The 144,179-nt window shown below is 40.7% G+C and overlaps 1 protein-coding gene across 1 annotated transcript; it reads right to left on the reverse strand.

The window, feature by feature from the left end:
• Positions 1–6,141: 6,141 nt before the first annotated feature.
• On the reverse strand, positions 6,142–108,057 carry RORA (RAR related orphan receptor A). Its single transcript, XM_082647531.1, has 10 exons — positions 107,918–108,057; positions 49,669–49,754; positions 32,566–32,707; positions 28,406–28,801; positions 22,571–22,692; positions 20,842–20,974; positions 20,081–20,188; positions 18,168–18,278; positions 17,118–17,230; positions 6,142–15,490 (listed from the first exon to the last, which is right to left on the reverse strand). The coding sequence occupies exons 1-10, from the start codon at positions 107,946–107,948 to the stop codon at positions 15,326–15,328; spliced, it is 1,407 nt and encodes a 468-aa protein (XP_082503657.1). The 5' UTR covers positions 107,949–108,057; the 3' UTR covers positions 6,142–15,325.
• Between the last annotated feature and the right edge of the window lie 36,122 nt (positions 108,058–144,179).

Raw genomic sequence — 144,179 nt, forward strand, 5'->3', positions numbered from 1 at the left:
GTTGGGAATAGAACACAGAAGACCTTATAAGCCAGAGTAAGGATTTTGATTTTATTGTATAAGAAATGGGATGCTGAGGGGAGAGAGGAGCTTATAAGGAGAGGAATGACACAATCAGAGCTTCTGTGTTTTAGGAATGTTTATCTGGCAATGTATTGAATGATTTGTAGGGAAGAGGCCACTTAGGAGACAGTGCTTGTGGATGCTTGCAAATCAACTGGTGCAGTGCCCAGCACTGTGGGGCAGCATTTCTTATTAGGTGAGCGATGCTGACTCACGTGCTAGGACAGAGATGGACATCAAGGCAGTGTAGAAGTTTAAGAATTGGGTACTATCTCGCAAAGCATGCAGTCGGAGTTGGGAGTCATGTCCTAGTCTTCAGTAACTGTTCAAGTGAAAGAGCAATACCATATGATATCTCTTACATGTGGAATCTAAAATATGACTCAAATGAACCTATCTACAAAACAGAAGACTCACAGACATAGAGAACAGACTTGTGGTTGCCAAGGGGCAGGGGGCATGGAGGAAGGATGGAGTGGGAGGTTGGGATTACCAGATGTAAACTATTATATAGAGAATGGATAAACAACAAGGTCCTATGGTATAGCACAGGGAACTATATTCAATGTCCTGTGATAAACCATGATGGAAAAGAATATTAAAAAAAAGTATATATATATATATATATATATATATATGAAACACTTTGCTGTACAGAAGAAATTTACACAACATTGTAAATCAGCTATGCATCAATAAAATAAAAATTAAATATTTCCTTTAAAAAAAAAAAACTGCTCAAGAATTGTTGAAGCACTCATGCTGCTGGGGTGCACCAGCCCATAGTAGTGTGGCATGGTAACGTCACCAGACATGGCCTGTGTTGAGATTACAGATTATCATCAGTTTGCTCTGGTCCAGTGTATCTGAGTGCCAGTGGTTACAAGAAGGAACTTTGGAGATTATGTAGTCCAACTCTCTTGTCTTCCTGATAAGGAGACTGAGGCCCACTTTGTCAAGTGACTTTTCCAACATTTACGTGATCAGTGGTAAAGCTGATACTACAAATCAGGTCTCATAACCTTTGCCATTAAAATGTTAAGTCTACGCATCCTTCCCTCTTTACACGCTACTTTGTAAACCAGAAGCAGTTTAATGAAAAGAACATGGATTTTTGGAGTCCGGCAGATATAGGTTTGTATCTCAGTTTTCCTGCTTACTGGCAGTGTGATCCCAGACATGTTGTGTTGCCTCTTTGGGCCTCAGTTTCCTCATCTGGGTAATGGGTGAGGTAATATCTCACCTACAGGATTGTTGTGAGGATTAGAAGTAACATGTAAAAATTTCACTACAAAGAGTAAATGCTCAACAAGTAGTAGCTATTAGTATACACTTTCATGCCAAAGACAAACAAGCAAATACATTTGACCACTCACAGTGGTGGTGGCATTGTTTAACAAATGATTATAATACAGTATAAACAGGAAATGATATACGCTGCCAACTAAAGAATGTCGCTCTCCATCTGGCTCTACAAGGATTAGGTAATTAGCCACTGTAGCCGTTGAACTGTAACACACCCTGAAAGGAGTTCAGGGCAGAGATCAGGAATGAGACACTCTGTGTTCTGGGTAAACTGGCAGAGCAAGCCTTTAGAGAGTTAGATATTTTCAGAAGAAATTTTTTATGAACCTGGATTCTTGCATCTTCCCATACTTAGAAAATCCCTAAAACCATTACCTAAGCTGTCTGTTCCTTGTGACTGGCAGCAACCTTCTACCGAGACATGTGCTTCATTGCACATACCCCACTTCGACAGAATCACATATATACTGACCTCTCCCCTTACCTCTTTGGAGCAGTTTCTCAGAGCTATCAGAGAGGCTGTGTCCTGGGCTATACTCCTCAGTAAGTCCCTAAATAAAATTGAAACTCATAGCTCTCATGTTGTTTCTATTTCAGTCGACCACACACACACACACACACACACACACACAATTATAGATTCTATGGGAACACAATGAGGAAGGAACTCATTCTGACAGACAATTTATAGACTACTTCAGAGAAAAAATTTAATTTATATTGGGTCTTGAAGGATGAGTAGGAGTTCACTGGGTTGAGAAGGGGCTGTGGTTTTGGGGGTGTGAAGAGCCCAGAAGTGTGAAACAGTGCTGCGTGTTGCAGGGAGGGGAACAGCTACTGTATTGCCTTGTGGGGGAAGTGGAGGCCATTGGACTGGACAGGGGAGGAGGGGCCTGAGAGGGTCTTCATGCCATGCTAGAGAATTTGGAACTTTGGACTTTATTCTCTGGGTGATAGGGAAACCACTGTGTGTGTGTGTGTGTGTGTGTGTCTGTAAAACAGCTTTATTGAGGTGTAATCTATGTGCCATAAAATTCACTCACTTAGTTATCATTCACTAATTTTTAGTACATGTACAGTTGTGTAACCATCAACACTACCAAGTTTTAGCACATTTCCATTGCCTTGAAAAATCCCGTGTGCTCTTTTGTAGTTAATCTCTCTTCCCATCCCCAGCCCCAGGACAAACACTAAACTGCTTGTGATTCTACAGACTTGCCTTTTCTGGACATTTCATGTAAATGAAATCATACAATATATAGTCTTTTGCATCCAGATTCTTTCTCCTAGTAGATTATCCATTTTTGAGGATCATCCACGTAGTAGCAAGCATTAGCAGTTGTTTTGTTGCTGAATAGTAGAATGACATTTATGTATATGCCCCAAGTATTTTATCCCTTCAACACTTGATGGATGTTAGATGGTTTCCACTTTATATATATATAGCTATTATGAGTAATATTGGTATGAACATTTGTATACAAGTCTTTGTGTGAACTTTGTGTTTTCATTTCCCTTGGGCAGATACCTAGGAATAGAATTGTTGGGTTGTATGGTAAATTTGTGTTCAACATTTTAAGACACTGCCAAACTGTTTTCCAAAGTGATTGTTCCATTTTATTCTGTGGATGTTCAAGCAGAAAAAAGATTTGGTTTCCATTTCTTCTAAACTGAGAAATAAACAAACTCCGGAGTTGAATGAGAAGCCAATCTCTTTTTGAAAGAATTGATAACAGTAGTTACTTGAGTTTATGTTTCAGTGGACCACAATTTCAAAAATAACTCTTGAAACTGCAAGCACCTGGCTAAGTGAAGTTATCAGAGTTGTTCTAGATGTGTATTTCTTTAGACCAAATCAAGACAGAGAAATGTGCAAGATCATCTATTTTTTATCAGTACCAAGTTATTTTCCTACCTCTCAGCTGACGAGCTTCCTTTGCTTGATCTGGGGTGAACTTGGCCTTGGAGAGTTTATGGCTGGTAACTACTTCACTCAGGGAATTACTTCATGAATTTACAATTATCCATAAGGCCCTTTCAAAGTGAGAATCCAGAAATAGCCCTCTAGCAAAGAGGTTTCAATCTAGTAATTGATTCAGAAACTAGTGGGGGAAACACTGTTGCCAATAGTAGTTTGTTCAAATCAGGCTTTTCAGCAATAAATGGTATTTCAAGTGGGGAGGAATTATTATTACTCCTGAAAACCAGAAAAATACTGGCTATGCTGTGTTTGGGATATACTGTGTCAGAACAGAACGGCTAAAGTATTCAAATTTTTCTACTCAGAAGATGATAATTTCTATAGCATATTTTGTTGTATTCTGTATAAGATTGTCCCTGGGCTAAAAAAAGACCCAGAAATAACTGTTCATCTGAATGCTGGTCTTCTTTTAAAATTTTTTTAAATAGAAGTATAGTTGATTTATAATGCTGTGTTAGTTTCTGGTGTAAAGCAAAGTGATTCAGTTATAAATAAATAAATATATATATTCTTTTTCATATTCTTTTCCATTGTGGTTTATTACAGATATCGAATATAGTTTCCTGTGCTATTCAGTAGAATCTTATTGTTTATGTATTTTATATACAGTAGTTTGTAATTGCTAATCCCAAACTCCTAATTTATCCCTCCCCCACCCTCTTTCCTCTTTGGTAACCATAAATTTGTCTTCTATGTCTGTGACTCTGTTTCTGTTTTGTAAGTAAGTTCATTTGTATCATATTTTAGATTCCACATATAAGTGACATCATATGGTATTTGTCTTTCTCTGACTTATTTCACTTAATATGATAATCTCTAGGTTCATCCATGTTGCTGCAAATGACATTATTTAATTCTTTTTTATGGCTGAATAGTATTCCATTAGATATATACCACATCTTCTTTATCCATTCATCTGTCAGTGGACATTTAGGTTGCTTCCACATCTTGGCTATTGTAAATAGTGCTGCTATGAATGTTGGGATGCATGTATCTTTTTGAATTAGAGTTTCCTCCAGATATATGCCCAGGAGTGGGACTGCTGAATCACATGGCAACTCTATTTTTAGTTTTTTAAGAAACCTCCGTACTGTTTTCCACAGTGGCTGCACCAATTTACATGCTCACCAGTGTAGGAGGGTTTCCTTTTCTCCACACCCTCTTTATGAATGCTGGTCTTTTACAGGTAGCACCTAACTATCCCACAGAGAGAAGGTAATGATAGCAGAAATAATTCCAAGTGGATAACTAAATAATTATTTATATTTGTCTTTACAATAAAGTGTGCATTTTATGGGAGGGGTAAAGAGAGAATGGTAGAGGATGGATGTGAGACTTGTCAGGAGGTGACTATCATAATTAATTGTGAGGCTAAAATTAATTTTTGTTCTCTAAGCACAGAACAATTCATAGTTGAAGCAACTTCCCCCCACAAAGAAATCATTCTGGAATTAAAAATACTGTTTGAGAAGTCTATCAAGCAGATAAACAACAAATGGATTACTGAGACATGACTATACCTTACTAGAGTCAATATTTCCCCTTCAAAGGAGAGAAAAAAATCCAGAATCAAAGTAAACACACAAACACTAGTTTGTTAGCTCCTTACATCATAGATAAATGACATTAGCAAAAAACGGGATTTTTCTCCAGCTCACAACTGGTGGTACAGGGCCAGGATAGAGTGCCTGTTAATCTAGCAAGAGGCTTCTGCCACTCTTGGGACTCTAGGCTTGCCTTCAGAAAAGCTGGGGATCCATCAATGTGATTCATGACATTTGTTATACGCAATGACTTTTGGGATCATTTCAAATATTTATTTTATAAAGTGCAAGAGACGCTTAGGTACTATAGAATGTGGGTGGAGGAAAAGCCCAACTCAGTTGCCTTTGTTCTGACTTCTGAATATTTTATAATTTGAATGTCCTTGAGATTACTTTGGAAATAATTTATGATGAGGTTTTGCATCATTAAAATAGTGTGATATTTAGCTGATGTTAACCCTGTTAGTTTACTCTTATCTGATCTACTCAAGAGAAGGGGGTGGGGCTGGGATGGTACAATGACAGCCCAGTAAAGCCAGATTTTTAAAGTCTTTGGCATCATTAAAGTCTTTGGCATTATTCTGACATTCTATTTTAACGATTTCTAAAGCAAAAATGACAACGTGTGGTGTGCATTCAGGATTTTTCCCCTTCTGCACTCAGGACAGGTATCACTGATCAGTCATGGCCCTCCTTTAAGAATCCTCAATTCTGCATTTCTGGCAGCTACTATCAATCAATAGACGTTAACTCACAAGTTGAAGTTTCTTTCTCTCCCTTTTCTGATCAAAGGGTAGTTTGATCCTTGTATATGTGTTTTGTCCCCTGCAAAATAGAAATGAATTATATTTTTTAAAGTACTACACTATACACCAGTGCTTCCCAAACCTTAATAAGTAAACCAATCACCTGGGGATCTTGTGAAAATGCACATTCTGATTTAGCAGGTCTGGGGTGGTGCCTAGGATTTTGCATTTCTAACAAGGTCAAGGTCGCGGGTGATGCCAGTGCTACTGGTCTGTGGACCACACTTTGAGTAGCAAGGTTCTACTACTCCATTCTCTGGAGACAAGATGTAAGTTAGAAAACTGTACAATGCAACTCAAGAACCAAGAAAAAAGAAGAAAAACAAGGCAAGTGTTCCATTAGAAGCTGAAATTTTATTATAGGATAACAGTACATAAAGCACATCTAAAATTGATGTGTTCAATGCACTTTTAATAAAGGTAATGTAATATTAAAGGTACAGTTTCTAAGTACAATATAACAACATTCATATTAGAATGAAAATCGGAGTATTTAAAAGACAACATTAAATCTCTCTTTTTTTACAGCTTGTATGTACAAAATGAATCAAAATATTTTTTTTTAATTCAGGACTCAATAAAATAACAAACAGCTGGAAATAAGCAGACTACTGTAAGAGTGAATTGAAAAGAAAACCCAATGTAAGTGAAAAGTTGGATGATCCTCTAATAAAGATCATTAGCAAAGTTTTAGTACAATACTATTTTTAGGATTCCCATAAATGGCTTGCATTTTTAGTGTGGCAGAAAAAGAGTTTTTACATACTGTACACAAAACAGACAGCATATATTTATAGGTACAGTATTACTGTTTCCAAACTTGCATGTATATTTACAGAAGGCTGAGTTTGTTACTCACAGAGTTTTGTGAAATTTGTGTGCTTAATCCTCAAGACCTACACACAATTAGAATCAGCATTTCATGTGGTCTTTTAAAATGTGGCTTTAATACTTAGTTGTAGAAGAAAGTTTTAACCATAAGGCTTGGCATACTTTATAAATTTTCCAAAACAACCCAGGAAAAAAGTCTGAATTGGGGCATACTTTTTGTCATTTAACAATGATCAAATGCTGACATGTTCTGGCCATTGTGCAGACACAAAGAGATACAATCTCTATCCTCAGGAAGCTTAGGATACTAAGTGGTGCTTCAAAAAAAAAAAAAAGGTTTCAATTCCTTTCTAAGCGAAGCAATAAGGAATGACATGATTTGTATTAAAAGAGATTTCTCCCTAAACTGTAGCCAATTCACTTTAGAAGGTTAACTATTAGCATTAGCTCTCATTAACCACATGATTGCATTTATAATTAAGGTAACAGCAACTCTTCCATAAAAATGGAAAATGTCTAGAATTGTGGGTAAATATTCAGTGCATGGAAGCCAATAACCATGGCTTGAGGATTTATCACCTTCAATTACAAAAAGTGCAATAAACAGAAACATTTGCTCTATATTTATAAATTGCTCAAAAATCTTTGCTAAAGATCTTACAAATTCAGTAATATTACAGAACAATTCTAATCAATATTTAATAAGGTTAACTACATCCTTAGTTAGATATTTGATATACTTTGATTTTTTAACAATGCCGATAGGTCTTGGAAGAACAGGTGAAAGAGTTTAACTAAGCTCATTATTAAATGACTTTTAAAATGAAGGTCCTTCACTCAGTTCATGGAACTGGTTGAGGTCATGTTAACACGGAACACCCCTTGTCAAAGTTGCTTTATGGTCAATGTTCTGCCATGATAGCGGACGTCTATATACTTCTCATGGCTCAGGTAGGAGGGGAAAGGTTTATTCTGCCATCAAGCCACCAAGGATACTTTATATAAGTGCCTATTATCTATAATAGGAGCTAATACATAACTCTGCCAGGTGCCAATAATAAGGTGCCTTAGTAAGAAAAAAAAAATATTACTCCATTAAACTAGAGTGTTTCTTTAGGACCTTGAAGGCCTGGCAAATTATTTTTCAGCTTAGGAGATATGGTATAAAGCCAAGTAGCAAACATAAAGTAAGTGCTAATACGTTTTTATATATCCATATTTACGAACAAATTCACCCTATAGATGTCAAATATCCATACTAAGGAAGTAATTTTATCCTAATTAAATACACTCTAGAATAATTTATATAATGATATTATGTATTTAAAGAGAAAAGCATGTCCCAAATCCAGCACTCTGATACAGCTGCCAGTTGGGCACAGGTAGATATATATATATATATATATATATATATATATATATATATATATATATATATATATATGTATATATATATATATACAAATATATAGTTATACTCAGTGAAATTAACAAGACCCAAAGGTGGTATTGTCTAGGAATAAAAGGGGTTTTTTTTTTTTGTTTGTTCACAAAAGTAACTTATCTAGCACCACACATCAGAAAAACACAAAAATAGCACACTCTAGTTCTAAACAGCTATGTCTAAAATAGATTATATAGTAAAACCAGTATCATACAGCATATTGTGGATTTGATAAACAGATAAATATTTGCACTGAGTAGGCTGTTTATAATATAACATTTTCTTATCTATACAGAATGAAAGCCAAAAAGTTAACTGTATAGAGATGTGCAGAACAACATTAAATATTATGACTCAAAAGCAGGGACGAAGGTAAATTTGAAAGAAGAGTAAGAGAGAAAATGTTTACAGGCCATTACAAGTTCTTAAGTTAATAGTAAATAAGGAATCAATTGCTCAAGTTGAAGAAAGCAGTAAACAAGAGATTGCATTTACATGCAGATGTCTAAAATTTGTATTTTTTTAAGTCTATGCACAGAAGTCATTTGTTTTATTGCTTGACATTCAGTTATGGCTAGATTATTTAACCTATTTTTTTTTTTTTTTGTACTTTGGAAACAAGAATATTGTTAAAGGTGCCATAAAAATGGACAACATTGAAAACGGTTTGCAAATAAACCACCTAACACTGCAGTTCTTTATACATATTAAAAGCCTTGTCTGGGGTTTGTCGTATGTTAAATATATTTAAACTGGGAAAATATGTTGTAGCTTGAAGCCTCCCATTGGCCCAAACATCCAATACAAAAACACATCTCCACAAAAGGAGCAGGCAGACAATACAGGTACATTTAAAGAAGCAGCCAGCTAATGTCCTAATGTTTAAAAATTTACCACTGTTTTATATGAGATTTCAAACCATTGTGGATAAGGAGAGAGTTTTGGATTCAGGAAGATGTGTACAGTACATATGGATTTTGTGTGTGTGTGTGAAATCAGATTCACTATATTGCTCAAGAATTATCTGCATTTACATATGCAATCTGTTCAATGATAACCAAGTTCCTAGAGATAGTATTCATCCACATTAAAGTAATAACGAGGGAGAACGGAATCACACACGAATACTGCAAAGAATTTAGTTGCTCTTAGAGAACAACATAATGGCACGTGCAGCATGTCAAAGCTAACAGCAAGAGATCTTTCATCAGTTCTTAGAAGGGAAAAAGAAGTGTGATGTTACTAATGTGGCAAACACACTAAATGTCAACAGCAAACATGGATTTTCTAGGCATCTACTTAATATTCTCATATTCACCTTCTTAACATAAGACTCCATGTTATGTTGCATTGCTGAAAAAACATTGTTTCTATTTGGACTGAATATTCTGTCATTCATTTATAAATAAATAAATGACTGAATGTATTTATTGCTCTAAGTTCTGAAGGTCTGGTTAAACATGGAGATTCTCCCCCCATCTACGATGTCTCCTTGGTATGAAGCCAGGCTTCTGGATTATTTTAAAAGCTGTACTGAGAGCCTGACAAAAATGATCACAATTACACAAACAAGCAAACAGACCCAAAAGTGAAACCAACTGCTTTGTAAAGAAATTGCTTGCCAGCCTGCTCTTTTCTTAAGAATAAACAGTAATAGGAAGGTCTCTTTTGTCCAATCTGGTGGAACCTCTTTAACAATACTACTGTTTTGGGAATACAATTAAGATCCATATCACAGACTTTTAGTAACAGATGAAGATTTACTGTTGCAATTGCATTTATAGGCATATAATTTGATCCACAGTATAAAGTTGTTTTTATGGGGTTCTGCTGTGTCATATCTTTGTAAGTAAGAAGTGGCAACCAAATGTTATAATATGTATGTCAATAATGTCTGTGTGTGTATATATAGATAGAGAGAGAGAGAGAGAGAGATATCTGCCATTTCCCATAGTCTTTATCATCAAAACAAAGTGATGGTTTCTTTTTAATCTAAACACATGGAAAGTTATCCCAAATTTTGCTTTTCCATGGTGGTAAGAAAACATGTAAAGCTTCTTCTGAAAGTATATTCTAGGTGTGCAAGAACCAAAGCCAACAATTACAGTGATGTTCATTGACCTTATGGAAAGTAATATATCGAAATATTACTTCCAAAATGTTTCAAAAATGTAACACTAAAAGCTGGCTCACATTGCTGTTACACTGGTGGGTTTTGTTTGTCTTTAAACATTAGCTCTCGTACAGATTACAAATGCGGTAAGTAGAAGAATCGTGTTACATAAAGAGATTTTTTTGGTTTATTTCTAGAGGAGAACATGATGAAAATGGGAGTTATCTGCTGGTATTTGGGGAAAAAAAACCACAATGTTTCATCTTTTACCTCTCTCACTGCACTGATAGGTAGGGCTCTCATTACTGCTTTAAAAAATTTTTATCCATGCTATATAGGATTTGGAATAATAGTTTTTAACATATAATGCTATAAATATATTTATCAAGAATATTTTAATTATTAGAGAAATGGTAAGTGGAGTAGGCAGGACTGTACTCTCTGAATGATGCTCTTTGTTGATATATGACCTATTAATTTATCTTTTGAACATACTGGCATCACTTTGTACTGCTTTGGAAGTTATTCAATGTTTTTAAGCATACAAGACTGAAGAACGCATACATTCTGAACAAAACAAAATGAACAAAAGTGAAGTTTATACACACGCGCAGTTCTACACAGTTCACTTGTGCCTTGGAGGGATAGTATTATCATTATTATTAACAATACAAAACACAATTTTGTCCCAGTAGTACTGGCCACCCTGTTTTAAGAGTTTTAGAAGATCCCTGAGCACATTGTTTCTGACTCTTAACCCCAACTCCAAAGTGATAGGGCTTCTATTGTTGATATCAAGATGGATTGTCATTCACAGTAAGTCAATTGTAAGGTGCTTATTTACCCTTTTCTTTCACCAATCAGCACAAAGAACTGTCAGAAAATAACTTTTTATTATTATTATCTTCAAATAATAGCACTGGAAGGACACATGATTTAAACAATCAATGTTTGAAACAGTGGCTTTAGGATTATTATCTGGCTGCCCCTCAACAATAACAAGTGATTCAGTCGACATTCCTTAGCCAAAACCAAAAGGCAAAAACCCCACAAAAAACAAAACAAGAAACAAAACCAAAAAAAACTGTACAAATATGTATTTTTCCCTGAGGGATCAAGGTACACCCGCAAGTGCTCTATGTACATATTGCACTAGAGAGGAATGAAGAACATGTGCAAAAAAGCAACAATGAGAGAAGCTTACATCCTACTTAAACCTTTTCATTAAAGATTCTACTAGGTTGTTTTGCAGTTTGGAATGTCGGAACACAAACAGCTATTCCTTAAGTCTAAAACTAAAAACACGTATTTCTACTATGGCACATTCAATGAAATAAAAAGTTTTCCAAAGACAGATAGACAAATTCCATCAAGAAAATAATACAAAGTTTGTTTGTTTGTATTTTTTTTTTTAGAAAATTACATTACTTTCTTTCTTTGTTTCACATTACAAAATCTTTTTTTTTTCTTTACACAAATCACATTTTATTGCAGGAATATTTCAAGTGCCATCAAATATTTATAGAAGGGTTAAAAAAATAGAAGTCTCTCTAAAGTGGTCCAGACAAGGCTTTGTAGAGAATAAATCTTTTTTTTCCATCTTCTAGTTTTGATTTAAGTATTTTGAATACATTTTCTTTTCCATTGACACTTAGTAGCCTAGAAGCGGTTCGACACACACACACATCATACACACGAAAACCATACACACAGACATAAACACACACACACACACACACACACACACACACACACGCTCCCTCCTCATCTGACCCTCAGCCCACCCCCATACACTCACAGAGATCTGAATATCCACACTATAAAGAACAACCAAACTTAGAAGCAGTGTCTTAAGTCATGTTTTCTTTAAGTTAGAAAGGGTGAATTAGGATGCTGAAGACTTAAAAAAAAACCCCACACCTTTAAAGCAAATTGGGATGCTGAACACTTAAAAAAAAAAAAAAAATCCGTAGCTTTAACCGCAATTTGCAAACTGCCCCCAAAAGCACTTTCACCTGCACTTTTGATTTCATTGTGACCACGGCCAGTTTCTTCACAATATAATGCAATCATTTGGACACCACTGTAACCGAAGGTATTCAGGCTCTGTGCAAAAGCCTTATTTACCCTATGTTAAAATATTGTATAAAAGGCATTACAGCAGCCGGGATAACAATGATGTGATTCCAATCTTTAAAAGACTATTGGACATTTAAGATTAGGAAATTTTAATTATAAGAACGATTAATAATAATTGTTCTATATCACCAAGTATTTTGTGTCATCACACAGGTGTTTCTATAATAAGGAAGAAAATAAAAATACAAAGTTTTTCACATCCTTCTCTGTACCTCATATTTTTTTCAAGAGATTATTATTTAACTTCAGATCCCAACTTCGATCCGAATAATAGTTGTTCCCTCATTTCACCTAGCACGCCTCTATTACTCTCTACTCTGTTCCTACACTGTCGATGTACTTAGTCTTAAAGTCTCACACCCTGTATTTCTTTCACAAAGACCTAGTAGCAGCATCATGTCAATGTATCTTGGTTTACTCTAAAAGCAATGTCACCATGGTGTGACTATTACTGAGATTAGAGCATTTTTTTTTTTTTTTTTTTTTTTTTTGCATTAGGTACATGCAAAATCCTTTCTGGGAAAAGGAATTTAAGTTCAACATTGTGTTCTCTCTCACCCTCAGAGAAGTTCAATTAGCTCTCATCATTTCACAAATGGACACTGGAATTAGGTTTAGTTGCTCTTTAATGCGCTAGCACCTGAGGCTGGTCATATTCAGAAAGCTTTGGTTAAAAAGAAGTTAATAGACTTTAATAAAACCATCCCCAAATTTAGTGAATCAGAATGACAAAAAAAAAGAAAAAACAAACCAAAACCAAAATAAAAACACACCATTTCCCCCCAAAGGAGAAACAACAGGAAAAAAAAAATGGATAAATAAATAACCGAACTAAGCTTGGTACTCTTTTCAGAGTATAAATACTATTGATCTTTCAAGGAACTATGCTTATTTAAATAAAAAATTTGATTTAACCCTTCTTGCCCAAATATAAATACTATATGCTGATAGTTACCTCTCTATATAAAGTCCCATAAAGTTTTATATGCTTGTAAGAAATTTAAGTAAATATTACTCTCGTCTTCTGTTTATGGTGAAACCCTTACTATATTTTTGAAAAAACAATTTTTTAGATGTCATTTAGGCTTCATACACACTTCGGTGTGAATAATCCCGTCCCTGTTTCCAAGTCCCTCAGGAAACAATTCAGAAAGCCAGTGGAGTTAAAAACAGAGTGGAGGGCTCTGGGAAACTCGTGCTTGATGACCCAGCACGACAGCAGGAGCCGAATTCCTGCAGAAGATTTGGAAGGGACCCTGGTGGTAGGGGAGATGCTTTCTTCGCTGTAACCGGGCTGCTTGGAAACTCCCACCTTTACACTATGGGAAATGTTCTCTTTTCTATACAAACATGGTCTTTGATGGCAGACCAGAAGTTTGAATCCCACTCCGAGTGTGACTAAAATCATCATCTAAATGCCTACATCCCCAAAGGTCACCTATTTTAAAATATGCACACTTGTCTAACAGACTGTTCCTTCTCCCTTCCCCCACTGGGAACTGTTAAAAAAAAAAAGCCACAAAATTAAACAAAAACAACTCAATATTTCTCACCTGAACACAAAAGCCAAACAATCTTCTAAAGATTTAATAAAATAAATTACAGTCCACAGTTTTCTAGTGAAGATAAATACAAAAGTAAATGTTTGCAGCTTGCATCGACTTCACTTTAAAGGCTTAAAATATTTAATACTTAAATAAGAGAAACTGGTTCAACATCGCACGCCTCCTTTGCCCTCCTATCCATTGACTATGAAATATGGAGAACAGTGTTCTAGAATGACACCATCTAGAGGCAGTTAGTCTAGAAACCATTCACTCTGAGATAAACTCTCAGGGTTCCTAGATTATACCAAGAACATAAACATTCACAAAGTAAATGCTTCATGTTTTCACATGGGGAGTGTGCATTTGCTCCAGATATAATCTTTGGGTCCTTCTTCTAATAAAAGCTAGATTCTGATAAATATTCTGGTTACTGATCTGTTCTTAAAGCATAAGAACTCCAAGTTGAGGCTGAGTCTATATAACTACGCAGCTGTGCAAAATGAGCCTCCCTTCCCCTGCCTCAATGAGGTGGCATTTTCAAAAGCTTTTAAAAAATACTGTGCGCGAGGGTGTAAGTCCACAGCACCAATCAATCAATCACTCAACTTTGTATGAAGCATAAACACATCTATCCTTAAACTGACCCAAAAGCAAAGTACAATTTAGGGAGAGTTCTGTTTCTAATTCCAAATTCACGTGTAAAAAAAAAAAAATTAATCCAACAGCGTGATTTCTAGATATGACCAGCCAGTCTTTTAAAAGTAATTGTGTAAACAGCAGCATAAATACCTCCCGACGTACCTTCCAAGCCTTCTCAGTTAAACTTGTGTTTCTGGTGCACATGCGACACGACAGTGAACACGCTAGCATTTAATTTAAAGAAAAAAGGTGCAAAATGAAAGTGCCTTATCAATTCAACAGGAAAAGCTACACCAGTAACTACATTTTATATTAATTAAAACAATATATAAACAATATCTCTTTTAGCTATATATAGTCTTCATGCCCATTTACCCTGTAATATATTATAATGCTATTGTTGCTAGTGCTATGGACCCTTTTCGTGCCATCCTGCTGACTGGCAATAATCGGTGAAAAAATAAAAACTTCCTTCATGAGACAAAGAGCAAGTTGTGCAAAGTAATGCCGCAACCTCCGCTATGCACACCAGTCACCGATTAGTGCTGGACTCTCTGTTGTTACCGACAGATGTAGAAAGTCTGTGGGCAGTGAGCTACAAAAAAAGGACATCCTCTGACTTTAGTACCCGCCTTCTGCTGTAAACAGAGGTCAATGATCAAGAAGTCGAGACAGAAAAAGGGTCCATATCTGTAGGCATAATGGAAATCATATGCATGAGAAAAACAAGTTCAACTTTTATTTGTTTTCATTGTTTCCCCTCCTTTGCCTGACCCCGATCACCAAAGGATGTGCAGTGTGTTGGCGCTCCAGGTCTGTGCAGGGCCATATAAAGTGTCTCGGTTAATTTGTTTGTTTGTTTGTTTTTCATTGTTTGGACTTCAGACATTCTAGAAGTGCTTAGGTGATACATTTACCCATCAATCTGCATTGCTGGCTCAAATTCTGAAGTGAACAATTCCTTGTATAATGGAGGAAAATGAAGTCGCACAATGTCTGGGTATATTGCTTTAAACGCCATTAGCTTTTCTGTATGTCGTCCACATAAGGCTCTTAATGTAGACACCTTGCATATTAACTGTAAGTGGAAGAAAGGACATAGGGTCAGGAGAGAAGAGACGTGAGAATCAAAAATCAGGGCATCTGGATCATCTTCAACATTGTTTACAACGGTGAGACACACTTGAAGCAACTTAAACGTCTAGTAATAGAGGAGGGGTAAAAATAAATGATGATATAGTCATATCACAGAATACCAGGTATACATTAAATATGATTTTGAAGACAAATAATTTATAACCCCAAAACATGTTCATAAGCAAAAGAACCCAAGTGTCTCACCTCCTCCTCCTATTCAAACATGCTTTTTGCTCTACCATCCTGAACCCCGCCCTCTAGCACTGGGGAAAAGGAAGACATGTGGTAATAGAGAAGTGGGCAAGGGGACAGCCACCGGTAGGTGAGGTCACTGCAACTAGAGATGATGGCATCCCCTACATATTTTATGCAAAATGAGTACTAGTCGACTCCAGTGACAACAGGTTTCTTCTGGAGAAAGAGCTCTGCCTAGAACAAAGCAATTCTGGGTCTGAGCAAAAGGCCCTGACTGGAAAACAAACAAAAAAAATAGTCAGCAGGCCTGGTGGAAGTCTCAGCATTGACTATTTACCTGTTGAGTATAATAACATGACTTGCAAAAATGCTTTTTAAACTCTAAAGCACTGAACAGCACAAAATATTTATTATCTCCACCCAGAATAATCCTAAGAAACATTTTCACCAGAGCATCGATCTTGGCCAGGTGTTAGGTGCTCTCTATAATCAAAGACCCTAATGGTACCCTTGCACTGGGGCAAGAAGATGGAGAAAAGTTCTTTTTCCTTCTCTTTCCCAATCCTGCCTCAGTGTCTCATTTAACAGGGGAAAAATCAAAAACAAAACCGCATTTAACCCCCCAGCTTCCCCTTTCTGACCTAACCTAGCTATCAGGAGAAAAGAAAGAAAACGGACAGGAAGAAAAATCCAAACCTTTCAAATCATCTTCTGGAACAATAGAACACACAAAATAATCCAAGAAAGAATAGGGCTGATTTTTCTAAGACCAAATACATACTACTAGCACTATCACTGAAGGACATTATCATATTTTAAATTGACATCCTAATTATATTTTTATTAAGACAGTAATTAGCAAAAATGAAACCCTATGCTTTGAATACAGGGTAGTAATGAGAAATTGATGAAGAAAATACAAAAGTCATTTACTGTTGATTACTAATGACTTTAATGGAACTAGAACTAATATTAGATTAATTCTATTGTTTTAGTCCTTCATAACTTCGTCTTTCTAAAATCAAAGATTTAAATTCTAAATTCTCTAGTTTATATCACGGCAGAACATTAACTCTGCCTTCTGTCCATCTTTGATGGGATAGGTGGAGGATTTTTCAGAATGAATTAATGCTTTAAAAAAACTCTATCATTGCTCTATTATTCCAGGATACTTTATAACCAATGATAATAAATAGAATTTAACTTGAATATTGGCCCAAGATAATTTTTTGAAATGAGGATACTTCTCTCTTCTCAGTAGGCCATTGCTTACTGATACTTTTGGGGTCTGGTGGCATGACTTATGAAGGTGGCTGGCGTGATCCGGGCAAGGGATAATTCAGCCTTGTCAGTTGGAAACCTTTGGCTCTCACCTTTGTTAGTATTCCGTCTTCTCGGTGATTCTTCTGTAGGACGTGTTGAAGAGCTAGCTGAATTTTCTGTTGCAGCTTTTCAATTTTGACCTTTTCCTGCAGCCATGAGCGATCTAAATATGAAAAACCATACTCCTGAGTATTCTTCCAACATGGTGTCAGAACACCCCAACTCCTCCTGACTCCTAGATACAGATTATTACACCACACTGCAGAGTCAGGGACTAACAGGCCACTTTCACCCCTCTTTCAAAATTTGCTCCTAAAGGAGTGAAAAACTGATCTAGGACAGTTACAAAACAGAGTGTTAAGCCTTTCCATCTTTACTGACACTTGAAAGAAGGAAGGATCCTCCCTTTCCAAAAAGACAGCCATTTAAATCTAAGGCCATGCTCGGGCGAGTGCAAATGAAACCACCATGGCCCTTAAGCCTTTCTAATAGTTATGCTTCTGAATGACATACTCATATCAATCCTGCTAAGTCTTTCTGGCAAATATGAAAATTGCCTTATAGTCCAAGGCAACTGAAATTGTCAAGAGAGTGCCAAATGAATTAGGATTGTTAATTTAGGATAAAGTCTTTATGTTTAAGAATTCCAAAACAAAGATAGCAAATTTGCAAAAGTGATTATCACCAAGAGGCAGTACTGGTTGAAAACATACATTAAATTCAGATAGGCTTGTGGATGACATCCAAATGGATTTTCTTTAAAAAGCAGAATGTTTTAAAAACCATGTTATCTTGGAGATCGGTGTTGAAAAGGGCACACCTACTCTACCACAGCATTTCTCTTGGTAGCAGGAGGTTAACTGTAGATGGGATTTTATTCAATTCTCATTTCTTAAGATTTTATCAGAATGGCATGAGGTCTTCTTAGAAGCGTACATGTATATGTATGTGTGTAGCAGGGGACTGTTGTCTGAAAAACTTAAAATTAGACTTAATAAGGGTGGCAGTCCCTCTGAATAGTCTATAGCCATTGTAAGTTATGTACTTGTAGAAATTCTTTACCTGGACAATTTAAAAACCATTGTATTTGGTTATCTTACCTGCTGACATCAGGACAAATGCAGAAAACAATGCAATTTCATCTTCAGTCAGGTGCATAGAACATAAACTCTTTCCAAATTCAAATACAAAGCTAATAAAGTCTTCACAACCTGCCAAAATTAAAGACAGGTTAGGAGTTTGGTTATTACCCTAGGAGAAAAATATGGAAGAAGGTGAAGAGGGATCTAGCAGTTGAAGATCAGAGGGAATAGTAATAACATTTCTATAGTTTAATACTTTCAAATGTTAAAAGAAAAATCAGTTTAGCCACCATCACCATTACCACCAACATCGCCACCATCATCATCATCTGCAATAATGAGAGTGAACTTCTGTTGTGTGATTACTGTGATAGGTGCTGCTCTGAGAGGATTCTTTGGGGATTCTACTATTTCACAACAGCCCTATGAGGGAGGTATTATTGTTACTATCCCCATTTTAAAGGCAAGGAAATGGACTTGGAAAGAAAAGGAATGTGCTGAAGGTTCCACAAGTAGGAAGTGACAGCCTGAGATTCAAAGCCGCTACCTGACTTCAGAGCCCACACTCTTAACCAACGGAGTCTAACAGCTATAATCTAACTGAAATGTTAACGTCACTCATTTTTTTGTTTTCTACTCTATTCTATGTACAACACGCTTAAAAATGAAAACAACTGACACATTATGGTGGTAAAACCATTATAATTTTTTTTGTTTTTGGCCGTGTCACATGCCATGTGGGATCTTACTTCCCTGACCAGGGATTGAACCCATGCCCCCTGCACTGGAAGCACAGAGTCTTCACAACTGGACCGCCAGGGAAGTCCCTATTGTAACTATTACAGAACTGAAAACACAGAATGTGAAAGTCCCATAAAATAAAAACCCACCCCCACAAAGCTGGTTAAGTTGGGGTCTGTTCTTTCAGATTTCCATATTATGCACACATAGTTAAATGTCAACAGGCTAGGGACTTCCCTGGTGGCGCAGTGGTTAAGTGGTCCCCCCCCAATGCAGGGGACATGGGTTTGAGCCCTAGTCTGGGAAGATCCCACATGCCATGGAGCAACTAAGCCCATGCATCACAACTACTGAGCCTGCGCCCTCGAGCCTGTGTGCCGCAACTACTGAGCCCGCGTGCCGCAACTATTGAGCTGCGTGCCACAACTACTGAAGCCTGCGCGCCTAGAGCCTGTGCTCTGCCACAAGAGAAGCCACTGCAATGAGAAGCCCGCGCATCGTAAGGAAGAGTAGCCCCTGCTCCTCGCAACTAGAGAAAGCCTGAGCGCAGCAACGAAGACCCAACGCAGCCAAAAATAAATAAATAAAACAAAGTGTCAACGGGCTCTTCTCAAGTATACATACCTTCCGTCATTTAATTGTTTTTAAAATCACTTAACAACATATCTTGGATACCGTCCCATTCTTCTTAATGACTTTGTCTTACTTTAAATTACAGAAATCTAAAATAATTTACTTTTAAAGTATATGTCACAGTTTCACTTAGCTATACTTTCTTTCTTTGATAGCTCATTAACGGTTGCTATTTCACGGGTATGGAAGGGCAGACTTTTAGCTCCTTGCTTGATTTTATGTAGCAAATCACATCCTCTAGTTTATTGAATAATATATCCCCTGCAAACCTGGTTCTTAAAATCTGGCAGGGAACTGGAAGGATATAGAACATAAATTTCTTCGATTACCAATTAGATAAAATGAAACTCTAGACCCTCATGTGTAACATAGACAAAAAGCATTTGAGCTGTGTATATTTTCTACGGCGATTAACTATAAAGTAACATAGGTATAAAATCCTTTAACTCTTATGTCCAAAAAACCAATCTCCATTTTGTTCAAGAAGAGCTTTCACCCAACTCCCATCTTTTCCCTTAGTCCTGATTTGAAGACAAAGCACCCAGAGATTTCCTTACCTAAGGATTTGAAGACGTCGGGGCTAGCATATTTCCCATCAAAGTACACGGTATTGTTCTGAGAGTCAAAGGCACGGCACATTCTGATAAATACCACCTCCAGAGAACCTGAGCAAAGGCAGAAACGGGGTGGGTTATTGTCTTGGTGAGTTGATTCTGACCACAGAGACCCCTTTCTGAGTCAATGGGGCTGGGCTTAACTAGCAGGCTCTTAGTCACCTTAGCTCTCTATTTAAAAGAGCAGCGTTCATTAGAGTAATTAAAGACTTGTGCCAAAGCTAAGGCCTGTATTACTGAAGAGAGACTGATTTATGAATTACTTCTTGGGCACTTCTCTGTCCTGCAATAATACAGAATCTCAGAGTTGCGAGAAAAACATGGACTCCTGTTATTAAAACAAACAAAAACCCAGGGATGTCTCTCTGAGTTCCACGAACAGCCTTCTTCCTAACAGCTTACCAAAACCTCCTGAGGACCTGAGGCACAGAAACAAAACACGGGTGATGGTTAAAACTGTGGAATGCAGATGTCTTTCAAATTAATCTTTTCACCCAGAGGAGAAGCAAAATGGAGGGAATGTTTCCTACAAATAGCTCAAAAACCTTAAAAAAAAAAAATCTCTCAGTTTCTGCTAAGAGAAACTGAGCTACTATCATTTGGAGAAAAACTGTTCTCGACACCTTCCTTACCAAGCATTTCTTTAATAAGCCGGTGAAAGCAGGTTAGTCAGAGATCTCAAAATTCACTTGCAAAGCACATACCTGCTTTGAGAAGCACAATTTGATCGTTTTGACACAGTTCCATAAATCCATCAATGCGTTTGGCAAACTCCACCACATACTGTATAGCTTCTGTAATTTTGATGGCACACAACTGCCACATTACCTCCCGCTGCTGTTGAAGAGGGAAACACATTAACATCCCCATTACCCATACCCTTGACACAGTTGTTTTAACTGTTCCTATCGTGTAAAATCCTTCTTTGGAAATGGATCCAAAAAAGCTAGAGGATTTAAAAATAATCAGTTGGCCAGTTACTCCCGTTATAATGACTGCTTCCAAGTTCTTCCTGGTCTCCTCCAATTCCTCTCTTACCATTTTGGTGGCAAAGGGACAGGGGGAAGATGTTATGAGCATACATGCAGCAGAAGATGAAAACGGAAGTCAAGAAAGCAACTCACACCACTGATTTAACCCTGGGCCATGGAGAGCAGCAAAGTAGAATCTCCTTGTAAGTAATTATTTTGCCTTGGGGAATTTCACACCACTTTACTGGGGGAAGGGAAGAAAAGGGGAGTCAGTTATATTTACTGTGCACCTGCTATGAGCTGGGTGCTTTATGACATCCTTGTCTCATTTCATTTTCACAAGAATGTTTTTCCATTTCCCATAAACGGACACAAATGCTCCCAGAGGTTTCACAGCTAAGAGGTATTGGAGGTGGGATTCAAATCCCAGCATTTCTGACTCTGAATCCCATTTCACACACCTTGCTGCTGTTTACTGCTTTCTTGCTTCCCTTTGTAATTCTGGTGGCTGGTGCTACCTGCTATCTCAAAGGTAAACAAGGTGATGCGCTGCTATTCCCCCAACCTGTCCTGTTTAATTCCTTTTATATACCCACTCTCCAATTTAGTTACAGGCTGACCGGGATCCATCTTGTTGCTCACTTATTTCCCCAATCTTAGTTTAAGACTGTTTCTACCAATACAACAGGATGGAAGAAACACTGAATTAGGAACCAGGACTCATGGTCTAGTCCTGATGTTTTCACTCTCAGCTATGTGCCAAGGGATGGTCGTTTCCTCATATGTAAAATGAAGGGGAGCATTAACCTTGATAATCTCTACGGTACTTCCTAAGCCTGAATTTCTATGATTATTGGGAAAAATCACAGCATTTTCTTTTACTAAAGGCAGAATGGAAAATTAAAAGTCCTCCTTCTCCAGCCCTGCCCTCCCATTTAGGTAATTTGTTGATCAGACTGTTTTATAGAAAAAGCTAACTGGCAGTACTACTTGTCAGCCTCATGTTGCTAGATTCAGACTGGAATTAGAATCATAGCTTCCAAACTTTTTTTTACACATATTCTCTAAACTCCTCCTTTTTAACTTCGGAACCATGAGGCTGAGATTATTTTACATCAACTTCTGGACCGTGAAATCTTCCATTGTGGTATCGGGAAAAATCCCAATTCTTTGAACCTTTTGGAAGCTCCTTAATCTAGCTCCCTGTTGACAAATGATAGGACATATGTGTATAGTCATAGGAACAATAGAATCTGTGTGCTATTTCTGAAATTTCGCACACTGACATCTCAATAAGGTGATAAAGCCCCAAGAACGTGATCAGCTCTGGAAAAAAGATTTTTAAATAGAAATCTGCTATCTGATGAAAAACATTCATTCTTTGGTCTGTTTGTATTCAAACCTCCTGCACAAACACCCTTCCCAACATTGCCTCAATCTTAGGTAAAATTCTTCAGTCTACCTTGTTTTGGTAATTCTCAATCTCCTCCTGCAGAAAGGTCTGCCACGTTATCTGCTGGAGCTCTTCTCTCAAGTATTGGCAAGTTTCCAGATGTGATTTAGATATATTCTGTGCAAGGTGTTCTAAGGAGAAAACAGGACATCACAACATGAACAGCCAAGTTCTTCAGGGTTTTCCCTACTTAATATTTGATTTAAAAAGTAACAAGTATAAAGCAACATGGCTGAACCAGTTTTAATGATCTCGACATATTTAAGTAAGCAATTTGGAACTATTCTATATTTGGGGACATGAGGATAAAGGACAGGCAAAGCCAACATTTAGCAATAAGGCTTGGCATCTTCAAAGACTCTCCTGACCTGACCTTCTCTGTGCCTTTACACCAGCGTCTGGGAGTGAATGTTGGAGTTGAAAATATTGACCTAGAGAAGTGTGAAAAATGACTGACATGACCTGTACTTGGTGTTTTTATGAAGACAGATCTGCCATATACATTGACTGGTGGAGGATTACTCTTGAAAAATTAGAAAATGGTATTTTTGGGGGGACAACAACTACGTGTTTCTTTTGTTTTTCCTGCAAAAATGGCAGAACAAGCATTACTGAAGCCTACTATGTCACTATATATACATACATATATATATATGGTGTGGTGGTTAAGAGATGAGATGGACTCTGGACCCAGACTGCGTGGGTTTGAATCTCAGCTCTGCTACTTAGTAGCTATGTGACCTTGGGTAAGTTACTTAACCTCTCTGCGCTTCAGTCTCTTTATTTGTAAAGTGAGGAAAATAGTACTTAATTTCCTATTTATCATAGGGCATCTGTGAAAATTAAGTGAGTTGAGCACTTAGAATAGAGAGGATAACATAGCATCTGCTACATAAACATTTGTTCTTATTATCCTGAAGTGTACCGGATTTGAAGATATTAAAAGAAACAGATGGCAAGTAAGTTTCTCTAGGGACTTATAACCTGGTGAACATGTACATACATGCTGAAAGGACAATTCAAGACACTAGACAATAAAGCATGAAGTTGAATTCTACTAGGAGAGAAAGAAAAATAAAAAAATAATAGGTGCTGTCAGAGAGATGAGGGGAGTTAGGGGATGCTTCCTGACAGAAGAGGAACATTTGGGTTGGCCCCTGAAGGAAGGGGAGGATTTGGTAGGCAGAGGCCAGTGTGTGAGGCAGTGGACCAGTTCCACGTTCAAGGGATGGTAGATGAAAGAATGGATATGGCATCCACAGGAGACAGGAAGATGTGATAAAGTGATGGTGTCAAAACAGAAATATGGGTAGAGAAGAGTCCACATCCTGAAGGATCCTGAATGTTGAGACTGAGAGTATGGACTTGATTAACAAAAGGAGTCAGCAGGAGTCTCAAGAGGGAGCTGACATGCTGAACACTGTATTTGGGGAAACAGAACAAGCAGTTTTGTCATTGGTGGACTGGAGGCAGGAGGATCAATTAGAAGGCTGCTGAAATCTAGATGTAAGGGACTAAGAGCTTGAAATAGGTTGCTAATAATTGTTATGGAAGGGAAGGACAACTCAAGAAGTATTTTAAAAGAAGAACTGACAAGACTCCAAGAATACAAAGCCATACCCCAAAGTGATGCCCCTCCCAGGGTCTTGAATATATAATAGGAAAGTTATTTAAAACAGTGGTGCTGAGGGCAAACTTAGCAACACTAGTAAGAGTGTCTGTTTGGAAATTTGTTACTGCTTACGTCAAACAGAATCAGATTTGTTTGTGTGAAAACAGAGCAGGTTCACCTAAACAAAGCTCGAGACTAGAACCTCCTCAGACATTCTGAAACACTGAAGCACAATAAACCTTAACAGCTCTACTTGGCAACACACAGACATGAAAACAACATAAGTAAATATCATAAAAAATAAAACATAAACAAAAGAAAAAAATTAAAGGAGACAGAAACTGAGAGAGAGAAATTATGTCTATGTCTTAGAATCAGTGACGTGTGTGAAGAGAAGAGGGGAATAAAGACAAAATAATGGGGAATCAGAAACAAGAAAATAAGTGTGTACATAGTAAATTCAATTTTTGTAAATATGAAAGAAATGATGAAGGCAAAGTGTTCACAGGGAAGCTGGGAGAATCCTAGGAAGGGAAGAATGGGAAGAAGCTCACAGTATTCTCTTCCAGATCATGCTCTGTTTCCAGTTAATATGGTCAGCATCTTCTTGTTTCACTTCATCCTAAAAATTGTCCCCACCCATCCCTACCTATTTGAGTCCAGCTTTTAGAAGCGACAACAAATGATGCAATGTCTAATGACCAGTAGAGGGCAGTGGCTGCATTCTCACCAGCTGCCTTTGATCAAAATTCATACTTGATTTGGCAAGTGTAAGATTTTAGACTCTGTGCTGTTTTTAAGTCTCCATTTCAGCAAAGGAGAATATGGTCAGACTGAGTAAAAGCTAAGAAGTTAGTGTGGTCTCTCAGACAAACAGTCTGGAATAGTGAAATACCTTGGAACTAGGAGTTAGGAGACCTGGTTTCTGGTCTGAGCTCAGTTGGGTAACTCACTTTGTGACAGGCAAATCAGTTCACCTCCTCAACTATGATGGCTTCATCAGGACAGCCAAGGTCTAGATACTTCAGATGGAAAATCCTGTCTTCTGAGAAAGTCACAGATTTTCACAGTGGTATGGAACTTTAGGTATCATCTGGGCCAAACTCTCATCACTTTGTAGATAATAACATTAACAATGATGATAAAAGTTAACACTTGGGTAGAGGTTACTATGTAAACTCTATATAACATAGACTCATATAACAGACTAATATAATATACCTACCTACATCTATATATATACATTTTCTCTCTCTCTCTCTCTCTCTATATATATATACTGTGTATATATACTATATATATATATATATATATATATATATACAAATATTTTTTCTTAATCTTCACGACAACTCTAGGGGGAAGATACTAGTATTATCTCCATTTTACAGATGAAAAAACCAAGCCACAGTGAGGTTAAGTGACTTTTCAAGGTGTCATAGCTGGCAAGTGGGCAGTGATTCAAACATACACAATTTGGCTCCAGAGTCTATGCTCTGAATCTTTATAGTCCATGGGTAGGGAGACTGCAGGTTGCAGAGGTAACATGACTTATACTAGGTTGTACAACCTACAGCAAAGCTAGGACCACAACCCAGAGAAGCTGACTTCTTGTCTCATGCTTTGCCCAACATATCTGTTATCTCTTATGTACAAGGCTTTAGTTATTAATTATAGTCATAAATGCAGTTAGCTTTTTTATTTTTTATTCCTTTTGGCTGTGCAGCTTGGCTTGTGGGATCTTAGTTCCCCGACCAGGGATGGAACCTGGGCCCATGGCAGTTAAAGCACTGAGTCCTAACGCTGGACCGCCAGGGAATTCCCCAGTTAGCTTTTTTTTAAAAAGGAACCTAGGTAGTTTATCTGGAATGTATAATTCAGGTACTAAGTGTACATCAAGGGCAAAATTTCATAGCCAGGAATGCAGATGTATTTCCACTAACAGTAATGGATTAGTAGGTACTATTGTTGAAAGATAGAACTGAGCTTAGGATATGTTAATTTACAAGTTATTTTCCAATTGCACAAATGGTTTCATTTGTTTCAAATCTGATGATAAAATTTAGCCTAAAATGAAGTCAAGTTAGTTAAAGAAAAGAGTCGGACTTAAGCCCCCAAGGAAATGTCAGGGAACTTCAGAGAGCTTTGAAGAAGTAGCAGCAAGGTCTCTGGCTGCTTTTACGCTACTCTTAGCTCCTCAAACCATTTTGCACCTCTAAGTGGGACAGAAAATCAGAGCTCCATTATATCCCTTTCAACGAAATTCTTGTTTAGTTTTGGGTTTGGGGCAAATCCTAGCGATGAGTTAGTTTTATTCATCATGGAAAAAAATGCCACAATTACGTGTGAAAAATCCGTAGTTTAGGAGAACATGGAGAATGGATGAGGGCACAGGGCTCTCAGACTCACTGGGAGGTGACAGCTGTAGAAGAGGAAAGGGATTTGCGGGTGAAGGAGGGGCTGGGGAAATTGGCTGACTTCTGGCTCCACTCAGGTATCAGTGCACATTTAGCCCAAGTGCCATGTTCAAGGGACACACTTAGGCCAAGCGGTGTGAGTTTATTTCTGGGTTGAACATTCGACAAGCAAATGGCATAGATTCACTAGTATGTATGATAAAGTAGAAGCAAACCTAAAGCGAGCTAGGTCATTTTTCACTGTATCATGTCAGTTTTCAATCAAATCCTTATTCATGTCTGAAAATTTTACTTTCATTACAGCTCTGCTTAAGGCTCAGTCAACCAAGATCTCACGACAAAAACGGAAGGTTTTTGTTCTAGTTCAAGAAAAAAAAAAAAAAAATCAAGCCTAGCTCTGGCTCAGCTTGGCTTCTAGTTCAGAGGTTTCTCTGTTAATCAAAAGAGCTGTGATACACCTTTAATGCTGTTCAGTGGTTAAAGACCAGGCTTAAAATGTCCCTGCTCCTGAGGATTTAAATTTAGACCCATAAAGAGGTGCTTGTGTAAAAACCGTAAAGAACATTCAATTTGTTCTATTTGGAGAAAGATTTTACTGGAAATATAAATTTCACTTTAAAAATGTTTTATGGGGTACAGAGGTGGAGAAACCGTCTAAAGAACACAACCGTTATTTCTGTGAACTAAGGACGTCTGTGCTCAAGTCAGAACCTGCTGGTTCTTTTCCATGTGAAGTCTTCCTTCTCTCTTCGTCTTAACTTAGTCATCTTCATAGCAACTAATTGAAATATCCCAAAGGATTATAACCTTGTGTGAGGAACCATGGGGAGGAGTAGATCAAATTCTCAAACAGTAAAGGTCCTTATCAAAGTTTCTCTAATAATAGTGCTGTACTTAAAAATCGATTAAATATAACAGAGGATGTTATAACACAACTTCCTTGAAATGAAAAGTTTTCCATTGTCTGTGTTAACATTTCTAGGTCACATCTCCCAAGAAGCACCAATGTCACAGGAATAAGGAAATGACAGGTTTTTGTGGGGTTTTTTTTTGGCATGGTGAGTCTTCTATGACATACATCAGTTTTGCATTAATATCCATCACCAAAACATTTTGGCAAATAAAGAAGCCAATTTCCCTTTAACGATTATAGAATGTGTCAGAGTTGCAAAACTTAGATGCGTACGGGGACTGGGCAGTGATATAAATGCCGAGAGTGGGATGGGCCCATTTCAAGGCGTTAGGCCCTAAGTGGTACCAGTTGGTTGTTGCCATTCCCAAATGCTGGTCCAGTGTAACTAGATCATGTTTTTTTTTTCCTTCCACAAGAAACTGAAAATCTGAACTTTCAGGTGGAATTGTCCAGGTTTAAAATTTTAGCAACCAATTCAAAAATTGTAAAGCTCTGCACTGGTCAAAAACCCACGTCTATGTGCCAGGTTAAGTCTGTGGGTTGCTATTTTTATAACTTTTGGTATAAAGCAATACTTAGAACATAACTAAATCAGTGGAGTTAATGGGGCCATTCCCTGAACTTACAGTTTTCTGTGGAATTTAAAGATTGTTTTACGTTCATATTGTCTCAGCTCTGATGCTGAGAGGTCACTGAGTTTCTTGGATATATGATGGGAAACAGTGGACAGTCAAAACCAAGGGGGCAGGTTGGAATTATGAAGTGGTCCAAATGGTAAAGGTGACTCGCCCTTCTAGATGCATCATTTTAATAACATAACTCATTAAAGGAAAGTCAGACAAATCCCATTTCCTTCAAATGGCACAAGTAGTCCATCCCAATGGAAACACGGAAGCCATTACCTAGTTCTGCCATGGACACAGTTGGGGACGTCTCTCCATTGGTGAAAGAGCAGTAGGGAAAGAAGCCTGATGCTGGTGTGTAGTCACATATTGGTTCTGGTTTGATTCCGTTGATATCAAGACCTGACTGGTCCGGGGAAGGCTGTATGTCCAGGTAGAAGCTGCTGACGGCAGAGTCTGCCTTGCTGCCCTCGGGGGTGTGCCCGTCAATGTAGCTGCTGAGGTCGTCGTGAAGCTCCGTAAGCCCGTTGGCCGAGATGCTGTAGGTGGGAGTCAGCGGCTCGGCCTCTCCAGGCTGCTGTTGGTGGTCTCGCTGCTGCTGCTGCATCCGGTGTTTCTGTACTTCTGCGTACAAGCTGTCTCGTTGCTTTTTCGACATGCGGCCAAATTTTACAGCTGGAAGAAAAAAGCCAAGGCACACCATATACAACACGCTTTTCTCCATGATCCTCTCCAGCATGCTTTAGGAGTTCCTTTGAAGTTGCAGACAATTCCATCAAAAACTACACAACCACAAAATAAGGATGTGATCCTGAGGTGAAAATAAATGGTCCCACCTCACACAGGCTTGTTCCACATCCCAAACAGCAAAGACACATCCCAGAGGAGCTGCGTTTCAGAAACAGACCCAGGGCTGGTACAAGAGACCCAGAGCAATGACCACCTACGTTTTTGTGCTGTCACACAACTCCAGGCTCAGTAGGAGCTACTGAAATGCGACTTAATGGGCTTGTTCCCTCTCTACCCAGGTAGATGGTCTAGATGTTTCTTTTCCCAGTGTTCAGACCAGAGCACAGGGACAGACAGACTCACGGAGGTGTTATTGGGGCACAAGCGCTCAAACCTCAACTTGCACTCATTTCACTAATCCGTATGCTCACATGAGTTTCTTCCTGATCAAACAGCCAAATCTGGGGCTTCCTTGAGAAAGCTCAAAAGACTGGACGCAGCATTTGCAATTCCATGAATTACATCTCTTGAGTCTATGCCCTCTGTTGCTCCTGGGTCTTGAGGTCCCTGTGAGACCCTTGGACCTGTCTTTTTAAAATTATTATTATTCTTTTAACATCTTTATTGGAGTATAATTGCTTTACAATGGTGTGTTCGTTTCTGCTGTATCACAAAGTAAATCAGCTATATGTATACATATATCCCCATGTCTCCTCCCTCTTGCATCTCCCTCCCACCATCCCTACTCCACTCCTCTAGGTGGTCACAAAGCACTGAGCTGATCTCCCTGTGCTATGCAGCTGCTTCCCACTAGCTATCTATTTTACATTTGGTAGTGTATATATGTCCATGCCACTCTCTCACTTCGTCCCAGCTTACCCTTCCCCCTCCCCGTGTCCTCAAGTCCATTCTCTATGTCTGTGTCTTTATTCCTGTCCTGCCCCTAGGTTCTTCAGAACCTTTTTTTTTTTTTTTTTTAGATTCCATATATATGTGTTAGCATACGGTATTTGTTTTTCTCTTTCTGACTTACTTCACTCTGTATGAGAGACTCTAGGTCCATCCACCTCACTACAAATAACAATTTCGTTTCTTTTAATGGCTGAGTAATATTCCATTGCATATATGTGCCACATCCATTCATCTGTCGATGGACACTTAGGTTGCTTCCATGCCTTGGACCCATCTTTAAAGGATACTTTCTGCTGTACTCATTCAGCCTCAAGTAAAAAGAATATCAGAATTTTGCAAAGGGCAGACTCTGTGGAAGATCCCCATCGGGAGAATTTGTGTGTGCAGCCCTTCTCCGTGAGATGTGTCCCTATATTTAAAGTGGAACAGTGACTGGAGTAATTTTCCAGTTCATTTAGAATCCCAAATGATTTCTCCTAAAACACCCAGATAATTGAGGAAAAAAATCCTATGATTTCCTGGTCTGAACCCCCCACTAACCCATTTATTTCTCAGCCTGACTCTGTATGTGTAGATAAAGCCGCTGCTGGAGGGATTAAAACCTCCTAATTGATTATGGTTAAATTGATATCTGACCAGGTGGATGAATTCACCCATCTGACCATCAACATAATTCTATGAGTCTTGGGGCAGGAGGCAGGAAAGATGGAAGTGAAGTTGGGAATCAGGGCCCACTGTCCAGGCCAGCTGGTGGATCTTTTTCCTGCCAAGGAGGATGTGCTTTCATTTTGCACAGAGGAAACAAGTGAGCTGGATTCTGGTCAATTTCCAGTTTCCACAACTCAGGTGACAAACTTGGGTGGGGCTGGTTAGATAGCAGTCAGGCTGATGTAGGCTCTGAATTTCAGGCCTATAATTGTATAAGTCCCCAGATTCACTCCAAGTCCACAACAAAGTGTGCTGTCACTTATACGAGAAATCTCCACAAGGCATACTGAAGGTACTTAATTTTTTTTGAGAAGAATACTCTGGAACCCCCAAGGGGATTAATACCCATAGGGGAAACTTGTTCTGCTATGACTCTGAATTGCGTTTTAACTCTTTTCTTAATATTAACAACAGTGATCATACTATCCCATAAGGGAAATGAATGGATCAGGTTTTTTTTGTTTTTGGCTGTGCTGTGCGTCTTGTGGGATCTTTGTTCCCTGACCAGGGATCGAGCCCACGCCCCCGGCAGTGGAAGCCCAGAGCCCTAACCACAGGACTGCCAGGGAAGTCCCTGGATTGGGTCTTGAGAAAATACACACACAACTTGTGATTTTTAACTTACAGATTCATGAGATATACCTAATTTTGTGAGTTTAGTGCCATTGGAAGATGAAATCTGCAGAGCTGCATATCACAGGATTTCTGAGAATACAGTGTAAGTTCTGTGAATTGCATCTTCCAATCCCCAAAACTTCACTTTGGTCCTACAAATTCTAAGAGGTCACCCTGTGTACAACTTGTGCCTGGGTGGGTCCACAGGCCCCAAGAACGTCTGATTATGGGGAAAGGAGACCTTCAGAATGCCTGCCCAGCAGTCTGAAGTTATTTTTCCACAGGCTGAAACTCCACTGGAAGAGATGTTTCCTTCAAAGAGATCTCTCAAGAGAACCAGCCAGCCAGTATATTTGCAAAAGTCCTTAAAATGTATCCACTACACTAACTGCCCAATTTCCTTATATAAGAATAGTCTTGAAATCTGGTGTTGATTATTCCGTGCACTTAAGACAGTCTTCCAGGAAGATCCTGAACTGTTTTGCAAATGAATGGTAGATGGTCTCTAGTTCTTAGAATAGCTTCTCTTAATGAAAAGAACATTTGTCACTTGGGCATGCTTTGCACTATTTTCACACATACTGTATGTACAAATGTTTGACTTTGGATCCAGTTAGCATAAAAGCTAATTCATCCCAACTGCCAATAACCTTACTAGTGTAAGACATGTAACAATTAGCTCTGGCTTGTGTTTTCTGTGGGGAAAAATGCTTCTAGAAGGTATCCTTTTTAAGACCCTCAGGTTACACTTACCTTCCATCAATTCATCCACATGTAATGTTTTAAACCAGTAGTGTTCCCTAACCTTTCTGGCACCAGGGACTGGTTTCATAGAAGAAAATTTTTCCACGGATGGGGGAGGGGGGAGATCAGGCGGGAATACGAGCGATGAGGGAGCGGCAGATAAAGCTTCACTAGCTTGCTGGCCTGCCGCTCACCTCCTGCTGTGCGGCCCAGTTCCTAACTGGTAATGGTCCATGGCCTGGGGGTTGGGGACCCGTTTTTTTTTTTTTTTGCGGTACACGGGCCTCTCACTGTTGCGGCCTCTCCCGTTGCGGAGCACAGGCTCCAGACGCGCAGGCTCAGCGGCCATGGCTCACGGGCCCAGCCGCTCCGCGGCATGTGGGATCCTTCCGGACCGGGGCACGAACCCGTGTCCCCTGCATCGGCAGGCGGACTCTCAACCACTGCGCCACCAGGGAAGCCCAAGGGACCCCTGTTTTAAACGTCAAAAATCTGAAGGTGTTCTGACCACAAAGACAACTCTCCTCCATGCCACCCTCGCCCCCCAGCCCCCCATCAGCCAGTGAACTGACTGGAACGGTTTATGGAGGAGAAGTAACTGCTGTGACACCCACAAAGCCGCCAGAGGAGGGAGGGGTGGAGGGAACATATTCTGGCAGATCTGGGTCCAGGCTTCCGAGGGCACTTTCACAACCCCGTGCTAATGTACAACGCAGGCTGCGGGTGCTCACCATCTCGAGACATCCCCACGGCAAGGCATTTCTGTAATCGACAGTGTTGGCAGCGGTTTCTACTGGTTCGATCAATCAGACAGTTCTTCTGACGAGGACACGAGTAGGTGGCATTGCTTTGCTGACTTCTCCTGAAAAAGCCCTGTGATTCAGTTATGAAATAGAAAACAGGTTAGTGTCAGCTGGAGCTGAATGATACTAAAGGCAAGAAACGGAGCGCCACGCAGCATGCACATTTAATGGAGAATTAAACTGGTAGCACAATCATCCTGGAGACCATTAATGAAATTAAAGTCACTTCTTTTTCCTCGAGTCAAATTGATCCCCAGAGCCCAATCCTGTGTCCCTTACACATGCAAAGCTCTCTTTAACTGCAGCAGACAGCTGCCTGTGTAGAAGGCACAGGGTTGGGCCCTCTTCTTGGTCTCTGATGATCAAAAGCTGTGTGCTTAATGAAACGGTACCAAGGCGCTTACCTTTAACCTTTATCTCCAAAACATTTTTAGTAGAATACACACAAAACACCCTTCTGGGGTGTCCAGATATAAGAAGATGCAGCCTCACCATAACCCAGGTGGCTGCAATCCTGGTACACTGTGCTCATCTCAACCAGACCACGTAAATCCACCATCTTTTAGGCGTCTTCCATTCCTCAAGTCAGAATCTACTGCCCCAAGAAGTTAAGTGACACTTGGAAGGATTATCTTGGCAGATCAATCAGACTGGGAATACTCTACCCTTGACAGTTTGGAAATACCATGTGTTTAGAATCATGGCCTTGAAGATTGAACAAATCCAATCTGATGTTCATCAAGTTCCACTTATTAAGCACTGTTTTGGAAATAAGGACCTGTACTAAGATGCGTAAGGAGTACTGACCTCAAGGATTTCACGAATTCATTCACTCATTGATTCATTCATTTTTGCTAATTTCTTGAGCTGAATTCTTAGTAGCTCATTAATTTTCACTGCTGTTTCTTTTCTTAAAGCTGCAAGGGTTCCTTTTAGTTACGTTTTGGTAGCAACCCACAAGTTCTGCTATGTAGTATTTTCATGATTATTCAACCTGAAATATGCTCTAGTTTTCAACAGCTTTCTTCTTTAATCCATATGTTCTTGAGAAGCACACTTTTAAAAGTTGAAGTATAGTTGATTTACAATGTTGTATTAGTTTCTGGTGTACAGCAAAGTGATTCAGTTACATATATATGTATATGTGTGTGTGTGTGTTTTTATATATATATATATATATATATATATATATATATATATATATATAGTTCCCTCTTCTATACAGTAGGATATTGTTGTTTATCTATACAAGCACAGTTCTTAATTTCCAAACATATGGGGGGTTTGTTTCTGGTTATCTTTTGATTGTTTACTTATCTCTCAGTGGTTTTCCAAACTAGGGATGTACTCTGAAAAAAAAAAAAAGAAGGTAACCAGAGTCATTTCTATGAAGCAGAGCCATGGAAGGTACACAAGAGTAGAGTCACCTTCAAATCTTTAATGGCAAAGACAGATGATCCCAACCAAGGGGACACTAGTGGAGAAGGTAAGGTAAAATCCTGAAGAACTAACAGAGTGACAGAGTGCTGGGCAAACTGATAAGAGCACTCTCTCACCAGAAGATTTTTCTGCAGGCCAACTTGGCAGTTCTATCAAACTCCTTAAAAACATGCCTATCCATTGAACCAGTAATTACCCTTTAAGGAATATATTTTAAAGGAATGTTAAGAATGGTACAGAGATTTACCTACATGGATGTTCATCACAGCACTATCGGTAAGGGAAAAAAAAAATTAGAAAGACGCTAAATGTCCAACAGTAGTGAATTGGAAGAGTCATACTGGATATCTATACATTCAGCAACCTTTAAAAACGGTGTTTTAGAAATACAATTATTGACATAAAAAGGTTATTAAAAATATACTTCTGAATTAAAAAAAACAGCTAAAGAACTAAACAACATAATCCAATTATGTAGGGAAAATCCATATATTGAACATGGAAGAAACTTTGGAAAATTATGCCCTCGAGTGAAAAGAACAGCTGGCACTGGTTGGTGGGGGCATGAGTGATCTTAATTTTCTTTCTGTTCATCTGTGCTTTCTGATTTTTCTACAGTATGTGGGTAGAAAGGTATGTGAGCTACTCAGGAAGAACTATTCAGTACATCTGCTTTCTTCTGTGATGGCTGGGAACTTGGTGGATTAAGTCACGGTTACGATGGATATGACCTCAGTTCCCAGTTCTTTCCTTTTGGAAACCAACTTAGGATGGGAGGGACAGGCACTGACCTCTTACCACCTCTCTGCCAGGCTGCTCACTGACCAACATGGGCAAGGCTGGGGGCCCAGGGTCTCAGACTGTCTCTCTATTGTACTTCAAACCTCCCTGATATCAAGTCTGGCCTCTTCTGTGAGGCAATCTCTCTCTTCTCAAAATATCTAAAAAGCTGTGGGTTTTTTTTTTTTTTTTTCTCTGTTGACAAGAAAGTGAGAAGTAAAGCTTTCTTTGGGGCTTAGTGGAGAGAATTCAAGAAAATATAAATGGTAACAGAGGCAGATAATCCTTAAAAAGAGATACCAAGAGGTCACCTGTCTAGGTATTCAGTTGAGTCGGAGACACATAATCTCTGTCAAGGCTGAAAGGTGTTTATTACCTTCTTGAGACTCCACCACCTTCAGACCCTCCATGTTTGCTGTCACTGCAGGTGCCTAGGATCAGGAATTATTTGCTTTTCCTTTAGCTGACGCTGAATTTTTCTTTTCCTTTAACTGAGGCTGAATGAGCCTGCTCCATTTCGTTCTATAATCGTCGAATATGGAGAATGTCTACACAATCTCTCTTTTTTCTTTAAATGGAACCAGTACTTGCAGGCTGCCAAGTTATCTCCCAGTACCTTGTCTGTAGACCGAATCACAGCATCTGTCACCTTTCTTTCTAGGTTCTTTTGTACCTTTAGTATTTCTTCTTAGGATCCTTTCCAGTTTCTCCACTTTCTTAAAAAATCTGAAATCCAGGACTAGACACAGCTCTTTTTTTTTTTTTTTTTTTTTTTTTTGCGATACGCGGGCCTCTCACTGTTGTGGCCTCTCCCGTTGCAGAGCACAGGCTCCGGACGCGCAGGCTCAGCGGCCATGGCTCACGGGCCCAGCTGCTCCGTGGCATGTGGGATCTTCCCGGACCGGGGCACGAACCCGTGTCCCCTGCATCAGCAGGCGGACTCTCAACCACTGCGCCACCAGGGAAGCCCCTAGACACAGCTCTTGAATAATGCTTGGATCATTATCAAAGGAAAAAAAAAAAGGCTACTCTTTAGTTTTCACATACTAAACTAAAGTTAACATCAAACCACCACTAATGAAATTCCAGGATGTTAGCACAGACGCTATATACAACCACTAGTTTGCTTGGCTACAAGAGAATTCTGGGAGGGCATAACGATAATGATAATGATGATGATGATAAGAGAGATCTTAACGAGTGTCTGTATTAATCATATCTTTTTATTCTGTATTTTTAATGCTTTGACATCTTGAGGTCTTGATAACCCAGGAGCAAATGACCCAGGAGAGATTATGCTTCCCAGGACTACCTAATTCCTAGAAATAGCAAACAACTTGCCTGGGAGCACACCTTTTACATGCAGACCAACCGATCCAGAGCCCTAACATCCAGCCACCTCCTCCGATGTTCCCCCCTCATTCCATCTGCCTCCTGACTGACCCTGGTGCTTTCCACTGTGGTCCTCTGTGTGGCATGCTGTGCCTCCTGTTTCAAGGGACCTATGTTACAACCAACTTCTCTTTTTAAAAATTTTTATTTTATAGTGGAGTATAGTTGATTAACAATGTTGTATTAGTTTCAGGTGTACAGCAAAGTGATTCAGTTATACATATGCATGTATCTATTCTTTTTCCAATTCTTTTCCCATTTAAGTTGTTACATAATATTGAGCAGAGTTCCTTGTGCTATACAGTAGGTCCTTGTTGGTTATCCATTTTAAATATAGCAGTGTGTACATGTCAATCCCAAACTCCCAATCTATCCCCCCCAACCCTTCTCCCTTGGTAACCACAAATTCACTCTCTAAGTCTGTGAATCTGACAAACTTCCCTCTTCACAGCAGTCATTCTTTGTCTATATGTCTCACCTACTGGATTAAAACCAATCCCAGGAATCGTTAAAACAGAGCTTATTATTTGCTAGGCACCTTGTGCTTTACACGGATTTCATCACGTAACCTTGACAAGAGCAACACGAGGCAGTTGCTATCATTTTCCTGGTTTTTAGGTCAAAGAACCTGAGGCTTAGAGAGAGAGGCACTAGCTCAGAACCCCCCCACCCCCTTCCCCCCCACCCCCCTGCATGGGGGTAAAGCCAGGATCTGAATTTAGGTGGTTTAATTCCAGAACTCACACGTTTATCCCTTTTGTTATTTTTCTGCTTCCTTTGGGTGTCAGAAGGATTCCCACTTGGGGGTTCTCATAGAAGGCAATCCTGAAAGGAGGCAGTGTCAAGACACAAGGTATGCATGACAAAAGAGCGAGACTGATCTGCTCTGAAATTAGCGTTTTCCTTCAGGTTAGCCCCTTTGGCTGGCCACGGCGCCAATGCCCAGGCATTTTACAGATTCCTCTTCTACTGCCACCTCCTGATGTGGGTTATTCACATGAGGAAACCAGTCTCACGATTTCGTGATTTTTCCCTCATTTCTGACTGGGAGGATTATGTCCCCATTTATTCAAGTTACTTTTACTCTGGCTTGTTTAGAAAACGAACAAAACAATAACAACAACAAACTCACTTCAAGGACACACAATCACTATCGTTAAAGACGTCTGAAAAATGCCATCAGTTGCAAGGCAAATCAACGAGGTTTTCCACATGCTCTTGGAGCGACAGCACTGAGGCTGGGACCAACGTTTGGAAAAGGACTACACTTCTTCGGATGACTCAGCTTTGTTTTTTGTTTGTTTTTTATTGATGTACAGTGGATTCACGATGTTGTGTTAATTTCTGCTGTACAGCAAAGTGACTCAGTTTTACATATATATATATATATTCTTTATTTAAATATTCTTTTCCATTATGGTTTATCACAGGATATTGAATATAGTTTCCTGTTCATGGATGCTTCACCTTACTCTTTAAAACACCATTTATTTCTCACTGAGTCATTTGAGCAAATGACTGTGGAAAGTTCAGAGAATGGCAGTGCTAAGAACCAGAAAACAGACTTTTCTTTTGGATTAAGTCGACAGAGTCATGCCCACAAGGCTAGCTATCAACTACCAAGTGCGAGGGGTCAGGTGGGGTTATAAGGTGAGAGCTGTGAAGGGAGAAAGAGGGTAAGCCTGGGTGACTCAGATACACTAAACTTTGCATTTCAGACAGAATGAGGCTGGTCTTCCTTTCCTGCCCCCTTTCTTCCCTTAAAAACAAACAAACAAAAAAACTTTTCATTTCAGTATTCCTTGGGGTTTCTCAGAGGATTTGGGCAGTTAAACTGATAAAGTATTTAAAGCTGATGAATACCTAAGAGGAGAAGGATTAGAAGAGCAAGAAAGAAGAGGAAGAAAGGGAGAAAGTATGGTAGGTACCTTCCTTCCTCAAGGGAGAAGTATGCTCATAAATGTAGAAGCAGGATCTTGATTGACTGGGGAGCAATCCTGGAGAGGGTCACACTGAGAAATGAGTAAGCTGAGACACCAGTTCTAGGGGTGGGAAGCTTGAGGCCACACAGAGAGCAGTGACAGCACAAGGCAGCACTTGGAGTTTTGGGGTGGAACTGAGGAGGTATACATAAAGAAGAAAGTGCTGAAGCTGTGAGTCAGCTGGGAAAGATATTAAGTACACAATTTTGGAGTTTTATTTCTAAAAGCTGAGCTAATGAATGACTTCTTTGGCTTTCTTAAAAGTTCACTTTTTATGGATGTCAAGATACATGGAGATGTGCCATTATAAACATGGTGGGCTTGAGCAGAGAGGGCCACCATGATGAATTGCAGGGTAAGATACAGTACTTGGTGTGACTGCGGCACACTACCACCACCTAGTGGCAGCATACTCACATGCAGTTGTTGCAATACATTAGAATAATACAAACAGGCCTTTAGAGATGAAATGAAGTAGAGAGATTATCAGATTCAGTAGTTCTCAAACTGACGGGGTATGAGAATCACCCATGGAGCTTTTATAAAATACACATGAGATCTATTGAACTACAACCTTTGGGAGTATAGTCGCAGGCATACAAACTAGTTTGAACAATGTGAAAGCACCATTTTTATAGGTCAAAAAAGAAGAAATGTCATTTTGTATGGCAAACATTTTAACAAAGCTTTCCGAAGACTCTGCTGCCTTCCCTTGTTAAGGTCTAGTTTTCTGATTTTGCAGATAACAAAAATGAAGCTCAGAATGGTAAGTGACTTGTCCAAGACTCTCCCATGGCTACGTGTTAGTGCTGGGACTCAAACTCCAGTGCCCTAATTTTAAGTGCAGTGTCCTCCCACGTAAGCATCTCTCCTGCAGTGCTAGGCTAACAAAACCGATGTCACACAGTCTTGATTTCCTCACACGTCAGCCTTCTGCCCCCATTCCTGCTGCCTCAAAGAGAACTCTCAAGTTTATCTCCCCTTATTTCACCAAGTCTTTCAAAGTGCCTTTCCTTGAGTTTTATTTCTGATTTCTGCCTCTATTCTCTGGAAAAAAAATTTTTTTTAAATAAATAAATAAATTTATTTATTTATTTCTGGCTGCATTGGGTCTTTGCTGCTGCGCGTGGGCTTTCTCTAGTTGCAGCGAGTGGGGGCTACTCTTCCTTGCGGTGCGCGGGCTTCTCATTGCGGTGGCTTCTCCTGTTGCAGAGCATAGGCTCTAGGCGCGCAGGCTTCGGTAGTTGTGGCACGCAGGCTTCAGTAGTTGTGGCTTGCGGGCTTTAGAGTGCAGGCTCAGTAGTTGTGGTGCACAGGCTTAGTTGCTCTGCAGCATGTGGGATCTTCCCGGACCAGGGTTCGAACCCGAGTCCCCTGCATTGGCAGGCGGATTCCTTAACCACTGTGCCACCAGGGAAGCCCTGGAAAATTTTATTTCCTAATTTAAAAAAAAGAAACAATTTGGACGTATGCTATGAAATTTTTCATCGATTCCACTAGATTGGAGCTCCCCAGGACAGGGACTGAGGCCATGGGTGTGGGAGAAGGCTGATACCAGGTTGCAAGAGCTGAATGTTAACATTTCAGGAATTTCGTGAACCAACTGTTAAACATCACCATTATTAAACGCTAACTTATTATTTTATTACTATTTTGCTACTGTCCCTGTTTTTGAGGTTATTTACATCAATTATATCTGAATGGTAGCTCACTGTATAACGGTGTGCTACTGTGCGCCTTTTCCTTATCCTGCTTGCAGTGAGATGTCATGTGGGGAGGTTTGAAATTGACCAGGTGCTGAGAGTATTCACGCCACAGAAATTGACAAGTGCTGTGGATCAGGGCTTGATTTATGGCTCTGCTTACCGTCTAGATTTAAAAAGTGATGAAGATAAATTAGGAGTTTGGGATTCACATATACACACTACTATATAAAAATAGATAACCAACAATGACCTACTGTATAGCACAGGGAACTCTACTCGATACACTGTAATAACCTATATGAGAAAATAATCTGAAAAAGAATAGATATATGTACATGTATATATAACTGAATCACTTTGTTGTACACCTGAAACTAACACAACATTGTAAATCAACTATATTTCAATAAAAATTTTTAAAAAGTGATGAAGAAAATGATAATGATGTGGGTTCAATTTAAAAATATGTCATGTCTGTAGCCATCACATTGTGAAGAGCACAAGAAAGAATGTAAAGAAATATTCTTCCAGTTTTTAAAAACCATTATCTGATTCAGCAAAGAAGTTGTTCAAGTCATCACTGACGAATGAGTGAAGTTCCAAAACATGTTTTTCCTTGTTTCACTTTCCTCTTATTCATTAATGTAAATGAAAAATCACGTTGCTGCTACAGTCTTTCGTCAGCTGCAACCACAGGTATGGATGCGAGAGTTCAGCAAAAATCAATGTGCACATTCCGTGAGAATTGGCCGTCTATATATATACTATATAGTGTGTATATATATATATATATATATATACACACACACACACTATATACTATATTCTCTGTTTATAATATTGTTGATTTTACTATTTATAAAATGTATGAAATTACATCAGTGACATATACACTAAAGTTATGGACATACATATAGACACTGTTGGCTGCTAAAAACTGACCAGCACGTGACTGGACTGAGCCCAGTCCTTGCTGGACCCCTCGCTTCTCACCAGGCTGTCTGAGTGGCTCCCCTGTATTCTGGACAGGCACAAACCCAAAGTTGTGGTCTGGCCTTCTATAGCCTTGTCACCCCCATCACCAACACACACATACACACACACTCTCCAGAAACTTCAGCTGAATGGCTTTATTATTCTTTTTAATTGAAGTAGAGTTGATTTACAATGTTGTGTTAATTTCTGCTGTACAGCAAAGTGATTCAGCTATATATATATTTTATATATATATATATATGCCTTCTTTTTAAATATTCTTTTCCATTATGGTTCATCATAGAATACTGTAGAGTTTTTCTCTGTGCTATACAGTAAGACCTTGTTGTTTACCCATTCAATACATACTGAATGGCTTGATCTTCATTCTGAACAGAACATTTCCCGAACCACTGACCATTTTCCCAGCCTCTTCTCCTCTAGTGTTTTCTTGTTCAGTCAAGGGCACCACCATCACCCAGATACTCAAGGCACAAAGGTGGGCTACCCGGCCTCCTCGCCACCCACATCCATGCACTCACTAAGTTAGGCTGTTTCTGGTCACCTTCATGTTTCCCCAATCCATCTACCTTTCTCCATCTTTACTGCAATTTTCTCAGGTTCCCACATCTACCATCTCCTGAATGGGTTATTATTACACAGCCTCCCCACTGCTCCCTGCTTCCATCCTCCCTCCCTCCAATCCATCCTCACACAATCACCGAAGATGTTCTGTTTCTAAAAACAGAACCCTGATCAAGTCCCTTCCCTGCTTAGAGCCCTCAATGGCTCCTCACTGATGACCTGGCTATGACCACCTGTCCAGGCAGCTCTCTCCTCTTCTCGAAGTCACACTCTGGCCAAGCCTAAACCACTGTGTCCACAGTTCCTCAAAGGATTCCACACACACCCCCACCCCGGCCCCGCAACCATCCTGGAAGTTCTCTTCTCTTGAGTATTCACTTTCTCTGACCTTGCCCTTCCCAAGGCTGGTTGAGGGGTCCCTCCCATGTACACCCCTAGAGCCCTGCAGCTATCCCCCTCATAGCCCTTAACTTGCTGTATTACTAATTTGTCTCCCTCACTGACAGCTTTGTTTCTTTGTTTCCAGTAGCTAACTTAGTACTTGGAGCAGTAAACAAACACTTGTGAAATGAATGACCAGAGGAAAAATGATGCCAGTGATAAAAACAGTGGTGACAATCACATGCTTAGCTCCTATTCTATACCAGGCACCGTGGAGGACACTTTGCAAACATGATTTATCTGCAGTTCACAACAACATTGCAAAGTTGCAAACAACAACATTGCAAAGTTTTTATATCTGTTTACAGATAAGAAAACGACACTTCAGAGAGGTTAAACCATGTATCCAAAGTCACACAGCAGGTAAGGAGAGGAGCCAGGATTTGAATCCCTGAACCCTGGGTGCATCTTAACCCAAAGGCCAGAGACTTCTTAATACACTATCCAAAAGTCATCCAGACAAACATGTGGGGCAGACCAAACAGAAACAGATAAACAACAAAACAGACAAGTAAAAATGCCCCACTTTTCAGCTGTACAAAGTTCCATGTAATGGTTCAAACACAAGGTGAGGGAGATGGCATTTTATAGGGTATCGAATACCAGGCTTACACAAGTAGGAAAACACTCTCCTTTGCTAGGTCTCCTTGATAAAAAGCTTTGAAACAGACATGGTATTCCCTATTGGGGTTATTAACCGTTTTGCCGCCAAGAGGGTGTTGGCTGCACAGAGACCTGTGGGTGTGGCTGGAAAGGTGCTGGGGTGGAATGGGGTATAGCTCTGAGGGGCTCCCCTCCGGCTCAGGGCTCCTTCCCAGTGAGGCACAGGCTGAAATGCTGATCTGATGTTTGGTCTTTTGACAATTTTCACTTAATGAATTGATTCCTACAGTTCATTAACATACCCACTTCCACTTCTGTATACACATATGTCTTAATTAGCTGCTCATTGGCTGTTTAATTACAAGAAAACAGCTGACAGCTGCCTTGCTGAATTCTAATGGCAGACGCGTTGGAACGGCTACACATTTGCTTTTGACAACCAAGATTTATTCATAACTCTATGATTTATGGTGAATGCTCACATGCCTGAGCGGATTATTGTATTTTCCAATCCAACGGAAATGTTGGTATTTGGGGGACTATGGACGTGGGAATCCCTCTCATTCCATTTCTGTGGCTGAGATGAGCTGAGAATCCTAGTTGGAGAGGCATGAACTCTGTTTCAATTTTTTTTATTTTGGGAAGTTTCTGTTGGAATGTTCGGAAGTACGGGGGTGAGGAACAAGAAATATCTTTGGATAAACGTGGGCAGAAAGTTAAGGATTTAAAGTTAAGAGAGAAGATAACTGGCAACTTAATTTTATTGAGGGGGAAAGAGAGGGCATGCACGGATTAAAATCAGAGAGAGGAAGAGGCAGAAGAAATGATAAAATTAAAATGGGGGGAGGAGACAGGAATAACAGTCCCCAAGGAAGCAAATAAGAAGGAAATTTGTTCTTTAGAAAAAAACAAACAAACAGGAAACCTCATTCTCCAAAGTGAGCTGGTATGGTCCCACACTCAGGCATCGGGCAGCAATAAGTCATGGAAGTGTGGATCTCCTCAACTACTTTCCTGTTCAGTAGTGACTGGCCTCCCCGTAGAACTGTATATGCAAATGATCTCTGATTAAAGCTGACCTCGTGTGTTCTATCTGGTAAGTGGAGATGTCTGCTTTGCCATATGGTGATGTGCCACCCTCAGATCCAATCCAGTGGGCACATTCAGCAACAGTGATTCCCAAGCAAGCATGAGGCCCTACTCTGAGCCAGACACCATGTTAGACCCTATCTATGACAAGGCCAGAAGCCCAGCATCTTCTGTGAGCTGAGGCACAATTAAGACCAAACCAAAGAAACCAGGAAAATACAAAAAAAAAAAAAAAAAAAACCCTCAAATCATCTTGATGCAAACTGGGGTTTAACACATCCTACCACTTGTGTGTTTATTTCATCACAGGCCTGGAAGATTTTGCTAAATAAAAAATTTGTTCTTATCACCTGTATATAACAGAAGTGAAACTCTGATGTCACAGGATGTAATAAAAGCCAAGTCTAATTTTCATTTTAAGTGGCTAGCTCTAATACTGGGGCCAAGTGTTATAAAATATTAAAGTAAAAATGTGGAGCATGAATGTACCGATGCTGAAAAGTGGACAAGTTGATCCAGGGCTAGTGATATTTTACAACTGAAATAAAAATATTAGAATCCTTTAAAAAACCATTTGGGCCTAAAAGGAACATTTATGGATATGGTTTTTAACCTAATACATAAAAAGCTCCAGAAAATGCTTTAACTCTTTCAGGAAAAAAAAAGTACCAATTATACATTCTGGATATCTTTAAAAAGACTTTTTATTGTTAATTTCAGAGAGCATATTTGTTAATGTGACGAAACTATTCCAAGTTCTCCCTTTCCTGGGTGGAAGAGGAAGCTTTGCATAAGACAACATCTTAAGTGTATTAATTGATGAATAAATATTTGACACATGAATGGACTCTATTCTTAGACTTATCACGAGGCAAAGGGTCTTAGATGTAATCAGAAATCGATTCACTAACTTCAATACTCAACTGTACATTATTATTTAAGAAGCTATAGTTGAATGATAATCCTAGCTAACACTGCTTTATGATATAAAGGAAAGCTACTACAAGAGTAGATCCTAATTTGACTCCCGCCAAACTTAATTACTAATAGTCTACAGTTGACCGGAAATCTTACTGATAACATAAACAGTTGATTAACAAAAATTTTGTATGTTGTATGTGCTATATACCAAAATACTACAATAAAGTAAGCTAGAGAAAAGAAAATGTTATTAAAAAAATCATAAGGAAGAGAAAATACACTGACAGTACTGTAGTGTATTTATCAATACCATACGTTTATGTCCTTTGTTTTCAAGGTGAATTGTCTGTCAGTGTCTACATCCATATTGTCATATACGATAAAGGAGATGTTATATGTATTACCAACATTAGACATCAAAAATGAAAAGATAATGTTAAAAAGAAATTCATATTTATTTATGATTTTTTTCCAATAAAAAATCCATGTGAGTATAAGTAAGTGGACCTATGCAGTTCAAACCCATGTTGTTCAAGGGTCAACTGTGCATGAGAAGATGGATGCCAGCTGAAACTATTGTGGTAATCATTTCACAAGATATGTAAATCAAACCATCATGCTGAATGCCTTCAACATATACAGTAACGTATGTCAATTATTTCTCAACAAAACTGGGGAAAAAAGTTATGGTAGAGGCCCAAAGTCTAAATAGATATGGATTAAAAATTCTGTGTGTGTTTTTTTTTTAATCTTGAGATAAATTTTTCATCCTCCTCCTCTAAGCAGCCACTGTATCTAATACTGAAGCTAGGAAATGAAGTTGAATGATAAACAGAACCATTTCTCGAAAGAAAGCCTCCACCAGTCGTCGTTTTCCTATAAGCACTTCAGCATTTGTATTCACTTTGAAGATCGAACCTTAACCCTAACATCTGCCGCCTTTCATTTTATTTCTGGCCTTTTCTGCTGTCTCCGTGCTCCATGACCGGGCCCCTCCTCCCTGGCAGGCCTACCCAGCTTACCTTACACCCCCTGCTAATGCTCACCCAGGGCTGGGACTAAATTCTGTTCCAAGGGCTCAGGAACGTCTTTACTGGCAGCACTAAGCCCTTGCAGGTCTGGATTCAATGGTCTTCTGAAATGCAATATTCAGGGCTGGCCCAGTGCTCGTACACTGTTCCTTCATGATCTCCAAAGAACAAGGAAAATAATTTTACAATGAAAACCTCGGCATAACAGAGCTCTTAAAAATTTGGGAGTGGCACACCTGTCTATCCTTATCTTCCACTATCTGCAGAAAGTGACTCTCTGCTCCAGTCAGACCGGGTTATACAACCAAGACTTCCCCATTTTTAGGCTCTGGCTGCCTAGTGGATGCGTGCTTCTTGGGTCACATCATGGACCGCGGCCTTACTCTAGTATTTAGTTCTTTATTTGCTATGAAGGCCTCATCTCTACAACTACACTGTAAGCTGCTCGAGGGAAGGATTCGGTCTTCTATGTCTTTGGACTCCTAATAGTGCTTAGAGAACACCCAAGGGGGTGCTCACATTTTCGTTGTTTTTAGTGGCAGAGTCTACATTACAGATCACAAACGGTCACAAAATCAAGACTGGACCCACAGATATCCTGGAAATAGTGTCTGACTCTACCCAGCACATCACTCAGACATGAGGAGTTTGCCCAGGAATGATAATAACAAGAGCCAACACTCAATGTGTGCTTGTTACATGCCTGGCACTCGTGTAAGTGCTTTACCTATATGCACGTGATAACCATATGAAGTAACTACAATTACTATCCTCATTTTACAGATGAGGAAACAGAGGCACAGAGAGGCTGGGTATTTGCTCAAATTGGTAAATAGCAGAACTGGAGTTTGAATCCAGGCAGTCTGGCTCCAGAGTCAGGGCATAAGCCTGACACTATACCGTCTCTCTACACGTGGCCAAAGGGACTTGGAGGGGGTGAGCTGGGAATACTCAGGAGCCAAAAAAAGAGCTACCAAAACGTCCACCACTTTTGCTGTTCATGTGCAATGCTTATTTGAGCAAGTATGTGGTGAAAGAGAAGCATTTCAGCAATTAAATAGGTTCTCCGGTTTCTTGTGGTTTCAGGTTGTTGATTTTAAAATGCAATTTAAAATAGATTCACAAAGCGATTAGCTCAGAAAATGACCGAGTCACTTTTTCTCTCTCATTAGATTTCTATTTATATATCTAATCAGAAATTTTCCTTAAGTCTAATGATACTATTACAGAGACAAATTATTTATAATTTGTCATGATACAATCACCTTCACCTGGTTAGAACATGATAAATCATTAACATCAGTGGCAAAAGAAGTCTCTTGACTTCACTGCACCTAGAGATAAAAATGTTAGTTGTAATGTACACACTACTATATATAAAATAGATAAGCAACAAGGACCTACTGTATAGCACAGGGAACTCTACCCATTATTTTGTAATAACCTGTAAGGGAAAAGAATCTGAAAAAGATTCTGAATCACTGTGCTGTACACCTGAAACTACCATGACGTTGTAAATCAACTATACTTCAATAAAAAAAAAAATGTTAGTTGTAGCAGAAACTATGATGCAGGGCAAATACTGTATGCATCGAATATAAACACATGCTACCGTACAGGTCCAAGGCTGGGTACAGGCCCAATCTGTTAATAAAATGAAGTTTTAATTGATTGTTTTTGTGATTTCCATTGTATAAAGTCAATAGGAAAGAGAAGCAGAACTGCAGATGACCGAAAAACACACTGGCACCGAGGCTGTACAAGATCTGGAAGGGAATCTAGAAAACTGACAACAGTGAAATAATAGCTGCCCTTTGTTTTCTTATTGCTTTTATTTCTGTCATAAATAAACATTGTGTTAAAAAGAAAACACACATTGTTTATGCCTCAGTAAACACAGTGGTACTCAGAGAATTCAGATTTTATTGAATAGCGTGTTGTTAATTAATCTTCTGAATTGTTGAGGCGCTTCCTATGAAGTAGCCCCCATCTTCTCCCTGGTCCTGCCCTGCGCACCATTCCTAGGTATCGTATTCAATTTGCCACATAATACTACATGTGGCATTACTGAGAGACACAGAGAGAGCGATCAGTTTCGTGAACAGCATGATGGTACACACGTGGTTAATTCCTGGGACCCAGACCACTTAAGAAAATACCTAGGTGATAGGCAATGCACAAAAATCAAGTCTGCTTGGAACTCCTGGTAGGGGAGCACTGCTGTCTATACACCCTTCAGCAAGAAGGACCATGCCATCCTCTACCAGTGATAAGAAGGTGCGTACACAGAGTGGGTGAGGGTGAAGTGTGACGGGCCCAGCCACATCAGCCGAATTAACCCCCCCAAATCAATGGAGGGACAGTTGTCACAGGCAGGTACCTCTCTTGCTTACATCTTGGGATAACATAGGCCAGGCCGTTGATTTTATTTTGTTTAATTTTAATTCATTAATTAATTTGGAGGGAGGACGAATTGAGGAAATAATTTTTTCCCTTGGTAATACAGAACCTTGAGGTCTTGAGGGTACCATAGAGATGAATAATTCAAAATCCCCTTTGAGTAGAAAGCTCTCTATTCCTAAAGGTGGGTGAATTTTTTTTTTTTTAATTTTGTTAAACTGTTTAATTTGAAATAATTTTAAATTTAGTAATAAGTTGCAAAGATTGCACAGACATTTCCATTATACCCTTCATCCAGCATCCCTTGATGTTAACACCTTATGTAATTATGCTATATTTATTAAAACTAAGAAATTAACATCGGTGCAGTGCTACTAACTAAACCACCGACTTTATTTGGATTTCATCAGTTTTTCTGATAATGTCCTTTTTCTGTTCCGAGATGGATTTCTGAATAATGGAGTATGGTAGGTGGTGTGCAAAAATCTCAAGCTTCCCCGAGATAGGATCAATATGAAGCATTTGTATATGCACAAAGTGGCAAGTGCTATGATGATTAACAGTAAAACAAAGACATAAGGAAACTACAAGGCAAATTTCCCTGAAGTCTCCCAGGAGTTATTTGTGTCTGAAGGTGGTTTTGTATTTTCTGACACTGTATTTTTCTAATTTCACTAAAGGAAAGCTAACCAAATTTGTGGATTTTACTTTTTGCTTTAGCCTTCAAATGCTTTAGGGCTAATTCAGGCCTGGTTCAGTGGCAAACAACTGTCTCAGAGGCCTCATGCATGTCTAAATAGCTTCTCTCCTGTTTATTTTGCACTGTTTTATCCTATAAGCTGTCTCAAGGCCCTTCCAAGATAAGCAGGAGGATTTAAATCTTAATAAATTGAAATTTGAATAACGGAGGCAATCTAGGTTCGGGGGTCTTGAATGATTAGGATAAACATCTCTATTTTCCACTCCCACATTATGCATGTGCTGTCCATGTTGCCCTGAGATCAGCATCAGCAATAATTAAAATAGTAACAACAGCAATAAGACTATTAGATTTAAATAGCACTTTTCAGTTTATAAGGACTTTTATTCACAGTTATTATTTCTATTCTTGGAATAGTTCTAAAAGGTAGGAAGAATGCCACTTTACAGATGAAGAAACAGAGTCACTAAAAGATGAAGACATGCCCAAAACAATAGGGACAAAGGGCGGCCCCAGGACCAGAACTCAGTGCTTTCTAAAAACCTTGCCATGATTTGGCCAGACGTGTCAACATCTGTGAGCCAGCAATAAGACTTTCAATCACATTCCCATTAAACTTCTTGGAAACGCCTTCTTATAAAGCTTATAACAGGGACCTTACAGAAGTCTAGAGTCATCTCTTTTTTGAAAAAAGATAACCCAAGAGATTTTTTTCATCAGTTCAATCAATTCTGGGATTGGAAGTGACAAACAAGCCATGCTCGAATACTATTCTCCAGCCTCTCATTATTGTGATGGGAGGCATAAAAATATATATAACTTCCTTGATTGTAATGAACATCCAAATATTTATTCTGTCCTGTCGTTTCTCGTCACTCAAAATGCCAAGGAGCTGAATTTTTAGGCATAGTAGAAGTAAAGAATAGAAGTCACAAAGATACATCCTAACGTTAATAGAAACAACAACAACAATTAAAAAGGCTTACCTTGCAGCCTTCACATGTAATGACACCATAATGGATTCCTGATGATTTGTCTCCACAGATCTTGCATGGAATAATTTCAATTTGAGCTGCAACAGAAGCACGCAACCAGTTAATTACATTTTATTTTAAACACCTTATAAAAGCGTTCCCTGATCAGCATTTGTATAGTGAAAACTAATAACCTGCTAAACATTATACTGCATTAACTATTCATTGCTGAACTGTGAGGGTCCCCCTAGAGCCCTGGACTAAATTATGGCTGCTCGTTATATAATAGCTTTCGGGTTATTAAAATGGGTCATTTGAGGAGGTGTTTAAGAACCCACAAGAAGACTGGAATCAGCATTTCAAAGCCTTCAAGAACTGGAGAGTTCACAGTTTAGGCCTCAGAGCAAAGCAGATACTAAAATGTTTCCTCCGATCTCATTTTCCATCATTATTTTTAAAAGGTCATAAACCTGTCTGGGCTGAGCATTGTAGCTCGGCTGGTGGAGAAAAACAGACTCCAAAAAGCCAAAACTACTTAGGAAAATGATTCAACTCTAAATATTAATAAGTTACATATGATGGGAAGAATTCCTTACTCATCTCTTTTTAATTAATGTACCTCCCATGTGTTAAAAATTAGTCGACTTGTGTACAATCAAAACCTTTCAACCATAAAGTTCATATCCTATTTGAATTTAAAAATGATGAATCCGGACAAACAGAATATGTAGCTTCAGAGTTCTTTACATTGGAAATTGATTTCCTGGTACAGCGTGCGTGTGTTTCTATCTAACTGATTATTTACAGTTGCCTCATACTGGAAGAATAACCAAATAATTCACACATATTACATCGAAGTTCTCAAATATGTTAAAGCACGTTTCTAAGATAACACATTATGTCTTGAGCAGAGTTGGAAAGAGTATAATTAAGGATTAAAAAACCCCCTAAGGAATAGAATAATTAGGCAAAACAAAGTACTTGGACCACCTATTAAATACAATTTATATGTGAAATAAAGAACCAACACTGAGCTGCATATACAGGATGACAAGTTTCACCCGTTTACCTGGCATGCTCCATTACACTAAATTTATTTTCCATGGTTATCACTACTGGATATCATGTCAGATTACCTACTAAGTCACACACACAAAGGCAGTTGCAAGTGCCCAAGTATATTTCATTTTCATAAAGCCCCTACCTAGTGCCATGCCTCACACAAAGCAATGACTAGTCTAACGAACGTATCGCACGATGTAAGTAACACACATACACAGAGCCCACCCTTTCTTCCAATGTGATCTCATATCCTGGGGTAATTTCCACAGCCACCTACTCTGGATTTGATACAATATTGTATTCAATACTTCAAAAGAGGACACATTAAATTACTGGACTTAACCTCATTATAAACCATGTGTCCCTGCTAACATCCTTTCAAGGGGACCAGAAGTACTGCAGTGCCTTTAGTGAGTCCTTTGCCTACCAGTCACTTTTAGTGTTGACATCCTGAGTTTCACTATCCAGAGTTAGAAACTGTTCAAAATCTCACCTCCAATAAATGTGCCATAATCCTCAAGCCTTCTAATACCCCAATAGTGGCATCTTTGTACACTATCTAAATGTCTATTCTGAGTTATGCAACTTAATATAAGATCACGCTTAACAAAAACCGTCATCTTCAAGTCGGCCTCCTCGTCTTAGAGACTAGCTTGATTTCTTCAAGGAAAATTCTTTATGAAATCTAAACTCTAATAATGTTTCACACTTAGGCTCCTCCAATATATATATTTTTTTGCGGTACGCGGGCCTCTCACTATTGTGGCCTCTCCCATTGCGGAGCACAGGCTCCGGACGCGCAGGCTCAGCGGCCATGGCTCACGGGCCCAGGCGCTCTGCGGCATGTGGGATCTTCCCGAACCAGGGCACGAACCCATGTTTCCTGCATCCGCAGGCAGACTCTCAACCACTGTGCCACCAGGGAAGCCCTCCTCCAATATTTTTAATACATAGTTAAGGCAAAGTTTTGTGCCACAGATTGTCTGCAGCTCTCCAGAGAGATGGTTGTGCCCCACATTTTTCAGAGACTCATAAAAGCCAAGTGGTAGTAAAGAAATTCTGAAAGGTGATATCAGCTGAAACCTCTAACCCTAACCCTAACCCTAACCCCAACCCCAACCCCTAAGGAAGAGAAGAATTAGACAACACAAAGTACTTGGACCACCTATTAAATAAAACTCATACAAGAAATAAAGAAGACAGACACTGAGCTGCTTCTGCTTATGTCTCACCTCAAGTTGTAGTCACAGAAATTAGACAAACCTCATTAGGCCCTATAGTTTAAGTCAGCATCAAAACTAAAAGTAACACTAAACTCGGGCCTCTCAAGAGTTATTTTCATTCCATCTTAGTAATGGAGAGATTAAGCAAATCTGTTTAGTCCTTTATAAGATAGGAAAGCTCTGGGCAGGCCAGACAGGGAACACTGAGTAAAACTGTATGTATCTGGATCAAATGGAAAATGGTGTATTGCTGTTCACTCTGCCTGGGCTCCTAGTGGATGACCCATGAGCAGTGACATCATGATCTTTAAGGCAGTGACCAAAATGCCTACTAAAAGCTCCTGTAACATTGCAAGTGATCTGGAGGTCTGGCAGGGAGGGGTCTGATCATGATGGGGGTGCCCCTGGGATTGACATCCTGGCCCAGCACTTCCACCCTTGGAATGGCTCTCAGCTGGCTGGGGAGAGGGTGGGAGTGAGGGTTGGGAAAGTCACTGTAGTATAAATCCAGAGTTTGGTGCCACTACTGCATAGGAACACTGGCCTGAGTCAGGCTCCTAAACTCTTGGTCTTCAATTCAGCCTTCCTTCAGCTCTCAGGGTCTTTCAGATCTGCAGGGCACTCAAGCTGAGGCATAGTTTACGAGACTTCATGGAGGCCAAGATGCTTAGTATGAATGGACTCACTGTAGACTGACCTGTATTTTCAAGCAAGGGGCCATTTGCCTAGAACTTTGCCCCCTGCCGCACTGTGTTTGTGCTTGGCTCCAGTGGGCAATGCTGGTCAAAGATTCCAAATTAGTTAGAACAAGCTTCCCTAGGGATCTCATGGTGAGGTGATGGGAGGGTTCTCCAAAGCCAGGTTCCAATATTATGATTGGCTGGATTAAACTATTCTACTAGCCTACCCCCTTGGGTGGCTCTCTTAACTCAGAAGACAATTTCAGGTGCAAGTGCTCTTTAGGAAATGACTAAAATCCACTTGCTCTAAAAAGCAAATTCTCTGAAAGTGATCTATCACATGTGTTGATCTTTCCAGAAAGTAAACATTTGCTGATCGGAGCAGGGCACTTACTCAATCTTCCATTTCATCCAACAATGCACAAAATCCACCTCCCTTCACCTTTTAGTTAATTTACAGAATTCAAATGTATCAAGGAGAAGAAAAATAGTCAATGCCTTACAAATTTTTCAAAAGGAAAGCAGTTTAGTTTCACAAATTTGAGTTTTCAGACCAGTAAGAGGGAACAGGACAAAAATCCCCTTGCCCTTTGCTTTCTATCCCTCAGGCTTTTCCATTTTCTGACAGGCAGTATTGTGTCTTTTCAAAATAATCTTCTTGTAACAAAAATTATGAGTCTTGGCCCATATATATACTGCACACATTGACTCAGTCAGTATTTCAAAGGATGAAATCTGTCAGACACCACAACTGTCACAAGTATATTGATTAAATTAGTCCACATCCATATTCATTGCAGCAAAGAGGTTTATTCTGTAGCGGAATATCTGAAGCAAGATGCACGCACACATATAATCACGAATTGGCTTAACAATGAACAATCTCGCTATGAAAAATTCTAATTTGCCTACATTTTCAGCTCTATTGCCTAAATAATTTGCTCTTTCATGCACCCTAAGTAATTCAAGCAGGCTCTCCACACCTGCACAGGCAAATTTCTGCAGTTTCAAGGAGCTGACAACAAGTGGCGGCGGGGCAGCAGGAAATCCTGGAAAGCAGGTGTGCTAATTAGCCAAGTGGTCCTTAGGCTGGGTGGGCATTTACCGTTGTACCTCTGTAAAAAAGTTTGCTTTTTACTTTTCATTATAAAAGGTAACAAGACACTGGCGTTCTTAACACCTCACTTGCTCCTCAGGACCTATTTCTGGATTTATCGTGGTCCAGAGAAAAATGCCCATTCTGCCCAAGTATTAAAAAATATAATTGCACAAGAGTTGTACCCATCACTTCATTCTGTGGGTGAAGAGTGATGTCTCGATGATAATCTAAATAGATTGATAATAATCAATACTATTGAACATGTATTTGGGCTTATAAAGTCTCAGGCATTATCTAATTTGCTGCTCCAACAACTCTATGAGGTAGGTGGTATTATCATTATCATCATTATCTGCATTTGTTTTAGATGAGAAAACTGAAGCTCAGAAAGGCTAAATAACTTGCCCAAAGTCAGAGAGCTTGGAAGAAGTAAGGTTGGAATTTGGACACATTTTGGTCTTTTTCTCTTAACTCAAAAGCTTATTCCCTCTCCACCCTACCCCCCTTCTCATCATACTGAATAGCCGAGCTAAATCACTCCAATACAAACATCGGGAATATACTGCTCTTGGTAGGAAACCATTACCCAAGGATCAAAAGACATCTCACAAGTAATCTGGTTAAACTTAATACTACTCAGAACTGATGTCAAGATGTCTTTCTGGGAGTTACTTGACTAGTTCATAACTGGAAATAATCATCAACCTTCTAAGACCATTCTTCTCAATTTTATAAAATTCCGAGTTTTTGACCTTAGGCTGACCAATACCAATGTTTAACGATTCTTAAGGCTGGGAAAATTACTTCACCTACCTCTCTGAGTCTCAGTTTTCTATTTCAAGATTCAATGATATAATGTATAAATGACACAGCACATATGACTATTTTATACATGTATTCTATATATATGCACATCACACACAATCCTTAGAAAGAGTTGGCACTCAAAACACAGTTATTATTATTGTTATTGTTGATAAGAAATCCTGCCTTATAGCGAAATGAAATTCTTTTCTGCAGACTTTAAGCTCTTTCCAAAGCGGGGATAGAGAAAAGCGGCTTAGCCTCTAGCTAATACGACAGGCAGTTCATACCAGCTACCACAGCGATCCTTTACAACGTTGGCACTTAACTGCTACAACATAGCAGCATGTTGTAATCAGTGTGGGATGTGTCACAAGGCATTTGTTGCTAATAATAGTAAAAAAAAATAAAGTTTTTTACTGGTTCATATAAAAAAATAAACTAACATGGACCTAAGATCATCCCCATAAGATCTTTCACTCTAGCTCACTTGCACAACCATATGCTTTCTCAAATTGGACGGAACAGGGTGGGGTTACTGCTGGCTTGCCAGGAAACGGCCAAACTTTGGGTACACCCATGACACTATGTCACACATATGAATGCCAAGCAATTTTGTGTGTCTTGCAAAAACTGTCAAGAACTGCTGCTATAAACAAACAAACAAAACCCAAAAAAACCCCTATCTTTATACCAATCTGCTGACCGTGTTTTTCCTGGAAGGCTGAGAATATGGAGGACTTTTCACCTGCTATGTTACATATTTCTCTAATGTTTGAATTTTTTACAACCAGCATGTATTACTTTTGTAAGCAGAAAAACCAATAAAGATTAAAAAGAAAAACCCTAAGGCATTTGATTTTATTTTCGGCAAAATGGCTTGAGTCCTTTATGGATTAGTCATTTTATTTTATCCCCTGTTTAAAACTGCTGGGGTATTAAAGGCTTCTGCAGCTGCCTGGATGGCAGTCTGGCCTGTATGTCAAGGCCAGCTGGGGGCGGGGGGGGGTAGGGAGTCTTCACCTGGTTTCCTGGAGGGACTTCGGCAACTCCTGACTTCTAGAGTTTTGTAGCCCCTCTGGGTCTGGCCACCTCTAGTTCCAGGGTCTCCAAGGACTCTGCCCCATGGGGCTCAGCCAAGGGGGCAAAAATAGGGGCTGAAATTCGCCTGCCTGTGAGCCCTGCTGCAGAGTGGCTGGAACAGCTTGGAGGGAGGGAGCCTTTTTCTCTCTCTACTCTCTCAGCGCTGCTGCTGGAGGCCCCAGGCCACCATCAGGGTTTGCAGAGAGCTTGCAATACATCTTCATGGTGGAAGAACAGACTGTGGGCTTCAAACAGTTTGGCACACTCTGTCCCTGGACCTAAGGCCTGGAGTATAACATGGATTTGTTTCACAGTGCAGGCATGTTCAATAGGCATCCTGGGTGGGGAGGGCTGAGTTCCAGCTACACACTCTGCAAACTAAAAATCAACTTGTTCAGCCATTTTTTCTACTAAATATATACTAAATATAATACTGGTATGTGTCCCCGGTACAGTCTTTTCTTCTACGGATTTTGCAATTTTTTCATGATGGTACTTGATCCTAGTGGAACATCACCAAAGCAGTTAGCCCCCTAATTAGAAAAGTCCTACCCCTTTGGTAGAGCAGTCTTGTGGTCATTTCTGGCAACAACAGTAATGCTTGATATTTACAGAGCTCTGTAACGGTTTTCCAAGTTTTTGTCCTCACTAGCTTGTTTTGATTTTGGTGTTCACAACAACTCTGAAGTAGGCAGGTGGGTCTTATTAGCCCCATTCTATTGATGTGGAAAGTGAACCTCAGGAGGGTTAAATGGCTTCTTCTCTAGGTCTAGGTTTCCCGGGGTTTAACTGTAGAGGCAGCCACCAAAGAAAAAAAAAAAAAAGACAGACTTGGTGTCTCTTTTTGCTCAGGATTATTTGATGACTTTAGATTTATGTTATCATCAATCTGGGGCTCTCAAGGGGAAATGCCATGAGACAGAAAGAGCTGGAGGTTGATCCAGCTAAAAAGTGGAGTTGGCACTCCTGCGTTTCCCTCTGACCCTCAACTCCTTGAGTGGCCTCAAGCAAGTCACTTACACCTCCACTCCCTCCATCTATAAAATGGGAATAACTCCTATCTCCCAGGCAGGTGGTGGTAAACGAATGCTCAGAAAGCTCTTTGAAGACGAAAAGACCTATATAGATGGGAAGCTTTAGGAAGCTTGGCATATCATTCTTGGCAAGGACCAGGACGCTGTGCCCTCACCACCCACTACAGGCTCTGCCACCAAGAGAATAAAGAAAAATCCACAGAACTGTAATCTTCATCTGCTAACTAGACTCAAACTTATTTTTTAATTGTTGGTTTCCAAAATGCCTTCCTGAGGGACTTATGGGTCCAGAGGTTACTATCTTTGTCTCAGCTTCAGAGAAAAAGCACATAGATGGAGAAGTCACCTCTCTGTAACAGCCGTCACAAGCAAAGTCACTGAACTTAAGCCCTTCACCAGGGCTTCAGTTGTCTTGCAGAGGTATCCTGGAAATGGTATGATTCCCTCTTGTTATACACAATAAACACACAGGTTGCCCTCCGACATTCTGACCCTCTGTATTAAGTTCATGTCTGACTCAAAGGACCCTGTCAAATTATAGCCATCCAAAAACAGGTCCTGTACCTTACTCTGCCTCCCCCCGACCAAAGTCCTACACCTTATATACTGTTTAAAGCCACTTCTTAAAAGCTTTAACTGGATTGTGGCTTCTGCTGAAAATGTAACAGCTTTTTAAAAATCATTTTTTAAAATAAAAAGTGTTACATATACTTGCCGAATACATACACATAAACACACCTCAAACTCTTCAAGAGATCAAGCATTTGCACACTAAAGCTAAAATATGACAAAACTAGATTTTTGAAACTTTATTTCCTTCAGGCTTTACACATGTAAGACTTAGGAGCCTAGGAGTTAAAGCCCATATGAATTCAGAGAAAGCTGAGCTGTGTACGCAGGAAATATCTGAAGAATGAGGAAGACAAGTGTGTGTTGTCATGTGGCTTTCTGTGAATATGCAGGTAGTTCTGACAATGGGAACTGAATATTAATCCTTTGTAATATGTTTCAATCTCTACTGGATTAAGCTTTCCAGAGAAACTGACTCGCACTCCCTGATGCACATGTATCTCTGCTAAAAGCCAAATCCAAATGAGTACTTTTGTCCCTAGATGGGGAAATTCTGTCAAATCAGAGAAGAAACAGATTTTTCATATAGAGGAACAGTGGATGGCTTTGATTTTTAGATCCAGTTCTCTCTAGAATTCTCCTATGACACAGTCATGCACAGAAGACCTTAATTTAAGGCAACATACTCTTTATCTCTTTTGATAATTACCTGGCGACCAATTAGACCTTGAATAAAATAATTGAACAGCAAGAGAAGCTGCTTCCTCATACTCCACTTTACTTACCCAGTAGGTCAAATACTGAAGAAATTCTCACCCAACAAAAGATGATGCCATTAAGATCAGCAATACAAATACTTTTCTTTTTTTTTTTTTTTTTTTTTGGTCTTTCCTAATCTAATCTCTATCACTTTTGTGAACAACGGAGCATCCTTGTTGTTGAGGATTTCTGGGGTTATGTGAAATCAGGGACTAAGACAAAGGTAACTGGCCATTCAGCCAATTATTCTCAAGGTCCTTCTAAGATTCTAGAATTAACTACATTTTTCCAATATGAAGTTCTTGCAGATTTTCTTGGACCTTGAAATCAGAAATGTCTAATCAAAATCCTTCTCTTGAATCTCTCAGGGTGGGTTAAGCCATTTCATATCAGCAGGAAAAAGAATCCATCTTATCTTACTAAGTTGTTAGATTATGATCAAGAGAGTTTCTTAAAAACTTCTTTTCCAACAATAGGTATGTGTCCCTTATATAATTCTGGATAATACTAGACCCAAAAAAATGTCATCTGACTCACAGAACTGCAGCTAATCTTTTCTAGCGATCAACCTCACTCTAGATACCAATTCCTTTTTTTCCCTTAACAAGAGCAATTGTGCCACATTTAGGTTACGTCTTCCTTTGCTCACAGTTGAGAGCAATGGGGTCAGCTCTTTGCTTTCATCATTCAAAGTCTGTTTTTCACAACAACAGAAAAGAACATCTTTAAAACCAAACCAAATCTGGAGATCTTATCTAGTTTCTGCTTTACCAAAAACATCAAAATTACTCTTACTGCGTTTTATGAAATAACCTTACTTTACACCATTAGCCCCAAATTCTCACACCTAAGCCCAAGAGATAAGCACTCCATTTTACAGCCCTCTTAACTTTGCACCTGCCTATGCACACCTCAACTTATAGGTATTGTATGATCTTGGTACTTCAATTTACAAGATTGTATTTTTTCAATAGATACACAGAATGTTACAAAAAGAAACAAACCTGGTGATTCAATTACAAAGTCCAAAGACAGAAAAATCCATTGACACAGAAATGGGTCTTAAAACAAGTAGTATATCTGTTTAAATCTATTTGTTCTATGGCTTCCTATGAGTCTGGTCCATTGTATGCTTAGCACATAGCATCATACTTCACTGAATAAATCAATCCAAATATTCTGTTTGTCTCAGAATTCTCTTTAAAGGGCCAAAGTCTCCTGCCTAAAAAGTCAGCTACTGATTGCTAATTCTAACCGCACAATTTCTATACTCCTTAACGGTGCCATCACCTGCTGAAGATGTGCAGAAGTGGGTCAAAATAACAAGAATCCAGGTTAAGTCATCATAGCTCACCAGGCAAAGGAACCTATTGTTTCTTTCCATTAGCTTAGGTAGTTTTTGTGAAGATCAATTACTGTTCATTGAATATTAGACCATGTCATTTAAGAAATATTCCCTAACCAAACTGTTTGGATTCATGGCAAAAAAAACCTGGAAATAACTTGTAACTTTAAACCTTGAAAATACATTTGCTTTCCTCTATGTTAAGCCATTGAGAACTAAGATGACAACACATCCATAGCCACAGGAACACAGACTGGTGATACCAAAAATTTCTTGCTCCACAGATCATTTTAGTGGGTGAGGATTATCTCACAGCCCAGATCCCCATTCTACCTTTGTGCTGTTTCCCACTTCACAAAGTCTCCCTAGAATTAATAGGGAGAATGGAACTCTGGGCAAGAGACCAGGGAAAGGTCTGTTTTTTATTAAAAATCACAAGCAAATTATTTAGACTTGCCAGAAGCAGAAGTGTACACGTTGTCACACTAATTGTTTTAAGATTCTAAGATCTTGAAGGATGAGTGACCAATTCCTAGAAGACAAATTCTACTAGGTTCTCCACCTCCAATTTCCAGGACATAGCCAATGATATCTGAACAACAGATATGGCAAGTTCTCAGCCTTCGAAAACATCAGTCATGTATTTCTGGACTGCAGGTCAATGGTAATTAAAAATCTCTTTTATAATGCTTTTCTAAGACAACCAGTTCAGCTGGACACAGGAATGGCCAGACAAGTGCCCGAAGGAGTTTTTTCTGACTATCTAAACACGTGTTCTTTAAACTTGCTTATTAAAGAAATGTTTCCATATTTAGTTATAATATATAACATCAACTAGACAATGGATAACAATATGGGCTGATAACTGAAGTAGAGTTGTTTTCTATGTCTATTCCCAAGGGGGGAAAGCAGGAGCTTCTAGCTATTTCTTCACTGGAAAGGCAAATACAGAAAAAGGCAGCAGAGCCTTGAGGATATTAAGTAGTTGTGAGACAGGAGGAGAGGGGATGCTCTGGACCGAGCTTAGAGATTGTCAGATTTATTTTAAGAAGGTCTGACATCTAAGCATCAATTCCCAGACGGTAACACCTAATGAATGTCATTCTTCCCTACAACAGAAAATGTATATCTTGGGGGTTTACCTTGAAACTATCTATCTTTATGTAAGTCATGCACTAGGGGTGGGGTTAAGAACGCCACAGCCATGGAAAGATAGCAAAATAAGGTTCACAACCCTGTCCTTCCTCTTCCATTTTCAGTTTCTGCTCCTCCAATCCGAGAAGCTCCTTTTGCCTGCAGACAAACATTTCAGATGACATTTTATGACTGTCCTGCACATACGCCTATCAGCTAGCCAGCACTTGACAATGTACGTCTTTGTCACTTAAAGAGAGCTTGAGTGAGTGTGACACTATCACTGGCATAAGTGAATCTTTCTAATTTGCAGTAAAAGTGCACCATTCACACACTTTGGTACTTCAGGACGGCGACGTTTTGAAATCCACTTCACAAATGATGGCAGCACATTTCACATCAGATGGAAACACACTCTGATTGCTAACAGCTGCTACAGGCACATCTTACTGTCACAGCCAGAGCTCAGAATAGCAGGTCCTTTTTAATGCCAATGGCTGCTACCATCTTAAATCACCACACACACACACACACACACACACACACGTTCCATACCCTTACACACAGGTCTCTCCAGCTGTAAGTCCTACCACCACTTGCTGGTAACCTGCACGACTAGGCACCAGGGATGACAAGAGGGTACACAGAACCCACTGGCCCACGTCATCTTGTTACATTAGCTTCACTGTATGTGAATTAAGGATGATAGTGGACACTTTTTTTAAAGAAGAAAGAAAAGTACAACCTTGAAGTAAAGTGGAGAGGCTCACTTTGCAAGCGCTGGAGGCTGCGGTTGAATCCCTGCCCTGTCACTTACTAGCTATGTGAACTTGGACAGCTTTCTTAATCTCTGTGCCTTATTTTCCTAGCCTTTAAAATAACCCCTATGTCCTTATTATAGGGTAACCAAGTGCTTATAGAATCAGTGCATAGCACATAGTAAGGGGTCAATAACTATTAGGTATCATCATCATCACCAACACCACCTATCTTTCAAGGACAGTAGTATTTGGCAAGAGCTGCTACTGGAGTTGTGGGAATGAGCAAGAAGGTTGATGAGGGATAGGTCATTATATTCCTTTCAGATAAAGACATGGAGTTCAGTGGCTTTCTTTTTTAAATTTTTTAAAAGTAGTTTATTTTTTAAAATTTATTTTATTTTTGGCTGTGTTGGGGCTTCATTGCTGTGCGCGGGTTTTCTCTAGCAGCGGGGGCTACTTTTAGTTGCGGTGCGCAGGCTTCTCACTGTGGTGGCTTCTCTTGTTGCGGAGCACAGGCTCAAGGCACAAAGGCTCAGTAGTTGTGGCTCGCGGGCTCTAGAGCGCAGGCTCAGTAGTTTTGGCGCACGGGCTTAGCTGCTCCGCGGCATGGAGGATCTTCCCGGACCAGGGCTTGAACCTGTGTCCCCTGCATTGGCAGGTGGATTCTTAACCAGTGCACCACCAGGGAAGTCCCAGCGGCTTTGTTTCTAATGCAGAGGCCTAATATGAGAAGTAACACTAAGCAGGTACAAAGCATGATGGAAAAAAACCACTGGGTATTAAGCAGCTCCCCACTTTCTAAGTAAAGCCCACAGCAAGGCTGGCATCTTGAAGAGGTGGTAAGCCTAGGAAGTGGGAGCCAGGCTTCTAAAAGCTGTGTGGTGAAGTAGGGAAGGGACTCAGCTGCAGGGTTCCGAAGCTTCTAAAACTACCTGCTAGCAAGTGAAATTTACCAGACATGTGTGAAACTTTGTGACCTTCTTTCTCCAGGGCTCAGCTTCCCTCTTAGGGAATACTGTAGCTACTCCCTGCCCCTCGGTGTAGTGTTTCACCAGATAAACTGTCAGATCCGGTCCTGCTATGTTACACGGTGATATGATGATTGTGAGTGAGTTGAACAGTCATTTCCCCAACAGTTGGGATCTCTTCAATGGCGAAACCCACCAGGGGTCACTAGTCAGGAAAAGTAGTCATAGACTGTGATAGAGAAGCCCATCTGGCAACCACTCTGTCCATTTTAGTTGCATTTTGGTTTAGACAAGGGAACACACTGAAATGTTCTCGTCAAGGTCCAGAGTGAAAGCTCCGGCATAATACCCATTGGAGCTAGAACACTCTGTTTCTACACACCTGTCCCCTCCTTTTTTTGGCCTTACTAAAAAAAAAAATAGTGTTTATTACTGTCAAAGAGAATTCCTTTCAATACCACACCCTGCCATATATTGACAGAAGAGACAGGGCAGCACAATGCTAACATGGTGTGAATGGAAAATAAAGTATTTGGTTTTCCTTTCAAGGTAAACAATTTCAATTGACAGTTCTGGGACCGAATCAGGTGGGTTTTTTTTACATATTTATTTATTTATTTGGTTGTGCAGGGGCTTGGTGCTTTTTATTTGTCAAAGCCCACAATAAGTACGTTTTGCTTTAAATCCACAGAGGCAAAGCCCTTGGCAGGTAGCGTCAGTAATGCAAATCTATTTCCCATTGATATGTGTTTTTCAAAACAAAACCATCGCCACCAATGAAGCATTTTGGGCCCTCAAGCTACATGGTTCCCAGCTATAACTGTCTAAGGCATTAAATGTCAAGGATCAAGTCCAAGGCCATGTCAGGGACCATTAGGACATAGAGAAGTAAATTCTGAAGCAAGGTCTGGTGGTAACACCAAAATGTACTCATCAGACAAGAGCCTTCCCTGTGAGATGTTGAGGAACCAATGCCCAGAGGGGTGAGTGGAGTCATTCCAGTGCTCCAGGAAAATCAACCTAACTACTCACCATGACCTGCCCTGATCTTGCGTTTCCTGTTATTTAAAGGGAAACCAAACCAGTCAATGAAAGCAATTCCAAAAAATGGAGCTCAAAAAAAAATTAAGGCTTAGAAAAAAATAAGTTGAATAAGTGTACAGACTTTCAAATTGAAATTCTGAATGGAACAGGATTTTTTTAGGTGCATAACCTTGGTAGGTTTGTTTAAAGAATCAGTCACACCTCAAACACACCCACCAATAATCAGAAGGATGACTTATGAGGAATTATTATTCATTTAAAACATCCTTTAAAATAAGTCAGGAGAGTAAGCTTGACCGGGTCCTTACCCATCCCCATCCTCTAAAATAAACAAATAGTATTTCTATTGAAGCCAATCTCCTGTTCTTGGAATCAGCTTTTTGAGTTGTCAGTTAGACAAGATGAACTGATTACTTTACCATAAAATTTACCAAAGCAGGTAACTCTACCAGAGAAATATCAGTCCATTTCAAAATGTTTCTTGAGAGTGAATTACTTCATCTATGAAAGAGAAATCCCTTCCCCTCTTCTGGTCTGTCGAGCTAAATGGTGCTCAAGAGATACACTTCATTGCCCAATTAGACAGTACAGTTCATTTTAAAGTGAATTTATTATTTCCCTTTCTTCACTTCCTTCCTTTCTTTCTTGACTTTTGGACATTACTAATTCATTTCAAAGAATGTTTTCTTCGGGCATAATTTTACAAATATTCTTTGAGAACCTATACCAAAGTTCAGTGCACTTTGCAAAGACATAATTGCATCAGTAAGGTAGGGAGTTCTCAGGATAGAGAGTACAATGATTTAAAAAGGTCTGTGTCTATACTACAAAGCTACAGTAATCAAGACAGTACGGTACTGGCACAAAAACAGAAATATAGATCAATGGAAAAGGACAGAAAGCCCAGAGATAAACCCATGCACATATGGTCATCTTATGTTTGATACAGGAGGCAAGAATATACAGTGGAGAAAACACAGGCTCCTCAATAAGTGGTGCTACATGTAAGACAGCTACATGTAAAAGAATGAAATTAGAACACTCCCTAACACCATACACAAAAATAAACTCAAAATGGATTAAAGACCTAAATGTAAGGCCAGACACTAACAAACTCTTAGAGGAAAACATAGGCAAAAACGGTCTATGACATAAATCACAGCAAGATCCTTTTTGACCCACCTAGAGAAATGGAGATAAAAACAAAAACAAATGGGACCTAATGAAATTTAAAAGCTTTTGCACAGCAAAGGAAACCATAACAAGATGAAAAGACAACCCTCAGAATGGGAGAAAATATTTGCAAATGAAGCAACTGACAAAGGATTAATCTCCAAAATTTACAAGCAGCTCATGCAGCTCAATATCAAAAAAACAAACAACCCAATCCAAAAATAGGCAGAAGACCTAAATAGACATTTCTCCAAAGAAGATACACAGATTGCCAACAAACACATGAAAGAATGCTCAACATCGTTAATCTTTACAGAAATGCAAATCAAAACTACAATGAGATATCCTCTAACACTTGCCAGAATGGCCATCATCAAAAAATCTACAAACAATAAATGCTGGAGAGGGTGTGGTGAAAAGGGAACCCTCTTGCACTGTTGGTGGGAATGTAAATTGATACAGCCACTATGGAGAACAGTATGGAGGCTCCTTAAAAAACTAAAAATAGAACTACCATACGACCCAGCAATCCCACTACTGGGCATATACCCTGAGAAAACCATAATTCAAAAAGAGTCATGTACCAAAATGTTCATTGCAGCTCTATTTACAATAGTCAGGAAGACATGGAAGCAACCTAAGTGTCCATCAACAGATGAATGGATAAAGAAGATGTGGCACATATATACAGTGGAATATTACTCAGCCATAAAAAGAAACAAAATTGAGTTATTTGTAGTGAGGTGGATGGACCTAGGGTCTGTCATACAGAGTGAAGTAAGTCAGAAAGAGAAAAACAAATACCATATGCTAACACATATATATGGAACCTGAAAAAAAAAAAAAAAGGTCATGAAGAACCTAAGGGCAAGATGGGAATAAAGACACAGACTTACTAGAGAATGGACTTGAGGATACGGGGAGGGGGAAGGGTAAGCTGGGACAAAGTGAGAGAGTGGCATGGACTCTATATATATATATACTCTTTGGTATATACACTACCAAACGTAAAATAGATAGCTAGTGGGAAGCAGCCACATAGCACAGGGAGATCAGCTCGGTGCTTTTTGACCACGTAGAGGGGTGGGATAGGGAGGGTGGGAGGGAGGGAGACGCAAGAGGGAAGAGATATGGGAACATATGTATATGCATAACTGATTCACTTTGTTATAAAGCAGAAACTAACACACCATTGTAAAGCAATTATACTCCAATAAAGATGTTTAAAAAAAAAAAAAAAGGTCTGTGTGACTTTTATATTGCGTCATTCCAGGGGCTTTCCTTAAAGGGGCTTTCAGGAAGAGATTAAAACAGAGAAAACCAAAATTTGAAAGTGGTGATCAGGCTGCCTTTAGTCTAACGTACGTCAAGGGGTCAAAGGGCTGGGGAGCCTTCACCCCACTGGATACCACGTTTCTTCACTCCTCGTCTAACCTCATAAACAGCTGTGTGGTTTCTCCATCCCTGCTGACTTTATCAGGCCCACGTTCTATTCAACTACAATCGCGAGACGGGGAGGAAGAAAGCATGATATAGGAGAAAGCTAAAAAACCCGACGATTTTAGTTCCTAAACGAATGACGTATTTTAATAATCTAGGAATTTAAATTCGTATTATTTGTTATTTGAATTAATGTTTGGTCAGCCTATGGAGAGAGTAATTGCTAAACTGGGGGAGATTAGCCACAAAGACTTTAGCAGTGGGCTTAGTGAGCCAAGGGGTTTGAGATCATGAGGGGCAGATGTAAGAATGCTTCCTCCAGGACTCTGCTGCCGTTCCCTTCACTCCCGTGTGGTTGTTTTTCTCCATCTGCAACAAGTCAAAACAACCCCTGCGAGAAAGGCATAGGGACAAGAAGATAGGTAGCAGTTCTGCATATCATCCAGCAGCATTTCACAGACATTAAAAGAAAGGAAACTTTAAGAAAGCCCATTTTTATACACCCAAACACATCAAACTGCAAAACAGGATAAAAATGGGTAGTTCCAAAGGACTTCTCATGGAGAAAACTTCAATGCCACAACTCACGTTTACATCGAATTCCCCAGGGTGCCCTTGTCTTGAACCCTGCCGAGTAGGTGAGGTTCACCCAGCCTGGAACCACGGAACTCTGTTGACTGCAGCAGAAGCACCGAGCTGCCCCACAACCAAACCCTGCTTCATCTTAGTGATTTCTCAACTGGTGGCTGCAGTCAGAATTCTCCTGTGACCACCATCAGATTATGACCATGAAAGTCACCATTCCATGGTCCTCCTGGGCAGGAGTTTCCCTTTTGTTTTTCCTCCATTCGACTCCCCACCCTTGACACTTGCTGTACAATTTTGTTAGTCAGGGGAATAGTAATTCTGACACAACCGAAAACATGTACGATCAGGGTAAGGTCGTCTGGATCCTGGACACATACTGGATGTGTGGAGGTGCTCCTGTACTGTGGCAGAGGATGGCCTTTGACCATCCTTTGTTTCTGTTGTGGCCATTATCTACCATATTAATATTCTGGAGGAAGAAAATTAGTGGCCAGTATTTTCTTCCAGCAAAATCACTGGCACCAGCCTCTACCCCAGAATAAGCACTGATCTTCAAAGTAGTGATGTTGTCATTGCCACAGGACTACTCTGAGTCCCTTCTTTGGCAACTGTTCTCAGTGCCAATGAGATGAGAGGAGAAAGACACCTTTGTCACTTTAGAGTCACTTTTTTTTTTTTAAAGGAAAACAGCCTGGCTTGGTTTCTTCTCTTTATTCATCGCAGTAACTGTTGGTTGTTTTCAAAAATCAAATTCACTTTTTCAGAGGAACAGTGGTCACTATGGAGAACATTAAAACTTTGCTAAAGGAGTTGAAAGCAGTTCCAGAAGAGAAATCACGTATTAGTTTTTGGGCCGTGACAGTGTTTTAGGTACAGAGGTTTAGCCTCTCTGGTTGACTGCTTTGACAGGGCAATGTTCCCGTGGAAGCATACCTTCTAGTACATTTGTTAAACTAAAATCAGCCTCCTTACCTAATAATGTAAATGACTTTGAGAGGAACCTCTGAGTCTCCCGTTTCCTCCTCCTTATGTTACTGTTCAATTCGAGCAGATTCTGTGGAAATTCTGACTTCATGACCCATCACTGCTGCATTAAAATGTGCTTTCTGATGTCATGCTCTGAAATAAACTAAGTTGTTTGCTACAACTACCTACACACAAATTAGAAAATTATATGACACGCAGTTCAATACAGCCTGCAGCTGGGACCCAGGTTATTACTGGAAGTCGCCGTCGGCATGGTTTCTGGTTTCGCAGTAAAAGAAGATGACTTGAAAGGACTCAGTGGTTTTGATGCTCTTCTGAAATGAAAACATTCGGTGAGCGCACAGCCCTGGGTTGTCATTAATGTCAGCCACGCGCAAACACTGTTTTCATGAGTGTAGCAGTCACTCCCCGTCCAGACCACGACTTTCCCACTCTCTGGTATTTCGGGCACTGTGCTGGCACTTTTCCAAAAGAGAACCTCTGGGCAATCCATTCTAGGTACTCCAATAAATACAACACTCTTCAATGAACAGGTGGCCTGAATTTGCTAATGTTAGCCAATAATTTCCACAAGAGAACGTGTTCCTTTCTGAGGAATACCGCAAGTGAATGACGAAATCCTCAAACTTTGAAAGGCAAGAAGTATGAATACTACGTTTAAAGGTACAGAGAGTTGGTTCAAAAATAATGTAGTGGGGCTTCCCTGGTGGCGCAGTGGTTGAGAGTCCCCCTGCCAATGCAGGGGACACGGGTTCGTGCCCCGGTCCAGGGGGATCCCACATGCCGCGGAGCGGCTGGGCCCATGAGCCGCGGCCGCTAAGCCTGCGCGTCCAGAGCCTGTGCTCCGCAACGGGAGAGGCCACAGCAGCGAGAGGCCCGCGTACCGCAAAAAAAAAAAAAAAAAAAATGTAGTGGATAAAAATATTACAACAGCAGAGTAGCTTTACACTGCTCCCCTTGAACTTCTTGATATGAACAGTGGAAAAGCCTTATTAATGAAAGCAGAACTCTCTGGCATTCCTGATATGTTTGATGATATGTAGCACCTTTTATGTACGGTGTCTGTTGCCTGACTATACTGTAAACAAGCAACAAAACATTATACTTCATCCCAAAGGTATGAAGAATGAGGAATTAAGCATATTGGGTTGGGAGGGAATTAACAGTACATTAAAAAACAGCTGCCATCTATTCTTTTGCTCTATGCAATCAAGCTGGGCACCAGAGAGAAGCAAATAAAGCTACTGTCTTAGGTTGCTAGTGTTAGGAAGTGGTATTTGCTACCATATCATCAGTGTATTTTGCTTTCTTTATTTTCCTCCCGCCATGCATTGCCCATGAATTAATTTAAGAAACAAGCAAAGCATCAGGGAATAGGTGAAATGTAAAACAGTATTTGCTATATTCTTTGGTTGCAAAACTCTAAGAGCGAGGTACCAAACTTTGGATAAGAAGATGTTTTGCAATTTCCCGGGATATCACATATGTGTTGTACTGGCTAAAGTGGTAGTATACTATTTTTAATATCACTTTTTAATTGCAATGAGTTTTAAACAGCCAAGGTGAATTCTCACAGATCGCCTGGGTGTTGGAGGCAGGGTGGGTGGCAAAATGGTGATACTTTTATGGTAATCTTTTTATATCATTTATTTTCTATGCTTTCTTTCAAATTATAAATTCAAACTACAGTGTCACTCTCCATCCTCTCCCATGTCCTTTCTAATCTACAAAACAAACAAACATTTATATTTTATAACTTGTATTATGAAACAGCCAGAAATAGGACTAGCCAGAAATAGGACTACAGGGTTTTGCAAGTTTTGCTTTATACAAAGTGTCTGATTTTCTTCCAGCCATGAATGAACTCACAAGGACAACGTAGATCACTTTATAAAACAAAATATAGCTGATATTTGAAACTAAATGACCAAAGGACATAACTGTTTATATGTGAGCTGCTTTTGACCTAGTAAAAAGTATAGGCAAGGAACATCTAAGGCTTGAAATCTGGATGGACATTTTAAAGTTTCAAAATTCACAACATATTCATTTCAAAAAATAATGTTTAAAGGCTAAGAATTTATAATTATGTATCAATGGTTTCTTCCTTTGGTGCTCACCAAAAAGGCATTAATTTTTTTTTTTTTTTGCTATAGAATCATTTCTGGAAAACATCAATGGAAGTGTTATCAGTTATCAATCCTCTTCATTTGGACATTAAGGAGATTAAAGTTATGGTCAGTGTATAATAAGCTTTCATTGGAAAAGAATTAATCTTTTTCTTGACGTTGTTTTTCTCAAGGACAGTCAGAAAAAGATGTAAATGGAGGTATATATTATCAGGTAAATGGTGACTCTCAAAAGAGATGAAGAAGGAATCTAAATAATGCTGCTTTAATTCTAAAACAATAACAGTTCAAGCAATGAATGACTGAATTAACACCTCAATATTACACCAAACACAGGCTTACAGAAATAAGTTTTCAGTTGTGTGAAATCATTACCACACTTACAGAAAACAAGAGGAGCACTCTGCAGAACCACACTGGTTTTGCTGCTCTTCCTGCTAATTTAGTTTGAGCAGAAGATGCTCTGTGTGGACCACTTGTTCTTTAACACACTAAACCAACACTTTTAGAAGAAGACAAGACAGCTATGAATTACGTTGCATCTTTTCATCTTTCAGATTTCTCCAAGGAGATGTCTCAGGATTCCATAAGTGCTATCAATTGAGTGATAATTATAGCTATACAAGGCATACGCAACACATTGATATACCCATGTAGACTAGATCCACGATGCATTTATCTTCAGCATTTGGAAATTACTGGTAAGAGGGATTCAGTGTCCTTGCCTGTTGTCTTGATAATCTCATATCTTTTAGGCAAAAGGAAACGTATACTGCATAAGGGCTTTACCACTCTGATCTCAATGTGGAGTACAATGACAGACACCAAGGAAGGAGAAGCTGGTCACTTACACAAGTAAGTGATTTTGATGCTTTGGCTCATTCTGGCCTCTGCTCAGTTCCCACATCTTGGTCAGCAGATGTGGCAGACTTAATTAAAACCTGCTATTTCCAAGGTTTAATATATTAAACATAGTTTGGGTATATGAAGAGTCATCTCGGTTCTCATTTCATTAACAATCTCAATAAGATTCCATCACACTGACTGTTCTCAGGAAGGGAAGTTAGAAAACCTCGAATAATTTCTCCTACTGCCCTTGCAATGATACTTGCTGGCCCCCTTCCTTGTCTGAAACTCCTTCTCTGGGTTAGACAATAAAGGTATGATTCGCCTCTTGTGAATCATAGCTTTTGTTTTGTTTAGTGTGTTCTAAAGTGTGTTCTCTTTAGTGTTCTAAAGAGCTAAACCTAACGTTTCAGATTACAGAATTCCAGGCGGTGAAGACCTCTGAGATCACCCAATCACACGCCTGACTTTTTAGCCAAGACAACTGGGGCTCGGAGAGGTACCGAGATTACCAAGTTGGTGGGAAACCCAGGAGAGATTTCCACCCACATGTGCTCACTCTCCTGCCATCTTTCCAACTAGGTTTACCCCAACCTCCCCATTTCACAGATGAAAGAACAGAACCAATGTCAACAGAAATCACTCACTTGGGAGGAGTGAGCAGAGGTTAATTTATCAGTGTGGCTAGTCAAGGGCTTGGCAGCCGCAGGGGGCCTGACTTTGATGACACAAAACACAGGACAGTTCATGGTTCACCGTGGTGGTGGTAGGGAGACACAAAGAGCTTTGGCATCACAGACACAATGCTGGGCAGCTGAGGGTGGAGAGAGCTATCAGGGAGATAAGGTCCCGGCAGATTGAAAAAATGATGGTGGTACCAAAGAGGAAGATTATATCGAAATAAAACTGTGTCCACTGGACATTTTCCCCCAGTCTCAGTCCTGGCCACTGTGCACTGCAGACACATCTAGAGATACAGAAGCTTAACTTGCCTTTTAAAGTCTCCCTTAATATTTGTGCTAGGATCCACAGGAAATAAAAAACCAGAGGCATTCCTAGCCTTCTACCCCCAAGTCATCTACCATTATACTACTTGGATTCATTCTTCACAGCATTTATCACTCCCTGGAATGCTACATAATTATTAGCTGTCTCCACACGTTGAGAATGGAAGGGGTACAGAGCAGGGATGAGTCTTTTTTCCTTATCCAATATCCCCAGTGCCTAGTTCAGTGCCTGACACACAGCAGGGGCTCCAAAAAATGAATAAATTAGAGATTCTATCACCTGCTTCTAGCATGTACTCTCTGGTACCCTAGAGGGGATGAAAGGGTTGTTAAAGCTATCCTAGACAGTCCTAGGCATTTCCTTCTAGCAATGGAAACCATGGCGAGAACCAAAATAAATGAAAGGATTCCTAATTTATCATAAAAGATGAAACAAAATCACTTGGGGCAAGCATTCTTTTTGGAACTACATTTACTAGAACCTCACAGGATTGAAAGAAAAAAGGCTGGGGCTGGGGGTGGAGGCAAGGGGGAGTCTCAGGATGAGAAATGTAGGAATATTCTTCTGACATCGAGGGCTGGTCCACAAGTGGTCAGCACATGGATACCCTGTGTGGGCTGTCAGATGGCAAGGAGTAGCTTTAGAGATAGAGAGACTTGGGTCCGAAAGCTGAGCTGGCCACTTCTTAGCTCAGTGATCACGGGCAAGTTATTTAACTTCATGGTAAGTTGTACCATGGAGGTAATAGTAACGATTTCACAGGGTTGTTAGGAGGCTCAATGCAAGAAGACATCTAAACAACTAGCTCAGTGCCTGGCACACAATGGTAGCCCCATTAACTATTATTGTATGAGCTATTGGTATTTTTATCTGATCTCAGATAATACTCAATAATCAAAGTTAATCTCCATCTGCTTTTCTGAACCAGGCATTACTGCCTTATCCTAGGATTACTATAAGGTCAAGGTGGCAAGTGGGTTTCAGCTCATTTTCCAAGTCAGATGGATTTCTAGTGGATCCCTGAGATGTTGTTGGTTGTGATGCACTGTGCTGTGGTTGACTGTGATGTCTGCCAAGGGTATGGGGCCACGCTCACTGGTGCTAATATTAGAATTGGTAAGCCTCTCCTAGTGTCACAGAGACCAACAGCTATGTTAATATTATATAACAAAGCACAAAGAAACGGAAAGAAGGGGCTAAGGGTCAGGTGGTCTGGGTTCTAACTCTAGCTCTGTAACTAACTGGCTAAAGTGATTTTGATCCAGCCACTTCTTCTCCATAAAATCACTTTCTATTCAAATCCTGTGATTTACCAATCTTGATTTTAAAAACATAAGTGAAAAATACATAAGGCAGGGCCTGGCCTACAGGAAGTCCTTGATGGTTATCTGCTGAGATCATCTGAAAGAAAAATAAAAGCCCAAGGCTGTCATGCAGAAGTGTAACAGCTCAATATTTTCTGTCCTCCTTCAAAAAGTTTGACTCTTCCTACCCATGAAGAATATATTTGAAAGGAGAAAAAAAAATTACCATATTTTTGGCACTAAAAAAAGGGAAAGATCAGCTAATGCTTAGGGATGCTTCAAGAAAGACAAGGCTGTTGAGAATATGGCAGCTCTTTTAATAACCAAGGCACCATTTAAAAATAGCTGGAATTAATTACACGGCTAATGACCCATTGAAAGCCTTATTTAAATACCAAAGCCAGCACTGAACAATCATGGAAAATATGGTTTAAAAGGGTTTTAGAGAGCAGAAACCAGGAACAGCAATTGAAACAAAAAACACATTATCTGAGGACACTAGCTAGCTTGGTGAGAAACATTCAGGATGTGAACATCTCAGGGGAGTTCTCAGCCTGGGTAAGAGAAGCCACTAGGATCAAGAGAAAGACAAGAAGATGCCACGTACAGTCACCTACTTGGAAAAAGAAAGGCCTCTATTCAGCATTCACCCCAAGAGCAGAGCCCTTTAAAAACAGAGTAAAGTAAGTCAGAAAGAGAAAGACAAATACCGTATGCTAACACATATATATGGAATTTAAGAGAAAAAAAATGTCATGAAGAACCTAGGGGTAAGACAGGAATAAAGACACAGACCTACTGGAGAATGGACTTGAGGATATGGAGAGGGGGAAGGGTAAAAGCTGTGACAAAGCGAGAAAGTGGCATGGACATATATACACTACCAAACGTTAAGGTAGATAGCTAGTGGGAAGCAGCCGCATAGCACAGGGAGATCAGCTCGGTGCTTTGTGACCACCTAGAGGGGTGGGAGGGAGGGAGACGCAAGAGGGAAGAGATATGGGGACACATGTATATGTATAACTGACTCACTTTGTTATAAAGCAGAAACTAACACACCATTGTAGAGCAATTATACTCCAATAAAGATGTAAAAAAAAAAAAAAAAAAAGCAAAAAAAAACCCAGCTCCCTCCATCACCCTGGCTTTCTCCCACCCCCATCCCAGCCCCACCCCCTACTTTCCTGACATCCCTACCCATCTTTCCTGTGGCATAGGATAAACTGAGAATTTCCACAGAGAGGAAAACAGATATTTTAATAAGTCTCTGTGGCTATTTTAGAGCTGTATTATCTCCACGAGTTTCCGCAGTGGACATGCCTCAGTCCTCTGTGCCCTGCAGTCACACCATCATCAGCCAAAGAGGAGGCGATAATCTTCTTTGGTGTGCCCTACTTGCCAGGCAAAAGTGATATCACTGCACTTCTTAGCTTCTCTCTGTACCAAAATGGTCTTTCTGCATGCCAGTACCCTGGGAGCATGCCGGGTGGCCAGAGCTGGAAGAGTTTCATTACTTCATTCATGCCCGTTTATTAAATGCATCACTCTTACCCTTGTTCACTACAGCCCAGATGTGCCCTGTAGTTGCCTTGCTGAGTTAAAAGTGCAATGGAATCAAAAGATTCCAAAGCCCTTGAGATCTCAAGGTGGAGACGTGGGGGTGGGAGCAAGGCACTCTTGACGTATATTGGTTTCAAGGAGCAAATATGAATTTTAGTAAAAATTGCTGCTCACAATACCGCTTTTAAACCCGCAATTATTTATACTGTACTACTCAAGGAACCCTATAATTATTCCAAAAGCGCTTGCCAACGTCTGCCCTGTTTCATAATTGCCAACACAGCCTTGTTCAAAAGGATTAGTGGCTGTGTTTAAATTGTTTGGTATTAGGTTACTGTTTCAAACAAGATGTGATTGCACGACTTTGCGATATCTAAGCAGAACGGGGCCAATAAAGGACAAAGGAATTGTTTTGTGTTCACAGGTGGGAAGAGAGGGAAGGTTGGGAGAACACTCACATTGCTTGACATTTTCTTCTGCTTCTTTTCTGAGAAATACTGTCGTCTGATGAGCAAAATGACTTGAAGGAAACTTTAAAAAAATGTTTCAAATAGTAGTTACTTGAAAGAAGAATGATAACCCACTTCTCCATATTCCCCTCTCCCACCTGCCCAGAGAATATTTTTCCACTTCCGGCCTTTACTTTGAGTGAATCTGGGTAGTGACTCTGGAACCACAGCTTACACATCTCAAAGCACCCATCTGTGTGGGTCACTTGACTCTGTTGACCTATTTTCTGCTATTTCTTTCTGTTACACAAATCTCCCCCACTTGAAAGAGGGGTCCACCTATGTGCCCAAGAAGCACAGACAACAGAGGGGTTTCGCATTATCTGTAATGAACGCTTTTAGAGCATCTGGCATCTCAGGTGAGTGTTTAGGGGAAAAAAAATGGGATACCTCTTGGGTGTCTCTAATCTTTATTTCATGCTCTCTCTCCTTTAGATGCATCCAATTGTGCGTGGGAGGCTCTCTGTTCCCTCACCATCTCCAAATGAAATCTATCCTCAAAACTGAAGGGGCTATGGATAGTTTCATGAATAGGAACAGGGAGGAAAAAAATCTGGCCTAAGTAACAACTTCTGAATTTATACCATTGATCCTCACCTCTTCCCATGCCCCTCTTATTTCACGAGCACATCATGTAAAAATAGAGAACTAGGGGCTTCCCTGGTGGCACAGTGGTTAAGAAGTCACCCGCCAATGCAGGAGACACAGGTTTGAGCCCTGGTCCGGGAAGGTCCCACATGCCGCGGAGCAAGTAAGCCCGTGCGCCACAACTACTGAGCCTGCGCTCTAGAGCCCGCTAGCCACAACTACTGAGCCCATGTCCCACAACTACTGAAGCCTGCGTGCCTAGAGCCCATGCTCTGCAATAAGAGAAGCCACCGCAATGAGAAGCCCGCGCACCGCAACGAAGAGTAGCCCCCGCTCGCCACAACTAGAGAAAGCCTGCGCACAGCAACAAAGATCCAACGCAGCCAAAAATAAATTAAAAAAAAAAATAGAGAACTAAGGCAGTTATCTGAAAACAAGTTCTGTATTAGTCCTCTAAATATTTTAGGGAAATGTTTTTCCTACTCTGAGGATCCAGGCTATCTTCTTGGTTCCATTTACTCTGTAGGTAAAAACAGTGCCATTGACTACTCCCCACACTCTGAGTAGGTGGGGTAGGAGAAGTGCTGTGGGTCAAGTCAGCATCCACAAATCCACTGGCCACTAATGAGGTCCTCTACGCCTAGAAGTTCATGGGTTCCCCTCTCTACCCATCATTTCGGGTTCTACCATAGGCTATGTTTGATTCAAACCTTACTTCCTCCTGAAAGTCTTGTAAAATGAAGAAACCTTGCAAATTACAACAGATGTTTCCCACCACCATTCATGAAGCCAGTGTGAACTTCCTTATCCTACTTTTGTGAACGTGTTGCCTTCCCACCTTCCCCCCAGGAACATTTGTATGTCCACCCTAATTCAATGATAAACGACAAGGAGCAGATTTATCGGAGCATATATTTCTGTATCATCTCCAAATGAACATCCCCAAATGCTTGAACAGCAATAAGTACCCCATAAATACCCTTTAAATAGCCAATTCCGACGACTCTCTGATTTACTTCCACTGTCACTGGATGTCTTTTTCTCCTTTTATCTAAAGAAATTCCTCCTCCTCCTTCTCCTTGCTGGCAGGAATAATTTTTTTGCTACCAAAAAAAGTATTCTTTCTGGTCAGTACTCTTTGATTCTGGGAAGGCTGAAGTTCAAGTTGCCATGGAAGAATTTGCATTGTTCCTCTATAGTCATATCTAAAATTAACCCACTTTCTTAAGTAAGATCTAAATTGCACACAACCGTTATGGTAACCACCTGCGAACTAAAGAGTGGGGCTTTTTGGCCCTAGAAGAGAATGTGTAAGATGTGGTTTGGCCTTCACTTGGAAGCAGCGAAAATCACAGAGGTCGTGGTTACATGACAGGAAGGGCCAGGGTAGTGAAGACTGTGTTTGGCTAAGTAACTAACTTTGTACTATTATGTAATGAAGTACAAGCTCAGCCTTGCTTGAGTTTAAATAACCAGAGTCAACTGTTAAAACTCTGGGATGGGAGGATAAACACACGAAATTCTGTCCTCCATCCTCCAGTCTGTCAAGCCCACCATTCATCGGGAGCATATTTCCTTGGGCTACAAGAGAAACATCTTGCAAATTGGAAACAAGTAGTCATTTTCTACATAGTTCTCTCAAAGAATTCAACGAAGTAAATTCTCCTACCTGCAGAAAACTTTTGTGAACATTATGTGTTTTAGAGCATCACCAGAGCAAAGGGCAATGAATCTCAGCTGATTAGAGCTTTACTAAGTAAAGCTAAATTTTCTCATAGCTGGAGTTTTATCCAAGCAAGCACATCAAAACAAAGGGGGTAGTTATCGTAAATCTTTTTTATGGAATATTTCTAAAATCATGATATATTTTTCTTCTTCTTAGAGTATTTGGAACATAATTTACTCTTTCTTGATGATGAAGTAGTATTTCAAAACTTATTTTTAAAACTTATTAGAAACTTATCAAAACAGTACGAAATAGAAACTTATCAAAACAGCACAGAATTATTTTATATGCTGTAATACTCTGAGGGCCTTCTAAGGTTTATATGACATTTTGCCCCAAAGCTAAATGCCCTAGTCTCTTGTCCCTTTTACAGTTTTTTCCCCTTTACCAGTTGTTTTCCTTCCATCTGTAGCCATATGCTACATGTCATGAGGCCCTCTTACTTATAACTAATATTTCATCTTAGAATCTGCTATGTGCTTGGAACCCAGCCAGACACCCAAACTTTATATAGAGGACCTGTATAAAGACCAATTATAAATAGGATGTATCGGGTCTACAGGGATTTCCTCTGAGTCAAGTACATGAGCTGTTGTGCCTGAAATTTGGGACTCTGTTTTGGCAACCCAAAGGCCTGTTTGCTTACTGCTTAAGTCCTCAGATGGTTCCTGATAAAAGAGGTCGCAAGAGGACAGATTTATCATAGGTGAAGTATTGCTACCGTAGGAAGGCAAACAGAGTGACTGTAAGACCACGTTCTTCAAGATACCCAGAGAAAGTGTGTGCAGAGAGTACGACACTCACCTTTCTGTTATTGGCATTAGGGCTTGATAATTATCGAAAGCACATTAATTTTGAGAAAGTTTCTCAGATCCTTCTCAATGCCTTCAAGTAGATATGTTTTAAGGAACAGCAAATTGATTTGCTATTACTTTAGCAAGACAAATTTTATGATTCCCCCCCAAATATTCCAAGCCAAATATATAGACTTGATAAATTCTGGCTACTGTCTTTTTTATTTTGTTACAGATAGTCAAAAGTTACTATAGTTGATTTTTCTTAAGGGGTTAAGTTATAACAAGATGTCTGTGAATGACCTGAATGTGTGGTCTGAGTTCATTTCGGACCCCGCCAACCAATCATGTGTCATTCATATCTGGCAAAGCAATAAGTTTATCAGAGCAAGTCTTTATTATGTTTCCTATGAGACTGTATTAATTTTAAATCTCTCTAGAGAATTTGACTCACTTCTTAAGGAGATTTAGGTTGAAAATGATTATACAGCCATGAAATGCACTCTGGCTATATGTTACGATGTATGTCACTTAAAAAACACCAAGTAACAAGAGTGCTTAAAATTTTTTTTTTCTTTTCTCTTCTTTTGCTTTTCTTTTTGTTGCCAAGAGTGCTTTCTGAAACAATAAAAAATCATGTGACCCAACCAGGGTCAACTTGCCCCAGCCACACCCTTTATATTTTGTTAACACAGGAACTGAGCTGCCATTCCATTTTTTTAATATTTGTGCTTAATAACTAGATTCAAGTAGTTATCCTCCCTCTAATGTGGCTGCTTGGACAATTTGTTGATTTGCCCTTAGCAGCAGCTGCTAATATTTAACTGTAATTTTAGGCTAAATATTCTTTCTGTTTAAAAGTTACACAGGCTTATTGGACAGAATTTAGAAAATAAACAAAAGTATAAAAAATGTTTTCACAGTCTTCACTCCTAGAGATAATCGAAGTTTTAAATATGTACATGCCTTCATACATACATCTTCACACATGTTTTAAAACATTTAATGTTTTAAAATACAAGTGCTTCCATACACAGGATTTTAATTTGTACTTTTTTAATATTAGAAAATGCAAATATTTATAAATAATTGAGACATAACTGCAATTGTGATAAAAAAGTAATACAGAAAAATTTAAACTCTTTAACTTTGAAATGAACACAAGAATTTCACCCAGTGCTGTAGATGCAGGAAAACTTAAGGAAGATGCTTTAACCACAAGATGGCTCCCAAGGTTTTGGACCCCCTTCCATAGATTCCAAATCATAAAATACCAATGCATTTTTAAAAAGGGTCAAGAAAAACAGAAGGAAAGTAAATGTCAATCCAAAACTATGTCCATAGAAGTTGAAATTCTCCCAAAGTGAGCACAGAGTCAGCCTACCGAAGCAAATCCGAAATGAGGCGAGTATTCAAATATTCAGACAAAAATCCCTGTTCCTGAAACAAACCACAAATACTTGCTGAATACCTACTACGTGCAAGATCCTGATTATGCAAATACCAGGTGTGCCAGACAACTGCCCAGCCTTTTGTGCTCCTCTGCCTAACTGGATATGCCTGCGGTTTTCCATGTGGGATTCCACTTCTTGTATTGTGGCTGAAGTGTACATTTATTCTAATGGATAAAAGATATTAAACAGGCTTTCATTTAGAAGGTGTCTCACTTCACTTCAAAATGAAGTCTACCTTGTGAGTTTGATTAGGGAAGCTTCATGAGATTTTAGCTCCTGTGTATATTTTCATCCACTGTAGTGCTAAAGAGCACTTAGGATTTCTCTTCTGCCACTTACCTAAATAGATCTTAGGAAAATTTCCTTCAGCTTCGGTTTCTTCACTTGTAGTATGGGGATCTTTTTTTTTTTTTTTTAAACACCTTAATTCATGTTTTTCAAAGAATGATGCAGATGCAAATTATACCAATATTCAAGATTTTTCTTTACAAAAATTCTTTGTAAATATAAATAGCACATCATAAGAAGAGTTTTTTAAGTTGATATTTTCATATATATTTTTCTTCTTTACCATATCCCATAGCCTAGGGAAAATTGTACAAACAGTGGAAAAGCAAAAAGAAAATTTAACAAATTAAGAGGCTTCATTTTTTTCTAATTTTTAAAAATTTTATTTACGGGGGATCTTACCACTCACCTCATCTCATGGTGTCCTAAAAACAAAATGAGATAGTACAGTGCTTGGGGGATACAGGACTCTCAGTAAATGTAGGAAAGTGGCTTCGCAGAGGTTCAAACCGTGGCTTTTCCTGTGTGGCAACATCATAGACATTGTTTATCAGAGGACATAGGTTTTAATTCACTGTGGTTCACTCTTGAGTTGTCATCGGGAAATTCTTCCAATACGGCGAGTACACACATTGATAACAATGGCCTATATATTTATTGAACTGTGATCACGGCCCTCAGGACTGGGTAAAATGCTCTCACAGTACTCCGTGGGCTTGAAGTATATCCAGCCTTCACTTTGTCCTCTCAGGTACAGCCTTCCGCAGGCCTTCTAACTTAAGCCTGCTTGTCACCACACACTTCATTCCTTTAGCCTGTGAACTATATGTCCAGACAATGACTCTGACATCTGAGAAATGTGCACACTTACAATCGGTACACAGCATGGCTGTGGAGACACGGTTGAGAGGCCCTGGGGTTAGACACCTAAACGCAAATCCCAGCTGACAGCACCATGTGGCTTCGTGTAAGTCACTTTGACCTCCCTCATCCTCAGCTTCCCTCATCTGCAAAAGGAGAGTAACCATGGTTCCTACTTAGGGAGCTGTTACAAGTGAAGTGTGACCATGCATGTTGACTGCTGAGCCCAGGGCCTGGCAGATAGAAAAGATTCAATAAATGACAGCTTGTGTTGTTACTGTTGCTGACTTTATCCTAACATGGTAACACATCTGGCCCTCCAACTAGGAGCTGGTTTTTAACATTCAGGGATGATAACTTGCAGAGAATTACCCACACTCCCTCATCTGGTTACTTTTACTTCCACTTAGGAGGGAACTGGCTAGGGTTAAGAGTACAATGGAGGGCTGCAAAAAATTGTTTTCCTGTGTTTGAAGTCTCCTAGGCTGTCGTAAATCTGATCTTTCGGTCTCATTAGGACAATCCTCTAACCATGAAAGATGGGGGCCCACGAGAGCAAGTCATCTTCGACTTGTTGAACTTTCAACAGATGTATTGTTCAAACATATTTGGGGGAATGGGAATCAGAGAGAATTCTAGAGTAAACACTATTTTCTCAAAGTAAAATAATGCTGGGACTTCCCTGGTGGCGCAGTGGTTAAGAATCAGCCTGCCAATGCATGGGACACAGGTTTGAACCCTGGTCCAGGAAGATCCCGCATGCCCCGGAGTAACTAAGCCCATGCGCTACAACTACTGAACCTGCACTCTAGAGCCCGCGAGCCACAACTACTGAAGCCCGCGCGCCTAGAGCCCGTGCTCCGCAGCAAGAGAAGCCACCGCAATAAGAAGCCTGTGCACTGCAACGAAGAGTAGCCCCTGCTTGCTGCAACTAGAGAAAGCCCGTGTGCAGCAACGAAGACCCAACACAACCAGATAAATAAATAAGTAAATAAATAAACTAATTAAAACAATAAAATAATGCTTATTCTCAGAAAATTATAGAAGAGCATATAGTGATATTTAAATCACTCAGTACCCGAATAACACCCGAGTTAGAACCCTGTAACCAGGGCAAATAATAGCATCATTACACATTTTTGCTTCACTCTTTGGGGCTTTTAAATTCAATGCCACAACCAACTGCTTACAAACTGCTATGGGCAAGCAGTGTCCTCGCCGTGAGCTCAGTGAATATTATCTATTGTGTTCTAACAATATCTCAGCAAAGAGACTGAGTGTTCCAGAAACCTCAGTCTCTGCATTCGTCCACCAGAGCTTTGAAGAACACTGTCTTCTTTTCATGTGGGCCGATTTCAAGGGACAATAGAGGTTTAACAGAGGACAACACAATCGGACTAAGATAAAACTGATGGATTCCCAAGAATTCTCCCATAAAGGTAAATTCCACAGATAAGACACTGAGTTTTCTTTTTTCTCTTTAAAGGAGCTGCTTCTTGTAATCTTGAGAAGCTCAAGAACTGTTGCTATTCAAACAGGATTGGTTTCAGACAGTGATAGAGGTGGCAAAAATAATTCTGCAAATGAGGCTCACAGTGTGCATGTTATATGCAATCTGTTTTTATGCATTCATTAGGCATCTGGAATACCTCGCTGCTGAATAATGAGATAAATCGCATTTGTCCAATATCTTCCCATTTGTACCACGTTTATGTTTAGCCTTGAGCCTGAACCTATGTTACTGAACAAACAACTCTGTCTCCTTCATAATGGATTTTCTGCAAATGGATCTGTTTCATGTTAAAATTAATAAGTATGGTAGTTTTTTAAATGACACAGGCAGCAGGTGACAGTAACTTCTGAAAGCATAACTGAATGCGGATAACTTAATTATTAGCTATATCCTCTACACAGAACCAGGATCATAATAAAACTCAATTTGGCTCAGACACATTTATCTATCATCCCTGTTTTTTCCAACAAAAATTAGCTAATTATGATGTGACCTGAATTGCGAAAGTCAACACATCCCCTTGAACACCCACTCAAACACTTAAAGAAAATAAATTGTCCTTGAACTCAGGCCAAGTACCTGATGGATTTATAGATGTCACTTGCCTCCTGGCTTGAAACAGAAGTTAAGTTGGATACAAGCTTCTTGTCCACCTACCCCTCGATGTTGGTAAATTATTAAGTAAGCACTTGGGTAATATAATGCAAAGCTAAAAACAGAGGCCTATAATTAACACACACTCCTATGCGTACTCTGAAAAGTGGGTACCCAAGGAGAGTCTCCTTATTAGGCAATTTGATCAAGAATTAATTGGTTAATGTCTATATAGCTCAACAAATAAACTGTATGATTATTATAATTGTGGCAAGTACAGTTCAAAATCCACTTCAAGTTCAAAGAATAGTAATTTATATATCTAAGTATAGACGCAAATATTTAACTATGTAAAAGTAGTTATTTTAATGCTATTCCAAGTGTCTAATAAGTATTACTCATCTCTGAAGTTTTACTTTTTTTCTCTTGATAAAAGGTCCTAGATGATGCAAAAAATTTCACAATTCCCTTATTGCCGTTAATAACTTTATTTCAATGTTACTGTAATTTGGGGGGAGAATTTGGCCATAGAAATGAAAGAGAGAGAGTTTCGTGTTACATACAGAAACTGCCATGTTAATAACAGTGCATACTGGTGGATGGTTAAGGAGAAGGTGATTGAAATATACTGAAACCTAAGTTTACATGCGGGAGAGAACAGTAAATAAAGTGGGTTCCCAGCCTCCAAGTCTTATATTTTCCTTGAGGTGGGGAGATGACTAGATGAATGCAGGGTAAGTTGTAAAGATCATAATAACATAAAACACCAAACCAGATTTTTTTGAGGGAATTCAGGAAGATCCTTTGTCATTTGATCTGGGCCATGAAGAATGAATATCACAGTTCAACAGGCAGAGAAAGTTGCGATGGCAGTGAGGGAAAAAGCCAGGCTGAGGTCTCCGCATATGCATGCGTGGTGTGTTCAAAGGAGGGTGGAGAGGAGCTAATGGATGGGAAGTAGATAGCCAGCTTGGTGAGACCGAATCTTAAAGGGTCTCGAATACTTTGCAAAGGAATTTGGACTTATTTTCTAAGTCACTGAGAGATTTTGAACAGAGGGGGTGGGCAGCCTATTCAGATCCATGTATTAGAAGAGACTTTGATCCACGTTCAATGACACAAAGCTTATGAGTTTTAAAATTTGTTTCTAACAGTTAATAACCAGGGAATTTCAATAAAAGCTCAGATCTCCAGATTTTCTTGAGAAAAATCAATAGGCCTGGCAATGGTGGACCCGTTATTCTAAATGGGGACAGTTGGTCAGAGCCAAGGGAGGTGGCTTGCCCCAGATGGTACATGTGCTGTCCAGTGGCCCAGGTGCCTCTTCTTTCTGCCACACTCATACCACCTGCCCAGGGGCACTAAATATTTGGGTTTGTGCCTTCTCTTTTAAAGAGATGTCCTCTTTCAACAGCACGTGTCTTTCTACCACTGCAAGCAGCATAAATTAACTTCAATGAGTTAATTCATACTGATGATCTCTGGCTTCTTTGGCCAGTACATCCCTTTACCCCTTTTTTGGACCCCTCCTGCCAATGAGGTTTTCCATTGATACCTTTATTTAAAAGTGAAGATAAGTACTTTTAAATAGAATGTATGTGGGTTGAAAAGGCAGATGTCATGTGTGAGGGGCCCACAGTGAACATGGGGTAAAGAACATGCTCCACAGCAGGATTTCTCAACCTCAGCACTACTGACATTTAAGGCTGGATAATTCTTTATCTTGGAAAGCTTCCCTGGACATTGTAGAATGTTTAGCAGCGTCCCTGGCCTCCACCCACTGGATGCTTGTAGCTCTCTCCAGTTGTGATAATCAATCGGGTCTCCAGACACTGACAAATGTCCCCTAGGAGTTAGAATCACTCCCTGTTGAGAACTGCTGCTCTATGGGGAGGAGGGTTTCCAAGATAATAAGGTCATTACAGAGTACTGAGCAGAGTTCCCTGTGCTATACAGTAGGTCCTTATTAGTTGTCTATTTTATATATAGTAGTGTGTATATGTCAATCCCAATCTCCCAATTTATCCCTCCCCCCCTTTTCCCCCTGGTAACCATAAGATTGTTTTCTACATCTGTGACTCTATTTCTGTTTTGTAAATAAGTTCATTTGTACCAAGAGCCCCTCTTTCTATGCTCTTAATTACTGATGTAGTTGAGGGAAAGAAGACAGGAACTTACACAATTTACTCAAGACCCAAACCTCCCCATTCACATACCCTGGCCAAGTGTGGCGTCAGAATGTCTCTGAGGACAGATAAAGCCTCTGCACCCCAACAAGGCAGTGGCGAGGTCCGCTCTGGGTGTCACTGGGGAGAGCAGGGCTTGCTGCGCTAACACCTGGGAGAGGCCAGGTACAGACCTCAGAACACATCAGACCACGTCCAGGGCCTCCCGGTCCTCCAACTCTAAGGCCTCCAACACAGAGCTCACTCATCTGAGAGCTTCCTTCGTTTTTCCGGGAATACAAGTTTCTCTCGAATCTACGCATTATTGCTCTATCAGCAACCTGTCAGTGTGATTTTGTATGCTTTCCTAGTATAAGTAAAAAAAGATGAGCTTCTTCTGCAGGTGAAGAGTGGGCAACTGTTGAGTGACAAAGGCAAGGAGTAGGTGAAAGCTGATGGAAGAGTTTTGATATTTTTCATATGGATTTCAGGTTGGACTGGTTTTGAACTAAGAAAGAAATATCAAGATTACGGCATTTCCTGGAGTGTAAAATAGATAGGCTGATGACACGACTTACAAAATCCTATTTTTTGTGGTTAGTGCTTTTCACAATTCCTTCTTTCGGCATATAGAATCTAATCATTTCCCTCTGGGGAGAGGTACTATTTAGACAAAATTGGTTGAATTAAATTAATCGGTGGAAGTGGCTTGTTCGTTGTGCACCCCTTCTCAAAAGAAACCAAAGGCTCCATTTTGTTTTAACAAAATTCAAGTCTTCAGATGTTTAGCAAATAGGGAGTAGATGCTCAATATGGCTTAGCTCATGACAATAAGGACTGTGGTCCTCACGATAATTTGGGGGAAGGGTGATGGGTAAAAGTAAAAACAGGACAACAGCAAAGAAAAATGACAACTGGTCTTCTCATTCAGTAAATCATGAGTAAATGAAATAGCAGGCACCTCCACAAACAAGAGATAGTGTTGATAGTAACGACAGTCCAAAAGGATGAGCCGGCTTGAACAGGGGGAGGATGAACAATACAGGGGTAACAGAGGGACAAGGACAAGGAGGGTTTTGAGTAAGTTAACCCTACTGGTAACAAAGAAGGGACAGAGAGCAAGGCTGGGCAGCTGAAGCATCCTTTTGTTCACAAATCAATGGAAGCTATTCAATCCAACATGGTTTGATTTAGCAGATATTAACTGCAGCTAAAGTGATGCAAATACGTCAGCGAATGGAGAGTAAGAGAAACAGGAGAAACCCACACTGGCTAGAAAAGGACACGAGAACAGAGACTGACATTTAAAGACTAGATTAAGGGATAGGAAAAAGTAGAGAACGATGTGAGCGTGACATCCTTAGACAGAAGGGAGGTGAAGCGGACGGATCCAGTGATCCCCCTGCGTATGAGGCTCCAAGAAAAGAGAGAGGATAATTGAGCATGGACCACGGGTCACACAACTACAGCACAGGCACTCAGTAAATATTTGTTGCATAACTAAATATACTTGAGGGGTCCCTTCTTTTCTGTATCTGATGACAGCTTACGATTTTATACAAAATTGAATTAACAAGTTTTTGCCCTTTGGGGATTGCTTTAAAACATCTATCTATTTAGAGAGGTTTCTATGAGTCTCATCTTGTACCCCTGATGCCGCTCCTGTCATAGATTCAGTTAGGGGGTCATGCTACAGCAGTTGGAACACTGGACTGACAGGCAGGAGACCACGGTTCCAAAACTGGCTTTGCTGTGAAGTGTGTGACACTGGGCCAGCCACTTAACCTTTTTGAGTTTCTGTTTCCTCTGGAGTAACAGGAGTGGCCCAGACCAGATAACTCTCAGGGCCCTCTGTGATCCTACACAGGCAATGATGTACATTACCATGTTAATCACGTCTTTTGCTCTCTTTCCTGCCTCACAAGCCCAGCGCTGAATGGCAGATAAAAGTCCTCTTTTCCACTGTCTTCTCATTTTGCCTGCTCATGGCTTGTCAACAGTACTTTATATAATCAATGCTGGAAATGTTTACCCATCTGTATTATCTGAGGGTTGTTATTTACTGTTCCTGCTATTTTTTTTTCCCTTGGAGAGGAATTTCGATGTGTCCCTCGCAGGGAGACCACAGCAAACAACGAGGATAGATTTTCACAACACTCAGCAGGAAGGGACACCGTTCTGCTGGCTTCTCTGACACAGTCTGAACCCATTGTGATGGTATATTTGAAGTGGTTTCCTGTGCTTTTCCATGTTTTAAAGACTACACTAAAGCCCAGGTCTTCTCTGCACTGTTACGCTTAGCTGGAATTAATTTTTGTCCATTTTCTATGAAAACACAAATAATGATGCAATCAGACGTTTTGATAAAAATGAATGGCTTTGTTACTAAAGAGTTAAACAGACCTAACACATCACTTACAGCCCTCTCTGATATAAGAATATTCCACTGTAAACTCTTTGCAGCTCTCAGATGAAACATGATCAGTGAAAACAATTCCAGAAGAGGAGTAAGGAGACTCTGATTCCAGTCCTTACCCTGCCACTAGCGTAGCCCGGGCAGGGCATTTCATCTCCCAGGTACTTGCTGTGTAAAGCACACAGATTGGATTAGATGACTTCTGAAGTTGCTACAGGTCAAATATCCTATAAAATGCCTGACTAGCTAAGGGACTGTTGTTTTTAGCTATGTCATCTTCCACAATCAAAATCCTGCTCCCTAGGCTTCCCTGGTGGCGCAGTGGTTGAGAGTCCGCCTGCTGATGCAGGGGACACGGGTTCGTGCCCCAGTCCGGGAAGATTCCACATGCCGCGGAGCGGCTGGGCCCGTGAGCCATGGCCGCTGAGCCTGCGCGTCCGGAGCCTGTGCTCCGCAACGGGAGAGGCCACAACAGTGAGAGGCCCGCGTACCGCAAAAAAAAAAAAAAAAAAAAAAATACAGCTGGGGAGTTATCAAAATTCACTCATCAGAACACTGTGCCAACTCCTAAACTGACCTCACTATTTTTCTCATTAAAATGTAATAATTGGGACTTCCCTGGTGGCACAGTGGTTGGGAGTCCGCCTGCCAGTGCAGGGGACACGGGTTCGAGCCCTGGTCCGGGAAGATCCCACATGCCGCGGAGCAACTAAGCCCGTGTGCCACAACTACTGAACCTGAGCTCTAGAGCCCGTGAGCCACAACTACTGAGCCTGCGTGCCACAACTACTGAAGCCCGAGTGCCTGGAGCCCGGGCTCCACAGTGGGACGGGCCACTGAGGTGGGAGGCCCGCTCACTGCAAGGAGGAGTGGCCCCCACTCGCTGCAACCAGGGAAAGCCGGCGCGCAGCAATGAAGACCCAACACAGACAAAAAATAAATTAAATAAATAAATAAATTTTAAAGAATGTAATAATCCACACAAAAGTGCAGAGTGTGAGTTATATAAATAGAATAATGCCCTAACTTAAAGACACCAGAGCATGCTGCAGAGGTCATAAATCCCAGCACTCTGAGATGGGGAGACGGAGGCCTGACCTCTAAGTTCCATGCATGAGATTCCATAGATTCTGCAGAAAAGATACTAGGCACACCCTCCTCTGTTCCTCAGTATCTGTAATCTGAATTCTGGGATCTTAAAATGACACAGCAAGGTTGAATACCTTAAATGTAGAAAGCAGCTCAGTATAAAGTGGGTATAAAGGGGGTTCACTGGTTGGAGAACATGCTACCCTGCATTTCACACGGTCCATACAGGGCAAGGAGGGAGAATGACTTCGAAATATCTATGGCAAGGGGAAGAACCCATGAGAAACCAATCACAAAATGAGCATGATACCTCATGCTCTCAAAATGAGCATGATACCGTGGCTTTCCCAAACACTTGGATAATTTGAGCATATTATCTAACCACCAGAAATGCAGGGACTCTAACTCAACGGGCCTAATAAGGCCATGGCTATTACTAATAGCTGCATTGTTCTGCCTTTATCTTTGGTAGCCAGACAAAAAGAGGGGCATTTAAGTCATACTCCTGCCCACTGTTTAAAAAAAAAATCTATAAGTAATACTGACAATAAAACTACATTATAGATAAACAACAAGGTCCTACTGTACAGCACAGGGAACTATATTCAATATTCTCAGATTAAACCATAATGGAAAAGAATATAAAAAAAAAAGAATGTGTGTGTGTGTGTATGTGTGTGTGTGTGTGTATATATGACTGAATCACTTTGCTGTACAACAGAAATTAACACAACATTGTAAATCAACTATATGTCAGTACATAGAGTCACAACCTTAAAAAACCAGCAAAAAAACTACACCATGAAGCACTCAGTGATGGTTGCCAAGCACCTTAAATGTATTATCTCATTTAGTCCTCAAAACAATCCACTGAGGTGATGCCATGATTATCCCCATGGGTGGATGAGAGCTGAGAGACGTAAGTAACCCGTCCTAAGGTAAGGGAGTCAAACCACCTCTCTTCTGGATGAATCTGCCCAGTGCCAAGTGCTGATCTTGAATACATGAAGGAGAAACAACCTGAGAAGCAGTTGGCAATGATACTTACTTCTTCGCAGTTTGGGCCTACGTCCTGACTAACACGTATTCAATTACCAAGTGTAGCTTTAAATAAACGTGTGCTCCAGCCTCTCAAATTTAAACAGTAGTCTTCCATGTCATAATTACGCTGGCTGTGACACGAGCCTAGCCGAGAGTGGATTTTTATTTTAACCGGCTTGAGTAGGTGCATGAGTGTGGGCTGAGCTTTTTGCTTGCTAGTCAGTACTTGAAAGCGGGCTCCAACCTTTAATTTAAGCATTCACTTGTAGCACCAACAGGGCTACAGGGCTTCCAGTATCAAAGACACACTCCTCCATCCTTTCATGGCCCTACTTCTGTAAGCAGCGTGACTGAACTGCGGCACCACAGAACCTTGTTTTCCCTCCTCCTGGCAGCGCAAGCCAAAACACTACTGCCCCATTCATCTTCGCGACATCAAAATGAAGTCCCGGAATCAATTTCTAACAAGCAAAGTGCAAAAATCCATTGAAGGAGTCTCGTGGCTGATGCCTTTCATATATCTCTCAACAGCATACGAGAGGCAAAGTGTCTGCACAGAAACCCAAATCATACCATAGAAAGGTCTTTTGCAACATCCAAAAAGCGTTTTTTGTTTTTTGTTTTCCTTCCCTGAAATGATTAAGGGAAAGGACGATTCTGAGAACATCTGATTGTTCCTAATGAATTCCATGTGCCTTGAAAATGTTTGGCGACCTCCCCCAGGGGCTTACCGTCAACCTTTCTAAAGAACACCACCCTTAGAGCGACAGCTGGCGCCTTTCATGCTCTGAACTCCACTGGCCTCCTCTAGCTGCCTCATCTCCTGCAGTCCCTACAGGCCACACTCAAGTACTTGCCAGACCCAAACTCGCCTCCTTCCCTGTCTAGCCTTTGAGAATTTTCCCAAGCTCTACTCCTTGTTGGGAAGACCTTCCTTCGCTTCAAAGCTCAGCTAAGCTTTTGCCTCCCTCAGAAAGCTGTTCCTAAGCCCTCAGTCTGATTCGGGCTTCTCCGTGCTCCCAACAAACTCTCCATTTCTCCAATCTGGCACTGAGACCGTGTCATGGTTTTATTTCCGCCTCGAGTCCTCAATGGCCTGTGAGCTCCTTGAAGGCAGGGACTACATCTTCCCTTCTCTCTGCTTCTAGCACTTTGTACAGTTCCTGCCACACAGCAGATGCTCAATAAATATCTGTGCGTATTTTGCCTACCTCTCACTCCACGAAAGTGCTCCGAAGGAGCCTGCCACCCCAGTTTGCACCCAAGCTCAGAGTCTGGAACAATGTATCTTTGTGAGACTCCCACTGTGGTGCTGCGCTGTTGGGTCAGAGCAGCAAGGAGGTTCGAAACATGGGCTTGGGGGTCAGACAGGCTTGGCCTCCAAGGGCAGCTCCGTGCTAGCTCTGTGGCCATTGGACACGTCCCTGCCTCCGAGGGGTGGCGGTAAAAGGCTCACAGGAGTAAGAAATGTGGGAATCCACTTCACAGTGCTTGGCGCACAGGGGAAGCACTTTAAAAATGACAGGCTTAGGACTTGTATTACTGTTCACAGTGGTAGGGCTTGGATCGTGCAGAATTAGAAGTCTCTTAGGTTGTATGCTGAGAAATATCATCCAGGTGCCCGCTCCACCAGCCCCTTTGCGACCAAATCACATAACTCACGTCTTTGGCAAAGGCCCCGGTTAAAATGCCAGTGTGCATCAGCTGAGGTGAGATTGGATGAAGTCATTACCCCAACTTCAAATCTGTGTACATGGCGTGTGTCGCATTCCCCACGTGAACATGATGAGGACCGTATTCATCATAATGCTTGTTCACTGCCTACTATGGGCTAAGCACCTCTTACTGGTGAGACACTGTAGAAAGCACCTTGGATGTGTTACTTCCTACTTTCCAAAACCCATATGAGGTCCATGTTATTATTATTTTTTAATTTTACAGCTGATAAAACTGAGGTGTAGAGAGGTTACACGACTTGCCTAAGATCCTTCAGCTGGCATATGCAGTATTTATGGGATTTAAACCTACTGGGAAAAATTTTCAGATCTATCCATGCTGTTATACTTGTGCCGAATTTCTTACATTCCTTCCTTATTCATTTCCCTCATGTCACCTGGAAGAGCTGGGAGAGAATGGGACACAAGATGGAAACACTGAGTTTGGGGAGAGGGAAGAGGGGGCGGTCTGGAAAAGAGGCACCGCTGATCTCTATGTAGCCGGGCGGGGGACGGGGGGTGGTGCAACTCAGCCCTGGGCTGCTAAGCCAGGAGACCACTGGGAGAGCTGAGATAGGAGATGATGCACTTTGAAAACACAGCCAGTGTGCTGAGCCATCCTTACCTAGAATCAGAACCCTTAGCAAAGAGCTCAAAGGTACACAGAAAGCATTAAGTCTTAGAAGAACTTCCTGTACCCATAACAATATCACCGTGTCTTCTGATTCACTTTCTCCTCCTACCTTCCTCCTGGATCATTCAAAAGCCAACATTAAAAAAAAAAAAAAGAAAAGAAAAATGTAAAGGTGGCTATTGTGATATAGTTTATGGCTTTGTACACATATTTGAAGTATACAAATGCCTTCAGTTCCCTTTCGTCGGGTCACAGATTCAGTCTTCTGTTTGTGAAGCGGTAGTACGAAGAAATTGAGGATAAACGCAATGTGTGTTAAATGGCAGTGAAAAATTCCAAAGCCTGGAGTCCAGAGAATATTTTCAGTACTGTGAGTGTCTTATTTACACAAAGGGTACTAGAATGCCCCCACCCTTTAGTAAGCTTTTTTTTTTTGCGGTATGTGGGCCTCTCACTGTTGTGGCCTCTCCCGTTGCGGAGCACAGGCTCCCGGCATGCAGGCTCAGCGGCCATGGCTCACAGGCCCAGCCGCTCCGCGGCACGTGGGATCCTCCCGGACCGGGGCACGGACCCGTGTCCCCTGCATCGGCAGGCAGACTCTCAACAACTGCGCCACCAGGGAAGCCCTTTAGTAAGCTTTTTGTCGAAGTGCAACATACACAGAAATAGGCCCAACTCACAAATGTAAGCTTGATGAATTTTCACAGTAAACACTTTGAGATCAAGAAAAAAAAATGCCTTTTGGTTTTTAGTCTTTCTGTGCCTGGGTCAAAACCACTGACTAATGCAAAACTGAAGGTATAAAACTTATTATTTTAAGTTCAGTTAGCAGGAAAATATTAGAAATTTAATAAAATACAATGCCTAAAAAGAGCCATCTTCCTTCAAAGAGAATTAATTATCTCGGAAATTTGGAGGAAGTTTTGTTTTCTTTGTAACCGTAAGTAGGCATGCAGTTCGCTCTCTAACCCTTTTGACAAAGGTGAGGGCTTTGCCTTCCCCACAGCCTTTCTAAGGAGAGAGGACGCTGTCTTTTGTTCTCTTCCTCTCCGCTCCCGTCCTTCCCTCACGTCATCATTGCATGTTGTTCTGACGTGAGACCATTTCACTCTCTCACTCTCCTTTAGCCCTCCTGCTTTTGGGCAGATCCAAGAGGAAATGAGGCACTCTTTCTCCTGGCCAGCCTCACTCTGGGCCATTGCACAACCACTGTTTACACAGTGAGTGTGTTTCAGCCTAACCTTTAATTGGCTAATAAGACCATGTCGGGAGCGAGGTAACCCAGTACTCTGACGCTGATCTGGCTCTAGGGGCACCAACTCTTCTCTTGGCAAGAGGAGTCAGGAGCAAGACCCTAGCAATGCACAATGTGCCAAAATACATTTGCTTCCAGTCAACTGATGGTCTGCTGGTAGGTAACTACATGGAACCAAGACCTGCGTGCCTCTTAGTTGGTAAAGATAAATCATAAAGCCTCCATGAACCACAATTTTATGCCAAACCTCTGTTTTATTAAAAAAGGAAACAACAAAAAGGTAACCCCCAGCAATGGTCTTACATGGCCAAAAAAGAGGAAATAACGTTATAAAGAAAACAGGGATTAGAAAATTTGTTCTTGAATTCATGTTTGAAAGTGCTTTGTTTAATATATAATTGGGGGTTTATCTGTTAAATCTGTATAAATTTAAAGCCCCTTGGGCTTCCCTGGTGGCACAGTGGTTGAGAGTCCACCTGCCGATGCAGGGGACACGGGTTCGTGCCCCGGTCCGGGAAGATCCCACGTGCCGCGGAGTGGCTGGGCCCGTGAGCCGTGGCCGCTGGGCCTGAGAGTCCGGAGCCTGTGCTCTGCAACAGGAGAGGCCACAACAGTGAGAGGCCCGCGTACAGCAAAAAAAAAAAAAAAAAAATCTTCTGTGTCTCCTAGAGTAAATTGTAGAGAGCAGTTCTCAAACTTTTGGTGTCTGGATCATTTCATGATCTTAAGAGAGCTTCTGTTTATGTGGGCTAGATATCAGTAATTACTGCACAAGGAATTAAAACAGAACATTTAACAATATTTATCTATAATTAATTTGAAAATAACAGGAATAAATTCATTACATATTGACATAAAGTATTTAAATATATATTTACAAAACAAAAAAGTTAGTAAAAAATGCCACTATTTTTGCATCTTTAATCTCTGGCTTAAGAGAAGACAGGTAGATTCTCATGTCTGCTTCTGCATTCAATCTGTTGTGTTCTTATGGTTGAAGTACGTGAAGAAATTCTGGCCTCACACAGATATGCAGCTAGAAAAGGGAGGAGCATTTTACTGGGCTTTTCAAATAATTCTGGATTTTCTTCTTTGACACTACACCAAAACTCAACAAGTGGTAGTTTCTTAAAGGTTAGTTGGAATATGGAACCTGAAACCATACCAGTAATTTTCTGTATTCTGTTAAATTCAAATACACTGGTATATTTTGTACTTTGAATGAATCTTTTACACCCGTCCATATTTTTATAATGGCATGCATTTGGTCACTTGGAAGCTATTAGTTCAATGAGTTATGCAGCTCTTCCAGATGTTGACATGTTGCATTACCAAATGGGATTCTATCAAGTAATCACATTTATTGATATCACCACCTACATCATCAGAAAATTTTTTATGTATTAGGATGCTGTCAGGTTCACGGTGTTGGGTACAAGTGTTACAAAATTCTAATATTTGCCTGAAAGCTTGAATCTATTAGTAATAAATATTGTCAACTATTTTTCTTGAAATGATGAGCTTACTTGGTTCATTTTTGAGAAAATGTAGGACATACACGTAAGTCTGAACAACTGCCGTCAGTGGTTCTAGTAAGAAAATGGCATTCCATTCAAAAAGCAGTGAGTTCAGCTCTTAACTCGAACAATGGCACAAGTACTTTTCCCTGGAGATCAACATCCTTCTTCGGTACGGAGCAGAAGCGCTCTGTACTTTATGTGTACTTCCCATTTTGTCAAAAAGACTTGTACTCAAGGGTCAAAATTTAAGAAGCTTAATAATTTTTACTGCTTCATCAGGACAGTCTCAAATGAAGTTGGTAATGTTTTGTTACCAGCAAGTCCACAGTAATAGCAAAAATGACTATTGCCTTGATTCCTGCAAAGGTATTAGGAGTTTTACCCGCCAGGGCTTTGGCACTATCAATGCAAATGACCAGTACAGTCAAAAGGGCTAATAATGTCTTAGTGTTATTATGCAAAGAGTTTTAATCTCTTGGAACCCCTGAAAGGGCCTTGGGGACCCCCAGGGGTGCCTGGATCACACGTTGAGGACCACTGCTGTGGTGGATAGTACCAGTATAAATCCACTCTCTAATCTGTTCAATGCTTATGTCCTTGTGGGGTTCACAGAAAGAAGATTTAAAAGGTTTATTTCTGTCTCCACATTCCTGCCCTCCCTGCTCAAAAAAAATTCCATTGTGGCGATCCAACATAAATAGTGTGTATAGAACAAAGAAATTGCAGTACTCTTGAGTTCATCAGCATTTTTCTCCCTAACAAAGAAAGCTACTCTAACAAGCTATTGGGAAAACTACTGTGAGTTATAGGAAATATGACATGCTCAGTCCCCCTTCTATCCCGTCTAACTCCCAACCCTCCCAAACCTTTTCACTTCGGGGGTATTTTGGATGAGCTCCTCATAGTGTCCTCAGAAATAATTGGGTGTCCTAATTCAGCCACATGCAAATTAATGCTCCCCTAAAGAGGCCTTATTATAATTTCCAACCCTTGATGTCTACATAATCCCCTATAGTTCTTTAACTTCTTGCTTTCTAACTTCTGTTTACCGATGCACTACTTTTGTCAGCTCAGTATAGCATCAATTAGTAACACAGTTGTTTATTAGGTCTCCCTAGAGCCTTGAGAAAGCTGCTTTGTATTTATTAATGACTACGCAGAACACTACTATTTTTCGATAGCATTTAAAAATGAGTAAATTACTGAAGATGAACTATAAAAGAACTTCAAATGTCAAAGGCAAGCAAAAAAAAAAAGCACATTATTTCAAACCACCCATAATGCTTCCATGGTTAATTTTATTTTCAATTTAATAACAAGAAGTGGGGGGGGGGGGAAGTCAAATCCAGACTCTTCTTCCCGTTCTACCGTTAGCATTCTGGAGTACACACCATTTGCTTGACAGAACTGAGGCACCGATCTGGCGACTAATTAAGAGCCGGTGTAACAGGTCTAAATTTCATTATCACACACACCTGTTAGGTAACGCACACCTGATTCAGCAAAAAATCCACCCACAAGGCGAATGTTAAAAAATTTAAAAGCAAGGGTGTGGGGGAGTGCCGGTGGGGACAACTCCAGAAACTTAGGTCTAGTTTTATGTCAAGCATAATTCAAAACAACCAACTTGAAATGTATCCAATTTGTACTCTCTTATTTTGTGAATAATTCCTTGGACCCTATTAGGTGAAGTTAGAGCTGCCCATGCCGGTACACAATTCGCTTCTTAAGGAAACCAGAGACCAATCTCTCCTGCGATGAGTCTCTCCTAACCAAACTTAGAGCGACGGGGAGCAATTATAGAGCTCATTTGCCCTCCTTTTATATTCCTGGTCATTTATGAAATGAAGACGCTGATCTGCAAAAAAATCACTTTGCATTCAAGAAAGGAGCTCTGGGAGCTACCCCAGAGCATCTGGCTACGAGGCAGAAAAACACACCTCGGTGCACTTCCTTTGTCTTGCGCTCTCTCTTTGATGTGTAAGTCACTGGTGGAGTAAGCTGTGATCGCTTTGATGTTGAACTTCTAGACTTTATTGTTACTAGCATGCCTACAAGGAGAGCTGTCAGTCATGTCGTACATCTGAACAACCGTTTTTCTTTACGGCACATCTCTTACAAGCATCAATCCTTAAGTACATGTTTTCGCATTTCTGCTGACTACCACACACTTCATTGGAGGAGGGCTGTGCTCAAATATAACTATAGCACCCACATCTTCTGTAAACACCCTGAGGCGTCATCAGACGGCTGGTAACCAACCTTCTGCAACAAGAGAAGCCTGAGCGCAAAACATATTTCTAGCAAATGAAAACATTCTGAAAACACTCAAGCCATCTTAACAGTCAAAATGAGGAGTTTAGCCAATATTTCCCCTAAGCAGCCATTGAAATCATACAGAAACTTCCAAGCCACTTTAAAAGGGATTCTGAATGCAACAGCAACAGGGGGCTTAGAAAGTCTGCCAAAACTTTGAGAAGTCTTGACTCACATTAAATGACTGTGTTTCTCTGCAGTGGGGGAAACAAAACACTTCTGTTCTACATGATTATGCTTGTGATAGAAACATTGCTTTTGAAATAGATTTCTGCCAATTATTTTGTCAAACGGTATCATTTTCAGAAGGTGCTTGCTATTATGGATGTAGCTTAAGTTACAGGAAGATGGCTTTCTATAATTTTCTGTCTAAGGAGAACATATGGATGTATATCAACATGTGTCAATTTCTTAAATATATACATGCCAAACAGGCAATGTGCTCATCCTCAAAAAATCTCTGTTGAAAAATACACGGCTCTGATTTCATTTACCGGCTCCCATCAGATTTACTTTTCAAACTCCTTTCTCATTTGTGCAACTGCCGAATATTATCAAACCCCGCTGGGAGATTCCACACAAAAAGGAAATAAAGTTAAGGTGCTTACATCACACCATGCTGGTTTATAATGAACTGGTATCTTTCTGAATAAATGTTTCAACGAAACCCAAGTTCTTAGAGATACAGGGTCACGGATGAGGAAGCAGAATATTTTTCATGATAGAACTTAGTTTTGTAGTTTTCTTTTATTAAGCTGGCAACACAGGAGAGATACACTGTTTCTGCTTGTTAAAAAACTGCAAACAATATATTGGGAGAGACTCAATGTCTTTGGGTTTCTGGCCTGGAATATTTGGTAAGGAATAAAATTACTGTGGTGTGTGATGCTTAAGACTATTCCAGGGCTTCCATTTTTAAGCAACCTCCCTACCCCGACCTCCTCGGTTTTAACTCAACCATCAAAAAACGCTTTGGGCTAGAATTTGATACATAAGGTATGACTAATTTACCAGAACTAAATCAGGGCATAAATATTAATGAAAGCTTGCTTATTCTTAAATTTATTTAAATAATTGGCAGAAAGTAATTACCTCTTTCTACCTTAAATTTTCACTCCCCAAAAGAACCGATCAGTTGATGAAGGGACCTCTAGCAATTAGGGGTTGAGACAAGGAATAAGGAAACTAGAGTGTATTTGTTTTCTTCCTCCCAGTCTTGGACGAGAAGCCAGACCTTTCCTTCTGTTTTAAGACAAACATTTTCACAGAATGAGAGAGCTGGAAAAGCTCTTGATGGCTATCAATTCCCCCTAATTTTACAAATGGGGAAAGTGAGCAATTGAGGTAGCCTGACCTGGCAGGAGAACCCATGTCTTCTCCCACCCTACATGGGGGTGGGGGTGGGGGTGGGGGGTTCCACCATCCAACACTACTGCCCTGCACCGGGGACGGACGACTCACATGTCAAATAAGGGTGTTGGACCTCAGAGGTTTCTCGACCAGAATCATCTGGACAGCTTTAACAAATTATCAATACTTGAGACCCACCTCAGACCAATAAAATCAGAGCTTCCAGGAGTGGAGCCTGGGCTGGTGTTTTTCAAAAAGCTCTCTAGACAGTCTAGTGGGCAGACAAGGCTGAGAACTAAGAGACCAGATGACCTCTAAACTCCCTCTTGGGTCTACGGCACAACATTCATCACTGGTTAGAAAAAATTCTTGGATTTCATTCCCTGCTGTTCATCCATGAGGCCATAAGCAATTCTAAGCCATTACAATTTCTATGTTGGCCGAGCTGTTGTCACTATCTGTATTTATCTAGTTCATTTATATGTTTACTTAGGTATTATCTACCTCTTCCCACGAGAACATACACTCGAAGAGACCAGAGGTGAAGCCTGCTGTGTTTGCTGTTGCCCCCATGGCAACATCACATCTGCCACATGATGGGCTACGGCACCGCCATTTTCCAAAGAAGGAGGGGCTGGAGTTGGTGCAGAAGGGGGTCAGCCTTCCTCCACCATCAGCCAGAGTAGTTCCACTTTTCTGTCTCACCAGACTAGAATCTAAGTTGCACAAAGGCAGTGTGGTGTCTGTGTCATTCAAACTTCGCCATTCCAGTGCCTGGAGGGGGGCAGATACACACCAGGTGCTCAGGGCCTGAGAAACATCACCTTATAAATAGGAAGCATTCACAACTTGCAGGGCTCTGAACCCTGGACTTTGTTGCTGAAAAAAAAGCAACATAGAAGAGGCATCACTGTTGCCACTGGAGTTGGCCTTGACTTTTGAGGCACAATCCCCAGCCTGCCCCACTGAGTGGTCACAATGGTGGCAAGACCCAGCCTCGGGGCTCACTGAGGGCTAGAAGGCCAGAGCTCCTGGGCAAGGTTTATGCAGAAAAGGAATACAGGGTTGAGAAAGCATCACAGGGGCCTCTTCTGTTTGGATCATTTGGGGTAACAGACTGGGAGCCTGCCCACTTTTTTCCTACACACTGGTTGATAGAAAGGCCAGAAATAATCAGAAGAATATCTCAAATGTGTTAATAACATCCAAACAATGGCAGAAACTGCTCATGGTGTGCACCTCACCCACTCTGAAAGGAGATTTCAGTGGCCTCAAAGGAAAGTTTAGGCTTACCTTAATATCACTGACCTGAGCATCCTTTCCTCACTAGTAAGAGGAGAGGGTTAGACCCGAGCAGTAGTTCCCAAACCTGTCAGATCCTCAGTCACCAAGGGGAGATTTACAAATTCAGATTCCTTGGCCTCTCCCCAGACCATCGGAATCGTGATCCATATAGGTGGTGATAGAGACCGGGCACTTAGTTTTTTTAAATGCTTCTCAGCTAACCGTGAAGATCAATGATATTTGGGAACCATTGAAGGGTTGGAGGATTCTGCTGCCCATCTGAGCTCTGACAGGCAAGGGCGAGGTTTCACAGAGGGAGTGAGGAGGACCATCTGAACTGGCAACACCTGAGACACCTTTTAAATACCTTCTTGGGTTGGGAAGACCAGGCTGACAGAATCAGGGTCTCCATGGGTGGGACCCGGAAATCTGCCTTTGCAACTCTTCTGGTTATGGGTTGCTCTCCAAAGTTTCAGAGCCACTGCTTAGGCAGGATTTTAGAGCTACCCTATGGCTTATTTGGAAGGGAATCATGTTCACACATAAATAGAAGGATTAACTTTATCCAATTACATTAATGTTTCATTGAGTGTTACAAACTCTTTGTTTTAAATGGCATGGACTTCATAGAAACTACAAACCTATAAGCTCAAAAGTCTTAAAGCAGCTTTCTCTAGTTAAGCATGGCAGGCAATTTCTCAGTGCATGTCTTTAAACGCTGATTCATGGCTTAAGATACACGATAGGGAGGAAGGTGTCCTTGTTCTATTATAAAAGCACACAGGTGGCAACAACGTAGCACACAATAGGCACTTAATAAGTATTTGCTGAAACAACTTTATTTCGTTATTTATACCCAGGGTTCTACCGAAGATTTGACATGAGATAAAGAAAAGAAGAAAAAAAAACCCTACGACTGCAAAATGAAAATAACATTCTGTGAAAAAGAGAATATTTCTCATGTGGTAAAAGAATCACACTTCTGGGTGGCGCAGTTTGAAAAACGGTTTGCTTCAGTAACTGATCTGAAACTTAACCACAAGTCTTCACTTCTGAACCACTACCTTATTTCTATGATGAAAAGGTTTAAACAGCAGGTTTTCCTGACTTTTTAAAAATTCCCTTCCTTCTTTTTCATGTAAAGATGCAATTTAATCTTTCCGGTAGGAACAAGTAAGCACTGTCGTCCTTTAAAATCCTGGTGATTATCTGTCATTAAGATCACCCTGGTTATTCTAGCTCAGCTCAGAAGCCTGGACTACTTGAGCAATGCAAAATTCACGTAAACTTGAATTCTCATCTCTCCCCGTAGCATCAGTAACAAAAGATATTTAAGGAAATAGGAAGGTCAATAATCATTTCTTTGATTCCAATACAGAAACCAGATTGTTTCGTAATAGTTTCACACTCAATATACCACTGAAATCTAAGCACACATTTCACTTGTATTATCTATTATCCTAAAAATTACACAAACGAATGCTTATCTCTACTTTGTGCACTGTTTTAAAGCATAAATGATATAATGTTCTAAAAACCTGTGTAACATATACTCAATTTCTTTGGCAAGTTGTATATACTTAAGTGAATAAAATGCTCTAACCCTAAGACTTCAGAAACCAGCGGGTTAATAGTTTTGCATCCATTGAAAAATTGCTCTATTGCCAAAAATATCAACAATAGTTTACTTCTTTCTAAATGTTTCCCTTTTTTGAAAGAAAAAAAAGCTTTAGATTTAAAAAGGGAAGATGCCAGATTTCTCTGATCAAAATGACTGACAATCTCTTTTTAAAAAATATTCGAGGGTAGAGGAATAGAATTGAGGTTGAAATTCTAAAAACAAACAACCAAACAACAAAAAAACCCAAGGATTACCACAAAGGTCATAATTGTTTACTCACAAACCAAATCTCACTTAAATATTTAACTTTAATATGGAGCCAAACAGAATTTTATAAATCAACTTTATCTTAAGTTTAAAAAAAAATTCCCTTCCAAGCAAACTTTTAACATTCATTATCTCTCCCACAGACGCATTTCTAACAACCATGCAAAACAATAAATTACACTTTTGAATCTGATGTAGAAAGTCCCACAGCAATCGAGAAAATAACTTCAACCTTTGACCTTCTCCACTAGCCTGATGGGAAATGCATTGGCACTGTTACCGCTTTTAGCATTCCATGAGAAAGTAACCACTAGAGGGCAGCCTTATTTCAGCTCTGACACACTACTTTGGCGAAAAACACCTCAGAAATGCTTCTCATGTTCCTTTAATTATTTTTTCAATATCTTTGATTTTCTTGGATATTTAATATCAACTTCAGTTCATCCAAAAGTATTTCTAAGTAGGTCAAAGGTCCACTTTCACAAATTACAACGGTAGCACAAAGGCTAGTCATGACGTTCAAAAGATACAACCTAGCTTATGAATCTTAAAAAAATTAAAACAAAATTTAAACTCTTTTCTCTTTACTACATGGTGGGTTAAGTGCTGAGTCAATCATATCACAACTAGGACTCGGGTTGTGGTACAAAATTTCAAGAGGTTCTAGTCAAACTGAAATGTGCTTGAGGAAAAAAATGACCAAGGTTGCTAGAAGGCTGACTGTGAACAGAATGGAGTGGAGACACACAGCAAAGATTGAGGGAGGGTGTGTGTGTGTTTCATACTTAGTCTTCAAATAACTGACAATCTTTCAATCTTTCATATGAAAGATGGATTAAATTGTATTGTACACAGCCCCAAAAGAAAGGATCAGAATCGAGGGATTAAAAGTACAAAAGAGAGACTTATGCTTGAAATAAAAATAATTTTCTTATTCAAGATGGAATAAGCTTCCTCTAACGATAGTGAGCTCCCCATCATAGGAGGTGTTCAAGCATAACCAGACAATTTGCCAGGAACGCCGTGGAGAGGAACCAAATGCCAAGAGGGTGTGTATCTGAATGACATTTTAGGTTTCTGCTCTCCCTGAGACTCTATGAAATGATGCTTATTTGCTTTCAGGCAAAGACCACTCAATCCAGTTGCCAGAGAAATAAACCCCCATCAAGTGAGAAATGAGCTTTTGCAGATCTATCTACTTGGAAACTTTGACTCTGATTTTCTAAAAGACAACAGATTTCTCAAGAATACGCCCATGATCATGCCCGTTAGCTGTCATGGAAACAACCAGGACAGCACTCACAAGCCCAAGGATTCATGAGTTTTCTACTCCATAAAGGGATATGAAATTTAGAAGATGCGTTTTTGAATGCTCCCTTTGCCTAAAGCTAAGTGGACCATATAGATAAGTCTCCAGCTCGATTTTCTCATAATGGAGTTAGGTTACACAGGTTAGCTGCATTTCATAGTATTCCATATTCTTTAGGAAAGTAATGCTTACATTTCACTCAGATCATCTTACAAGAAGCAGACTTAATGAAAATCGTGGATGAAGAGAGCTAATGGTAAGCAAATAAGAATAACCCTATTTGTACCAAATTGATTTTATTAAATAGTAATTTAAAGATATTAGGCTCAGCAAAGCATTACATAATTGAATCTATTTTTTTCCCTTATAAACGCCAGAGTTATAATTTCCACTAACTAGAGACAAAGTTATATCCAGGACATTTTCACAGCTTCCTCCAGGGGAGGCAGCGCGAAGACAGTAGAAATTAGGGCTCTAGCCCTCGCTTCACTTGTCAAGCTTGGCTAACCAACACATAACCTCTGTGAGCCTCAGTTTCTTCGACTAAAAACCACGACAGTGTCAATGACTTCCCAGGGAAGATTAAATGCGACAAGAATGGCTGCAAACCATAAAGCAGAAAACAAATATAGATTAACATCAAACTGCGATTTGTTTATGAAATGCTTAGTAAATTTCAGAGGCAATGAAATCAAAGGCAAAAAATGAAATCGCTGGCAAACCTAGGGAACAGGTTTGACATTAATTTTTATACAAAGATTTTAAAGTCATCATAATTCTTCCTTATATTATGATGAGGGCTAACAAATGCAGCTCAGAAAATCCAGAAACAAAAGATTTCAACTGCTTTCTTGCGTTTTGCCTGTTGGCTAATATATGCTAGTATCTGTCTATTTAGACCTCTTATTTCCGGATATAGCACTCTGACAATGAACAGAAAAACCATGATCAATCATGTCACAGACAATACTGACAGATACAAAAATCTCTGACTGCAAATCTCTAAGGCCATGACTCAAGGGCTGGTGTGGAAGGGAGGTATCGTTGGTGGAGGAGCTAGAGGAGGGAGAGAGAATAAGTAAATCATTCCTCAAAGGGTCAATATGTGGTCTTTGAGATAATATCAAATGTGAATTCACATCTGTGTTGTCACTGGTGGACCCCTCCAAATTATTATTATTTTTAAAGCACAGAAACATAAAGGCTAACTCTGAGCATCTAATTATGGTTTTTTTAATTAATAAATATGAAATATATAGGTTAAGGCGGGCTTGATTTCTTATTAATAAACACTGTGAATACTTAGAATCCATGCAGAAAATTTCTATGACAAAGTATTCATAGATTAGTTCAACACAAGGGGTTTATTGATTACTAAAATAAGCTGAGAAGATTTTAAGAAAACTCAACTCTACCTGTGCAGATCTAGCTATCTATCTATGTATCTAACCATCCAGTAACTTTTTCTCCCAGTAAATGGTCATTTGTGAATATTATTTTCTTAGGTGCCCCAGAGCAAATTACAAAGTAGCTAGGTGCTACTGCTGATGCTTTGCAATTATCTACTTGCTGACCTCATCCATTTTATTGTGATTCACTTGGCTGGGAGGGAAAGGTTGGGAAAAAAAGGAGTCTAGTAAGAACTATTAATATATTTACTAATATATCTACTAGATAGTAAAAAAAAAAAAAAAAAAAAGCCCTAATATTTAAATCATATATATATTTAAAGGACTAAGTCTGTTTAGAAATTGTATTATTTTATAACTGGGCAGCATTAAAGAAATTATATGGTACTCAATTCAAATCGAGGGCAAAGTGGTTTACTTATGATAAATTGAAAGTGATGTGATTGAAATATGTAAAATCAAGAGACTGCTCATGAAAATGGTGCTTCTAAAATATTCTCCACTTCATAGAAGGTCCGAGCTCCCTCCTCACCCAGTGGACAAATGGACTCAGAGATCCTCTTTGTCTTTAAAAGAACTGACCTCTCCTTGTCTGCTAAGCACTCTGGGGTCTGAAATAGCTATTTGAGTTTTCTCTTTCCAAGATCCAGCCATCACCCTCTTCCAATCCTACCCATCAAAGGTCATGAAAATGGAAAAAAAAAAAATCCCAGCTAAGGGATACCACTGACACAGTACTTAAAATAAGACGAGGGATAAAATTCAAATTTCATTTGGGAAAGAGAAAGGCCAAATTCTTTAAAACTATAAAATCACATTTACTAGAGTTGGAAATACCCCTTATCACCCACATATACAGTAGTTTCAAAGCGGTAACATGCCTTGTGTTTGTACATGGATTGTGCTGAGGGAAGAATCTATGATGGGACAGACATTCCCCTTAAGCCTCCCTTCACTCCCTTAACTCCATTTACATGAACACAGGCTGAGTGCTCTGCTGCTAGGAAGCAAAGGGGGGTATAATCTACTAAAACTGATGAAGCGCTCGCATTTCCCTTCAGCACTGGCTGCTGCCTGACATTTGGCCAAAGCACTTTTATGATGCGTAGAACAAGTGCTCCCCTGATTATAAATGTTATCTCTGGCTCTCTCCATTTGCTCAAGAAGCAATCCAAATGGTACTGGAATTCTGTTGTTAATTAAACAAAAACAAAACTGAAGGATGAGACTAGAGTTGCTCAAATGAAGATTTATTACTTCTAAGCACAAGCCCACTTTAAGCCTAAACTTATTTGACAACTAATGCAGAGGAAGGATTTTCTTCTTTGGTGAGTTCAAAAGGCCTGCTTTAATGATGTTTTAAAAACATCAGTAAATCAGCCAACAAAGAGAATGTTTCTCTTTTATGGTGGCTTGTTCTCTCCTCCCCCAGCCACATGCATACACATACCAAAAAACTAGATTGTAAAGAGTGTTTCTGTTTTGTATAAAAAAACTAATTACACAAACTCTCTTACATATGGGACCAATTTAACTATTAAAACTGAGAGGCAGTAGGGAAGTATTTAATATGACTCTGGGACAGTTTTTTTTCCCCTTAAATCTGATACGGAAACATTTACAGCATTCCTTATTTTCCACAAACTATTTTTCTTCAGTTTAAATAAGCTCCAAAGCAAGATAATCCCATTAAGACACAGGATATTATGATATTGGGAATGAAATATTCTAATTGTCTAAATGCATTTTATTTCTACACCTTCCCCCTCCGCCCCCCCGCAGCTCAGCTTATAGAAAAACTGAATTGCCAGTACATCTGAGCTACTTTTCGCAAAGCACAATACTATGCATCTATTATCTTGGGGCAGCCAGAGGTCACTCCAAGACAAATGTGTGGGCTAGAGCTTTTGGGGGATATAGTGGCGGTGTGATTCCCATGGTTATATCACTAAGGGATACTATGGAACTTCATTTTGTGCTAGCACTACAAAACCAAAAGCCTATGTACTCAGAAACATCAACATTAAGTTAAAACATTCAGACGCACTTTCCTTATTGTTTGGTGGTTAGTGTTCATTAGGGGAAATAGTATCAGCTGCTCACCCTTCCTCAGTCGACACCAATCATACTAAATAAAATAGATAAGGATTAACATTGACACCTCCCCAAATCTATTTCACGCCTTAAAGAAAAAACGGAAGAAAATGTCTTAACTACAAAGGTTATCTGAATCGTTTTACTCTTACAGGATTAATGAACCGCTGGAAATAGCATAAAAGTTTTTTTAGAGGGGGAGGGGAGAAGCATACGTTTCGTCTGCATAAGAAGTCGGTAAGAAAATCTTAAAATCATTTTGGGAAGAAAAAAAAAGTTAAGTGCTTAAGAACGTGGAGGTCTCCTACCCTTTCCTTTATCTGTTGCATATTCTAAAAATGATTAAATTTCATTTCCCCCAAGCCACCGGGGAAAAGACAAAAATTTGCTCTGGGCACGTCGTATAGAAAGATTTCATCTCAAGCAGCTCATCTTAGCGTCCAGTACGTTTCGGCCTGTTAATAATTAATAAAAGAGATGCCACCCAATCTCTAGTGAAGAAAGGCAAAGCTCGGTGATCCGAAAGTAAACCCAGTGCAGATACCGAACTGGTGTCCTTCATCTAGGATTGCAACAAAACCTCAACCTTAGCAAACGTTTAACGAGCGCTCCGCGCCCGCACGGATGGGCAGAACCCGCAGGACAGTCTGGGTCTGCAAAACTGCTGCGTATGAGGGGAGCCCTGTCCGCCGCAAACAGATGGGGCTCTAAATCCCCACTCCCAGCGGCCGGGTCTGCGGGCAGATTATCGGCCCCGAAGAACCTGCTGGCGCACGAGCCGGCGGAGGGCTGCGGGCTGAGTTTTCTCTCGGGCTGTTTGCGTGTCTCGGCTTGTCCGGACGGCGCAGGCGAGTTCCTGCGCACCTCCAAACTTTGGCTTTCCCATTATATTTTCCCTGACTTGCCATGGTTTCTTTCCTCCTCACCTGAGAAGACCTGAAGCCAGTCCTCTCTGCAACCAGTCCCCGCTGCCATCCCGCCACCAGCCCGGCAAAGGACTTCGGATCAGGGCGGAAGGCCGGACGAGGAGGTCTGGCCGCGACTAACCCGCGCCCGCCGGCCTTCGCCGCCGTCTAACCTCCACCACTGCCCGCGAATCCTGTGCGGGGGGAGAAGTTGCCTCCCCACATCCATCCACAACCCAAAGTATCAAGTGAGGGTGCGCTGCGGCTGCCGCCCAGGGAGTCTTGGCACGCTCCAGAAGCCCGTCTCGCTCGGGCCTGCGCGCTTTCGGAAGCGGCCGCGGCGGGCACGCAGCGCGGACCTGCCGCACTACCCCTGCAGGCGGCCGCCCTGGCGCTCGGGGCCGCCGGGCGGCGGAGGGGGGCGGGGGGGAGCAGGGTGCAAGGCCCGGGACGCTGAGCAGTCCCCAGGAATGACACCGCGCCCGGGCGCACGCTCGGCCCGGCCCGGGCGCGGCGCCTTCCCTACGTAGGCCGGAGCTGTCCGGGGTGCGGGCCCTGGGGACCCGTCGCGGGCGCCCCTTGGCTTCCTCCGAGCTCCTCAGACCCTCCCCTCCCTGCCAGAAGCGCGGCGACTCCCAGCAAACTTTCTTCCGGGCGCCCCGCCGGGTGCCAGGCGGACCTGGGCGACTGACAGAAGCCGGAGAGGACAGAAGAGAGGGGTCCAGCCCATGCGCCTTTGCCCCCGACAGGAGGCAGGCAGATCCCGCGACCGGGCTCAGGGGGCGCCCTGCAGGGGCCCAAAAAGCCCTGGCGGGGCTCCAGCGCCCAGCCCCGGGCAGTACGTGCGCTCGGGCAGGCGCGCCCACCCCTCCCCCTGCGCGCCCGCCTCCCCGCCCCCCGGAGCAGCCAGCCCACCCGGCCCCGGCGGGGCGCCCAGGCTCACCTTTCATCGCTGCGATCACAAAATACATCATTTAAGCCGCGGTGCGGAGAGCGTAGGGAGAGCGGATGGTCCGACCCCGGAGCCCCCTCTGCCGCCGCCGCCGCCGCCTGAGCCACAGCAGCAGCTGCCGCAGCTGCCCGTCCGCCGAGAGCCATCCCGAGCCATAAGATGCTCCATGTGACCGGCTGACATCACGGCCGCCGCTCTGTTTACACCGCGCCCCTCCGCTTCCTCCCCGGGCGGGAGGCGGGCGGCGGGAGGCGGGGGCGCCCTAGCGCCGCGCCCCGCCCCGCCCCCCCGGGCAGGTGAGCGGCGGCGGCTCCCGGGCGCACCCGCGCTGGCGCTGCCCTCCCACGCCCCCGGCCCGCACCCGGGCCCCCGGCCTTCTCCTCGCCTCCCTGGGCACCTGTGGCCGCCCGGGCGCTTTCGGCGTGCAGCGCCCGGAAGATCGCGCGTCTACTTTCTCCCGCACCTCTTGGGCTAGAGGGGCGCAACCAGACGCTACTTTCCTGCTCTCTTTCCGGATCTCCCAGGGGTGATAACTGTGCCAACTCGTTGGCGGAAAAGAGGGGTTTGTTCGGTCTGGCGCGGGGGCGGGGGGTGTTGTAGTCACCCTCACTTCCAATTTCCCAGATCACCCCAGCTTTATTCGGAAGGTAAAGCCCCCTCCGGGGGCCGTGGAGAACGCAGTCATCCGGACTGCTCAGGGAGTGGAGTAAGCGCCTCCTCAGTAAGATCCTGGGAGGCTCGGCCTGGGAAGGGGGAACTCCACCCACCCAGACGATGATATTTCTCATCACACCTACACCTAAGGTCCTGGTTTACACCTCTCCCTTCCCCCAGGACCACTGATACCTGGAAGGAGAGCAGAAAACTCTGTGTGAATCACCTAAATGAACGTCGCCAGCCGATTTGAGCCACTAATTTCCCAGGCTCTTCCATATATCCACCATTCTCTCCAGAGAACCAATCTACAAGTGGAAAAGGTTCTAGTTTTCATACCCTAAAAATGAGATGTTGTGGTACTTTGGACAGGAAAAACAAAAAAGAAAAAAACAACAGCAACAAAAAAGCAAACAACCTCTAAAGGTCAACTTTGTGAATTTTAACTTGCAGCTAAGACCTAATTCCTTCCAAACAATCCTTTTTACTGGTCTTGTGGAAACTTAAATCATGATATTATTGTCAGATGAATCTCTTTACTATGAATTTCAGATGCTACATACCCATAGTCTGTGTTATTTAAAATTTCTGCAGGCTTGTCAACAGTATTGAGTGTAGCAGAAAAAATTATCAAAAGCCAAGTTTGTTACCTACTCCAGTTCCTTCACACAATTTCAACTCTGCTTTCTTTTCTGATGGCCTGTGTCTCCATTTACAACGCAAATACTAGATGGTTATTAGTTGTTGCATTCATGGTAGTTAAACAAGGAGAGTCCTAACATTTTTTCCCATATAACCGAGTTGTCCTTGACTCTGAGTTGGCCCATAATTTAAAACACATGCAGACAATCAGCACTGGAAAAACTAGGATTCATACACTCCCACCCCCGCATCCCCCTTCAAGGCAAAATTTACAGAGCGCTCTGATTTAGAAGGTCAAAAAAAAAAAATTCATCGTACATTAAATCAAGCTGCAGCTTTATAAAAGTTTGATTTCAACTAAAGTCATCCCAACACAGTTTTTTTCTTTAGAGTTTTCCCCAAATAAAACCACAAAAATAAGAAATCCTAAAAACGTGGAGTCAAGATCTACCCATGTTAACTCAGCTGCGCAGCCATAGCGAAGTGGACAAGGGTTTCAAATGAATCAACCATACCCACTGTGATGTTTATAATGATGAAATTAAGTCACACCACGTTCCCATGATGCAACTGCATCTTCCAGTGAGGCAACACCCCTCAGTTACACTGACACTATCCTTCATATTTGGTTCTTGATTTCCCTCATCCTAACGACTTTAACAAGGATGGGTAATGCCAAGCTGTCCTGTTGGTAGGTCCTGGATATGATTTTCTATCCTTTGTATTGTTAAAGGATGGAAAAACATCAGAGAGTGCCTGCTCATAGGGGTGTTTGTCCATACTCGCTGCAAACGAATCCAGATATACCACTCTGAAAATTCAGTGTTACTTTAAAACAGCATGCTGCTTTAGAAAATAATGCTTTGAAAATGACCAAATCCATTTGGTCTGCCTGTCAGACATCTGACTCCAAGGTAAATAGTCTTACATTACTAGTAATTGGTATTTATTTCCAGGCCATTTCAAATGAAATCGGTAATCGGGAATGACATGTAACATGACACGTGCTCCTGCAATTACAAGAAGAATCATTCATCCTATAGATATGTCCCCAATAGAAATATATTCTCACAATACTTATTTGAAATATTTACACATTTATTTAACAAAGACATTTCCAGGATAATGTAATATTGACCTTGCCCTTTAGAAATGTATTTCATTCTCACCCTACAACTAATGAGCAACAGAATTTCAGATATTGTCGTAACCTTCCTGTGTGGCTAGATGCTATTTGTAATACATGCCTCTAATAAATGTATTCTTTTACTTTCAACACAGCTTTCAACCCAGGGTATATTAGTGTTCTTTATATTAACACAAAGCTCTTGTGAAACTTCAAAAGTAAAAACAAGAGGTTTTTTAAAGCCTCTTGGAATACAACTTTTCTACAGAGTTATACGTCCTCAACCAAGTAAATCAGTCAGGAATGAAAGGATCTGTATTTCCCTTCAATACTACTAAACTGGAGCCAAAAAAGATGCACATTTCAGTGCAGAATTTTACCAGCTAAATATTGAAATGCAGGAATAATTATTTGGATTCCATTAAATACACACTCCTGGGGTGCCTGCTATGGGGGAAAAACAGTGTTAAGCAGTATATTCTTTCCATTTGAAAAATTTTTACCAAGTGTTCTGGAAAAAAAAAAAAACGTAAATAGAATATTGCTTACATGAAGATAATTAAACAGGATGGGAACTCTTTACCGTGGATGGGATTATATCATACATGCATTCTCAAGTCAAATATTTCTGTTGGCTAAACTCTGAAAAAGAAGGCACACACTGCATACTTAAAACACATGTAATTCAACTCAGAGTTCTCTAGAGAAAGCCCCACATGGTGTCCCTACGTACTGGGTTTCACATTGGATCTGTTACTTAGCAAGGAATTGGAGGGACATGACCGATGTCAGGTTGTTCCAAAATGACTATGAGAAAAGCCTGCTGGATTTCTGCAGGGGTCTAGACTGGAGTATAATCAGTAAATTGGTGTCTATCTTCCCACTTTCAGAGGTTAAATAAAGAAATGATCCTTGACTTTAGGAAAGTACATTTGGTTTTCTACCAAACGGAATCTGATCTCACGGTATACCACGCCGACTCACACACTGAGTGCTACTGGGGAGAATGGCAAAACAATGGGTTGACAAACTTTTCCAGAATCGGCAAGTGGCTCGCAGTACAAAGATGTTTTCAAGGTTGGCTGATGCACCTGAGAGGGAGCATTTTGGCTCTGAGGTTCTGTCTCGCCTGGGCCCTGATTCTCTTTTTCCAGTGTGTGGCAGCTTGCTAATTCAACTAACTTCTTCCTAGCTGAACAAGAAAGGGATCAGTGAAAGGTTAATGTGGTCCGAGGCAGCCTGATTCAGCTGAATCCTTAGCCTCCATGGCATTGTGATCTGTAGGAGCTGGGCCATTCAGGCTGACATAAAGCCAGGGGACCGGGTCTCCTGCAGACCAAACAGGGTCAGACTTAGTTCTGATCAAGACTACTTGGCAAGCTCCAGAGTAGACACAAACTTGCCTACAGTAGATCACAGCCTTGCTTAGTTTTGAGTCTGGAAGGAGCCAATGTCTCATAAAGAAACATTTATAAATGGAATAATACTTGTAAGACCAAGGTGACAGAGGGGTCCCCCTATTTATGTGTGTTAGGGGGAGGGGATGAACAGATTAATATAACTTGTTTTATTCATGATTTTAAAGCAAATATAGATGCCAGATTTAAATGTACATATATGTATGCACATACATAGTCCATGAAATATAGTGAAATGAATGATATTTTGATAGCAAGAGACATCTTCAATTTTACACACACACTCACACACACGTACATATTTCACATTACCAAGCACATATACTGAATACTTATTATGCTCCTGGCCCTATACTGGAGAATCAAACAAGAACAAGACAATAGCTCTGATCTTGAGAAGCTCCCTAATCAGCTGACCTTGGCTCTGAAAACTATATAGAAGTCAGTTCCCTGAGTCTGAACTTTCCTAAAGAAAGGCAGTGTCTGGTCAGTCACCCATTGAAAAGATGTTTGTACAGCACTTCACCCCTCACAGTTGATAGATGGCTGCAAATTATTAGTGTGGCTGTTAGTGTAATGGGATGTCAGAGGTGAAAGATTTGGCTGCATTGAGACAATGGTGAAGAGATTCTGAGTTTCTGGAACCACATATCTCATACACCTATTAGGAAATTCAAGAACTGGCAGATGTTTTGTAACCATCACAAGGAGGGAAAGGGTAAAGTTCACAGGCATTCAGACCCAAGCAACCCCCATAGAATAGGTATGTGGGAGGTGCCTCACTACACACACACCTGCTAAGGCGGCAAGGAAGGAGACTCATCTCCGAGGCCAGAGGAGCTACCATTCCTGGTGTTCCCATGAGATGTCCTCACCCCACTCCTACAGCTGGCAGTGGAACAGGCATTCAGGAAATTATTCTTATTTATTTTATTGAAGTATAGCTGATTTACAATGTGTTAATTTCTGCCGTACAGCAAAGTGATTATCATATATATATGTATATATAGATACACAATATATATTCTTTTTCATATTCTTTTCCACTATGGTTTATTACAGGATATTGAATATAGTTCCCTGTGCTATAAAGTAGGGCCTTGTTTATCTATTCTATGTATAATAATTTGCATCTGCTAATTCCAAACTCCCAATCCATCCCTCCTCCACCCCTTTGCCCCCTGGCAACTGAAAATCTGTTCTCTATCTGTGTCTGCTTCTATTTTGTAGATAAGTTCATTTGTTTCATATTTTAGATTCCACATGTAAGTGATATCGTATATTTGTCTTTCTCTCTCTGACTTACTTCACTTAGTATGATAATTTCTAGGTCCATCCATGTTGCCCCAAATGACATTATTTCATTCTTTTTTATGGCTGAGTAATAGTCCATCGTATATATGTACACCACATCTTTTTTATCCATTCATCTGTTGATGGACATTTAGGTTGTTTCTGTGTCTTGGCTGTTGTAAAGAGCGTAGGAAATGATGTTCCTTTTCTTTTCTTTTTTAAGTTAAAGGAATATGGGTAGCAGAAGTGAACTCAGAACCTGGAGCCCCGGGTTCAAATTTCACACTTGTCACTAGCGTTCTACGTCACTTTGGGCAAGTTATTTCCCCTCTCAGTCCGTCAGGTCCCTGACCTGTAGAATGAAGAAATGGGAACAGACCTCAAAGGGTTCCTGCAACTCAAATATCCCGTGACTACTTTCAAGACCATGTCCCAGCCCCTTCTCAGAAACACCTTCATCCCTTCCTCTTTGGGGCGCCATGTCCACTTCCTTCTCCAAGGAGCCTTCCTTGTTTCACTGAACCCCAGGGTAGGCTACCGTGAGCTCTGCCATTAGACAAAACTGGGCTCCAAACCAACCTTCATCCTACTCACTAGCTGGATGATCTTGAGCAAATCTTTGTTTCCTCATATGTGAAAGAAGGATAGTAGAACCTCGTAGGCACACTGGGAGGATTAAATGAAACAACTTAAAGAAAGGACACAGCGATTATCTCTTAGTAGACTTACAAGTGGAAATACCATCACCATTCCCACATTGTTACACACGCAGATCCTGTGCCTGGCAAAAATTATTGACCTTAATAAAGATGTGTTGACATGATTATCAGCACACACTTTTGATAAGTTTTCTACAATTTTGAAACGTGTGTGTGTGCATGCGTGTGTGCATGTGTGTGTGTGCATGTATCTGTGCATGTGTGTGTGGTGTGCGCGCGCGCGCGCGCGCATGTGTGTGTAGCAAGCATTTATTAAGTACCTGCTAGGTACTGGGAATACAAAGATGGATAAATATTAAATTACCCCTTGGTATAAGGGGCCTCTTTTTAAAATGTATTATTTTCTATAAGAGTGCAGGCTTTTTATGTCTTGTTTCCTGTAAGAATGCAAGTTCCCATCCAATGAACAATGATAAACATCTGTGCATTACACTGTGCTGGGACATGGAGAGGAAAGGAAAAAGAGTAAGATGTCAGACCTTCCCTCAGGGAGCTTGCAATCTAGTAGGAAAATGAATTCAATGCTTATAATGTAAGGCAGAATGTGTGACACATACTCTAAGTTAAGGTGCTATGTGAGCCAAGAGTAAGAGAGGTTACTCTGTGCAGGGTTAATCTTATACTTTATGAGCAGAAGGACTTCACGGAGGAGGTACCACTTGAACTAGACCTTGAAAGACAAATCAAATTTTAGTGGATAGAAAAAGGAATAAAGGGCAAAAGGACATCTTAGAAGGAGGGCAGAACACAGGTAAAAGGACAGAGATAGAAAATGCATTTTTAACTTAAGAAACAACTAGTAGTGATGGTTTAGAGTATCATGAAGTACATATAGATAAGGAGGGGAGAAAGCTCAGAATATAGGTTGTAGCTATTTCTTTCACTTTCCTTCGAAGTGCCTAGTACAGAGCTTTGCAAAGTATACACAGTCAGAGAATGAGTTTTGAAAAAAGAACTGAGGGCAGAAGAAGGGAACTGTGCTTTAGAAAATAAATCTCTTTGCAGCTTGCCTATTTCATAGTCTTATTCTAAGGATTAGTAGTTGGTCTGATAGTCATAAAGTTAAATTACACTTAATAAAACACATAGAGCAAAAGAGTTCCACATCACAGCACACCCAGGAAGAATAAAACTGGAAATGGGTGTTATTTCATCAGAGTGAAAAGCTAAGCAGAGAATTTTAACAGGAACTAGGTAAATTGAGTGTTATTTGATTTCGTATCTCATCCATTTCAGTTCTGAAAATGATTTGAGACAGTTCTATTAATACAGATGTTTCATATAGAGGTGATATGTTATTTTTTAAGAACTCTTAAAATATATATTTTCAAATAATGGGAAGAAGATAAGCAGTTACAGATGGTTTTCCCTATTTTTGTCACGCATGATCAAGGACCACAGCGTAACGTGGGCTTCACTGGGAAATCTGAGTCTCGCAGCTAGGAGCATCCCAGGAGAAAATGTTGGCATTATTTTGCTTTCACAGAGAAAATATGCTTCTGTTCAGTCAAGCAAAGTAATCAATTATTATGCATTATGATACTCATTTTATAACTATTGACATTTCAGACAGTTGTACCACATGTCAATAATGGTTTTGAGGCTCACATTTAAGCTCCAGCTCATAGGATGGAATTCACTGGGCCGACAATGTTGGGTCAGAAGTCTATTCTCTGCCCTCAGAAGTACACTTATTATTTGTGTCCAGTCCTGCGCTGAGGAAATATGCTGTGAGGACTGAAACAAGAACAGACTTGGGTGTGTCTTTCTGTTTTCATAAAAAATGTTACTTTCTTCTAAATATATTAGATTCACATTTAAAAATCAATACTTTTCTCTTGAATTAAAAAAACGATTCCTACATTTTGTAAGATGGAGGTTCATTAAATTAGGCATTCCATTCAGAGGCTCCAAAATTCACATGAGATTTTGAGTACTCCAGTTAAACCCTGTGTTCCACAAAGATGATTTTCTGAAATCAAAATGGCTTTCCAATACTTATATCACACTGCTGCTGTTCCTGCTTTTACCTCACCTATTGCTTCACAATTCCTTGGAACTTACTCTGTGGCAGGTACTTTTTAACACTGAATTCACTCAAAACTCTCTTTTGTAGGTGAGGAAACTGATGCACAGATAAATTAACTTGTCCAAGAACACAAGGAACCATAAGGAAAACCCAGGTGAACTGAATCTAGGGTATGCACCCTTAACAGCTACGTGATGACTCTCAAACACTTTCTGAAATTTCCTTGAATTGTGCACTACTCAGTATTTTGAAAAAGGCAAGCTGACTTCTTCAGGAATCGAAGTTGACTACTCTAATAAAATTTAGGCATGCGTGCAAGAAATTCTTTTATCACTAGCTCTCATAATTCAGCGGGGTTAGCATGTGTCATTATGAATTATTACACAATTTAGTAAATTATTTAATTACCTACTAATGAAGAAACATACTGTACACCATTGTAATTATCCTGTTTGAAGACAATGTTGTCATTTGTCCATTTAATAAACACTTGCTACACATTAACTCTTGAGGGGAATTCTTTGCACTTTTGGAATACACAACTCTAAATACTGGCAATAGAATGTGACATAGGACTAGAAGGAAACTAACAACTTACAAAAGCCAAAGCTGGTGTTTCTTAAAGACTCCAAACAAAGTAACAAGTCTGTTAGAAACACAAAAAATAATTTTATACTTCATCCTCTTCTACAGGAAAAGCACAAGATAGAGATAGTTACTGTTTTTACTTTTTCAAATTGTATCACGGCTGCTCTTTTCATAAATAGTTTTTGCAACATGTCATATAATATAGCATCTCTTTCACCTATTTTAATCACCCAATAAATGGCTTCCATAGTATAATAAGCAGAGCTACTTAATTTTCAATACACTTTGAATAAATCATTGTCTACATTTTTTAAGTGACTATAGTCATGCATGGCCTCGTTATTTATACAAAGACATAGTACATACGTAGCCTCAAGATGTTTTGACAACACATCTTAAGTAAAATATAAAGTAATTTTTTTTACTTTACCACATATTTGCTCCTTGAAATATAACAGAGATAATGTGGCAGAGCCATGGTAAACAAGGAAAAATTTTTAAAAGGACATATCAGAATTGCAAGACACTCAGAGAGGTCATGTGGTAGGTCTTCCTGCTTCCAAGGATGTGAGCAGCTAAACCGTCCATGTCTGACAGCTGCCTATCATTAAGTAATCATATATAAGCAAGCTAAGTGATATATTTTTTCTCTTTTCGTATTTTCTCTATTATCCCAGGGACGATATGCCATTTCACTGGGTAATTCAAGTCAAAGGAAAGTTTTGTTCTCTTATGAGTAATGCATATACTGAATATTAGAGTTATAGTATAGTTTGCAGATTTCACCACTTGTCAAAAACCAGTAAGAAAATACTTCCTGTAAACCAGTAAGAACCACAATAAATTTAAGCACTACAAAACAGCAGAAAAGAAAACATGTTTTTTATGTTCATTGTATCCACTGCTCAATTATGGTGTAACATAAATTACTACATACTGTTTATTTTACACTAACAGTGTTTTATCGAGAACTGTAGTAAAATACGTTTTAATAGTATTTTCTGATGTTACTGTGGCAAACTAGAGGAATTGTATTTTGATTCATCCTTCAGACCTCAGTTGTTTTTCATTTCTTATCAAACTATAATTTACATACAGCAAAACTCACTCTTCTTAGTGAACAGGTCTGCGAATTTTGACAAAGGTTTTTAATTTCATAATGACCAACACAATCAAGATATGAGAGTTCCATCTCCCTCTCCTCCCAAATTCTTTTGTGTCCTTCTGTAGCCAACTTATTCGCCTTCTCCAAACCCTGGTAACCACAGATTTGTCTCTTCTATCCCTATAGTTTAGCCTTTAAAGAATATCATTTAAATGGAAAAATATATTAATGTAGCCCTTTGACTCTGGTTTCTTTACTTAGCACAATGCATTTCAGATACACTCCAAGAGCAAACCAATAATTTGTTACTTTCTGTAGTTCAGTGGTATTCCAGTCTGCAGTTTACTCATTCCCTGATGGAAGGACATTTAGGTTGTTTCCATTCCTCAGCAATCACAAACCAAGCGGCTATGAACATTCATGTACAGGTTTTTTGTGTGAACATCAGTTTTGTTTTTTTGTTTTGTTTTGTTTTTGCGGTACGCGGGCCTCTCACTGTTGTGGCCTCTCCCGTTGCGGAGCACAGGCTCCGGACGCGCAGGCTCAGCGGCCATGGCTCACGGGCCCAGCCGCTCCGCAGCATGTGGGATCTTCCCGGACCGAGGCATGAACCCATGTCCCCTGCATCGGCAGGCGGACTCTCAACCACTGCGCCACCAGGGAAGCCCAGAACATAAGTTTTTATTTTACTTGGGTAAATATCTAGTAATGGGAACGAAGACCCAACGCAGCCAAAACAAACAAACAAACAGACCAAACACTTAACCGACAGCCAACAGCAATGAACAAAGCTTATCTAACACGTATTTTCTCTGTAAGGCACATCACACTTAGGAACACTAGCCAGCACTTTAGCACTATGCTCGGGGGCTACTTTAAACAGCAATATTACCAACAAAAAGCACACAAATTAGAAAAATGTGGCACTAAATAGACTGTGGAAAGGACACTTGTTTACAGTATGAAAGCTGAAACAAGGCGGCAGAACGCTGCCTCAACCAACCTCAGCTGGGAACATGCGTGTCAGGATGCTTTGTGCTTGCCTAAGTATGAGAAAGGCAGCCAGTAATTTTTTTTATAGTTGAAGTACAATCGATTTACATTATAGTTGATTTACAATATTGTGTTAGTTTCAGGTGTATAGCAAAGTGATTCAGTTATATATTATTTTGGATTATTTTTCCATTATAGATTATTACAAGGTCTTGAATATAGTTTCCTATGCTATACAGTAAATACTTGTTGCTTACCTAGTTTCTGTTAATCCCATACTCCCATTCCCCTCCCATTCCCCTTTGGGAAAGTTTGTTTACTATGTCTGTGAGTCTGTTTATGTTTTGTATATAGTTTCATTTGTTTTACTTAGATTCCACATATAAGTGATATCATAAAGTATCTGTCTTTGTCTGACTTACTTCACTAAGTATAATATTCTCTAGGTCCATTCATGTTGCTGCAAATGGCATTATTTCATTCTTTTCATGGCTGAGTAATGTTAATGGCAGCAAGTGTTGATTTGGGGGTTATAAATAAATTTTGGTGAGTAGGCAAATATGCAAATACACAATGCCAATAATGTGAATCAACTCTACCATCTATCTATCTATCTATCTATCTATCTATCTATCTATCTATCTATCTATCTATCTATCTATCTTGCCATCCTACAGTTTCAGTTTAAATGTCACAGGCTTGAGGATGTCTTGTCCAAACTGCTAGCCTCCATCAGATGAGCTTTGGGCTCCCACTGGCATCCTGTTCTTCCCTTTCTGTAAGCCTGATTCTTCACACTGTTTTGGTTTTGTTTTTTGTAATCATTTGTTCTCTTTTCCGTCTTCTTCACTGGACTTTACACTCCAAGAGGCAGGGATTTGCTTTTGTACCTCTTGTAACATGAAGGCTGAGCACATTGCCTGGTATATGCTACACGCTGGATAAATACTTGTTGAATAAACGAATGCTTCTTTGAAAGCAGCATGTATGCTGGAAAGAGCACTAGAATTAGAGTTGGAAAATTTGTCTTACCATCCCAGTTCTAATACCTAGTGGTTGTGTAACTGGTGACAAGTTACTTATATTCCTTGAGCCTCAGTTTTCTCACCTGTAAAATTGGAAAAAGAATGCCCATATTTCAAAAAAAAAAAAAAATTAAGCCTTCAAAGTCAGACAATAAACCTGAAAACATTAGTATCTGTTGATATCCAAGTCACTGGATTGGCATGGTTTCTGAACCACGACTAGACTTTTATAACTATATGAGCAGTATAAAATATACTGATGAACACTATGAACAGCAAGTTTATTTAGCCATCCACATACTACCAACTCTTCATGTATTTGGTTTTATGAACTCAGGGGACTCCAATAGTTAAGATAATTTTTCACTTTAGAAGTTTTTGCACTCCATCAAGCCACACTCTTTAAGATCAAAGGTTATGTACACTATACACTATGAATATATCTTCATAGCTACTGATGATTTATGTACTCCATTTCAAAAATATTTTCTGAACGTTTGAAAGTCACTCTGCAATAACATAGAGTTTGTATTCTTTGGAAACAAGATTTTTTTCTCTTTCAAACACTACCGAAAAAACAAAGAATTAAATTTAATTAATAACCATACCATGATTCTGTCTGCAATGTTTTCTTGCAAAGATCTGTTACCTCCCTTAAGATTTCAAGGCAATAAAAATCAATAATTTCTATAAAATCATCACAATCCTTTTGCGTGTAACTAAGGCTAACTAAGTAAATGCTCAGGTCCTGTGGAAAAGAAATTGCATAAACAATACAATGGTTACATCACTCAAAATTTATACAGAGGATTGCCTTATAAAATTATGATGATCAGATATGATGACACTATTTAAGACTGTTGGTCTTTAGTAGATGCAAAGCATGATGATTCACTGGCAAAGCAAGCTAATGGTAGGGAGGGAGAGATGTTAACTTTGTGTATTTGATCACAAAGCAGAACAGATAATAAAACCTCAGGATCAATAATCATTATTTTATATGAAACTTTCATTGTTTCCTAAATTAGATTCATATTAACTTTTCCTGAGATGACATTTTTTCAACACATAAATTCTTATAAGGAACCTAACCACAGGCCTAAATTAAACCTAGAGTTTAAAACATTATTTGCTGACAGGCATCCTCCAAGTGTTTTCCACAGAGGGACATCACTTCCGATTATTTCCATGCTATTTTAAATGATCTTGGACAGGGCTACTGAATGACTTGTCAGGGAACATGAAAACATTATGACACCACTTCTCCAGATTTCTTCCCAGAACATGAAATACTTGGGATCGTTCTAATGTAATCAAGGCTAGTTTCATGTTAAGCGTCAGTTTTAACTGGGGGGAGACGCTTCTAACATATGGCCGCTGGGCTCTGACTCACAGCAACCTTCAAATTCTGGCCAAAAAGTCTGTTTCCTGAGATTGTGTCTGATAGGTCTGCACGTCCCTGGTGGGCCCGGAAGGCATTCAATAAATGCTACTGTTGGAACAAATGAATGAATTAATGAGTTTCTAATTATGAGCTACAAATTCTTCCATCAACAAAATAATCCCATAGGAAAGTGGCAATGTACTTAGAACTCATATCTATGAAGAGTTCTAGTTTCAGCCCCTTTACAATTTTTTTTAATCATTTCTCAATGATATGCTCAACTTGGTCTTTCTTGATTTTTTTTTTTTTTTTAACTAAGGTGTCAAAAGCACTAGAGCGTTTTCCAGGACATGACATGAAAGACAAGTACAGTTCTTTGATTTGTATGTAGCTTGTGCATGGTAATTATTTTTAAATCTCAGATAATCACCAGATATTTTCTGAGAACAGACTGTGGGCGAGGTACTGTGTGAGATATTTGAAAAATAAAGTTAAAAACATCCTATCCATGCTGACGCACCAAGAATTGTCATTAAGAATAGTAGAGGGCTTCCCTGGTGGCGCAGTGGTTGAGAATCCGCCTGCCGATGCAGGGGACAAGGGTTCGTGCCCCGGTCCGGGAAGATCCCACATGCCGCGGAGCAGCTGGGTCCGTGACCCATGGCCGCTGAGCCTGTGCGTCCGGAGCCTGTGCTCTGCAACGGGAGAGGCCACAACAGTGAGAGGCCCACGTACCACAAAAAAAAAAAAAAAAAAAAAAAAGAATAGTAGAAGGTGTGCAGGTTCCAGAATATTCACAGGTGAGGCAAATGTTTATCTAAGTGACACTAAGTTAGAACTGTTATCAAAATAGTGTAAATAATTGCTATCACACTTTTCGTAATTAGAGCACTGCGAGTCAAAAACCTTACGAAATGAAACATGGAAGAAAACAAAACAGAAAGAAAGATCCACAAAGATACCACTAAAATTCCAATAACTAAAGTTCGTGTCTGAGCTTAAACAAATCCCTCAGGCTTTCGCTCAGAGACTATTTACTCTTATGTAAGACAGTTCTGACAACCTTGATATCTGATTTTCCAGTATACAGAGTATATTAGAAAAAAAAAAAAAAAGCCCAGCAGAAAGGAATAGAGAGTTCTGCTCACAGGAGCAAGGAAAAACAATAAATACTGAAGGAAGAGATAAAAAGCTAGACATAAGAACTCAAAAAGTATAGCAGCTTGGGACTACTTAGCATAAGGGCAAACAACAAGCCGCACCTGCTAAGTCTCCGAGGATATCCTGTATTACAGCATACTGTACACACCATCATAATTAGTGTTTATATGACTTTGAAACATTAAGAATGGATTAGCCCATGAACTCTAAGAAGCCAGGGACTTACGTAATATATTTTGAAAGGCTTCCCCTACCGCCAAACAGAGTGAAGTAGTTTAGGCACTTAGATACATTCCAGAAAATTAATTTACACGGAATATCTCATTTTCTAATAATGTTTGTGAATCTGGCATTGATATACATGCTTCAAATAATAACCCTAATTACTTCACACCTTACAGGGTCTAGGTTATTCCAGTTTTGGTAAGCAATACTCTGAAGCCGGCTGGAAAAATAAAGGGCTTCCATAGTAGGAATAACTGTTTTGTACCCCAGTATTTCATTCCATTTCATTATTAGCCAGATATCGATAAAATAAAAACTGTTCAAATACCCCCTCTATTTTTAAAGCGACAATGTTTTTGTAAATGTTTACTTGAATTATGAGTGTTCAGGGCTGAGGTTTGAATATATATCATTATATTAAGATACTTGCTATTTATATACTAGTAAAGGCTATTTATATAATAATGTTTAACCTGCCGGAATTCTGGAGAAGGAAAAGTTAGTACAATAAGTTCAATGGGAAAAAAAAAAAAAAAAAGGAAAACATCGGCACAACTTGGCATTGTTTTCATTCAGGGCAGGTGAAGTGATAGGTTTTTAAAAGTACGCTTTTTACATGCACACTCATGACACCAACACCCTTCTTCATGGCTGCTATAATCCTTTTTCAAAACTGCTAGCCTGTTTCCAGGGCAGCTGCAAAACATCCGTGAACACTAGTTAATTTATTGGAGTCATGGAAACTGCTGCCTCTATACCTGCCAGCGAGATCCACATTGTACAGATTCTACGATGCAGGAGCCGAAGGTCCCGAGGTGAATTCTCTCCGCTCCAAGCTAGATGGAGGAAAGGGAAGCCACCTCTCGGAACTGCCTGGACCGTAGTTTTGGATTTTTGCCTCTTTCACTCCACCTATTGTCCAGGCTCCAGAATAATGCTTTTTTTGCATTAAAATAACCATGGCTACCTCTAAATTGCTATTAAATGTATTATTATCTTCATCACTATTGTTGTTCTCGTTAGTGAGAACACAGTTTAAAGGCCACCGTTCGGCACTCATCAATGCCCAGGAAGACAGCAGGCAGAGTCAATATCCCCACTTGCAGATGGGGTAAATGAAGCTTGGAGAGGTTTTCCAGCTTAGCCTGGGACATCGAGAAAGGGAGAGCTGGGACTTGAGTGCGGGCTTCTGACTTTCAGTCCAGTGCTCAATAAATGTTGCCACATGATAGATATTGAAAACTGATTTCCTATTCTTTAAGAACTTATATTCTGAGAAATTCAGATTGGCAAGTATAAGGAAAATTTTCCACGGTAGGATTTCTGAAAATGAAACCCGAGTCTGTCATATTTTTTCAGAAGACTTTTGTCACTAATTATATCTTCCTTTCAGTTCATACATGTTTGTGTAATCTATTCATTCCTGCCACAAGAGATAATTTACATGGCTCTTCAACGATATGCCACCAATAAATCACCAATTAAATGTTAATTACTGGATCTCACAACAATCCAAAGAAAACTAGCTCACATGATGTAGGTTGTAAACCAAGCCTAGTCATATGATGGTTGTTTCACAGTTTCTGTCCTTTCAGAGTGAAAGAGATACACGGAGTGCTTGCAAGAGACCCCAGTGATCATCACTACAATGGCCTCAGAAGTTAAGAATAGTATGCTTTGAAGTTAGGTCTCTCTCTCTCTCTTTTTTTTTTTTTAATTGTCTCTTCTTTTTTATGGATCTCTTTTTCATTAATTAATTTAAACTTTTCTGGTACCATTTAATATTTTATCCATTCAGGTTGGGGAAGGGGGTCCAGGCAAGCTGTATCACACGTGTTTTCCAATAGCAAAGGGGAGTGATTCCTATGATTAATTCCAAAACTTCTTCCACATTTAAGGGGTGCTCAGTTGGCATCCTGCCCCCCATAACTTTGTTCTTACCAGCCTTTGCTTGGTATAAAATACTGAATTAATTTATTAAAGAACCATAATAGGTTATATTACCTTTCAAAGTTATATTACTTGATAGTAGGGCCTTTGAAGTAAAATGTGAAAATTTTAATTGGGCAAAATAATATGCAATATTTATGGCAAGGATTTTAGACAGAACAAAAATGTGGTAGCTCTAGGGGTAAAAGTCTCAGGTAGAGATACTGACAGACCCAGGAATAAAATCCTCAAGGTCTCATTCCTATTCAGTGTTCTGATCATTCAGTCACACTCTAGGAAGAGACAATAAATACACATCTGTGGACAGTCCAGAGATGGAAATGAGGTGGCCTAACTTTCATCATTTGCAATGATCGGAGCTGAAGCCATTTATAAAATACCTGCCATAACAGAAACCGCTGCATCTCGACTAAAACTGGGAAGACACAGAAGAGGTTGATAAAAATGAAATCATGATACATTCATCCTTATCCTATCACCAAAGTGGTTGCCCAAAGAGGGGGCCTCCACAGTTGTGTGATGAAAGGCACAAATCATGGACTACCCACTGGGGCAGCCAGGCCAGAGAGGGGAGAAAATAGCCTTTTCTTCAGAGGGCTGAATGGCTGGACTTGCTCGGATGAATAGATAACACCATCACGAACAGACAGTAGAGATGAAAGTGGAAACCAATGAAAACAGAAGAACGGAGGAAAACCATCAAAGGTGTGGAAAATAACAAAAGTTCAGGGGCTGGAGTGATCAGCACCCACATGCTAAAACTGCAGCACATAGAGCTGTTTGAAGCTGCTAAAGGGATTTAATACAATCTGGAATGAACAGAATTTGCCATCAAATAGAACAGAAGGGCCACCAAGAGACCTCAAGGAAGGATAACCTAATGTAACATGAGCCCTGCAAAGAGCTCACACGGCAATGTCCTTTTGAACATCTCAATCATTCTAAAGTGCTGTTTAAAACACACACATGCACACACACACACACGCATGCACGGTCCAGAGTCTGTGGGGAATTTTGATGGGAGTTGCTCATCAAAACTCTTAAATAATGCAAGGCGATGGCAATCCATCCGATCTTCCACTCTGAGGACCTGGAGCAGAGAACAGACGTGGGTTTTATCAAAGCAGCCTCTAATCTTTCCAGCACATCTGCAATGTCCATCTCACCAGGGGTGACCTTCTGAGTGAACTTGGGGAGAGATATGCTCTTTGGTTTTGTGTGGGTTGCAGTTTAATTCAGCAGGAAGCGGGCCATGGCTGGGAACCACAGCACAAAGAAAATCACGGTAAGGAGGTGAAAAATGCGGGACTGATCAACCATAAGTGAGATAAAATAAGTGACTGGTAGGTTTTTTATGAGACCAGCAGAATAAAAAAAAATACAATGGGTTATCACTTTTATGGCTCATTTCCCATTGCTGTTACTAAGTAGGCAATGATAGAAACAGCACAACTGAGCAAGCACACCCAGATCAGAGAGAAAGGGAGAGAGTGAAAGAGAAAATTAAAGGATCAGGGAGACTCTTTAAGACTGTGTCCAATCCAGGGCAATCATCCGAATAAAAACTAACAATTTCACTCAAATACAATGCAGATAAATTCCACTGTGAAAATATAATATATAGACCTAAAAATTATTCTGTTTTTCATGCAGATAATTGTCTATAACACCTCTGGGTTGAGAGTGTATTGGTTCATGTAAGGTACAAAATCTTCAGATGATCAAAAGTGATGTATGTATTTGTAGTAAAGCTAAGAGGTCGCATCATCAAAAGTTTATGGGCCAGTGGTTTTTCCTGTGCTAACTATTAACCTAATTTTGGACAAAAGGGAGGGAGGAGGTATTCCTCAGTAGGGATAAGTCAAAGGGAGTTTGCATGCAAAGGGAAATAAACCATCTCTTCCCACTTGATTATCTTCACTCTGTCGGGCTGAGTATTAGTACACAGGCAGCAGGGAACCGAGAATTCTTTACTCTTGAATGGGTTCAATCTCTCAGATCTCAAAAATCCCCAAGCGAGTCTCTAGAACAGGAGTGGCTGGAGCCTGGTTCTGATTTCCTCTATTACCTTTGGCTCTTCATCCCATACCCCACCAGGCGTCCAGCACTGAATCAGCATGAGAATAGGACACAGATGGAGGGAAAAACGGATTCAGTTTACCATAGCTTTAACCCTCCTCAAAGATTTTGGTGTTTGTACACTACTAGATTCCTATCAATACAAGAACATGCTTTTTTTCGTTATTCCATTCTACATTTCACTTTCTTTGTCCCAGTAGGAAACAAAATCACCACTTGTCTCCATCTCAAACAATCTTAAGCTTGGCAACAACAAAGAAGGATGAAGTCTTCTTTGCACGATGGGTCTAGACTAGTCTGAGCACCTAGTAGGTGCTCAATAAATACCAGCCAATAGGCAGGGCTCATTTCCTCCGACAGCTGCCCAGAGACACAAACTGCTTTGGGAAACCTGATGAAGAGGCCCGCCTTTCTGGCAGAGCCATCCTCACTCTTTCATCACTGTACTCAAAGATATTACTGATGTTGGTCCTCTGGTTTTGCTGCTTTTTTCCTCTGACTGGACTAACTGAGTCTACTCTGCTCACTAGCTGTCACTTCAGAATCCTGTCACGCAGCGGAAGGCCAAAGGACATTTTCCCCTAAGTCCTTTTAACTTCCTGGCATTCCGTTTTTCAACCCCACATTAAAGGTGCTGATGTTTCATCCTAGTCCTACCAGCCAATGGGTGGCCTCAAGTTAGACTAGGCAGGGCTTCTCTCTGCTCTTTCCCTGTTGGGCACAGGGAGAAGGAACCCAGAAAAATGTTTCCTCAAGCTCATTTTGTAATTTTCCCTTGGATGCTATCACTGAAGTTCTGAGATCATTTACTAAGGAACAGACGCATTCGAAACTAACATACAACAGATGTAATCCTAGGGCCACTGTTGGCCAGCAAGACCTCTTTCTTGCAAGTTCTCAAAAAAAATTTTTTTTTTGGCTTGTCTTTATCCCCCCTCTGCTCTCGGCCAATGCTCAATCATCTTATAATCCATTAAAGCTAGTATACCAATTCGGTTTCTTTTCCAAGACAAGACCTGCCAACTTGAAAAACAAAAATGAACCTCCCCTAGTTGTTGGCATGTTTCTCCAAGCCTCAGCTAACCCACGGCAGAGACTGGTGGACGTGAGCCCAGTTGAAGCCTGAGGTGAGAGCCATCATTTTTTACTTGCTTTCGCGAACAATCTCCTGGTATGTTCTTGAATTCTCATCCTTGGTATAGTGCCAGCCCAGGCATTAGCAAACCCGGCAGAGTGGCATTCTCTGCAGTGTGGCAGAGCAAGTCATCTGTCCTGAGAAGCCAAGATCTGAGACGCCTCTGCTCCTGTAAGAACCTCTCTGTGTCTCTCTGATTTACCCTGTTCCCAGTGGTAAAGTATTTTCTGCAAACATGAAATTAGTTTATAATTTAAGGACTTCGGAATGACTAATTTTGACTAAGTTAAACAGGGCAGAGTAGTGACTCCAAGTGACTTGATCTGTGATTCTTGGGAAGAGTTTAATGGACGTATTTTATTTTCGTTCAGGGTGACCTCACTGATCTTTGTGCAAAATGCCATTTCTTTATTTTTTCCCTTTAAAACAAAGTCACTGCCATTTTCTAGGCATTTCTTAGCGAAGAAAACTCTAATTGCATTTTACTTATCTTTAAGGCCACTGTTCAGGAATTATTATTTTTTTTAAAGACCTCTATTTTAAAATGAAAAGTGTAGGTGAAGGTGATTATATCTTTCCAAAGTCAGTAAAACAAATGTGTTGCATAAGACATTTCAATTCAATTAAGAGAAACAGGTCAGATGCTAAAATACTAGTAAAATCAATTATGAGTAATAGGTCTCCTGTTAGCATGTATCACTACAGCTGCCTCTCTCATAATTTTTGAATAAATTTACATTTGTTTCATATTCTTTGTGTGCCTGTAATGTATGTGTGTGTCACTGACTGTAAAACCTTATCCATTTCCTCTTCTTTGTTACGTTTGCTCTGGTATGTCTTGGAAATGTCACATGGACTAACATTTATTTAGTGAAGGTTTTTCTAAGAGGAAAGTCAGGTGGCAAGTTGAAAAGGGCTTTGAATCTTGTCCTGTCACTTGTCACCGGGGCAGGGAGCTTCATCCTTCTGAACCTTGGTTTCCTTATCTGTAAAGGAGAGTAATAGTACCTTCCCCCCAGGACTGTTGTACGACTGAAATGTGACAACTCACTGTAACGTGCCCACCAGGGTGCCAGGCACGTGGTGTTCAATGAATGTCTCTTTCTGATCTTTGAAAATCCTAAAAATCATTAGTATGTAAGAGAGGATTATTACTTATAACATTTCAAATCTGATGTCTGGTTTTTGTGGTAGGATCAGGGTCACCAAACTCACCTGAAAAGGGGGTGTCAAAGAGAAGGACTTTCTCCCTTTATCTTTACTGTTTAGTAAAGGGGCGCCCTCAAATTCCCATGTTAATAACTCATGAAAAGGCAGCACCAGGGGACAAAAATCTGCTGCCGCCACCTCAGTCAGCCTTTCCTTCAAATAGGTGATGCCTGATATGGAGAAATTATATAGGAAAAAAATAATAGCACTTTGAATCTATACTATAATCACAAAAACATAAAATTGCGTATGTGTATGATAAAACATGAAAAAGGAAAACTGGTAACTTTTTTCGTAGGTTATTGAGAAAAATGGGTACATTTTTTCTCCTCTATAATAGGCTTTATCATTTGTATAATGAGGTTAGACATTCAGGTGAAAAATAGAGTATCCTATGATTGGCGATTCACCCATTTAGGTTGGTGGGCTATCTGGTCAAAAGGTAAATATCTCAGAAATGGAACTTAAATCAAGTTTGGCTTCATGGAATACTTTCCTCCTAAGAGCATGGAGTGAATGCGAGTGTTGATGGAGTTGAGGGAGAGGAAGGAAGGACAATTTTGGAGAATGGCCACCTGCTGAGGGGAGCAGACTTAGAGAAAGTGGGCTCTAAGTAGGAGCCCGAGTGGATGGAAAATGGAAATGAGAAGGTTATAGAGGTAAGGCAAGTAATACGGGGAGGAACATTAAGGGGTTGATTATTTTGGGGTGTGTGTGTGTATATTTTTGAAGAAAAGAGGCATCCATAAAGTGCACTGATGAGCTCAATACCTCTGGAGAAAGCTCCAAGTATTTAAGAGCTTCGAATATAGCTCACACTGGGACTTCCCTAGCAGTCCAGTGGTTAAGACTCTGCGCTTCCAATGCAGGGGGCGTGGGTTCGATCCCTGGTCAGGAAACTAAGATCCCACATGCTGTGCAGCGTGGGCAAAAAAAAAAAAAAAAAAAAGAATATAGCTCACTGACACTCTGGCTTTAGTCCTACAACCCTTGGGAAGTGTAGGGCAGCCTGGCACAGTAGGAAGGATAAGGGCTTCGGCGCTTGACAGAAGTAGCTATCACTTCTGCCACTCACTAGCTATGTGGATTTGGGCTGGGCAAGTTGCTTAACATCTGAAACTCGCTTCCTCAATTAATATTCATAGTTATACTTAACAGTCATAGTTATCATAAGGCTTACATGAGATTACACACACACACACACACACACACACACACACACACTTACATACATATAAAATGCCTGGAACATAGTAAGCTCCCAAATTACTTACCTATTCTTGCTACAGGGATGCTACAGGGATGAGGAAAAAAATAAGAACTCCCATCCTGAGACAATAAGAAAATTAATAAGGTTAAGGTTGTGCCTCTATCCAGGCTTCTATGCACAAGGAGAGACCAGGACAGCTTTCTCAGGAAGCCATGGTTTAAGAGCTGCCAGTGAAAAGAGGCAGCACCACTCCGCAGGCACCCACTCTGCTTCCGAGAACATGGTGGTGGATTAGCTGCCATTATCCACAGTCAAAAGTCCTAATGCTCTTTTGTGCTTCTTCGTCTTAGGGCTGGAGCACTTGGCTGAGCTGATTGCTCTGATTCCTGTATTTTGAATCCTGTAATCCCCCATACTTGGGGTCAGGGGATACAGATAAAGGGGTAGAGGGTGACTTCTGTTCTCTACTGAGCCCCGACACAGACTGTTTCTAAGTTCTGAAGGTTTGCCTATCTGGGAGGCCGGCAATAGAAAAGAATAACACCCCAGCTGGTATCTCTAACCTGCACCTTGCAACACGTAGAAAATGAGAAAGGGAGGGAAGATTCTCCCTAAAGTCTCATGGGATGAGGGCTCTGAGGACTTACTGGGAGCTGGCAGGTGACTCTGTACCTGAGCTTCCGTCAGCAGCTGGGGAAGAGAAGGCTAATGATGGCACATGAGTTTACCCAGTAAAACCCATGACAGGCAGTGTCTGGTGGGCATAGGAAGAATGTGAGCGCACGAGAACCAGGGTCTGGGGAAGTTGCTCCCTCCCAGTCCAGCTCATATGGAAACCGTTTATGTTCTCTGTTTGCCAAAAACCTTTGGTGCGTTGCTGAACCTGTTTGTCCTGAACTCCTAATAATAAACACATGGCAACCAGTTCTCCAGATGACAAGTCCTTTTGTTAATGAGTAAAGAAGGACGGATGAGCTTCTCCACAGCCCCGTCTTCCCATACCTGGTGATGGGAAGATCGGCCCCATGGAGGGCACAAAGCCTGGCTTCCTCAGGTCCTTGACAACAGTTGCTAAGCCTAACTTGGGACGGAGCTGTTTCAGAGGTAGGGCCCTATTGTGTAAGGGACTGGGGTGGCCCTGTGTGCATGGGGGAAAGAGGGAGGCAGTTGGGAATGAGAGATCCCTGGAAAGGGTGTTGTGCTCTTAAGAGTGATGATGGTATGTCAAACTCTGCTTCTTAAAATTACTAAGTCATAGAGAAGTGACTGGGGTTTGTATTTGAGGGCAGTTTTTAATGATCCGATCGGGACATGACAATCATAGGCCACAGATAAGTTGTTAAACATCCTTCTAATTATTATCACATGTTTTTCTTTTCTTGGCCATTAACACTTAACTTGGCTGGATTTTCCCTCTTGTGTTCCTGGAGGTGAGGCAGAGGTAAATGAGAACTCCAAGAATGTGATGGCAACGCCATGCTCAGGAATAGCGATGGAGCAATGCCTGGGTAGCAGGACTTAAGCCTCTCCCAACTCTGACCAAGGCCAAGAGATGACCTCTGCTACCTTCCTCCCTTTGCTGCCCCCCACCTACCCACACAGCCCTCCACAAACACTCAGAGTACAGGCTGACACAGAGCCCTTACACACACACACATACAAATACACATTCCGAAGCATGTCGTGTTTTGTGCACTTCAGGCACCTGGCACACAGCAGTGCCCAATAAGTACAGGTGTTCCTCAGCATCTGTGGGGGATTGGTTCAAGGACCCCCAAGATACCAAAATCCAAGGATGCTCAAGTCCCTTGTACGATATGGCACAGTATTTGCATATAATGTATGCACATCGTCCTATATACCTTAAATCATCTCTAAGTTACTTATAATACTTAATATGATATAAATGCCATGTAAATAGTTGCTGGGTCCAAGGCAAATTCAAGTTTTCCTTTTTAGAACTTTCTGGAATTTTTTTTTCCCCCAAATCTTTTTCTTTTTTTTTTTTTTTTTCTGGTAAGCGGGCCTCTCACTGTTGTGGCCTCTCCCATTGCGGAGCACAGGCTCCGGACGCACAGGCTCAGAGGCCATGGCTCACGGACCCAGCCGCTCCGCGGCATGTGGGATCCTCCCGGACCGGGGCACGAACCCGTGTCCCCTGCATAGGCAGGCGGACTCTCAACCACTGCGCCACCAGGGAAGCCCTCCCCAAATATTTTCAATCCATGTTTGGTTGAATCCGCACAGGTGGAAACTGCAGATACGGAGGGCCAAGTATATGTCAAATGTTGAATGACTGGATTAAAATATTAGGAGGCAGGGTACCCACTCATGCTATATTTGACCCTACCAAGCTTTAATTCACTATAAAATTATGTGGACAAAACTTTTTTCACGTATTTATTGTCCATAAAGGAGCTTTATGAAAGTCAGGATACATACGTAATATGTTCTTTGTACTCTGGTGACAAAAATAAAAATAATTTACTTTCTCATTTCAAGAGAACAGAAAGTCATCTTTCTTGTGAATTTTATTTTTTAAACACAATCCCTTCCTCACTGCCCCTGTAATAACTCTCCAAATATCACTTCCCAAAATTTACATACATGAGATTGGAATGGACAGTATCTTTGGATTATTCTTTTGTCTTGCCATTTCCCCAAGTCTTGCTAATCTGCTGGGTTTGAAGCTCATGCAAATTTTTTTTTTTCTTTCCCAACACCTCCTGCTGACACACCCAAAGGCGCTCAGCTTAAGAAGGGAGTGGTCTTTGAAAACATAAACTAGGTGTTCCCTGTTCAAATAAAAACTTGACAGATATTCTCACAGGGAAAACTTTCCCTCAACAGCTGTACGAAGGCTAAAACTTGTTCCTGGCAAAGGAGTTTACACGGATGTATCCTACATGGATCGTCCCTTCTTGTGGTTCACTAAACTCTAATTGCAATCATGTCGGACATATGCTGCTTACCGTAACGTTTCATAATGAAAAGTGCACTCTCCAGAATTTAATACACAGTAATGGCTTCTTTGATTTAAAGCATGATTATGGTAATAAAACCACTACAAAAATGGACACATCTTCCTCAGTAGATTATCTTTCTTTGGAGACAAAGGTAAGTTCTGAGTCCTCTGATTATAGAGGATCGAATTTAGTGTTTTGCATTGTCAGCCGTCATTTCAGCTTCTTTTGACCAATTCTGGTGTAAGATATCTTGGGGCTACCAATACGGCCACCCCATATCACAAATGATGTATCATGATGATTCCTTTTGGGTGCATTTGTAGTTAGTGGGTTTGAAAAATATTTGTTTTTGCTTTAATTGCTAAAAAATTTAAATTTTACCGTATAAGAATACCATAACGTATAAAGAAACTGAGAAAGTCACAATCCTGGAAACTTAAACACATTAACTGCTTTCCTACTTCATGGGTCTCATAGCATTGAAATCTGTCTACATTCAAGCTGGAGGTCTGCTCTCACCCACACTTCTCTGTATCATCACCTCATCATATGAATCGCGATGGCTTGTAGCACAAGGATCAGCCATCTTCAACACTTCACTAGGGCTCGGGAGCTGGCAGAACAAGCAAACTACCCAAGATTTCAGGGCTTTATGATTTTCAGGTGTAGAACCACAGACATTACTTGAGACACTTTCTGCAGACGGTACATAGCATCTTTGCCTGTATTTTCAGGTCTCAAAGCCCAGGAAGCCATTGTCCACACAAGGCTGATTCTCTCGGTTCCATTTATCCAAAGCTGATCTGATTTCAAAGAGTTCCATCCACCTTCTCAAAGCCTCTTCCCAACCATTCCTGCCTATAGGAGGACTCTCCCCTTCCTTTCATCTCCTTGAAGCTCCCATGGTCAGCATCTCTCACTCTCTCCCTTTGTTGCTAAACTGTAGATGTTTCACCTCCCTAACCAAACTCTATTGCATTTAAAGTGAGGAATATCCTTCAGAATTCTCTGGAGTGCATGAGAAGTATTAGCGCATATTTATAGATTGATTCAAACAACAAGGTTGATGAGATCATTGTCAAATGGAAAAGGAGGTAAGTGAAAACAGTGTAGAAAATGTGAAAGAGAAAAAGACATCACAGTATTAGTTTAAACAAGGGCAGAAACCCAGTCCTATCCTCTTATGTTACTTAGCCTCTCTGTGTGCCCCCAAATTGAAACAATAATAGTACCAACTTCATAGACCGTCATGAGGATTAAATGAGTTCATATTTGTAAAACAAGTGCCAGGCATGCAGCAAACGCCACAGAGGCATTTGTTAACATGAAAATGAAATACCATCACAATGCCAAAACCTACCACAGTGCCTGCTCAGTAAAGGCTGAACTCAACCAAGGTCTTTGTTTTGAGATACTTGAACCAGCATGGGCCTGGGATGGAGCAGCTGCCAGGACCAATGGGCACCTTCCAGAAGGAGCAGCTCTTGCGAACACAGCAAGCTCCACGCTCCAGTTCAAGGGCCCTGGAAGTTCCCAGGTTTTGCCACAGACTCAGCTGGAGCGCTCCCTGGATGGGGACATGTGGTTTTTCGGGATAGCCCGAGGAGGAGGGGTTGCTGGGCACCCTGGCGCCCGCTGATGGTGGCTCCCGCGGCGAGGGGGACAGCCCGGAGCCCCGCCCCCCGCCTCCCCGGCCCAGAGCCGGCACGGAAAGTTACTGCGTGCTAACGTGGCAGGAACGATGGAAAGCCCAGGGCTGCCAAGTGCTGAAATCCTGGGCTGCGTTTCTTATGCTCACAGGCACGGCTCTTCGGAGAGTCTAGTCTATACACGTCCCCGGCACATAACTGTATTCTTTTCAGCAGATACTATATTTTGGAGCAGAGGGAGGAGAAAAAAGTTTGAGGGAGTGGCAGTAAGGCATGAGCCAAGATCCCACGTATGCTTTTTTTCTGCTTGCCCTAAGATGTTCCTAAGATCAATGAATAATCTCACCCACTGTATCGTGTACAGCTGAATCTTCAGCTCATAGATTTAAAGAAATAATCTAACTCTTTTATCAAGTTCGACTCACCGGACGCTTCCCTTTTGTCTATTTGCTCATTCATTTTTTATTTTATTTTTAATATTTATTTATTTATTTTTATTGGCGTATAATTGCTTTACAATGTTGTGTTACTTTCTGCTGTACAACAAAGTGAATCAGCTGTATGTATACATATATCCCCTAAACAGACATTTCCTAAGCATCAATTATCTGTCAGTTACACAAGGGGGCCCTGGGAACCCTGAGAAGCTCATAGTCTGATGTGGAGACAGACAGTATAAATGGTAGCTATATGTTATGAAGGGCTATCACTGTGGCTGCACAGAGGGCTCCCCAGCAGAGAAGTTTTTCTGCCAGGTGGGAGAGAAGCCACAAAGGCTTGCTGGGGAGCCTTGTTAGAGCTGGGCTTTGAAGAATGACTCCAGCGAGAAGGTCACCAGCTGAGCAAGTGGCCTAATTAGGCTGTGATGTACATTTACCATCTTTGTCCCATACCTGCTTTTTCAAGTGAGGTTTTAAAAATACAAAAACAGACTGTGGGTTGGAGAACAGTATTGTATGAACATTACACTCCCTGATTATGATCACTGTACTGTGGTCACGGAAGAGAATGACCATGTTCCTAGGAAATCTACTCTGAGAAAGCATAAAGAGGAATACTCCCTCTCTCTGTTTCTCTCTCTCTCTCTAGATATACACACACACACACACATATATGCATATATGTATATTTGTATATATATATACACACACACACTTGTATATGGGGGGGCAGAGACAGAGAGAGAGAATGAGAATAATAAAGCAAAGAAGACAAAATGTTAACAACTGGTGAATCCGGATAAAGGGCATATGGTGAATCTGTATAAAGGGCACTTGTGCTATTCTTGCAAGTTTCTATAACTCTGAAATTACACCAACACAAAATGTTCTTAAAAAATTTAAAGTACAGGGCTTCCCTGGTGGTGCAGTGGTTGAGAATCTGCCTGCTAATGCAGGGGACACAGGTTCGAGCCCTGGTCTGGGAGGATCCCACATGCCGCAGAGCAACTAGGCCCGTGAGACACAACTACTGAGCCTGCGCGTCTGGAGCCTGTGCTCCACAACAAGAGAGCCCACGATAGTGAGAGGCCCGCACACCGCGATGAAGAGTGGCCCCCACTTGCCACAACTAGAGAAAGCCCTCACACAGAAACAAAGACCCAACACAGCAAAAATAAATTAATAAACTTCTACCCCCAATTAAAAAAAAAAAATTAAAGTACAAAAAATACTAAATTAGTTTTAGAACTACCAGAATGACAAAGCCTTTTATTACCATCATTCCGAAAAGCAATATTCAGAACACAGTTTGGTCAGATTGATGCAGCGACCCACCTAGGCCTTGGGAACTCTGAGGAGTGCAATGTCTTTTTTTTTTTTAATTTATTTTTTATACAGCAGGTTCTTATCAGTTATCTATTTTATACATATTAGTGTATATATGTCAATCCCAATCTCCCAATTCCTCCCTCCCCACCATTTTCCTCCCTTGGTGTCCCTATGTTTGTTCTCTACATCTGTGTCTCTATTTCTACCTTGCAAACTGGTTCATCTGTACCACTTTTCTAGATTCCATATATATGTGTCAGTATACGATATCTGTTTTTCTCTTTCTGATTTACTTCACTCTGTATGACAGTCTCTAGGTCCATCCACATCTCTACAAATGACCCAATTTTGTTCCTTTTTATGGCTGAGTAACATTCCATTGTATATATGTACCACATCTTCTTTATCCATTCGTCTGTCGGTGGGCATTTAGGTTGCTTCCATGACCTAGCTATTGTAAATAGTGCCTCAATGAACATTGGGGTGCATGTGTCTTTTTGAATTATGGTTTTCTCTGGGTATATGACCAGTAGTGGGATTGCTGGGTCATATGGTAATTCTATTTTTAGTTTTTAAAGGAAAATCTACAAACAACAAATGCTGGAGAGGGTGTGGAGAAAAGGGAACCATCTTGCACTGTTGGTGGGAATGTAAATTGATACAGCCACTATGGAGGAGTGCAGTGTCTTCTGTGGTTCCTTCTTCACTAAATTGATGTATAGTTGATATACAATATCTGTACCCTATTCTTTTTTCTTAAAAACGAGATTTGTAGGGTGAGAGGGTCAGGATAGCAGTGAAGCTCAGAGCAGGTGTGGTCTGCAGAGGGTCTGAAAAGAAAGGGGCTAAAAGGTGCTGCCTGTCCCTCTGCAGTGGAAGGGCCCACCCCCAGGAACCTAGAGGAAGCAGTGCCACCAGGAGTGGGCAGTCAGCTTAGTAAGGGTTTGTGATCTATCAAACAATTTTGTTTAACTTGTTTTTAATACATTTTAAAAAGCAGAAAGCAAAATTTAATAATAACAGAAGCAGCAGCGGCAGGTAAGATTTACCAGGTGCAGACAATATTCTAGGCACTTTGCTAACTACTCAACATAAGCATCTCATAGATTCCCCATAACAGGTCCATGAGGTGGGTACTATTAAAATTCCCATTTTAGGGCTTCCCTGGTGGTGCAGTGGTTGAGAGTCCGCCTGCCGATGCAGGGGACACGGGTTCGTGCCCCGGTCCAGGAAGATCCCGCATGCCGCAGAGCGGCTGGGGCTGTGAGCCATGGCTGCTGAGCCTGCGCGTCCGGAGCCTGTGCTCCGCAACGGGAGAGGCCACAACAGTGAGGGGCCCGCATACCGCAAAACAAAACAAAACAAATTCCCATTTTACAGACAGGGGAACTAAGGCCCAGCGACTCAACAGTGGAGTTGGATATAAGCACAAGTAGCGTGGCTCCAGTGCCTGGGCTCTTGCCCACAATTTTATACTCTTTAGGTTCCGGTTACTACTTTATGTGCATGTGGACTAAGAATTTCAAAGGACATGGAGGGGGGATGAAAGCAGTATGATTGGTTGGAGGTGGTGAGATTGCAGTGATGTTTACTTTGATTTCAATGTTCAGTGTTATTTGTGTACTAACTTTTAAAAAGTCAACCCTATCGATGGATAATTCCCGACTCAGTAGATGCAGTTTGGGATTTGTGTGCCTAACATAGAATCTTCGTCACTAAATAAATTACAGCTTCTCTGCGCCTTGGTTTCTATATCTGAAATATGAGATGATATTTGCTAACATCTTCCCACTAAAATACTTGCTCTATGACTGATATTCTGTGTGTGATGTGTGTAGGATATGGACATTGTGGAGACTAGGGGGTGGGAAAAGGTGGGGAGGGGTACGGTGGGGTGACGGCAAATCTCTTTCTGAGGACGATTACTCACTGGTGGGATCCGATGTAATGCATGAGGCCGGGCGGCTGGGCTTTCTGTTCATAAGGGACAGTCCAACATTCAATGAAAACATCGTATCTGAATTAGGCCCTCACCTCACCTTGCTTGACTCCTCTTTTCCCCCCTCCGTCTCTCTCCTTTCTTTCTTTTTCTGGGCCAGTGGAAGTTGTGTTCTGTCATATTTACACATTTTCTCAGATAGAAAAGACAAGCAGAGACTCGGTCCAGAGGGAATGCGAGTGGCTTGAAGGCCTGAGCACACCTCGCTTTGCATCCAGGGACTCATCCCGCAGATATCATCTAACCCCTTTACCACATGCATGGAAGAGAGACTTTTCTATCTGCTGCTTATACACAGGCGATTCACTGGAAAACCATCCACAAAAGGTCAGAAAATTAGAGTAACCAAAATCACATGGTGCTATGGTAGAAACTATACTGGTTCGTTTGTATTCTCTTCCTGGTCACCTTTCAGACAATCTGACTGGAAAGCAGAGTTTTCATTTCTGTGCATCATCCATTTAGGTTCAAGGATGCTTTTGAGAGAGCCAAGGGAATGATGATTTAATGCTGTCAAGTGCTTTGAGATCTCAGACAAAGAAGCTCTGTAAATACTGAGAATTACTGGGCATTATCGGCCCCAGTATCTGTCTCCTCAGTATTATCAGGGCTTTGGAAAAATTAATGAAGAAATGGTTCCTGGCACAGTAACAGCAGCAGTCGCTTCTGGAAAAATTAAGAGACCCTCTGCATTGGGGAATGTAGGACTCAGTGAAAACACTCACCCAAGAATTACTTTTCTCTTTTTTTTTTTTTTGCAAATGGAAACCACCAAAGATGAAAACCCACTGCAATATGAAAAAGAAAGAAGTAAAGCTTTTAAAATCAAACTGCAGCAGGGTGAGGGCAAGGTATTGTGTGAGTGCACATACCTGCACAGGAGATGAGAACAGAGAGACAGACATTCAGAGAGATAGACTGGGCTTCAGGAAAAAACTGGGCAAAAGGCTTTTGCCCATATGTTTATATTTGCTGCAAAACCAAATCTATTTTTTTTTTTCTAAATAAAAAACTTATGCATTCTGGGTTGGTGAGGACGCAGGGCAACAAGCACTCACATACATTCCTGGTGGGCACGTAAACTGGTAAAATCTCTATGGAGGACCGCTTTGCAGTATCCATTGACATTACAAATGCATCTTTCCCATTATCTTAACAATTCCATATCCAGGAATTTATCCTGTACATCTACTTGCATATGTACAAAATGGTATATGCTCGAGGCTATTCACTGCAACATTGTTTGTATCAGTCAAGTCTGAAAACAACTTAAAAGTTGATTAGTAGGGGATTACATAACTGCTAGTGTATCCATAAAATGGAGTATCACGGAGTTGTTGAAAAAGAATAAGGCAGCTCTGTATGCACTGTACAAAATTAGCTCTAAAGATATAGTGTTAACTGAAAAGGACCAATACACAGAATAGTGTGTGTGTGTGTATATATGTATAAATATATTTGAATATGTGTGTTTGGATTCATCATGCTCATATATTCAGAGAATGGATTTCTTTTTTTAAAAAAATTAAATAATTAATTATTTTTATTTTTGGCTGTGTTGGGTCTTCATTGCTGTGTGCAGGCTTTTTCTAGTTGCGGCAAGCAGGGGCTACTCTTCGTTGTGGTGCGTGGGCTTCTCATTGCGGTGGCTTCTCTTGTTGCAGAGCACGGGCTCTAGGCTCTCTGGCTTCAGTAGTTGTGGCACATGGGCTTAGCTGCTCCGCGGCATGTGGGATTTTCCCAGCCCAGGGCTCGAACCTGTGTCCCCTGTATTGGCAGGCGGATTCTTAACCACTGCACCACCAGGGAAGTCCCATAGAATGGATGATTTCTAGAAGGCTGCATTAAGAAACTGTTAACTGGCCAAAGGACAGGGTTTACCTCTACTCTATATCCTTTTGAATGCTGTATCATGTACCCATGGGACCCTTTCAAAAAAAACTAAACAAATAATGTTAATGTGTGTGAAACCACTGATCAAATGCCAAAGTAAAATAATGAACCTTTTACCATTTTTGGGTGGTGGGGCTGGATGAGGTGTGTCTTCAGAGCTCTCCCATGTTCCTCTCAACACCTGGCTTCCCAGTCTCTGACTTTCCTGGTTGCCCACTCAATTCAGGGTGGGTCAGCCTGGCACCTGTTTGAGCTAACAGTCCCCAAACCTGGAAGTACCTGTCTGCGCCAGATCCATCAAACACAGACCTGAGGATGCAGGGACCATCCCTGTAGGACTGACAGGGGAAATGATCCCTAGGGATTAGGACCCCCACTGGGCAAAAGGCTTTTGCCCATATGTTTATATTTGCTGCAAAACCAAATCTTTTGGTTTTGGGCTATGCCAAACATTTGCTGCAAGTCTGACCAGTGATAATTTTGGAATTAGGTTTTGTGTCTTTTTGGGCTTGCAAGGAACAACGACTCGCCAAGCTAGGGGATGCTTATCACAAGGCTATATGTGGAGTGATAAGAATATTTCTCATGAGAATCTAATAAGAATAATAAAACAACAATCTCAAAAATAACAACATGGAGCACTTAGGTGCTAAGCATTGTGCTAAGTGCTTTGTTCGGATAATGTCACTTCAATCCCACCACCAACCCATGATGCTGTCACTGTTATTACCCCCATTTTACAGAACACTGTAGAGGTCCCGGGTGCCACGGAGTGATGGGGCCCTTGGAAATGGAAAACATGCCTCTCCCTCAGTCTCACTCCCCTGGGCAACACGGTATCCCTCAGGGCTGCAGCTTCTCCCTGTATGTTTGCTTCTCTGATACCAGCTGGCTTATTCACTGTCCACTGTGCGCACTCATTGATTCTGCTTGCTCAAGTCCTTCAAGAATGGTCCTTGGAGACCCTCCTCCATCTCAAGTTCTCCTCTGGGCTTCAGCGTCCTCCTCCTCTTCAGACCTCCCGTCTATTCCCATGAGAGAGAACGTGAGAGGTCATCCTTACTGGTGGCCAGCCACTTCCAGACCCGAGGGTGGCCTGTCCCAGGTCAGGTTCCCGTTCTGTTTCATTTCCCTGTGGCTGAGGGCTACCAGGCCTCTTGGGGTTAAGTCTTCTCCTTCACTCATAGAAACTTGTTTTTGAGAACTGACTTCAAACCAGGCACTGGGACCCTGGGGGTGCAGCACCAACAGAGCACAAAGCCCTTGCTCTCCATGGATTCACCTTCTACCCCCTTGACCTGCAATGATGGGGGTGGCAGACATTCTGGCCTGTCCACTTTGGAGACAATGACCATGACTGACCACTGAGCTCGTCTCAGTCCCTACATCGCCGCACCTGTGGTTCCCTGTACTCATGCCTTTTCCTGGTTTTCTAGCCCCCTCCAGAAACTTGGCCCAGTATACTAGAGTCCAAGGTGACCAAGCAGGTGGCCTTCACAGTAGGGCAGAGACTGATGGGAGAGAATTCTGGTGGACAGTGCTCAAGCCCCAGCCACAAATAATGAGGTTACCAACCATTTTACCAAGACTGGTCAGCAAATACCCAAGTGGTGCTCTTCTCTTTTCTTCCTTATTTCTCTTCTGTCAATGCCAAACTGCTTGAAAGGGTTCCATGCCTCGTCAAGTAGTTGACCTGAACAAACCTTTCCAGGCTTGTCTTCCACATTCTTCAAACCCCTCATAATCCTTCAAAACCCAGCTCCAGGCATTTCCCTCCTCAGTGAAACCTTCCTTAAATTCTTAGTGACAATCATGGCCTCATTTGGGCTACTTCTGTACTTGGTACATAATTTTACTGTTGCTCTTATCATGCTGTATTGCAAATGTTTATTTAGATGTGTGCTTTCTTGACGGGAGTGTAAACTCACAGAAGGCAGGTTCTATGTCTTAATTATTTATTTATTTTGAATTTAAATGAGATATTTTAGAATAGTTTTAGATTTATAAAAAAGATACAAAGATAATACAGAGAGTTGTTCTATACCCCTTGCCTGGTTGTAACATCTGGTTTACAATGGTATATTTTGTTACAACTAAGGAATCAACACTAGGTTGTTACTCTTAACTAATTTTCACAGTTTATTCAGAGTTCACTAGTTTTTCCCTAATGTCCTTCCCTATTGTAGATGTCATCCAAGTACCACATTATGTTTAGTCATTATGTCTCCTTAGCCTCCTCTGGTCTGTGACAGTTCCTTTAACTTTCCTTGTTTTTGATGACCTTGACAGTTTTGAGCCATACTGGTAAGGTATGTGGTAGAATGTTGTTCAATCTGGGGTTTCTATCATGTTAGACTGGGGTTTCTTCATTTTTAAACACCAGCACTGAGCAAAATACCTAGCATGTACCACCTAGCATAGACCAGGCTTTTGATTTAATGGTTAATGAACTGACTAGAGTTCAAGTGTTTCTTTAGCACCTTCGATATAAGTAGAACCCTGATTAATGCTCTTGGAGAGATGAAGTATGGAACCCAAGGCTTGTAAAGATCTTCCACACTGTTAAACAACAAACGACAGCATATGTCAAATAAGGGGAGCCAGGAGAATGACCTGTGGCAGCTTAGGAGATGGATTAATTAGCGTGAGTGGGTGAAGTCAGAAACGTCTATGTGAAAGAAAGGACTGGAAAAGCAGGGAGGATTTAGAGAGGCCCTTTTCAGTTCTCAAACTCACCCAGCTCCTTCCTGCCTTAGGGTCTGCTTACCTGCTGAGCCCAAGGTCTGGAAGGCATTTACCAACCCCTCTCTTCTCACAGCTGGCTTCTCCCTGCAGACCACATTATCAAAAATAGGCTCCACCTGTCACTCTCAGCAACCTTGTTTTCTTCATAGCCTTTGTCAATGTTTAGACTGACTGTTTATTTCTTTATTGTCTACCTTTCTCACTAGAGTCTCAGCTCCTTGAGGACAAGGACTGCAGTTTTTAATTCACCCTGGCAGAGCACATGACCCACACATAATAGTACTCAAGTTATCTTGCTGAATAAATAAAAGGGTTGATGTTGGATGAGCCTGACAAGACATGAGACAGCGAGAAAATCCATGAGCCCTGGAAGAGGCACTGGGATGGAGCAATGGCCTGGGTAGGCAGTGGAATGCCGCCAGGTCATGAGACTGATCACAATGGTGTCAGCTGATCCCAAACAGGGTGGCATAATTTGGGCAAACGCCAGCAATGTACTAGGTGTGGGCTACACAGAGGTAGAGGCGATCCAGTAGTTTTCCATCTTGGGAAGGCCAACATAGGTTCATAGTCAAAAAGTGGGGGATAAGGAGTAACTGGGGTCAAGGGAGGGCTGGGGGCCATAGGAATGTCTTTTTAAGTTGAGAATGTACCCCATGAATGAGAATAACACAAAAGCTCCTGGAAGTAAAGGGGGTTCCCGGTTTAACTTCTCTGGTGTTGGCATAAACCCAAGGAGAAAAAAGGGCACTCAAGTCAATGCTCCTCAGTGAGGAATATAAAATGGAAGATGAAGACATGTGATTTTTGCTCTAGCATTTAGTACTAGGAAAGGACAGCGATCTTTGGAAGCAGGAAGAAAAATGAGCTTCTGGGCTCAGAATGGAAAGGACCCCACTGAAATCTTGGATAATTTCCACCATGTTTTCTACATGGTTACAAAGGACAGAATTGTAGTATATGCTGATTACCTCCAAAAGTATATATATATTCCCATCTGAGTCCAGTTTAAAAATGCTGACCAAAGGGCAGTGTTTCATAGATTCTGACTGGAACAAGCCCAGTGGGAAAAGGCCTGGAAAGCATATGGCAAAGAAACTCTGAGTCCAGAGTATGATTTAGAAACTGAAGTGGTATGTGTCATCTGTATATATCTATATAAATAATTACAATGGTTGAACTCTGCCTATTTCTTCTCCAACCCAAGTAACAGCCCTGAAAAAGAAAGATAACAATGACCTGTGTGTCTGGGAGTCCAGAGGGACCGTCGGTGACAGAGCTCACAGG

This window comes from Grampus griseus, assembly GCF_964374135.1.
Source record: "Grampus griseus genome assembly, chromosome: 2".
NCBI lineage: Eukaryota > Metazoa > Chordata > Mammalia > Artiodactyla > Delphinidae > Grampus > Grampus griseus.

Coding starts and splice junctions, on each gene's coding strand:
- RORA (XM_082647531.1), bottom strand. CDS start 107,948: ATGATGTATTTTGTGATCGCAGCGATGAAAG. Junction 32,708..49,668: donor TTACATGTGAAGGCTGCAAG/GTAAGCCTTTTT, acceptor ACTGAATCACAG/GGCTTTTTCAGGAGAAGTCA. Junction 22,693..28,405: donor TGTGTCCATGGCAGAACTAG/GTAATGGCTTCC, acceptor TTTTCTCCTTAG/AACACCTTGCACAGAATATA.